Here is a 133115-nt window from a genome sequence, read left to right as displayed (position 1 = left end):
TGACTACTTATTACAGAAAGCCTGGCAGCCTTCTTGGGTTTTTTGTGCTTCTCTTCCCTGTTTCTTCTCAGACTGGGAGGGTTGTTTTGTGGGGGAGGACTGGGTCAGAGGAAAGGTGAGACTGCGTGGAGCACGGGGGGACCTTGGACACCCCTGGAGGTCTTGGGACCCTGGTGTGGTAGGGCTAGCCAGTTCAAGGCACAGTAACAGGGAAGGAGAGGAGGGACTGCCAGAGCAGGAATGTATCAGCACTGGCAAGTGATGGGATGAAGGTGGTTAATGCACAGAAGTGTCAGCGTTCTCGTCACGTGTCATTCAGTCTGTGGCCACATCTTGTTGAGACACCGATAGCGGCTGTTGATTCATTGGGGTTTCTATTATTTGTGCTTCTGTTGGTGACTTTGCACAAGCTTTGGAGACTCCAAAGAGTGTTCATCTCCATAACCCTGACCTCTCATGGTTTTTATGTTGCTGAGATGACTTGGTACTGCAGGGTGGAGGGTCACCCCAAGATGGAGAGATGCGTTTGTGTTTGTCCTAGAGCTTCTGAGGGGTGAGCCCCCCACTCTACCAGACAACGTTCAACAGCTGGTATTTTGATCTTCTGCTTTGTTGTCTGCTTTCCCCTTGGCACGAGTTGAGGTTGAAAAGAAAAACCACAACAACCTCTTGGCCTGCACATCAAAACAAAAGGGGAATCTTCTTTCGTGAAGGCAAGCCACCAGAGCTCACTGATTTAATGAGGTAAATTTGCCAGGGAAATTGTCCTTCAGTACAGACTTTGGCCAGACATTGAAGACCCTCATTTCTTGGGAGACCACAAAGAAAATTTGCATGGGGACATGGGAAACCTCTTCCCACAAGCCCACACCAAAAATTTGTACAACTTAAGGGAGCAACCCCCTCAAAAAACCACACTCTACAGACAAAGATAATAAATGTCTTTCCTCAGAGAACAGACATTGAAGAAAAATCCCTTGGCTTCTTCTAGGCCAGTCTGACTGTCAACCTTGGTATCTTTTTTATGATTTTTGATTGGGTTTTTTTTCTGAACTTGATGCTAAGATACACAAATGCATGTAACAGAAGACAGTCACAGAAGTACACTTTGTCAGGTTCTAAATCCTTAAACTGATTAAATGGATTCTGACTCATTAATTTGATGTCACTGAACTGCAAAAAGTACCTCGATGTCACCCTGGTCATAAGGGAATTTACTTGGCAAGCATCAACATATGAATGTTAAGGTACATAAGAAATGGAATGGAAAGCTATGGCACAGAGTCTTGTGATGTTGATACAGAAATCTGGGGACATCCCACTGTCCATTGGGAAACTGTGTCACCCCAGCTCAGGAACATGACTGCAGAGTTGGAGGAAGTTGAAAAACTGCCCAGGAAACTGTATGCAGTCCTGGAAACTCTCATAAGATGAGATAATGAAGAAATTTGAATGATCTGTGTTAAATATGAAACTGTAGGGCTTGTGATACGAAGTAATGAACAGTCCAGAGAAAGACGATAATGAGGCGCCCTGCTTATAACACAGAAGTATTCCAGGAAATTAAGGAGGATTATTTGTAACTGATAATAGGAATAATTTTCACATACTGTGATTAATTACTCCACAAATCTTGCTGCGAAACTTCAAAGCCCAGCAGTATTCCCAAATGGCTTGGCATTTGTGTGAATAAGACTACCCAGTGTATTTATAGTGCGTGTGCAGAAGTTGCAGAGAAACCTCCTGGTGGAGTTGAGGCCCATCTCGGTGCAGGTGCTTAGGAGAGGCAAATTCTTCATCACCATGCAGATACATGTTCTTTACTCTCGGTCGTTTCATACCAAGAAGACACAACAGCTTCAGGAAAGGAGGTGTCCAAATACAAACGTGTCCTAGCTGAGAAGATGTGGGAGCCTACAGCCTTAAGGTGTCATCTCAGCCCTCTCAAACACTCTTGAAGTGATTAGAAATGGAGTGGTTATCCCTCTAGTAGACTTGGGTTTCCCTTGGGACTCTAAACTGTTGACCCACCACCTAGCCAAGGATCATCCCCATTTACCCTCCTTTGTTCTCCTAGTGAATAGGTCTGTGCATCCTCTGCAGTCTGCGAGACTTTCCTCAGCAGAAGACCTTGGTTAATCCAGGGTTATCAGATTTAGTTAGTTAGACTCTTAATGCTCTGTTGAGTCCAGTCATTCCAAGCCTAATTAGCACATGAGCTGTCTTGCAGAGGGATATCCTAAAATAAACTGTCCCGAACGGAGCTTTACAAGCAGAGTTAGGTTTGGATTTCCATCCCCTGCAAGGGATAAGTTTCTTCTTTCAGAAGAAAAGTATGTGTAATCATTAGAAGTGTCTGGTCTGCTTCATAAGTATTTTATTAAGGTTCTGGCTTGCCTTTTGTTAGTTCTGTTGCATGGAAAATATTGTTACGTAAATTGTTGCTGTGGTTTCATCCAGATCCTCTTGAGTTCTGCCTTGCTGCTGGCCATGCAAATGCAAACACATCCACACATCAGGAGGACACTTGGAGAAAGGTTGGTGATTGGACCAAGGATCTGGGAGTATTTCTGCATGTGAGGAAAATGGAAAATTTGGGACTGCTCAGAGGGGTGGCAAATGTAGTAGAAAATACAATACTCTCTCCGCCCTATCCCAAGGACAAGTTAAATGCCCAGATGTTCAAAAGGGCTGACAGATAACTACTACTGACGTGTGTCATTTGGTGTGGAACTCACTGGTTCAGGAAGTCACAAGTTCTAAAAGTTGCAAGAGTTCAGAAAAAAAAAAGGGACACAGTAGAAGATGAGTGGTGGAGAATGGATCGAAAGCAGCCCTGAGGAGAGGGACTTGAGTGTGTTGGTTTATGAAAAGTTCAACATCAGCTGACAATGCTGGCAATGCACACCAACTGTGTCCTGGGCTGCATCAAAAACAGCTTGTGACCAGCAAGTCAAGGGTTTGATTCTGCCCCTCAACTCTGCTCTGGTGAGACCCCACCTGCAGTACTGCAGCCAGCTCTGGGGTCCCCGGTACAGTGAAGACATGGATCTGTTGGAGCTGGTCCAGAGGAGGGTCACAAAAATTATTAGAGGGCTGGAGCACCTCTGCTATGAAGACAGGCTGAGAGACCTGGGCTTGTTCTGCCTGGAAAAGAGAAGGCTCTGGGCAGATTGTACAGCAGCCTTCCAGTAACTGAAGGGGCTACAGGAAAGCTGGGGAGGGACTGTTTATCAGGGACCGCAGTGATAGGACAAGGGGTGATGGGTTTAAACCAAAACAGGGTAGAGTTAGATCAGATATTAGGAAGAAATTCTTCCCTGTGAGGCCTTGGCACAGGCTGCCCAGAGAAGCTGTGGCTGCCTCCTCCCTGGCAGTGTTCAAGGCCAGGTTGGATGGGGCTTTGGACAACCTGGTCTAGTGTAGGGTGTCCCTGCCCATGGTTGGGACTAGACGGTCTTTGAGGTCCCTTCCAACACAAACCAGTCTGTGATTCTACAGTTTTGAGTATATGTATCACTATGGTTGTGTAGGCTCCAAGCTTTCTATGGGCAGATTATGAAACCAGCTTGTAGACTTAAACTGTTCCCATATGGCGGAGGCTGCCTGTGCCTTGGGGAAGGAGGTGGGGGGTGCACAGGGAGAATGTGGAAGCTGATTGCTCATTTTCCTCCTTTGGGTGGTTAAATCTCATGCAGAACATCTGAACTCTGCAGGGATAGGTGGAGAATGGGGTTTTACTCATGTGATTCAGTCCACAGATGTCTGTGCTCCTGTGCTGAAATCAAAACTTCCCTGTAGCAGTTGATCCATGAAGACCAAATATGTTCATCTGTCCATTGCTTCTTTCTCTACCCTCACATTTCTGAGCTGTTGGCAACAGTTGCCCTTGATTTTGTCTTCCTTGACAAAAGCATTGTTAATAGACTAGTTTTGGCCAGGGTGGTTATGTCAGGACCTGCTGTGTAGTGCAAAGAGCAGTCTGTTATGCTGCAGGTAACAGGGATTTTTTTTTTTCTCAGTTGAGAAGCCCAACTCTCTCAGTCTGTCATCACAGGAGAGGTGCTCCAGCCCTTTAAGCATTTTGTCACCTTCCTCTAGATGCACTCCAGCAGGTCCATGTCCTTCTTGTGCTGAGGGCTCCAAAGCTGGACACAGTACTCCAGGTGAGGTCTCAGCAGAGCAGAGCAGAGCAGAGCAGAGCAGAGCAGAGCAGAGCAGAGCAGAGCAGAGGGACAGAATCACCTCTCTCCATGGGGACCTTATAGCAGCCTTGCAGTACCTGAAAGGTGCCTATAAGAAAGCTGGGGAAGAACTGTTCACGAGGGCATGTGGCAATAGGACAAGGGGTAATGGCTTTATACTAGAATGGGGGAGATTTAGGTTGGATATTAAGAAAAAAATCTTCATTATGAGGGTGGTAGATCACTGGAACAGGTTGTCCAGAGAGGTAGTGGAGGCCCCATCCCTGGAGATATTCAAGGTCAGGCTGGATGGGTCTCTGAGCAACCTGATCTAGTGAAGATGCCCCTGCTTACTGCAGTGGGTTGGATTAGGTGACCTCCAAAGGTCCCTTCCAGCCTCACACATTCTATGATTTTATGGCACATGACCTTGGGAATCATTCATCTTTTTTTTTTTCCTTCTCATGAATTCTGTTGAAGTGAGATTCAGACAGCATGTGAAAATGATTGCAGAGGACCCATTTGTTCTTGGATCTGGCCAAAAAAGGGTCAAAAAATGCATAGTTGTAACAGTAATCAGGCAAATTCCCTTTACAAATTTTGTGCTTACAAGGTCCTTTCCTCCAGCTACCTTAACTCATTCCCATGCTCTGACTTGGCTGGGCCTGTGTGGAGCCAGGAGTTGGACTGCTAATTGGGCTAATACTCATCCTGTTCCCTCATAGCATGCTATCATCCCCAAATCAGGGTGCTGCCATCCTCCAGACCTTCAAATTGCTTATTGCATATTCCTGCTTTGGAGAGACAGAGTATTTCTTCCTGTGTGTCCAGTTACTGCTTCTGGTCTTTACATGACTACCTAGAGCTAGGAAGGGTGAAGTTCCCCACAGTCTTACCAGGAGTCAGCTGTGGGGCTTAGTGGCTGTTTGAAAAACCATTTAGATAGGCAGTGTAAAAATGAATGATTAATAAAACCAGACTGCTGCTGGGTTTTTTTAATGTTTTCTGTTTGTGCTTGAGTTTGAAGCTCCTGATCAGATTACACACAGAGAGTATTAAATTCCATGTAGGACTGCATCATTTAAAAATAATACAGCTCTGCAAATGAAGGTGTTCTGTCTGGCTGGCAGAAATGATGCCCATCACTGCTAGGCAATGTCATACCTGCATTGCTTCTCCTGTTCAATGGGACATGGCTACCTAGTCCTGGTAGCAAACTATTGCACCACGGCTGTGTTGAAGTCTGAAATCAATCCTCCTGGGGCTGTCTTTGTCTGCCTTTTCTTTGTGCAGATAAAACTTGCATCTTAAATTACCTTCCCATAAGCCTTGCATAAGCAAGACATCTCATTTGCTGTGGTCTGGGCAACATCAAGTTGTCTGAAGCCAGATTCCAGTAGATGTTAGGGTGGAAAGTCATGAGGGCCCAGTGGAAGTTATTTGTGACCTCTCATTCTCAATGGTCCTTCAAAAAGACAGTAGCTCTCAGGATGCTTCGAATCCCTAGAAACCCCTGAAATCTCCAGTTCTGTTGAGAATATCTCCACTGGGACGAAGCATTTGTGCCCTCTCCATCTCTCGCTATAATCTCCTACCTCCCCTACGAAGAGAGGCTGGGGGAGCTGGGCTTGTTCAGCCTAGAGAAGAGAAGGCTGTGGGGGGACCTCACTGCAGCCTTCTAGTGCCTGAAGGGAGCAGAGAAACAGGAGAAATCAGCTTTTTAAAAGGGCAGACAATGGCAGGACGAGGGGGATGGAGTGAAGCTGAAGGAAGGAAGGTTTAGATTAGATATTAGGGGGAAGTTTTTTACAGAGAGAGTGGTGAGGTGCTGGAACAGGCTGCCCAGAGAGGTGGTGGATGCCCCATCCCTGGAGGTGTTCAGGGCCAGGTTGGATGGGGCCCTGGGCAGCCTTGTGTAGATCCAGGCCTGGAGGTTGGTGTCCCTGCGTGTGTCAGGGGGGTTGAAACTCTGTGATCTTTGGGGGTCCCTTCCAACCCAGACCAGTCTATGATTCTATGATCTCAGGACCCTTGAAACACACCTGGAGCAAGAACAGCTGCTCATTCACCACCACACCTAACCACATGACAGACTTTGGGAGCAGGCTTGCTGTCCGGTATGCCTGCAGGTACAGGTCAGAGAGCTGGCTTTGATTTGTGAGGCTGCGCTGAGGTTGATGCCTGACACTTTTATTTCCTTCCCTGATGTGGCTGTTGTGGCAGAGTGTTGGGCTCACATCACCCAGACTTAGGAGTTGGTGGGAAAACCTTCAGCCCGTGCTTCTGCTGGCTTTGACCCTGGTTCACCCACAACTGCTGGCTGTATTTTTGTCATTTCTCAGCTGCACCCTCTGGTTGCTGGAGTCCCCAGTCGGGCAGGTCTGTAAAAGGAGCAGCCAGCTGATTGTCACAGCCTTGCCTGGCAGCTAAGCCCTGCCCAAAGCCGTGCAGTTAAGGAGGAATTAAGTGAGGCATCTTCAGCCACTCGTTCTGCCCAGCAATTTCATTTGCTTACAGGATTATATATTTTTTTTTTCTGCTTGTGTTCCTGAGTGCTCTGGGAATCCTGCAACACCCAGGCTCCAGCACCCAGGCAGATTCATGTTTCGGAAAGGAACTGTGTAATTTCTGCTCTTGCAAGATCTCAGATTTGCTTTATGGAGCACACAGGCAAAAATGTTCTCTACAAGTGCCCTCCTTCCTGCTGCTCTGGGTGATAAAGGATTCGCCCCGTCTGCAGTTCAATTCAGCAGCAATTTCAGAGCGTCATTAACAGCTAGAAACATCAGAGCCCTTTTCTCCTCTGCAGATTTGCATATGGTAATTAGGAGCATACGGTGGGGGCTGGGCAGAGGACGGGCGGTGGGGAGAAGGAGCAGGTTCCAGCCCAGATGCTTCGGTGGATGCTGGTGAGTCACGGCCCCAGAGTGGCTCCTGCCACATGCCAGACGGTGAGTCACAGAGAGCACAGAAATGGGAGAAACTGGTTCGGACACTGTCCGGCTCCTGTGTGAGCTGGTACAGGTCTGCTGCTTGAGCTATTTCTGATGTCTTGCATAACTCAGAATGCCTAGAGCAGCTGGGGCTGCTTTTCCTCTGACTGGCAGGCAGTACCTGCCTCACGCTCGCTGTGTCACCAGCAGGAATACACATAATACCTACTGCTTATTTTGGTCTCATGCACCCCCTCATCTCTGCTGGCAAGCCCCTCATCCCTGCCCTGCGCAGCTCCTTGCTGCCCTGTGAGCAAGGGCTGTGATTGATCGTCACATGCTGCAGTTTCCATTTTGAACACATCATAATCCTGTATAGTTCTGGGATACATTAATCATGGGTTTAGGCAGGCTGTCCTGGGAACTGGTGGAAGTAGCCTTAGCCCAAGCAGGACCTCATTGTGGAAAGAAAAAGGGAAGTGGTCTTTTCAGGAATCTCTTTGCTTGGTGGACCACAAGAGGAACCAGCCTGAGCTAAGGCAGAAATTTAGGAAGCATTTAGTCTTTCTGCCTTACTGCAGCCCCCTTTAACCACCGGGACCAGAGAGACCAACCTTACTATGCTCCCTGTTCCCCCAGGCAGGGAAGGAGAGCTGGAGAATTAGGGTGAATCAAGCAACTATTACTTCCTTTTACACCTTTTGTTTTTTTTCTCATTAAATGTAATAGCTGATTTACTGAAGCATTTAATGAATGCATGATGTATTAGCTGGTGAGAAATGAACAGATGTCCAAACAAACACTACTAGCTAGTTCCACCCTACAACAACTTACAACAACTCAACTCCACCTCTTCTTACTCACCCTGAGGGTTCAGCCCTGTCCCCAAGCCACTCATCCTGTGTCCCCCACTGCATCCTCTTCACTGGTGCTGCTCCCTGAATGCCTTCTAGCTTGCTGGAATTTTTCTGTAGAGTCTGGTGTTTTGTTGTTCAGGGTTTTTTTTAAAAAAAACCCAATCCTACTGCCAGAACTTTCTGTCAGCTCCAAAAGTGGGAAAGCTGAAGCAGGAGCAAACTGTTACTGGGATCCTAGAAACTGGTGCAGGAACCAGTGAGCCCTGAGATCCCCTGTACTGTCTGAAGAGTGGCTCTCAGTTTGGATTCATCTCACAGCCTTTTTGCTTGGAAGTAGCCTCACGGGGAGTAAACTGAACAGCTCTCTCCCCTTGGAGCAAAGCAGGATGTCTGTATTGTGCCCCTGTCTGCAAGCTCACACAAACCATTGCCTTTTGCCACTCGTGCTTGTTTTGTAGAGCTGTGTGGTTTCTTCAGGCACATTAATTCAAATGCTCTGTAGGAGCCAGGGATTCACATGGGATAACCCTCAAAGAACAGGCAGCCCCTATACAAAGGGGGTTTTGCTGGTTCATCTGTGAAACTGAATGCCCAGCTTTTAACCTTTCCAAGAAGAACCCATAAGTGACATGATGGATCTTCATCCATCTGAGAAAGATGATGATGACAACGATAAAAACATACCCATTCAGAGAGAGGCAGCAAGAACCCTCACAGTTAGAGGTTTCCATTGGGCATTCAATTTCATAGGTGAAGTGACTGAGATTTGTAGAAACAGTAATCTGTTCAGAAAGCCCAGCCTCCAAACACCCAACATTGCCTCTGGCTGACAGTTCTGATGATCTCGCTCCCTCCCCTTCATCCTCTGTGCTGTATGCACAATCATTTTTGCATTTAAATCACTCTCATTTCTTAAATCTCCCCATGCCTTGTGTTACATTTTATGAGGAAACTTGTTCTGCTGTGTATTGAACCCTGTCAAGAAGCTGAGACCACTGAGCAGAGCGGAGTGTTGAGCAGACAGCAAAGAACCTCAAAAGCATGGCCAGAGCTGTAACAGTTAGTGGGGTGTGCCTGGAAGTGTGTGACTAACACACCTAGTGCATCAGCACTTGGAGGCAGAGCGTTGCAGGGCAGTTTGGAGCTGGCTCTGGTGGCTTCTACATCTTCTCAGCAGTGTTGCAGAGGTAGGAGGTTGTAATCCAGAAGCCATGGAGCTGCACCAAACACCCCAAAATTAGCACAATGTCCTCAGTCTTTTGAGGGTAGGACAGAGGAGGGTTTTGGGGGGCCTCTATGTAGTGTTCATTGAGGACTTGGAGGGCATGAGGTGCAGAGCCTCTGCAAGGTGCTGCACAGCCCTGTTATCTGCAACCTGCTGCCTGTGTTCTGAAGCACAGACACAGCTTGGCAGGAGGCTCTCAGATCAGTGCTGAACCCTCCTCTGCTGCTCAGCACTCTGTCCCTCTGCTTACTTAGGGCTTTACTGCTGCTAATGAGTTTTTGCTGTCCATGTACCTACATATATATGGAGGTGCATGCACTGATAAGCAATTTCATGTATGTATACATGGAGGTACAAGCAGTGATTCTGCACCCCATGATGGGTCTCTGACAAAAAGCCATCCTTCTCTGCTCTGTATTAGCTTGACAGGAGCAAAGTATCCATGGGTAATGGCATGTCTGTCCTTTGCCTTCTGTCCCTTAGCACCTCAGGAAAGGGCTGACCCAACACACAGCCCGTATCTCCCACGTAGCAGCAGATGGTGTCAGTGTGGAGAAGGTAAAGGGTTTTGACATCTGCAGTCAAAATGGCTGTTGAACTGATGTGTCCAGAGTCATGGTGCTCCCTCTGTGCCTCCCTGCCTTGTACTGCCACAGCATGCTTTTCTGGGCAGGGATTGCTGCTGGAAGCTGTGGTTGCTGTTAGATTTGTAGGACTGAGTGGGATTCAGCACACTGTCAGCTACTGCAGGCAATAAAAAAGAATGAACTGATTTGGCAAGAAGTGTTCAGGTCCAGACTGCTGTCCCCACATCTGGAAACTTCCCCTTGCAGATAGGTGTGAAGGCTTTACAAAGAGCTCATCAAATCCAGCAGACGCTGAAGCTACTCTGCTTGCTGGATTTCATGCTCCAGTGTCAATCTCAGCCCACCAGACCCTGAATAGAACAGGGAGGATCCTTCTGCAGTCTTCCAGAATCAGGGAGGGGTGATGTAGACAGAGATGATGCTGTTTGGAACTGAATAATCCTGGTGCTGGCAGTGGCACTGCCAACCTCCTTGCATCACTGAAGACAGGAGGAACCCAAGAGAGATGTCCCAAGGGAGAGAGTGCTATCTAGGGCACAAAAAAAGTCATGCATATCCCTAGGGAAGCTGTCAGAATGGCTCCCAGCAGGAGCTGGCTATGTGCCATCTGTGATATTGGACCTCAGGCAGTGGGTGCAGGCAGAGTGGGCATCCGTCTGCTGCAGCATCTGTAGCAGCTAGTGAATCAGAGTCCACCCAGAGCGCCTGTGCTGCTGCTGAAACCAAATAGCTGAGCAGAGTTGCATGTTGCAGGCAAGGCTCCAGAGAGACAGATGGGAAATGGCTGTGTGTCAGCTCTCTTGACATTTTGCTGTCAAATGTCAAAGTGTGCCTGTGCAGGCCCTGTCCTCCCACAGCAGCATCTGCACCAACACGAAGCCTGTGATGCTCAGCAGGTCGGTGCTGGTGCTGGGAGCTGGCTCCAAGCAGCCATTTCCCAGGGACAGAGGAGACCCAGTGCTTCAGCAGTGAAGTGTGCTGTCATCACAGCCTGTGTCCTCAAAATGATGCCTTTGAGTGGCAACACTCAAAATATAGCAAAACCTTATGGGGAGATGTGATTTCAGCATTACAGTCAGCTACAAAGGCAGATAGAGACTTGGGGACCAGCTTTTTTCCCCTAGGACTTTGTGGGGCAGATAGGATAAATAGGGACTCCTTCTGCTACATGTACCCAGTGGTGTGCAGGGTCAGAAACAGGGCATGAGTGCTGCCCCATCTGTTGAACACCACTTTTGGTGTGTGCGTGCCAGGCACAGAGCCAGGAGCTGCTGTTACCCATGGTGGTTCTTGAACAAGGTGATCTTGGGAATCTCTGGTGTAAAAGATCCTGTCCCAGGAATGGGGCTGCAGGCAGACTCGTCCCTTTTACCAGCTGTGGGGAAGGAGCCAGAGGCTTGTAAGAGGAGCCACTGAAAGGGGTGTGAGACATTAGGGAGACTACTGGCAGGGGAGGTCCCTTGGTCGTCAGGGTGGAGTGTGGACCAAGTGGTCCAGATGACCTCTCTACTTCAGACCCTAATCCTGGGTGAAACATCCCATCAGAAGCAGACTTGAGGGTAAGTGTGCCAGTCATGTAGGTCTCATGATGATCACTGGTAGAGTCTAACAGAAGGCGTGTCTATTCTCTAACTTTTACATCACTGGGTAAACACCACAGGTCCATTTCCATCTTTGTGGGTTTATTTCCTGCCAGCATCATCCTGTGTCTGTGAGAAGCAGTACCATGCGTGGGAGGAAAGCACTCACTTCTTTTGATCCTTTCTTTATTTTAGTATCTTTTAATTGTTATTCTCCTGCCATGAAACTGAAAGAATTGGAGTTCTGATCGATCTGTGGAGCTGTCTCAGTTCACTGTTGTTCTGACTTCACTTATCCCACATTTCTTAATTTCCGCCCTGGGCTCCCATGTGCCTTTGCAGCTCCACTCCAAATCCCTTAGTCACAATTGCTGGGGTAAGGTAGGCAAAGACAGATGCTGTGAATGCTGTTTTCTGGAGTTTGAAGGTTGGTGGTGGTCCTGGAGTCCAGAGCAGGATCACAGTGTGTGATGTCAGGGTCCTGTTAGCACTGAATCTCTGGATGAGATATGGGATGTGGATTGCTGACCAACGTATTTGGGCCAGGGTTATCAGAACAAGTGGTGGATATATGAGAGCACTTGGTCATTTTTTAATCCCTCAGGATCATGCTGGATCACCATTGCCTTTTGTGGTTTCTCCCTCTCCTTGCTGCCTTAGCTGCCTTCCCATGCACTTCTCTGTGCTGGCTTTCCTGTTGTGTAGAAGGGGAGGCAAGTGTGGAAACCCCCTCCAGACTGTCATAGAATCACAGGCTGGTTTGGTTTGGAAGGGGCCTCAGAGATCATCTAGTCTCACACCCCTGCACCCTTCACTAGACCAGGTTGCCCAAAGCCTCATCCAACCTGGCCTTGAACACTGCCAGGGGGCATCCACAGCTTCTCTGTCCTGGAGGTGCTTGCAGGCTGCACCTCTGGGTTAGATAGGAAAGGAGGAATGAATACATTACCTGGTCTCCCATGTCAAATGCTGGTGAAGATCTTCCTCTGGCATTACAAGAACCTGCTGTTTACTGAGCACTGAGGGAGTGGGCTCTCTGTGCCCCGCGTGGCTCCTGGCACTGTGGGCTGTGGCAGTCATACTGTTGTGAATTGCAGCAGATGATAAGATAAGCAGGTAAGTGCTACAGGAAGTGTGACAGTGTCAGAGAACTGCAGGCCCAGTACCCCAGACCACAAGAGGTACCAGTTTGAGCTGAAGCTTAACCATCAGCAAAAGGTCTGCATCATGGGACCATCACCAGCAGCTACCCATGGCCCCACTGCAGGTCACCTGCTCTTTTTCACGAGAGGCCCTTGTGTACAGAAGTAGTTTGTGCTTTGGCATGCTCCCCAGCACCATTAAAAGAGCTCAGGATGTCATGGGGGATCCTGGATTTTGGGGAAGAATGGTGGTTGTTGCTTTCCTGTTCCAGACTGCTCCTGCTTTCTAGTCTCTGCTTGGACTTGTGTGTCTGTAACACCACAAGGCCTGGCCTTGCAATTCAGTGTTCGCTTCTTAAAGGAAAGGTCAAGGTACCTAAAGGGCAGCGAGTTTTAATCAGTGTGAGAAGATGGGCTGCTCTCATTAGAGTGCAGCACTTCATTTCAGACCCCGTGCTGTCTGCATGTTTTTCTGTGAGCCTGCAGTGGTGTCTGCAGTGATGTCTTCATTTGGCCCAAAGCCTGTACAGCCCTTTGGCTACTTGAGGGAAATCAGTTACTTTAGATAAGTTTGAGAGGGGTCAGCAGCACACGCTGTCCCAGGACTCTGCAGGGAGGGGGATGTTTTTGTCTTACGTTGTGATGCTTTCATTGAAGGACAGCTGAGACCCTTGTGCTTGGATACTTGTGGTGACAAGGACTGGTCTGTTTGGTCCTTGTCAACACGTGAAGTCTTCAGTCAAATCAAGGATGCTTTAAATAGTCACTGCCTCTCCTGAAAGGTGACTTCCTTTGCATTTTTGTCTCTCTCTCCAGGTATCTGAATTCCCCCATGAGAAGTGTCCTCTCTGCCTCTCATGTGCAGCCCTACCTGTCCATGGGTGGCACCAGCTTAACTGATGTCCTGAAGAGCATTCCTCACCATGGATAGTCCACCCAAACTGACTGGTGAGACGCTGATTGTCCATCACATTCCCCTGGTGCACTGCCAGGTCCCTGACAGACAGTGCTGCTCCGTGAGCAAAAGGACCAACCCCTTCTGCCAGCCAGAGCTCAACGTTACACGGACCTCTGCCCTTCCAGACAGAGACCTTTCACAGACTGACTCCTTGGTGTACAGCAGCTTTCTCCAGACCTCTGAAACCTCAGCAGAGGCATCAGACAACAAAGAAGGCAAAGCAAGGGATTTGATTGTCCCTAGTGTCAGTAAGCGACACAACCCCTTCCTGCTGAGTGAGGGTGAAGACCTCAGCATCTTTGGGGATGACCTGGGTCAAAAATCTTTCCACCTTCACAACTCACTTGTGTCAGGCAAACCTCCCTTTCATCTGCACGAGCTGGCCTTGCCCCCTTTCCACCTCCACGACTCCAACCACATTGTGAAGTCCTGGAACATGGCCAGCCGGGCCGGTGTGGTGGACGGGCAGGAGGACAAGATCAGCAGTGACGACATCCAGAAGAGGAACAACGCAAACAGGTGCCACCAGGCCTCAGAGCGCATGGAGCTGGATGAGTGCAGCTGCCACCGCGGCAGCTCCTCCAGCTTCTCCTTCGATGGTGGTGACCAGGAGTGGAACCAGAACACAGGTGAATCGCTGAGGAACCAGGATGCCCTGCACAGCCGGACCTGCAGCTGTTCCAACTCAGAGCTGCAGCACTGTCGCTGCTACAGTTCATCGAGTCAGTCTGAGGTGATTGACCAACAGATGGGTTACATCAGTGACTCTTCCTGCAACAGCTCTGATGGGGTGCTGGTGAACTTCAGTGCTCTCTACAACAAAATGAACAGCCATTCTCGATCTAACCTGAATTCAGCCAACCTGTCCTGTGACTCTTCCTTCTGCAGTCACTCAGACACAGGAGCGTTTTACCTGGATTTGCATTCATCACCCACAGAATCCAAGATGTCTTGCGAGTCGCATAACCCAGAGAGTTCAGGGAAGGTGTGTGACTGTCAACATTCCTCCTCACCTGTCCTTGATGCTAACTGCAACTCCTACCACCTCCACTGTGAGCCTTGCACTTCGGAGAGCTCAGACCTCACTGCCTGCTTCCAGAGCCAAGCACGGCTCGTTGTGGCTACTCAGAATTATTATAAGTTAGTCACATGTGACCTGTCTTCCCAGTCATCCCCCAGCCCGGCAGGGTCTTCCATAACTAGCTGCTCAGAAGACCATACCAAAGGTAGCCCAGCTCAGCCCACTGAATACTATCTGTTTAGAAGGCCTGACCTGAAACAAGAAGAAAGCAACGTAGAGTGCAGTGAAGAGGATGCAAAGGGGGAAGCCACCCAGAACATGATCGAGGGTCAGGTCTATGTGAATGTGTCACCACCTAACCTCAACACAAGCCGGCAGCGCTCCAGGAGCTACGATCAGAACCTGGACAGGAGTCCCAGCAGCAGGCTGGGCTCCCTGGAGCGCATGGTGAGCTGCCCAGTCAAGCTGAGTGAAAGTCCAGCAATACCCATCCAGAGTTCTCCCCCGAAGCGAGTGACATCCTTTGCTGAACTGGCTAAAGGCCGTAAAAAGAATGTCACCTCCCCACCACTCCGGTCCAGTGGGGATTCCTCCTTGGAGTTCTCCCCTATCCCTGAGACACAGCAGGATTGCCCAACCTTCCTTGAAGAAAGAGCTCGCCGCAGCCAGAGTCTTCCACCCATGCCCTTCATCCACGGCCTGAACCGGAGCTGCGAGGGCTTCTGCTTGAATCACACCTTTGGGGACAGCCAGGCTTTGTGTTCCACCAAAGATTCGGTGTCCAGTGAGAAGGTCCCCAGTGGGCATGGGGCAGGTGAGCAAGCCTCTCTCTCCCTGCTGACGGAGGCAGATGCCAGCTTCTCAGGTGGCTCTGCCAGTGGCCACGGACACAGAGATGTTAGAGCCCGAGCAGACGGTAAGGAGCCAAACAAGGCAGAATGGAGAAGTAAAAAGAAAGGCTACTCTTTGGGATGTGAGGGGAGCAGCTGAGGAACCTGCATGGTGATGGGAGACCAGTGCCCATATAGTTTGTTTCCTGGTTTGGCACTCCTTGGGGCAAAGCCCTGCTGTGCTCCTTTCAGACCCAGATGAGTGCAAGTATCTCATCCTTGTGTTTCTAAAGCCTCTTGAGGTTTTGTGCAAACCCTATCATGTAAGGGAGTACATAGTGTCAGCACTGAGGTCTGTGCAGCTTGAGGGACTGAGGGATTGTCTCCCTTCCAGGGCATTGTTCTCCCCTCATCCCTGAGAATCACCTGCCTTTATCTCCTGAGATAAAGGTGTAAAGGTGCTCAGCAAACCCATGTTTCCAGCAGATGAAGGGACATGGAGCATGGAGGAGTTCTTAGCCTTTCATTTTTGGAGCTATGTGGGGCAGAGATGGGGAGAGAAGAGGCAAAGCAGTCTCCTCTCAATGCAGGGTCAAGGAGCTCACAAAGTCTCTACTGGGACTTAGACTTGATTCCTGCAGAGATGAGAGAAGTTGCATGTCTCTGCTGGAATATCCTGGCACATCTTCCATAGGGCATTGGATTACATAATGGCTTGGGACAGGTGCTTTGTCCAGGGTGTGCTGTGGGCTGGAGGAGTGGGGCAGAGGCAAGGCAGAGGTGCCACACTGCACTGCGATGCGGGGTGGCTGGCTGGTCATCAGGGATCCCAGTCACCTCCTCTGTGTGTGTACCAGTGCTGTGTGTGTTGTGCACTGTGTGTCACACTGCGGTTGTGTCCATCGAGGTGATGTGGCCCCACCAGAGCTGCAGGCACACAAAGCAGATCAGCCCAGCACACTCCCTTAGGACATCCCTGCCGGCCACTTGATGGAGCAGACCTGCCTTTTCTAGGGTTGGAAGGTCTCCTAATTCTGCTCTGGTCCCGATTTGATTAAAAATGTCCTGCTTGGATCTGGTACGGGCAGGAGGAAGAAGCAAGCTTGGTGCTCAGAAGGGGAACAGTTACAGAAGAAGGGGAAGGGAGAGAGAAGAGGAAGGGAGAGAGAAAGGGAAGGGAGAGAGAAGGGGAAGGGTGAGACAAGGGGAGGGGAGAGAGAAGGGGAAGGGAGAGAGAAGGGGAAGCAAGCCAGCCTTTCTGGCAGCATGGAGAGCTGTGGTGCCCTTGTAGTGCTAGTGTTTGGCAGGGTGAGTGCACAAGGGAACAGTCCTTGGGGATGAGAAGTCTTGCTGTACCCCAGTGTGTTGGGCCATGTCTCTGAAGTACGGAGGCAGGTCGAAGGCAAACACTTGGGGCCATGACTTGTTCTGTCCTTGTGCGAGGGGCCGGGAAGAGATGGGAAGCTGGTGACACTGCCAGGAGAGGGAAGCCCCCAGTGCAGCACCCTACACTTCCAGACAGCTGCCAACAGCTGGAAACTCTGCATTTGAGCACACATCTTTACCCTCACAGTTTACGGTGTGTGTTACCAGTTCAGACTTGAACCCGCTATGCTTGCCTCACTGGCTCATCCTCTTCCTCCAGCAGCTGAGAGCACATTCCTTTTTGCCTGTGATCTGCTGGGCTGGTCGTAATTGTCCCTCTGCCCATCCTCACACTGTCCCCTTTTCTGTCCCTGAAGGTGGTGGCACAGACAGCAAGCCTGTGGTACGCTACAGCAAGGACCAGCGTCCCACGACTCTGCCCATCCAGCCCTTCGTTTTCCAGCACCATTTCAGCAAGCCACCCAAGGCCCGTGCCCTGCACAGCCATTTTGCCTCCAGCCTTTCTCAACTCTACAGCTTGTCCAGCAACCGCCCTGCCAGCCAGCAGATCTCCAATTCCCAGTCCTCAGCCTCGGGCACCTCAGCAGAGCAGGTGGTTGGGACCCAGCGTTCAGCGGACGGAGCTGCCTCCCGCAATGATGGCTGCATTAAGAAGGCTGCTCCTGAGACAACCCGGCCGTCCCCCCTGGGGAGTTACTCTCCTGTGCGATGCAACGTGCCTTTCTTTCAAAGCGTGGACTCCTCTTCCTCGCCCACCACAGAGAGAGCTGGAGAGAGCCAGCCCCCCAGGAGCAGGTCCTGCCCCATCTCTGCCAACCTGCTTCCCACGAGGTCTTCCCCAGCTGTCAGCGCCATGCAGCCCTCCCAAGGCACCAAAGCTGATGCCCTGACACAAAAGGAGAACCCCAAGCCGGTTCCCAAAAAAGAGGCACAACTGGAACCAAGCCCACCACTCTCCGAGTACCGACTCCACAGTGGGTCTCTCCCACCCCTCTCAATGGGTGGTCTGCCCGTGAGCAGAGTGGGAAGCCATGCAGATCCACAGTGGAGAAGTGGCAGTGAGATCACCAGCTCTGGTTCCCTGGGCAGCATGGGAGTACGGCCCCTCAATGGTAAGTACCCATCCTCCAGAAGGTGCTAGTCTGGAACATCTCCAGCTTGCCTCTGCTGCTCCCTGTAGCACCACGCTCTCTTACAGCCACAGCTGAGGGCAAAATTGCATCTGGGTGCTGCAGTGCCCAACAGCCCCTACAATCACCTTGCCTGCAAAAGAAAGTCCTAAGCTAATACCATGGAGGGAGCATGTCCCTCCACCATGGTCTATGGAGAGGGCAGCGTGGGCTGCTGATCTTGTAGCAACCCCTACCAGGTGCTTGCACCCCAAACACGCTCCCTCTATGCCCCCAGCCATAAGGATACCCAGGCCCCTGTCCTGCCAGACTATGGCCTCTGCCTCCCTTCATGTTTGTGTGCTCATGTCCTGAAACACTGCTGGACTTTTAACTAATGCGCTGTCTCTCTTTCTTTATCCTTCCTCTTTTTTGCCTTCTCTCTTCTCGTTTCCCCTTCCACGTCCTCCTGTCTGCCTGTGTGCTCCCATCTGGTGCTCACTGCCTGCGGCATCCTAGCAAACCACCTCTCCCCCCAAGCACTGAAGTGGCGGGAGTACAGGCGGAGGAACCCTCTGGGTCTGGACCGCATTTCGGGGCTGCCCAGTTTAGCAGGCAGCCTGGACAGGAGGCAGCAAGAGCCTCGGCTGAATCGGGGGAACCCCATCTTTGAGCTCCCTGGCACTCTCAACACCAGCCATTTCCACTGCAAGCTGAACGGTGCGCACCACCTTCCTGCTGGGGGGTTCCTTGGGGGGCGACCTTGGGGCTCGGGTATAGCATGCCTTGGGGCTCAGGTTCACCCTGGCTTTATCACTGCTCTGCCTGCTCCTGACAGGAGGGATGGTGGTGCAAGGGTACAAGAGGACGGTGAAAATCACCTCACAGATGGGTGAAATTTGTGTGGAACCTCCCTTCTTTGCCACCTGGAAGCAGTCAGGTCTGGCTCTGGGCTGGATTGAAGGGGAAAGTGAATGACCCAAGAGCCTGCTCAGATTTCAGCAAGTGCTCCTGGACTGTGTCCAGCTTGTAGTTCATGTCTCACACAGCAGTTGTGACCCTTGGAGAGAGATTTGTAGATAGATTCATAGAATCATTTTGGTTGGAAAAGACCTGTAAGATCATCAAGTCCAACTGCTAACCTCTCACTGCCAAGTCCACCACTAAACCATGTCCCGGAGCACCCCATCTACATGTGTTTTAAATACCTCCAGGGATGGTGACTCAACCACTTCCCTGCCAGCCTGTTCCAATGACTGGCAGCGCTTTTGGTGAAGAGATTTTTCCTAATATCCAATATCAGCCTTCCCTGGTGCAACTGGAGGCCATTTTGTCTCGTTCTGTTGCTTGTTATTTGGAGAAGCAACCAGCACCCATCTGCCACAACCCTGGCAGCATACTAGGTGCCAGGCTGTAGCTTTCAAGGGACAGCTGGCAATACTGTAGGCCTTCATGGGGCTCTGTCTTCTCCATGCTCTGCCTCTAAGGTCTTCACTGTCCTCCAAAACCTGTGCAGGAAGGTTTGAGAGAGCCATGCTGCCTTTGGCTGAACCTTTGAGAGTTCCCCAGGAAGAGCAGTGGTGTCTGTTAGCAGGAGAGAAAGTATTCCTCAGGCCAGCCCCAAGCCATGGAGGGAATTCTCCAAAGCTCTACAACTTGCTGTGCCAACCCAAAGTTTCTCCATCCCTCCTTCATGGGAAGATGCCTAGTACAGAGCTGTGCAATCAACCAGGTGGAAATAAAGCTCAGGAAAGGGCTCCTGTAGAAGTCACCCCTTGAAAACAGAGGCCATCCCAGAGGACAGGCAGAAGACATGTAGTTCATTGCCTGTGTATTGCCTGTGTCTGACAAGTAGGGATTCTCTGTGAGCTCTACTTTTGACCCCACTTGCAGGTAGGTCTCCCTTAGTACCAGGCCATGAGGATGAACTTCCCACAGCATCTTACATTGCTTATGGGCCCCCAGCCAAGCTGGAGCCAAGTGCTGGATGGTCTGTGGTGTTGAACTCACATTGCAGGCCACTGCTGGGAGAGTCACACACCTGTAGCCTTGCTGTCCCAACCTTGGACAGCCTAGGTGAAGACTGCTGCTGGTGCAGGTTGCATTTGGGAAAAGCAACAGTGTTGGAGACTTTGATACACAAGGGCTTGTAGCTGATGCTTCTCTCTCCTGGTCTTGGCCCTGCAGGACAGTCTATGAGGCAACTCCAGCTCACCTACACCGATTTCTTCCCTGACTACTTCTCACTAGCAGAGAAACCCCCTGCCGAGTTCTGCCTCTCCCCAGATGGCAACACAGAGTCTCTCTCCATCGACTTGCTGCAGAAGAAAGGTGAGTCCCTGTGTGGCATAGCACAGTGTAATGCAAGCAGTGCTTCATCTGTCACCTCTGTACACATGATGGCTTCCCTGCCACTCCCTGTTGTAGCACTAGAACTCTGTGTCCCCAGACATGTGACTATTTCCCTGTTTGAGCTGCTTGCCCTGGGAAGTGTGATTAGAAAGGATCTTAAGTTCACAAGAAAGGTTAGAGCAGGGAGGCACAGCTGTATGGCCTTAGGGCAGGACATGCTGCTGCCCATCAGAATACCAGGGCAGACCTGGTAACCTGTGCAATGAGGCACATGCCCTAGCCCACGCTTTTGTACTTCAGGTAAAAGGTCTCTTGGGTCCTACATGGTAAAGTGTTTATGCCAAAAGGTGGGAGAAAGTATTCCAAAACAGGACAAGATGTGGCTGTCATGAGACCCATTGATAGAGGCAGGGCTGGGGACTGGCTTGTTGGGCAGGGCTGGGGACTGGCTTGTTGCCAGCTGACTGGGTTTCATGGCAGAGGCAAGGGACGTGCAGAAGTACTCAAATGCCTTTGCCAGCTTTGTGGTGGTGATTACCAGGTGGCAGCTTTCCCTTCTCTTCTTGCATCATACAGATGCAGATGTCAGGTTACCCACCAGTGGCTTGTAACTGGAAGTCATTATGTAGCTTGCTGACACGTGCTTGAAATGCCCTTGCCTGATTTCTTCACCAAGTGTTTGATCAGGGCCTGGCCTAGAAGCTCCTCTGGCAGCACCCTGACTCAGTCTTTCCCTCTAGGTCTGGTGAAGGCAATCAACACTGCTGTTGACCTGATTGTGGCTCACTTTGGAACCAGCAGGGACCCAGGAGTGAAGGTAAGCCTTGCCTTCAGTTTGACTTCTCAGCATCGTGAGTGACATGGAGAGGATGGGGAAAGATTGCTCTCCATTCTCTTCCAGTTCAAAACTATTGGGTAGCCAAGGAAGGTGGCAGCACCAAGAACAAACCAAACAAAGGCAGTTGTGCACAGTGCAGCAGATGGTAGTGAATCTATGACAGTTCTCACTGCATGATGATGGGGGTGTTAAAAAATAATGTGGATTTAAGGGAAGATTGGCATACTTAGAGAGAAGGGAAATTCATTGAGGTCTACTAAACACTTAGGAATAATGCCCAACCTAGGGAGTCTCAGAGTTGGAAGTAGCTGTAGGCTGGGAGGGTGTGATTCCTCATAAAGCCGGAACAGAAACTCAACAGCCTTGGTGACTATGAAGCAGGGGTCCTTTCCTGCAGCACGGGGCACACAGGGGATCGATCGCTCCTCCAAATGTGTGTCCCAATTAAAGCCAAATTCCTCATATTTATACAGATTGACTCTACATATTCATTATAACTTCTAAGAAAAGGCAGGGTTATGCAAATTATTTCTAAGTTATTTATATTAATTCCTCCCAGACAGAGCATGCTCAGTGACACTCAGGAGGTCTTCAGGGATGAAGGCTGGATGTCTTCCTCTCTCTCAGCGTGTGCTCTTTACATTTCTTCTCCATAGTTACCTGAGCTCAAAAACACATTCCTGCACAAACTAATTAGGAACCCCTTTTTGCTGAAAACAAGATATACTCTGTCTCTTAATTGTTCATTAGTCTCATTATTTATGATTCCCCTGTCTTCACTTTCTTTAGTTTCAAGGCTGTTGCGCTGTTATGGCTGAGTTTTGTAGCTGCTTTCACGAAACAACTCACATGGTTACAGCCATATTCTGCTAAAATCCAGAACTAATCTATTCTAAAAAACATACAAATACTGTCTATTCTAAACCACACAAATTCTTACTTCTTTCTCTTCAAAGTTGTTGCGCTGTTATGGCTGAATTTTGTAGCTGCTCTCACAAAGCAGCTCACACAGTTACAGCCATATTCTACTAAAATCCAGAACTAACCTGTTCTTAAAACCATGGAAATTCTTATATTAAAGTTATATTAATTGTCTCTTAAGCTACATCTACATCAATCTATTCAGCATGATTACATTTCATTGAATCAGGCGTTAAGGTGAAGTGTTCTCTGTGTTTGCTCTGGTTTGACTTTCATACATACTTCCTCATGGCTCTTTATGACAGAGACTTCCAGGGCAGCTGGACTTAGGGTCTGATGCAACACACCAGCACTTTTCTTCTCATATAGTGGAAAGTTCTATCTCCCCCTGGCCACCTGTCTCACAACGGTGCAGTGTCCCCAGCCCCTCAACGTGTCAGAGGGCTCCATAATGATAAGAAAAGCACATCAGTCATTGCCCACCTGGAGCAGGGGGACATCCCCTTAGCTCTTACAATGAACCCACCAGCTTCAGAGTACACCTAGGTTGTCTATGGATCTGGCTGTCTTTGGCTTGTGCTCTCCTCATGTCCCCTTTCTGGCTCCTGTTTGTACCATCCAGAGTTTTCAGTCCCGTGACACCCAGCACGTCTGTGGTGCTTCAGAGCTGAATGCTCTGCTTCGGTTGTGGGGACTCAGGGGCAGCAATGTGACACTATTTGGACATGACAGCTGCCCTGGAGTATCATCCCAGAAGAGAAACCTGACTGGGATAGATTCCAAGCCCATTCAATCTTATGTCAGAGCCCAGGGTAATTTGCCCCTAATTACACTTGTTATTGATGCAGAGATTGTTGTGCAGCTTAGCCAGAGCTGTTTGGATTCCCACAGCTTTTTAAGGCTTCACTGTGAGTTTCCTAATCTTGCAGTGTTGCGTTGGGGAATAATTGCAACGTTCCCCCAGTAGTTCACTTACCAATCTGTGGTTTTGACCAGGGGTTTTGTTGTGCCTCACTGTGCCAAGGGCTTAGTGCTTACCCATCAAAAGGCAGCACCCAGTCCCAGATGCTCCCACGCTCAATGGATCTGGTGGGATTATTCCTGATCCATAAATTCTGCCTCAGTTCAGGCTCTTCAGGGACCCATGCCAACTGGCCAGTCTAATTCCAACTGAGATGGTAAAGTCTGTGCCCTGAGCACAACAGCCTGGGACCACCAACATGATGTGCAAGGCCCAGGGCCAACCCCTATGGATCGACGCCTCTGCAGGTCAAAGACTGTCTGCAGCAGACTGTGTCCCTGCTCTGCTGATGCTGGGTGTCCTCACCCCAACCTGAGTTCTGTCCATCCGTTTTTCCCTCAGCCTGTTTATTTATAGCAGTCCCTAAGAACTACAGCTCTGCATGTCACTGAGTTAAGGGTTCCTTAACTACTTAGTGGTGGGTGTTCCTATCTTGCTTGCTACTTCCTGCTTCAAAAATAGCAACAAGAAAATCTAGAGCAGCAGAAAAATCCCCTATTCCTTTCTTCCTTCAGCAGGACAGCCTTGTTAAACTTATAGGGAGAAGCAGGCATCCCTTCTAACTAGGATATCCTCTTACCAAGATGGGATATTCTCTTTCCAAGTTGTTACCTCACCCCAGCCTGGAGCAGACCTTGCAGGGAAAAACCCAGAACGGGCGTATGAGGCAAGGTGAAGGGGAAGAGCCTGCCTGTTCAAGGAGCTGCTGAGCCTGGATATTGCCTGCTGGGTGTCTGTGGTAGACAAGTGGGGCAGGGTGGTTTGCATGCATTCCATACCTCACAGAGCAGCTGCCAACACTCTCTCTGTTGCCTGTCATCCCTTAGGCCAAACTTGGAAATAGCTCCGTGAGCCCCAACGTGGGGCATCTCATCCTGAAATACCTGTGCCCTGCTGTCCGGGACATCCTGAGTGATGGGCTCAAGGCTTATGTCCTGGATATGATCATTGGTCAGAGGAGGAACATCCCTTGGAGCGTGGTGGAGGCATCCACCCAGCTAGGTATGGAGGGTGTGCAGCAGTACTCATGGCTCTGTGGTACTCCTGTGTTGTGGCTGGGAGGTGCTGGGGAAGGTTGGCTGTAAGGATGGGAATGCAGAAGAATACCTGGCTCCTTGCAGGTAGCAGGGAGCAGCTTGACCTTCTCTTGCAAGGTGAAAAAGCCATATTTGTGCCCAAATATTAATTGTAATTTCTCCTGAAATTTCCAAATTCTCCTATAACAAGCCCTAGCAAAGAAAAAAAGAAAAAAAAATTAAATTGCCCTTTTACCCCTATTTAAGTTTCCAGACCTTCATCTTTAGCCCTGTACAGCTATTGTACAAGACAGAGCTGGTTTATAAGACAATTTGCACATGCAGCTCACTTGGCTCAAGTGATTTCCCTTGAGAGTCTATCTTTTGGGATGGAGTGAGCTCAACGTGATGACTGGTGGAGGGGCAATGCACATACAGGCACAGGCATCCAGGCAACATGTTTCTCTGCCTTGATGCTTTTTCTCATAGTGCTATTTCAGCTTTGCTGACCACATCTGATCTCAACATTTCACTTCTCTTTATAGGCCCCTCAACCAAACTCCTGCACAGCCTCTACAGCAAGATCAGCCAGTACACAGAGCTCACCAACCACACCATGAGGTTCAACGCATTCATCTTTGGCCTCCTCAAGTAAGCAGGCTCCCTGAGCTGGCTGCATGTCACTGCTCAGGGTGTTGTAGCCCACTGAGGAACATCGTTAGCTCGTTTTAGCCCCAAAATACGAGGTGGGAAGAACCTGTCTGGCAGGGTTCATACAGGGATAGACAGCATCCTTAAATTACTCCTGAAAATCCCTTCTTAATGCGCTGCTTCCTGCAGCCACAGTGCATCTCAGGGCATGAGCCTCTGCAGAAGGGTTGTCCTGGTCCAGGGCTCAAGGCTGACCCTTCCAGGCTGGGTAAGGAGTGTGCACACTCTACTCCACATTAAACAGAAGGCAGCAGTGAAGGGCTGAGTGCTGCTGGGCTGGTATTTCCCTGCTCCTCTCCTGTGGTCAGCAAGAGCTCTGGCAGTGGCAGCAGAGCCCCAGAGGTCTCCAAATGGGGGGGACCCCTGCAAGCAGAAGCAAGCTCTGCCCTGCTTTCCCCCCTGACAGAAGAGCTGGTGGCCCAGCTCTACCCTGCTGGCACAGGATGGCAGCATACTTTGGGCCAGGCCTGCAGCACTGGTCTTAAGATTAGCCACTTCCATGTGAGGTCTTCTCAGCAGAGCTGAGCCCTGCCAAAGACATAGGAACTAAATGGTGAGAAAGCTTCTGGAAACATGTTCTTTTAGGGTTTATGGTTGCACAGTGCCTCATGTAAAGAAACAGGGTAGCTCCATGGCAGGCTGGATGCTTGGTGGTGGGAGTGAGCCTCTGTCCTCTCACTAGGCCTTCAGGTTCACAGGGTCATTCTGTGCAAATTCCCTTTTCTAGACACCCATCTTCTAGGATGAAGGGAATGAATCGAATTTCATGTTTTCTTTCTTTCCCTGCCTGTTTTCCCTTATTACAGTATCCGGTCCTTGGAGTTCTGGTTCAACCACCTCTACAACCATGAAGGTAAGAGCCTGAGGGCTGTGGGCTGCAGCAGGGACCGAATTCTGCACCGTGCAGAGCACAGATGAAAGCTCTGGGGGACGTGTGGCTCTTGTTGGTTGTTCAGCCTAGGCTGCTCCCTTCTGCTCTGAGCTGAAGGACTACACTGCACACAGTCCCAGTGTATGTTGCCAGAAGGCTGCTCAGCTCCAGGGAGCGAGGTAGAAGCTCAAGCTCCATGCAGGTCCCTCCACCTGCAGGTGTCCAGCCATGTCTTTCCCACCTGCAGCTAATACCCAAGACCAACATTTCCAGTGCAGATCCCTCAGTCTACTCTCAGGAGACCAAATCTAACCCTCCCCCGATTTTTGCCTTCCCTGCCCAGTGCTTGAAAGCTTCATATGGCTGGAGATGTGCACTATGGGCATGGGAAACTGAAAGAAATGGAAAGGAAAACCTCCTGACAAACAAAAAGGAGATTTTACTGGATGTATCTCTTTTTTTCAACCAGAAATGTTTTTAGACCATGCAGATAACTCAGCAGTATGACCAGGCTGCCTGATTCCTAGAAGCAGCATGACTAAGTGCTAAGTGCATGGTGAGACAGACATCCTTGGCCTGCTGGATCCTCAGAGGGCTGCTGGATCAGCCTGTGCTCAGTCCAGGGACCCACAGCACATCTCTGTGGAGCAGACAGGAGACCAGACCTGCCTTTGTACTGAGCAGTGTGGCAAGAGAAAGCACCCTGTCTTTCTGGAGCAGAATCATAGAATGGTCTGGGTTGGAAGGGACCCCAAGGATCACAGAGCTCCAACTCCCCTGCCACAGGCAGGGACACCAACCTCCATGCCTGGAGCTACACAAGATTGCCCAGGGCCCCATCCAACCTGGCCTTGAACACCTCCAGGGATGGGGCATCCACCACCTCTCTGGGCAGCCTGTCTCAGCTCCTCACCACTCTCTCTGTGAGGAACTTCCCTTTAATATCTAATCTAAACCTTCCCTCCTTCAGCTTCAATCCATCCCCCTTGTCCTGCCATTCTCTGCCCTTTTAAAAAGCTGATTCCCCTCCTGTTTCTCTGCTCCATTCTGGTACTGGAAGGCTGCAATGAGGTGCCCCCGCAGCCTTCTCTTCTCCAGGCTGAACAAGCCCAGCTCCCCCAGCCTCTCTTCACAGGGATGACCATCTGTTTCAAGCCATCATTAAAAGCTGAAAGTGTGCACAAAATAGCTAGGGCTGTCAGGATGATGAAGGCTAGGTAAAGGGGTTGGAGATAAGGTGCATGTCCTGCCTGTAGTGTAATTTTATTATCTCACTGGGGCCAAATTGCCACAAATCGTGGGCCCAACTCTTTCTCTGGGAGTGAGACCCGACAACAAAGCCTTGAGGGGGAGGGCACTGCAGATGTGGTCAAACGAGGTGAAGGGTGATTGCTGCAGGTAGAAATACCAGTTTGTTTTCTGTTAGGAACCACAGTTCAGCCCAGCCAAGCCCCTGGAAGACCCGTACTCAGCTCTCCCCTGCACTTTTCTTTCTGCAGGGCACTGGTACTGTCCAGATCTGCAGCTCTTGGCTCATCTCCAGGAGATGTGCCAACCCTTTGGTGCTCCATTTATCATGCCCCATGGCATTTTGTGGCAGAGGTCATCCTGCTGGTTGGTCTGACAGACAGGTCCTGGCTGCAGGCACAGCTGGAAGCAGGACCTGGGCCAGTTTGCACAGAGCTCATGGAGCATCTGATGCTCCCTGCCTCAGTGCTGCGCCTTGCACTACAGCCACAGCTGTGACCAGAAACCAGTGTCCCACTCCTTTCCCAGCAGCTTCAGCAGTTTCTTGGTGGCTTGGCAAAGGTGGCAAAGGCCTTTCCTCTCTAACATGTGTCTCTTGCCCCACAGATATCATCCTGGCACACTACCAGCCGGTGGGCTTCTTGTGCCTGTCGCACAGCGTGTGCCAGCCTCTTTTCGAGGAGCTCCTGCTCCTGCTCCAGCCTCTCTCCTTGCTGCCCTTCAACCTAGACCTCCTTTTCGAGCACCACCTGATGCAGATGGGCAAAGAGCAGCAGCAGCAGAAGGAGCTGCTGCGTGTGAAGCAGGACCTGCTGCTCTCTGCACACTCCACCCTGCAGCTGATGCGGACGCGGGGCAGCAGCGAGGATCCCGACGGCTGCAGCACTGCCCCTGAGGCACGCAAAGTGGGTGCTGGGGATGGTGACATCTCCCCAGGCCACAGCCCCCAGCAAGCTGTGAGTGAGAGGGTCAAGGGGGTGGGGGCCTCCTGCGGAGATGGCGAAAGGATGGAAGAGCGGAGGAAGGTGAGAGAGAGCACGTGGGAAGCGAAGAAGGACAAGCAGGCAGGCTGGTGGTACCAGCTGATGCAGAGCTCTCAGATTTACATCGAGGGCTCAACTGAAGGCTCGAAGCTCATCCGCTACGAGAAGAAGAAGAAGGCTCTGAGTGCTCTGCCCAGGTCGGTGGAGACCCGCAAGGCACCACCCCCCCGCGAAGGAGTGGTGGAGGGTGCAGAGGCTTGCCCCATTGCTGAGGGAACCTTGGAGGAGAGGCCCAAGGCTGCCACCAAGCCCAGTCCTGAAGCCGTGGAAGAGCCCTTGGAAAAGCCCCAGCAAGTGCTGGTCAGTGAAGAGGTGAAGGAACGGAGCTGGCCCTTCTGGATGGGCAGCCCCCCAGACTCAGTGCTTACAGAGCTGAAGCACAGCAAGGAGAAGGAGACCGGGAGTCAGCAGAGAGTTGCAGCAGCAGCAGCAGCAGCCCCCCAAGAGGAGAGCAGCACCAGTACATCAGAGGGCAGCCAGCCCATCAAGTGGGGACACTTGTTTGGGTCCAGAAAGGTGCAAAAAGAGCCGAAGCAGCCTAACAGGTAAGGGCAGGGATGGTTTTAGGCTGGTTAACCTCGGGTTGCAGCAGTGCAGGTGGAAGTCAAGCCAATAGCTGACTGCTGAGCTACACCACAGTGGTACATGAGAGGAAGTGTGTCAACAGAGAGGTCTGCCACCCCTGCCCAGCCCTGCCATCCTGCCTTAATTCCTCCTATACCACCATCGCCTTTGGCTCCTACCCTTGCTCTATCCATCTCATTTGCTTTCCTTTCACACTTGAGCTCTATCACTGCCCAAGCTCAGTGAAAGGAAGGGCCCAGGCCACACAGCCCCCATCACCACCTCATCCCTCCCAAAAACATATATTGAGAACAGAGCATGGAGCCATCCCTATAGCACCCAACAGGTGAGAAGGAGGAAGCATGAAGTTACCCATGTAGCTGAGACCTTTCCACACCGCCTCTCCCTTACTGCTTCTATGGCCACTGGAAATGTTCTTCCTAACCTAGGTATGTGTCTGGAGGATGCTGAGCCCTTCACCCCCAGGAGACAGCTTGGGGACTGCACTTTATGCATTGGAGCCCAACCTCTATGGCTTGACCTTGCCATGGGAGCAGGTACTTGTCCCCAGGTACACTCCCCTGCCACTACCTGCTTGTGTCTCCTTCTTGCAGGTTGCCCTCCGGCTGGCTGAGCTTGGACAAGTCTGTGTTCCAGCTGGTGGCCCAGACAGTTGGGGCGAGTATGTGGCGAGAAGCAGCCCCTGAGCCGGAGCCCCCCCAGCCCGAGTCGCCTGACGTGCTCCCCGCAGCACGGCCAGCCTGGGGGCTGTCTCCCCACCCTCCCTGGTGAGTGGCACCATGTAGCCATCCTCTGGGTGCTGAGACGTGGTGGGTTGGGGTTGGCACAGTTCTGCCTGTTGCATTTCATCCAGCCCCATCTCTGCTCATGGACCAAGGGGTGGTTCGGGGCAGTGATGCTGCTTGTGCATCCATCCACCCCAACTCTGCAGTCTGCAGGTCAGGAGCAGTTAGGGGGGAACAACTGGGAGCCTGGCTGGGGAGTGAGTCAGGGGATACTTGTCTTGCTCTTCTGTGCCTTCGGTGGTCCCTGGACTTCAGCAGGGTGAGTGTCCTGTGGTGAGTTAACCCTTCCTCCCCTCCTTCTGCCTGCAGGGAGGTAAAAGCTCTTTGCCATCACATTGCCACCGAGGCAGGACAGCTGAGCTTCAACAAGGGGGATATCCTGCAGGTCATCTCCAAGGTGGATGGTGACTGGCTACAGTGCAGCCTCGGCTCCGAGAAGGGACTGGTGCCCATCATGTACGTCACCCACCCGGAGGACGAGGACTATTGACGAGGCCGAGAGGCCAAGCACAGTACCGTGGGCTGCAGAGGCTCCTCTGGGGAAGCTAACCCTGCCAGAGGAACAGACACAGCTTCTTGCTAGTTTCTTACCTTTATTGCCATTACAGAATACAGTAACCGTAGGTGGTTCCTTCTTGCTCCTCCTCGTGCAGCTGCCAAAGGCCAACACGGCCCCCGGGGTCTTCTGCGAGCTGCATCTTGTATTGCCAGGCATCGCCATGCATGCAGCCACACTGGGGACCACCTGAGCCCCCTCCACCCCACACCATCTCCAGCACCCATAGGCTGAGGACTTGTACATAGCAGGAACCCCAGCAGTCCCAGCCAGGGCAGTGCTGCCCTGCTCAGTTTCATGCTGGAGGGTGCAGGATGCTGGCCATCCCCTTTCTGGGAGGGGCTGCCGTCTGCAGCTTTCAGCATCACTGGCATCATCAGCTGCAGTCATGGGAGCACAGTGTGTTGACAAGGTCTCTGCAGTGCTGAGCTGATGGGTTGCACTGCAGTTTGGTGAGGGACTGCACGGTAGGTTCCCCCATGCTGGGGCACCCCGTTCTAACATGTTACCGTGGTGCCCAGGGGATTGCACCAGGCCAAGTGGCCTGGCACTGCCACGCTGCAGTGCTGGGGCTGTGCCCGGCCACAGCCTGGGGAAGGGGAACAGGGTACATGTGTGCATGCAGAGCAAAGGGGTGCCTGGGGTCGTGAGGAAAGCGCATGGGTGTTCAGTGCTATGTAGGTCCGGGATGGGTAGTGTCACCCTGTGTGTAGATGGGCACTTTGGTGGGGGTGGCCCCATGCCCTCCACACTGAACAGGGAGCCAGTAGCTGAGAAGCCCTGGGATGGTGTTCAAGGCCAGGTTGGATGGGGCTTTGAGCAGCCTGGTCTGGTGGAGGGTGTCCCTGCCCATGGCAGGGAGGTTGGGACTAGATGATCTTTGAAGTCCCTTCCAACACAAACCATTCTGTGAGTCTATGATTCTGTGCTCGGTGGAGGGGGGTGGAGGGGAGGGGGTGAGGGCAGGGTCCCTGTTTGGGCTAGGGATGCTTTGGATTTGGGGGCAGTGCTCCTGGAAGGTTGGATCGGGTGGGTGTTCCCAGTGGGAGCTAAGGAGCTGGGGAGGGAGGGGTTTTGCTTCCCTTGGCACGGGGTTTCTGGTTTTGCTGAGCAGTGCCGAGGGGAGGGGAGGGATAAGTAGTGTGCACAAGCACAAAGGGCTGCTGGATATCCTGGGGTCCTTGGTAGAGGCAATGTCAGTCAACCCCTTCCTTGTCATGTTCCTGCTGCCCGCTGGGGTGGGGATATTCACCTGCCCGTCAGGTGGAGAGCAGTGTTAATGAGAGGCCATGCCAGTATTTGGTGCCTTGGCCAGGTAGGTGCTGCGTGCGGCATCACACCTGGGCTGGCTACCCCATGGCACGGGGCCCTGGTCTTGCAAGGTTACCTCCTGCTTGTACATCGCTTAGCGGACGTTGCACCATGTTTAATTTGTATTTCCCTGTTAGAATAAGGTGTCTCGCCTTTATTTATTTCTTTATTTATGATGCATATTAATAAAAAAGGTGCTGATTGAGCTCCCTGCTGTGCAGCCTGGTGATTTCAGCCCGTCCCGGGGAAGGGTCTGAGGGTTACCTGTGCTGGGACAGCGCGCTGCTGGCTTTGTCCTTCCTCCGGCTCCACAGCCAAACCACAGCCAACATCAGACCCCCAGCAGCAGAAAGGCTGCCCCCAGCTATTGGACCTGTCAGTTCAGGCTGAGGGGACTACATCACGCCATCAGATGCTGCTGTGTCTCTGGGAGGCAATGTTCTGTGAGGTTTCTTGGCTTTATTCCTTGTGCATGCTGCTGGGGTACCAGGCAGGTTTTGGAGAGGAGTTCACACCATTTCAGTTGGGCATCTGCTGCCCTGGGGTTCTCCGGGTGTTGTCACTAAGGTGCCCACAGGTGCAGCCAAACTGGAGCTTGTAACCTGCAAGCAGCAGGAGGCAAATCCAGAGCAGCTCAGGAAGGAGCTGGTGAAGGATGGGCTGTGGGGCTGGGACCCAGAGCTGGGACAACCTGGCCATAAAGTTCAGCAGCTGCGGGTCATTCAGGGAAGGGCTCCAGGGCTTCTAAATGTAGAGCCCAATTAATCCCTTTACACCTCAGTGGGTCCCAGAAGAAGGGAAAAGCTCTGCTTGAGGTTCCAGCATTTGCTGCGAGGAGACAGACCATGCTGGAGTTTGTTTCAACATGGTCTGCAGTGGTGGAGTAAGTTAAAGCAGATGGAAAAAATCCAGAAATGAAGCAGTATAAACCCCTGTCCTGGTTCGAAGAGTCATGGACCAGCCTGGGCTTGACATGTGTTTGAATTTACAAACTGCACAGAGCCAGGTTGTTCTCCCCATGTGCACAGGCAGACCCAAATGGGGAAGGGAACCAGCCATGTACCGGGAAGCAGCACTGTGGGATGCTGAGTCAGCCCCAGGACAGTAAAGGGGATTTACATCTCGCTGTGTGCTCACTGCTGGGGCAGCCTGGGAAGCAGGGGAGTCACAAGGATGTCAGAGGCCGGATTTGGGGTTAGTGCTACAGGGTTTGCAGCTGCTGAAGTCTTCTTTGGGGTCACCTGGCTAGAGTCAAGCAAGGTCTGGGCATGGGTGTGAAGCCTGTGAAGCCTGCATGGCTTGAAGTCACACAGCAGTGTGTATGGGGTGGTGACTGCCAGCACTGCTACTCTGGCTGGGTGGCCTTGCTGATGGTTTGGTCCCCAAGGGCCAGCTGTGTGGTCCTGATGGGGACACGGGGCTGTGAGTACTGATGGAGGCAGGCTGAGCCAGCACAAAAGGTGGAGGGTCTTAGAGCTGACCCTGGTCTGGGGTGGGCAGCTCAGCCAGCCCCCAGCACAGGGAGATCAACATCCCTTGGCACCCATTTGGCTGGGACATGGTGGCAGAAAGGTGGGTATGGTGGGGTGCAGCTGGCAATGGAGAGAGGGGCAAGTTCTGGCCCATAGCTTTGTGAGTACCTCCAGAGTAGATGGGAGCAGGTAAGACAGTCATGCTGTGTGCATGACACCTCCTGGGTGCTCCACTGAACCTGAACCCCAACCCAGCAGCCCTTCACCCTTGCAAATGTTTGTCATGGTCTAAGCTCAGCCAATAACCAGGCACCATGCTGGCACTCGCTTGCTCCACCCACGCACAAGGATATGTGGAGGAGAATGGAAAAACATCCTCATGGGTGGAGTTTACCAGAAAAACATCAGTAGTAACGACAATAACAATAAAACAAGTGATGCACAAATGCAGTTGCTCACCACATGCAGAAAAATCCCCAATGCCCCATCTGTTTCCGAGCAAGGATCCCGCTCTGGCTCACTTCCCCAGTTACAGATGGATCCCAGCACAACATGGTATGGAATATCCCTCTGGCCAGGCTGGATCAGCCGTCCTGGCTCTGCTCTCCCAGCTTCTTCTGCCCCTGGCAGGTCAAGGGAAGCTGAAAGGCCGCTGACTTAGTATAGGCACTGCAACTACCCAGCAACAGCTGAAACATCAGTGTGTTACCAACAGTGTTCTCCTACTGCATCCCAAACACAGCGCCACACCAGCCACTAGACAGACAATTAACTCTACCTCAGCCAATACCAAACAATGGTGTAGGTTCCTGGCCTCATTACTGAACTAATTAAAATCCCTTCCCAAGGTCCCGGGGGCAGGCTACCTGCCAGGTCCATCCCTACACCCGCTGCCTTCCTGCCAGCCCAGGCTCAGGGCGCACTTGGCATGCCCTGAGGTGTGGGGTGAGGCTAGGGGCAGCTCCAGGGCAGCAGTGAGATGCCTGCCCACCTCACGTCACTCTCTCTGCCCATCACATGTCACTCTCCTGTGTGGGGTCCTGCAGCAGCAGCAGCGTCCTCCCTCCACTCCTGCTCCTTGCAGGCAGCTCTGAGCCTCTGCTTGGCAAAGTGGCTCCTGCCCTCTTTGCAGATGTCGGAGCAGGTCTTAGCAAAGAAGTGCTGGGCTCTGTGGATGAAGCCTGAGAGGAGAGTATCCAGCAAAAGAGGAGGCCGGCTTCATGGTACAGGGGTCTGCTTTGGGGTGGGGGGAGGTAAAGACACGAGTGACAGTGTGGCTGGGGCAATGCGAGTCCAGGTGCACATGACAGCATGAGGCATGTGCACCACCTGCTTGTGCCAAGTGCTAGGGGCTCCAGGCAAGTCCCCCGGGGCCTTCTTTGCCCAGGTTATCAGGACTCAGCTCATCATCAGGGCAGAGGCTGCGGCTGTGGGCCCTGGATTCTGCCACTGGAAGCTCTCAGAGGCTGCTGTGAGAGACTGGAAAGACAGAGGCAGCTCTGCACCAGCACACTTCTGGGCTGGGAAAGCTGAGGTGAGCACATTTAGAGAGAGGTGGGAGAGGGCTGTGCACGTGCCTGGGCTGTGTGGGTTCTCAGGCAGGGCCTGCCCGCTGGTGGCACGCTTTGTTTCCATGACCCTGTACAATCTCTGAAGTCCAGTGGCATCTTGTTCAGCTTCCAAAAGGGGAAATATGTGAAATGAGGAAACTGGGTCTAAAACAAAGACAAAAGGAACAGCAGGGTCACACAGTGCACACACACGCTGTCCGGCAAGCTCGCAACCATCCAAGGCAACCTTTCAAGGCTCCTGGTACCAAAAGGCAAAGAAGAACCAGCAGGAACAACCAGGAGGGCCAGAGGTTATTCCAAAGAGAGAGGCCCTTCAAAGAGCTGAAGGCTTGCCTGGATGACAAAAAACAGCGAGATGCAAAAGCTCAGCAAGGTAAACCAAAAAAAAAAGAGGGCAAAGAGCAGCCCTCAGAAGCAAGCCAGCCACCCTTTTTTGCAAACACGTCATGAACTTCAAATCTGCCGTGAAGTCTGCAGGGCTGACAGCAGAGCAGGTCCTCATAGCAGCAGGGTGACGTCCCCTGGGGTGGCTCAAACGCCAGCGCACTGTGAGGCGCGCGACAAAGTGGGACACACGTGTGGTAGCAACACCCAGACCCTGGCATCGCTGCAGGACACAGCTCCTCGCCTACACCCCCTCTGAAAAATACCCTGCCTGCCCTCCCAGCTGTGCCCTGCCACAGGGTGACATGGGGAAGGCAGCGGGACCGGCCAAACTGCACAGGGACACGCGTGTCCTGCCCGGTTGCAATGCAGAGCTGTCTCTGCTGCTTTGGGTGGGCCTGGTGTGATCAGAACACAGAGCTACTGGAAGCGCTGGGGAAGGTGGCGCTTGCAACATCCCTCCATGCCCTGTGCAAGAGCCCAAGGGAGGGTTTTTTTCTGAGGCGGAAGATGGGGAGTTTCCTGGCAGAAGATTGAGCCACACTTCCTCTGTGGCTTCTGAGGTTTCAGATGGAATGGTGAAGGGCTTTTGGAGGTACCATACCCCGTTAGCGTAGGAGATGACAGCCATCCTGCTGGGAGTGGTGCACAGAGGGACCAGGGGTGCAATTTTTCAGTCTTTTTTTGATTTATGGAATTTCCCTACCCGTTTTCCAAAGGTCCTCTGAGTGAGGAACCTGTTCCTACTGACATCATTTGCCTTTGCGGCCCTTTAATTATTACTTGAATGTCATTAAAATATTTGTTTTAAATAATTATTTCTTGAAAATAATTTAAAGCACCAAGAGCTACGAAAAAGTGACGTCTGAGCTCCTGACAGAGAAGCAGTTGCTTCTCCCCACCCCACAAACTTCCCACCTGAGGAAGTTCACAGGTGCCCCCCCTGCTACCTTCTGGGATGTGCCCTGCTGCAATGTGGGGTCCTGACTGTGCCTTCTCTCATGTTTTACTTGGGGTCAGATTTTTGGGGTGGCTGGCAAGAATGTGGAGAGGGCCACCCCACATCAGCCTAATGCTACTGAATAAACGTGTTGTGGGGCATTCAGATTAAACAAACAGCAGACAGCAGAGCCTGACCTCAGGCTTGGGAGCACTGAGCCCTGCTGAAGAGTACAATAAAGAGGAAGGCTGTCACAAGGGGCTGCAGCCCCGCAAAGACTCCCAGAAGATTTCAGGACTTGTTCTTCTCCCAGCTGTGTGTTTTCGGTGGGACACGGGCTAAGCACACCCACCAAGTGCTGCTGGGTGGCTGAGAAAGCTGGAGCACAAATTTATCGCCCCCTGCACTGGGCCACCTCTGATGGCTGGCCCTGCTGCCATGCCTGCAGCTGCACAGGCAGGCTCATGGGCAGTCCCTTCCCGCCCCACTGTCGTGTCCTCCGTGACCCCTTCATGATCATTTCCATGCCCAGCACATGTTGGCAATACAACCTGCCACAACACGGGCTCCAGGTCCCAGAGCTCTCATCAGCTTGTTCCCAAGCATCTGCTCTCAGCCCAGCCTTGAGTACCTAGCCACTTCTGCCAAAACCTTGGTGTTCCTGCACATGGAATTACCATGCGCTGCCAGGCAATTAAGATCATCGCTGTCCTTTTCATCACTGTCCTTGTCAGGCAGTGACAAGGTGAGGGTTGTCCTGATGTAATCTCTGTTTGACTTGACCATGTGAGTATGGAAGCTACATCTTCCTGCAAAACCCCAGCCACACACCCACACAGCTCACAGGTCTTTCTAGGATGCCCAAGGCCTGTGCTGGCAGAGGAGCCAGCCCAGATGTTGTGGTTAGTAGGTGCTTCTGCCAGGAAGCCCAAAAACTGGTTGCCAGACAAGAGATCAGAGAGCAGCGAGACTGCAAAAGGGGCGTGAAGCTGCCATGGTGCACAGAGGAGAAGAATGAAAGCGGTGATGACACTGGTGGAGGTTCCCTCTCCAATGAGGAAGCCTCTTGCACTGTATGTGATTTCTCTATGTGACTGTTTCCTTTCTGTGCCTGCACCTCTTGCAATCAGATGGGTGTGCTGTGAGGCAGCTGGTGGGGCTGAGGTCTCAGCCCTGCCCTGGGAGTGTAAGTACACATGGCCCCGCGATGGATATTTCTCCTGCTCCTCACACCTCTGCCGGCAGCACTGGAGCTGCAAACACCAGATGCCTCTATCTCTGGAGAGCCCCAAGGTAAGAAGAGCTTGCTCCTCTTCCCACATGAGAAGTTTCTCCTGATGCACGGTCGCTGTGTTCTCTCTACTGCATGCAGGATGCGGTAGCTTTGTCAGAGAAGACTGGAGCTGATCAGGGCCCCAGACACTTGGGGACTGGTTAGGTAGTGTTGGGGTGAAGATCCATTTGGGGATGGAATGCAGGCAAACCTCGGTGTGCTGGAGCTGTATCATCCTCCCACGGAGTGGGCAGCACCCCTAGAAGCACAGAGTGTCTGTCTCTCTTGGCAGGGTGTGCAGATGCCATGTCCTCACCGCAGCGGAGATGGGTCCTGATACTCTGCAAAGATCTCAGGAGCCATGAGCTCAGCCCTTGTGTGTCCAGGAGACCCTGGGGGTTAGGAGTTAGGTGCTGAGATTGCTCTTTAACATGCTTCATTGGTGTTGGATGGTTAGGGCACCCCCAGGGATCTGCTGGGCTCTTCCTACGCAGGCTGCACGCTTTCATCCCAGCAGAGTCAGTAAGTGGGTGTCTGCAGGCTCCTGCAGATATCTGACATCCTCAGACTATCTGACCTCCCAGGAGGCTGGTGAATCAGTCCAGCGCAGCACTGTCTGGGGTCTGTCCAGGGGCTGTGATCTTGCACTGCTCTGGATCTGTCTGAATCAGAGTATTTCTCTAAATCAATCCACCTGGAGCTCTAAGAGCTAAAGCTGGAGCACTGCACTGGGTATCCTCCAGCCCTGAGTGGCTTTGCCTTGTCTGGATACCCCGCTGAAGCTGTCCTAACGGGGCCAGCTTGTGCAACCATGCCCACGTGCCGTGTGGCTCTCCAGCTTGTTTTCACAGTGCTCCGTAAGGCACGTGGATGCGCTGTTTGTGGTGGGATGCAGTGGGGACTTGTGGCACGCTCTGCACATCTCGGTCACCCAGCTGTCCCTGGAGGAGCCTGGGGCTGCCTGTGAGAGAGATGGTGTTGCTGAGTTTGCACCCTGATGTTTGTGAAAAGAGGAACCAGGACGAAAGCATTTGGCAACCGCACCCAGCAGTGCGGGTGGCCCTGCCTGCATCCTCAGCACTTGAGGTGATTGCATCCCAGGATCTGTGTGGAGGGCCCCACCTGATGGATCAGGTGCCTTCTCTTGCTGAGGGACAGGGCCCGTTTGGTGGAATGGGCCTCTCTGGGGCAGACGATCGCAGTGGGGCAAGGTAAAGCTGCTGGGCAGAGATGGGGAACACGGGGATAGGACACGACCCAAAAGTCCCCCTTCCCAGGGGTCCCTGAGCATTTCCCATGACCCTGGCAGATGTAGGGTACAATCAAGGCGGGGGAACAGCCCAGTGGGAACAGTGGACAAGCTGCTCCCATTCCACATCACTGTCCCCTTCCAGGCATACACAAACCACCTCCCCTCCCCAGCACTGGGGGGGCCAGAGTGGGGCTGCCCCTTTCCACGGGGCTCCTGAGCACTAAAACCATCAGGCCAATTTCCCTTGCTCACTCTGTCCTCCCCAAGCACCGAGCACCAGCAGGCCCAGTCTGGAATTCACAGGTAGGGCAATAATTTGGGGGAAATCCTGTGGGCCATCGCCAAGGAAATGAGGCCAGGTGGCAAAGCTGCATCCCGGCACTGGGCAGGAGCACTGGCAGTGCCACTGGGAGACAGGGAAAGAGCAGAGCAGCTGCAGGCAGAGGATGTGGTTAGCACAAGAGGGTGAGCCAGCACAGCACAGCTCCTCTGCTCACCACACTGAGCGGGATTCATTGTCTCCTTGTCCCATTGTCACCTTGTTGTCTCAATGTGTTCCTCTCATCTGGGTTTTCTCAGCCCACCTGGTGAAAGCCTCATCCCATTGCAGTCCCCATGTGCCTGGGAGGCAGGTGAAGAAGCTTCTAAGGGGTGTTTTCCCTGCAGAGGAAGTGTCTGTGATCCACGCTGCCCTGGGTCCCTTTCTCATCAGCCTGGCTTGACATCACCCAGGGATTAGCTGTAGCCAACAACCATCCCTAACTAGGAGCACGGCTGCAGTGCCTGGTGCGTGGGAGGGTGCTAGGTAAGGCAAGGCCAGGCTCAAACCGAAAGGCTCTGTGTTGGTGGGGCTCAAATTTCAAGCAGTGCCTAGAGAGAGGCCTCTCTCTAGGGAACACAAACGCTAGGAGACTAGGGAGGACCTCTGGGCTGGGCACCCTGGGTGCTGTGAACTCTGTGCTCCACCACATTTCGACTCCCCGTTACCAGAGTTGTTCATGTTCAGGAAGCAAGTATTTCACCTCCTGTTCTTAAAAAGTCTACCAGATGCCCTTCTGCAGAGCAGTACAAGTGAGAGCACTGCCTTTGCCCTCCTCTTCCCGCAGTGCCTTCTTCACTCAGCGGCCTGCTTCTCCGCCTGCTTCCCCCGGCACCGCTCCCAAGCAGGGCAGTGCTGAGTTCCCTCTGCCCCTGCCTCACTGCCCATCAGTTTTAAAGACCTGCTCAGCGACTGTGTTTGCTAGTGCTGAGTACAGACATGCACTAAGACCCACAGTGTCTTGGTGCATGGCTGGTAGCTTGCAACCCCGCTCTCCGCTGGTGGAAACACCGGTTACCTCTCTTAGCTCCTCTCAGCAAGCACACAGCAGCAAATGCAGCAAGACTCCAGCACGCTTTGCTGTCACCTCTGCGAGCTGCTGAGCTGCCTTGGGAAAAGAGTTGAACTTTGCCTGCTGCTCCTTAGATTTCCCCTTGTCTGTTATTCCTCATGTATGGGATAATACAGAGTAGAAAACTACATCTTTTGCTGCTAAGCAAAGGGCTTAACCCAGGAGCCTGACCTGAATTACCAGCACAGCTATTTTTCCTTCCTCCTGATCCTCCCTGACATCTGCTCTGGAGCATGCTGGGGCTTTGTTTTGCCTGCCGGACTCGTAACTCCTTTGCAACAGGGACAGGCTGTCCAGATATTTCTGTAAAATGCTTCCTATGGTCATGTATATTACACAATATCAACAAGGAGGGTATCCATTGAATGCCATCAGTTGAAGAAAACCCCAACAGTCAATCCCTGACTGTAGGAAGGCAAACAGACGATCCTTCTGTTACTGCTCCTGCCTAGGCGCTCAGCACTCGGTGTTTCATAGACACCACATGCTGCATGTTACAAAAGCTGCCTGTGTGGTCATATCTGCACTGTATTTTCCATGCAGAAATTTCACTTGTCTCAGCCTCTTTCATATAGTTGGGGGTGGAGACCCCGTGGGTGGCTGCCTGCGTACCAGGGTGCAGGGTAAAAAACAGTTTCTGATGACAGTTTCTTTACTCTCCCGGATGCTCTTAGTCCCTAAAAGGCTAGAAGCTGAGCTTTTGTTTTCCCCTTTCTCTGTGAGCTCCCTCCCTTCTCCAGCAGTGACCCATCCCCCCCATGTACAGATATAGAAGCGAGGTTCAGTTGGGTTGTACTCAGTGACGTTCTTGAAACAAAAAACAGGCATGGACCGAAAGTTTCCTTTCCTTCCCTTTCTGAGGGGAAGCAGAAACTTCTAGGCTTTGTCATCAAGCAGCCGTGAGAAGCACCACCAGGAAGGGCTCTGAGCACCTGCGGGTGCCCGAATGCGGATGGTGTCGGGGCTGCGACACCCTGCGTGTCTTCAGCTGCTCTGCAGCAGCAGGGGTGCCGGTAGGAGACGAGTCCTGGCAGGGCCGTGACAGCACAGGCACTGCTAGCAGGATGCTCTGTGTACAAAGGTACACAGGCTTTGGCAGCCTCCCGGGCTGTCCCAGAGCTGCACATCACCCCTTTGCCAGGTGAGCAAGCTCATTGTGTCGTACCTGTCAGACAATGCTAATCCCCAGCCTAATTCCTGAGGCTGGTGCGCTACCCTACAGCAGCACCCCCAAGGGCCTGGCTCCCCCGAGGATGGGGATGTGCTGTGGGCTCTGCATGCCTTTTCTGATCTCTCTCTGCCCAGCCCTCAGCATGGGACCCAGCATGGTCCATGCCCAGCCCCAGCCTAGTTGCTGCATCAGCCCCTGCCTGCCCCACACAGGGAGACATCCAGCAGGCTGAAGTGCATGGGGGAGCCTGCGACAGAGGGAAAGGAAGGGGCCAAGTGACCACTCCACAGGTCTGAGGGCTCAGAAAGGAAAAGATGAGTTGCAGAGGACAGGCATCCAGCTGGTGCTTGCACGGGGGGGGGTCTCTGGGCACAGCCTGGTACAAGGAAGGAGCAAGAGGGTTTGCCCACAGGACTGTTCACCAGGGCTGTCCTTGTGCCCGAGGGGCAGATGCGGCCACTGACACACTGCTGGCACACGTGTGGTCTTTGAGGAAGCACATTTCAGCCATCTGCCCTTGCCTGATGCTGCGCTGGAAACCACCATGGTTCAAGCAGTATCCCACCAGCCCTTCCTAGCAGGCACTGACAGGAGGACTGAGGAAGCCCTGGAGCAGAGCTGCACCTCTGCCAAGCCCTTTTCACCTGGAAAAAAGAAAATAATAAATAAAAGGGAAAAGATGCTGACATCTTTGACAAAGGATTAGGGCTGAAAAATACCCAGGTTTAAGAGAAGTGACCAGAGTCACGATGAAGGTAGCCAGCCTGGTTAGAAATGTGTGGCTGTGGTGCCAGCTCAGTCCAAGGGATCCCTTCACACCCACTTCCAGCCAGGCCACCTTACACCTGTTCATTTGTACTTCAGTGGACCACCCATAACTAAGGGAGAGATCAATCCCAATCAGTGGTAATTAGTATAATACTAAATACATCTGCATATTTCAGCATACAGAAGATGCACCTTTCCATAGAAAAACAAAATAATCATAAACTTCCAACAAAGAGTAGTTCTCCTTTGTAGTACAGCGAGTCTGCACCATATTACACCTCTAAAGCTGCCAACCTGAGATGCAGCCCTTACATACAGAGCGTTACCCCCAGACTCCATAAGGAAGCGCCAAACAAGGCCAAAAGCCTCCACCGAGGTTCTTCCACAGCTGAAGCAGCAGCAAATGTTTTGCTACGTGAAGGGGACTGAAAGTTTAGGTGAGAGGCTTAGGGAGAGCTGGGTGCAAGGCAGAGGTTTGCAGCAGCCACCCCTGCCAGCAGAGCATCGGTGTTTGTGGGGAAGGCACCGTCCCAGATATCTCCACGCCTGTGTCAGCAGGTTGCACACAAAGGAGAATTGCTCTTCCTGCCCCTGGTTTCCTGCCCAGCAGGTTGCTGTGTCCTGCTGGTGGGTTTTGCATCACTGCAGGGACTGTGACACTACCAGGAAGTTTGGAAGCCCTTAGGAAAGGAAAAGCAATGAGCCCCTTTGCACTGAAGATCAAGAGTGGGGCGGCCTGGGAAAGGCCTGCTGTGCAGCCCCTCAGCTCCTGGGGCTGTCTGCACCAGAGGGGTTTCATTCAAACAGCTGCTTGCTTGAGGTCAGGCCCCACAAACTTGTTTGAAGCAACATTTACTCACATTTCTGCTGTGACTCTAAGCTGGAATGATTCCTGTCAAAGAATAAACTTTGCAGAAGCATGACTCTGGCCTGTGAAATGCAAAGTGAAGCACAGGAAATGCCTCAAATAATTGCTGCTGGACCTTGTCCTCACCAACGACTCAAGGCTGGTGGGGAACGTGAAGCTCAAGCTACAGCCTTGGGTGCAGTGACCACACAACAGCAGAGATCCTCAGGGCAGCAAGGAAGGTGTACGGCAAACTCACTGCCCTGCACTTCAGGAGATCAGACTTTGGCCTCTTCAGGGACCTGCCTGGTGGAGTCCCATGGGACAAAGCCCTGGAGTGTAGAGAGGCCCAAGAAAGCTCGTTAACATTCAGGGATCACCTCCTCCAAGCCCAGGAGCGGTGCATCCCTAAAAAGAAGTCAGGTAAAAAAGCCAAGAGGCCTACATGGACAAAAAAATTGGTCCTGGGCAAACTCAGACAGAAAAAGGAAGCCTAAAGAGGGTAGAAGCATGGACAGGGATCTTGGGAGGAATACAGAGAAACTGTCTGAGCAGACAGGGATCTGGGTAGGAAAGCTAAAGACCTTGTAGAATTAAATCTGGACAGGAATGTCAAGGACAACAACAACAAAAAAAATTGGGTACTCAGCAGCATTTGTGGGATGAAGAGAGCTCACAGAAAGGTACATTTCTTATTACACAGAAATTGGTGTCTGATCAGAGGGTAGAGAGCTAAATTAGTGCCACGCAGAGACACAGCAGCACTCCAGAAACAAATGGAAGCCGAGTATGAAGATTGATTGCCCAATCTGCATGTTGCAAAATGCAACCAAACAAGCAGCTGCTTAAATATGTACCTGCAGACCCTGTCAGGTCCCTGTCTGCCAACTCAGATCAGGGGGGTGTTACCCCTTCTGGATGAGGATTGGAGGGATATGAAACAGGAGGCAACCAGCTCTAGGAGCCACTGGCTATTTTGGGCAAGGGATGGAGAGAAGAAACTAAGTGTAACCTGTAGAGCAAAAGCAAGCTCATGTCTAAGAGGGTTTCTAGACAGAAATAAAGTGTCCAGTGCCCAGCAGGGAGACAGGAATGCAGGTGAGTAGTGCCAGCAGAGATTCATGGGGCTCGTGCACTGCCACAGCCCCTGATTTCAGGGAAGAGAGCTCAGGAGAGAGCAGCATCCCCTGGGCTGCTGGATCTCGCTGGCTGGGATTCCTCGGCAGTGCCTGGGTGGGCTGGAGGGGCTGCAGGTCACCCTCCTGCACTGCACCTGAGGGTACCAGGAGGGTTGGTGCCCCTGGGGTCACCTCATCCTGGCAGGTGCTCATTTCTGCCATTCCCTGAAGTGAGGGTGATCAGCACCCTTCCAGATGGGACCATCTCACCCCCAAGGAGGCTGCCAGAGCCCAGTGACCTTCAGGGCTCTCCCTCATGTCCTTCACACACAGGAAGATGTGAAGCTCCCTCTGACTGGGACCCCAAGCTGCGGTTTACCCCAAACCAGAGCAGCTATGCCTTGAATGATCTGGTGGAGCTGAGCTGTGCTGGGGGGAATGTGCCATCGCTCCACCATATCAGATGCATTTCCAATGGGACCCACACCTTCTGGAACAGGAATGTCACCTGCAAGGGTAAGCACAGCCCCGTGTCAGCCTGACCCTGAGGTGCTGAGCTGGCAGCAGACAGGGCGACAGCCCAGGAATGGGGAACCTCAGTGCTTTGGCTTCCCCCCTTGTCCTGGCAGTGCTGGGGCACCTTTTGCCTCAGCACCTTGCTGCAGGCAGCTGCTGGGGGACTGTGCTCCTGGGGTGTTCAAAGACAGGAACAATGTCCTGCCACTGGGGGTTCCTGTAAGCCCTCTGCCTTCTAACAGCTCCTGGACATATGGCTGAGGTGGTGGAAGTGGAAGGACCTCTATGTCAAGGAAAAGCACAGGTGCCTGGATACACATTGAGAGAGGCATAGGCTGTTTTGGTGATGGAGCAGTAGCTCTCCTCTGTCTCCTCTCTGCCTTAACGCTCCATAGTTGGTTGTGCTGTTGCCCCACTGAGCAGCAGGAATGCCAGAGTCCCTCCTCGGTGCTTCACAACCTGCTGAAAGACAGCCCAGGCAGGAGACAAGAGACAAGGTAGTACCAGCCAGGCAAGACAGAAGTTCCAGAAGTGGCTCCTGAGCAGTACGGAAGAAAAGACCCCTCCCAAAAAAGCCTTCCTAAGGTGTCAGGTCTGACCCCTGTCATGTCCAGGGTGTCACCACCCACTCCTTTCAGTGGCTGGAGAGCTTGCAGCACATTCATGATAACTTACCATCTACCCATGACACTGTTTGTTACCTGCACCCCAGCTAACACCCACCTTCACCTCTGCCAGAAACATGCCAAAGGCCCTGGTGGGACCCAAGACTCCAGCTGGACCCAGACCAGGAGATGTACAAGAAGAACAAAAAAGTGGTGCTGAGCTGCCCTGCGGGTTTCCAGCCATCCTTCACCCAGGTCAAATGTGAGAGGGAATTCCAGAGCAACAGCAGTCGTGGGGAACCTGTACACAGAGATGTTTGGCTTGGGAAGGGGAGCAGAGGAGTATGGCATCGGATTCAGTCCAGTGTGGAGTGCATGGGTAAGGGGGGCATCAGGAGCTCTCCTGGCTGCCATGCTCTACCACATAAAAATGATTGCTCATGTGCCACTGCCTACCCCTGCCCTAACTTTTTACACACCCCCCAACTAACACCCACTTTCAGCTCTGCCAGAAACATGCCAAAGGCCCCAGTGGGACTCAAGGCTGGCACCATACCAGGAGAGGTACAAGAGGAATGAAGAAGTCACACTGAGCTGCCCTGTGGGTTTCCAGCCATCCTTCACCCATGTCAAATGTGAGAGGGAATTCCAGACCTACAACAATCGTGGGTCATCTGTATACAGAGATGTTTGGCTCGGAAAGGGGATCAGAGGTGACTGGATCCGGATTCAGTCCAGCGTGGAGTGCATGGGTAAGGGGGGCATCAGGAGTTCTCCTGGCTGCCACGCTCTACCACTAACACAGTGATTGTCCTTATGTCACCACCTACCCCTGCCCTACTTTGTTACCCACCCCACAACTAACACCCAATTTCATCTCTGCCAGAAACATGCCAGAGGCCCCAGTGGGACCCAAGACTCCAGCTGGCACCAGACCAGGAGACGTACAAGAAGAATGAGGAAGTGACGCTGAGCTGCCCTGAGGGTTTCCAGCCATCCTTCACCCACATCAAATGTGAGAGGACATTACTCAACAACAGCAGTCGTGGGGAACCTGTACACAGAGATGTTTGGCTTGGAAAGGAGAGCAGAGGAGTATGGCATCGGATTCAGTCCCGAGTGGAGTGCATGGGTAAGGGGGGCATCAGGAGCTCTCCTGGCTGCCACACTCTACCACATAAAAATGATTGCTCATGTGCCACCACCTACCCCTGCCCTAATTTGTTACCTACCCCCCAGCTAATACCCACTTTCACCTCTGCCAGAAACATGCCAGAGGCCCCAGTGGGACCCAAGACTCCAGCTGCACCCAGACCAGGAGACGTACGAGAAGAATGAGGAAGTGACGCTGAGCTGCCCTGAGGGTTTCCATCCATCCTTCACGCACGTCAAATGTCTGGGGGAAGATAAGCCCATTATCAACTGGAATCCTGTCTACACAGACCCATGGTTTGGAAGGGACAGCAGTGGTGACTGGATCCAGATTCAGTCCAGAGTGGAGTGCATTGGTAAGGGAGGCATCAGGAGCTCTCCTGATTGCCACGCTCTACCACTAACACAGTGATTGTCCTTATGCCACCACCTACCCCTGCCCTACCTTGTTACCTACCCCCCAACTAACACCCAATTTCACCTCTGCCAGAAACATGCCAGAGGCCCCAGTGGGACTCAAGACTCCAGCTGGCACCAGACCAGGAGATGTACAAGAAGAATGAGGAAGTGACGCTGAGCTGCCCTGAGGGTTTCCAGCCATCCTTCACCCACGTCAAATGTCTGGGGGAAGATAAGCCCATTATCAACTGGAATCCTGTCTACACAGACCCATGGCTGGGAAGGGATAGCAGTGGTGAATGGATCTGGATTCAGTCCAGCGTGGAGTGCATCGGTAAAGGGGGCATCAAGAGCTTTCCTGGCTGCCATGCTCTACCACATAAAAATGATAGCTCATGTGCCACCACCTACCCCTGCCCTAATTTGTTACCTACCCCCCAACTAACACCCACTTTCACCTCTGCCAGAAACATGCCAAAGGCCCCAGTGGGACCGAAGACTCCAGCTGCACCCAGACCAGGAGATGTACAAGAAGAACGAAGAAGTGACACTGAGCTGCCCTGTGGGTTTCCTGCCAGTCTTCACCCACATCAAATGTGAGAGGGAATTCCTCACCAACAACTATCATGGGGAACCTGTACACAGAGATGTGTGGCTCAGGAAGGGGATCAGAGGTGACTGGTTCCGGATTCAGTCCAGCGTGGAGTGCATCGGTAAGGGGGGCATCAGGAGCTCTCTTGGCTTCCCCGTTCTTCCCTTCCTCAGCCATAGCAAGGCAGACTGTGTGTGGACAGGAGGTTTTGGGCCCTCTGCCCATCTGGGAAACGGTAGGTGCTGCTCACCTGACAGCCCCTGAGCCTGCCCTGTGCTTGCACTGGGGCTCCAGAGGAACCTTGGTGGGGTCAGGGCTGCTGCCAGCCTCATCCCCTGAGGATGCTGGCTGAAAGGGACTGGGATCAGGGTGGGGGCAGTGGTCAGAGCGGACCATGCCAGACCAGGGCAGAGCTCCCAGCAGGAAGGCCTCCAGCATCATCACCTGGCTGACAGGTGGTGGAGGACAGCTCTGCCCTGTCTCCTCTCAGCCCGTGCAGGTATGTCAAATGCCCCATGTGTGGCCCCATATGTGGTTCTCCTCTCTGGGTCACTGCTGCACGCTGTTACTGCTGCAGCCAGGTTCTGCGCCAGGATTTGATGCCCTCTCAGGAGGCCTCAGGGTGTTGTGGACCTCTGTGTGGGAGACCACGAGTCCTTGCTCTAACCCTCCTGTGGTGCAGGCAGAGAGAGAGTTTTGGCTGGGTGAAGGCAGGAGGCCTCATCTCCAAGGTGCTCTGGATGAGCTGCTGAGCGAATGGTGGGGATGATAGTGGTTGGCTGCAGGGCTGGGAGGGGCTCAGAGTGACCCTCTTGTGATACTTCCTTCACAGAAGTCTTCCAGGTTGTCCCTGGGACCTTGGAGATTTCCAGCACCAGCATCAAACTGAACTGGACCTGTAGGCTCCCTGTTACCTGCCAGTACATGCGGGCCACTTGCCGCCTGGCAGTGCCTTCCTCCCCTCCTTGTGAGGCTGAGGAGGTGATGGGAGAGGAGATGCTGCACAGCACAGAGGGAACATTGACCTGTCCCCCTCTGCAGCCCTTCACTGATTACAGCATCACCATCTCCCTGTCCCCCAGCACTGTTCTTTTCACAGAGGTCCTCAGGACAAAGGAAACAGGTATGTCTCCACCTGCATGAAATGTAAAGATGCCCTTTGTCCGAGCACCCACTCCCTGCAGTGATGGTTCTGGGTTTGAGACTGCTCGCAGCCTGTGAGGCTCAGGGGAAGGGGCTCTGCAGGGCCCTGGAGCACAGCACTCCTCACTCTCCCCCTCACCACATCGCTGCTGCTCCTGCTGCTGCTGTGGCACATGCAGCCTTTGTGGGGAACAAGCCTGCTCGGGGGGTCCCTGTGCAGCTTGTCTCCTGGCCCCAGAGCTGCCTGGACCCTGCCCTGGGCTCAGCCCCTCCTCACTGCCCCATGTGTGACCCTGTCCTCCTGTGCTTCCAGTGCCGGACAAGCCCGAGAAGCTGCGTCTGGATCCCAGCACAGGGTCCCTCAAGTGGGAGCCGCTGCCTTCCTGCAAAGGGAAGATCATTGGATACCAGGTACAGGAGACCATGGACTCTTTGTGGTCCCCCTCACCTTGCCAGGTGCCTCCCTGCCACTAGGAGCTCTGTGCAGGCAGCAGGTGGAGAGTTAGGTAAGACTTAAGGACTTGCTGAAGGAAAGAGAAGTTCAAGGTTCCTTTTGTGGGGGATGTCACCACAGTGCCTGTGGAGTTGCAGTACCATGTCAGTGACCTGGCCTCAGGCTCATTACACGTATATACAGCTCATCAAAGGAACAGCCTCCCTCTTGCCCTCAGCTCTCCACAGAGCCTTGCTCCCTTGCTCACAGAGGCAGCCTCTCTGGCGCCTTGAGCCATGGCTCCACATTCCTCCTCTCCTCCTCGGGCCTGCTTTGAGGCCCACACAAGGGGCCACAGCTCCTGCCGGTTCCTCTCCAGGACCCCTCCACAAGTGGGGCAGGCGCAGGGAAGGGGAGGCTTGCCGGGTGCTTTGCTGTGTCTCAGTGTGCCGTGGGCAGGTCCCCAGAGGGCTGGTGGGAGCTGCCGCCATCCAGTTCTGTCCTGTGTCCCCAGCTGAACATCACAGCCAGGCGTGCACAGGACAGGGCCCTCCTGGAGATGGAGCGGCTGCGGCTGAGCAGCTCTGTCACCGAGCACCGCCTGCCTGAGCACGGCCCCAGCAGCAGCTACATGGTGACGCTGCAGGGACTCACGGCCGCCGGAGCCGGGGCTGCGTCGCTGTGGGACCCTCGGGCCAGCTGGCCGGGTAAGGCTCCCCGTGCCCCGGTCCCTCCGGGGTGGCCACGCGTGCGCCCTGGCCGAGGCAGCTCCCTGTCACCAGCCCTGCGGCCCCCCGGCCACCGCAGAGCAGCCTGCATCGCCCGGGGCTGCCCCTGCTCCCCACGCACACCCTGCGCACTGATGCTCGTGCCCCGGCTTTTCCCTCCAGACACCCCGCACCCTCTCGACATCAGCTGCCGCGGCGCCCGCGACGTCTCCCCAGCCCAGGGGACCGCTGTGCTTCCCCTGCACCCCATCGCCCAGCCCCCCGAGGCAGCGAGGTGAGTGCAGCCCTCGGCAGCTTCCCCACTGCCAGCGCTCGCCCACAGCGGTCTCCGTGCCGCTCTCCCTGCGGCCGCCTCCCCCAGCCCTCTCCCCACCCTGCCTTGCAGGGAGCACCAGCTCATCGTGGTGGCCACGCACAATGGCTCGGCGCTGGAAGGCGCCTGCTGGGGGGAGCCGCAGCCCTTCAACGCCAGCCAGCAGCCCGGCACCTACGTGGCCGCCCTGCTCAACCTCAGCGCCTCCACGGACTTTGTGCTGGGTGACGGCACCCGCGGCCGGGGCTACCACAACGCTGCCCTCCAGACAGGCTGGGACTACACGGCCCTTCTCCGCCTCGTCCGCCGCTCACAGCAGGTACCCTCTGTGGGGAGCTGCTGCTAGTCGAGGCCGAGCCCCGTGGTGGGGTCTGGGCCAGCTCCTGATGGCCAGCAGCAGTGCCACACCAGCTCTGCTGCTGGACACTGTGCCCAGAGCCTGGTGCCTTGGCAGGATAGTGACCTGAGTGTCCTCAGCCACTGCTGGGGCATTCGGTGGCTGTGGGCAGGAGGGCTTTGAGCCCCCCAGTGTGGGCTGTGGGGCAAGAGTGGCCTGAGGTCTCCCTTCCATCTCTTCCAACAGGCAGAGAAGTTCACCTGTGTCTGCTACAGCTTCTCTGTTGGTAAGTGGGCTCCTCGCTCTTTGTGCCTGCGGGGGTCCCTTTTCCCAGCCTGGCTATTTCCCATGGAGAGGAGCTGGCCTAGCGCTGGTGATGCTGGATCTTGTTGTCCTGCTTACATCTTCATGGAATTTCTCTGTATCTTGAGGCTACCTGTGGTAGATGAGCTTTGGGCAGCCTTGCTCTTCCTGTGTAGTTCTGGCACCTTTGGCAGCTGGATGCTGTTCATCATCCCTTCCATCATCACATATTGCGTCTTGGTCCTAGTGCTCCCCCAATGCGCGTGCACCTTGCCAAACACTGGTTGTGCCAGGGGAAATTTAGGGAGACAAGTATCATGGCAAGCAGAAACCTTCTTTCTTCTGCAACAGCTTAGATATGTTGTAGTGTGGTTGGAAGGGATGGTGGAGGGAAACTGATTTCCACCCCATTCTCCTGTGGGTTCTTCTGATCCTGGGTTCAGGCTATGAAGGAGCCTGAGTCAGGGTTCTGCTGGTTGCAGGGAAGGAGCCAGAGCCTCGGATGGGGAGGATTCCCATGGTTATGACAGTAACACTGGTTGTTGCAGTCCTGGCACTGGGGATTTTGCTGCTCCTCATTCTCTTCTGGTCAGTATGTACCCCACCTCTCCTGCTCTCAGTGAGGCACACAGCACCTCGCAGTGCCAGGGAGCGTCCAAGCAGACCCTGACATTAGGCGAGGTTGGAAGCAGAGCTGTTACATGGGCAACAGCCTCTCTTCTGTTTCTTCCTTTTCCTGGCCTGTGTTTCCTGACTTGCTGTTTTTCAGGAGAAAATACAACCGTTCAAAAACCTCGGAGAACAACAGCACTATTCCCCTGCGGAGGTGTCGAGGAGGTGCAGTATAAGCACAAGCCCTGCATGCTGGTTGGGCTGCCTGTTAAAAGCACAGGCAGGGTACTTAAAGAGCTGACAGGGGAAAAGAGATACCTCCCAGGAGAAAGGGACCTGCATGGGGAGGAACAAACTAGGGTTTGATGGGGTCCTGACCACTGCAGTCCCTGCTCAGTCCCATCTGCAGCGCTCCAGGGCTACACATCAGGGGTATGCTAAACTCCTGGTCTTGTGTCCATAGGTGTAAGCAAGCTGAACACACAAATTCCAGTGGAGGAACTGCTGGAGACTCTGAAGAGGTTTAAGAGGGCAGAAATAGAGGCAGAGCAGACAGAGGATGAATCAGTTGACAGACACAGTGCTGGGCGTCTAGGAGAATATCAGGTCTGGTTTAGCTTTGTTTTCCCACCTGGCTGCACTTTCCACCCTACTCTCACCCCTTCCTTGGGTGGGTGATGCAGTTGGCCCTGACCAGCCCCAGCAGTCCTGTTAATGCAGTTTGTGCTTGTCTTCTTCCTCTGCAGCAATTGTCTTCCACTCTCTTGCATCCCTGTGATGCTGGGAAGGAGCTGTGTAATCAGAGCAAGAACCGCTACAAGAGCGTCATTCCATGTAAGCAGAACTCCCACCAGTTGGCACAGGCCCTTGGAGGTGGTTGTGCTGGGCTCTTGTAGGTGCCCCTCCAGCTATTCTTGAGCTCCTCAGCTCACCTGTGGCCACTGAAACCCAGAGGGTTTTTCCAGAATAATCATGTTGGCCCCACTGCCTTATATCCAGCTGGAGATTTGTTCTTCAGGGCTCCCTGCGAACTCGTGCACCACTGTATTCCTCTTCCTACTGTTAGTCATTGCTGAACGCTGCCATTTCCCACCCAGAGGTAGCTGTTTGTGGAATAGCAGAGGGAGTGACCTAATTTCTGTCAAAACCTAAGGCTCCTCTGGGACCCATATGTTATGGACACTTAGATATTGCATTAGCAGTCTTCTCCAAAATATGTGGCATTTCCTGCTCTGCCATATCACCTTTCATCTCATTAAATGTTCTTTATCTATCAACATGTCCTGAAGCCTGGAGTGCTGCTGGAGGGAGGGCAGACAGTCCTAAACTTTCCTAAAATTACATTCCCCTCCTTAAACTGCCTCTTCGTTGCTGCCCCAAAGAGACAGTCCACTGACTCCCACCTCCTTTCTCTTTCAGACGATCACTGCCGTGTTGTGCTGCAGCCCTCTGACACGGGGAATGACTACATTAATGCCAGCTATGTGGATGTAGGTAGTGAGGCAATGCTGCCCTGGCTGGGGTGGAGAGGTGCCTGGCTGTGCTGGGTGAGGACAGTCCACCTCACATGGGTGGCCCCAGGGTCTGGCGTTCACTGCCCTGAAGTGCTGGCAAATCTTGGAATGTCTCTTTCACTGCGTCCTCTCTGAGCTGACCAGAGTATTGTGGGTCTGTGTGCAGTTCTCACCCCTAACAAAAGGGGACCTGTGTAGGGGACAGGCATTGAGGTGCAGGCCCTGGGTACCCACTCTTGTGCTGGCCAGGAGTAGTGCTTTTGGACACATACACACACTGAGGACTCTGGGCTCTGGTGTCTGTGTGCCTGTGGGGGTGGGTCCTTTATTTCATTCCCTGTCAAATGTTTAACCTGTGTGATCAGAGATGTTTCAACCTCTCCCCACAGAGCTACCGGAGTCCACGCTTCTTCATTGCAGCTCAAGGTGGGTGCTCCCAGGCCTCATGCTCTGAGTACTCTGGGGAGTGGAGAGCTGACAGCAGCCTAGGAGCTATTAATGGGTCAACCCAAAGCCCTGTACCTCCTGGGCCTCTACCCTGCACAGTGGTTTCAGCTGCGGGAGGGCATGGAATCCACATTTTGGCAGTGGCCAGCTTGAGCTGGTGGTCCCTGCACTGCCTGGGCTGAGGTCTGACACCTCTGCACTCAGTGGGCTTGGAGGAAGGCTTCTTCCATCCATGCACTACTGAGATGGGCTAGTCTGCACTGAGCAGCATGGGGTGAGGAGGCCTCAGGCCCCCTGCAAAGCTGCAGAAATGTGCTTCAAGAAATAGAACCCGAAGTGAGGGATAGCTCACGGTCATCTGAGAGTCTGGATGGAGAAGACCCTGAACCAGGAGTGTTTCCCTGGGCTCATCTGCCCTTCCACTTCCTTGTCTCAATTTCTAACGTGGGTGCTGGAGCTAAGGTGCCCACACCCTCTGCCAGGTGTTGCTGTGCCCAGGCTGTGCAGTGTTAGTCCCCAGGCAGAAGGAAGCCCAGGGCTGCTCGTAGTCTGGGATGGTCTGAGATGTGCCTGGGAGCAGCTACACCCCCACAGCTTGGACACTGGCACAGGGCTTTCCTCTTCTTCCCAAGGCCCCTTGCCTGGGACAGTGCTGGATTTCTGGCAGATGGTCTGGCAGGAGAAGATCTCGGTCATTGTGATGCTGACAAGCTTGGTGGAGCAGAACAAGGTAGAGAAACCATCTCAGCCTGTGCTCAGCTTGGGCCTCCTGAGAGTCCAGGCTTCCTTGCCTGCTCTGGTTTGCTTTGCTCCCAGTGCAGGTGCCCATGAGGGTGGGCAGAAAGCAGCTCCACAGCACTGCGGGCTCGCTTTGCTCCCCTCATGGGTTTGCCTGTGCTCAGTGGCCTCACTGCTGTTGACAGACCAAATGCCAGCAGTATTGGCCAGAACAGGAGCAGGTCTATGGGGACTTCACCGTGACACTAAACAACACCAAGACCACCACGGGCCTTGTCACACGCATCTTCTGCCTGCAGAAGGTAAGCTTGCTGTGTGGCTGAGAAGGGGGTGTAGGATCTTTTTTGGGTTTCAGCAGCTGGTGGGGTTTATCAGCCAAGAGACACAGTGGGGAGCCCTGCCTGGGCTCCAGCACTAGCAGGTCAGTGTTGATACCACTGGATGCCATGCCAGGGCATCAGCCTCAGGTTTCTGTGCCAGGTAGAGGCAACTGGCCAGCTGCACTGGTCATCCTGACTGGATCTGGATAGATGCATGTGGGTAGATAATGCATCCTTGAGCACTTGGATGACATAATCAGAGAAGTTGTAAAAGCAATTAAAGGATGTAAAATGGCATCTCTGTACATCCAGGATGATGGGACATGTGCCTGCCTGTCACCTGGGCTAGTCTGCAGAGGGTCCACACTGAAGCTCTGTTGTCAAGTGACAGCTCCTAAACCTGAACAGATAGTTTATGGTTTAAGATAACTTAGAAAATTACATTTCTCAAGATGGGTGCTTCTGCTGAAGTGGCATCTCAGATAATACGGAGAAACTGAAGGACCTTCAAGGAGGGGGAAACAGGCACATATACAGAAATTGCAGTTATGCAGTTCCCCGAGCAGAGTCAGGCTGAAAGGCAAAGCTCCAAGAGCACCTGATGGTGGGATGTAGCAGCACTCTTCAGACCAAGTGAATATGATCTTTAGGGAAAATGACATGATGGGCTGGTAATAAAAGTGCCCACATTCACATTGGTGCCTACCAACCTCAGGAAATACCCTATCTGGGGAAACCAGGGCTTTTCAATGACTACAGACACACTGTGGTTTTAATTCTTTTCCCCTCCGGGGCACAAGCTGCACTTTCTGCTCTGATTTCTTTGCTGGCAGCATGGGGAAGCAGAGAACAAAGTGAATTGCACATCCTTGTGCTGGGTGAATTTGCCCTTTGCTGCCTGACGAGCTACAGCGGAGCAGTGATTTTGGGGGATGCTGGGGGGGAACACTGTGTGCTGCTGCTCGCTGAAGCAGTTTTCTCCACTGCTCCTTACTCGTTGGCATGCAGTTACTTCATCCAAGTTCCCAGGCTGGTTCAAGCTCCCAGCTGTGCCTCCCTCTTTGCAGGCAGGTTGTGTTCTCCCAAGAGTGGTGGAGCAGTTTCACTACCTGCTATGGCCGGACCACGGGGTCCCGAGAAACCCCACACAGCTCCTCTACTTGGTGGAGCTGGTGAACAAGAGGGGGTTGGAAGCACCTGCTGGACCTGTGCTGGTGCACTGCAGGTACCAGGGCTGGGAGTGCTGGGGTGCTGGGGCAAGGCTGGCCTGGGCAGTGCTGACCCGACCCCCCCCCCCCCCCCATTTTCTGTTACCTCAGTGCAGGGATCGGGCGGACAGGTACCTTCATCGCCCTGGACTTCCTCCTGAAGATGGGGAAGGTGGAGGGGAAGGTGGATGTGTTTCACTGTGTGCAGAGGCTGCGGGAGCAGCGAGTCAGCATGGTGCAGACCAAGGTGAGGAGTGCTACCTGCTCCTTGCACACTCCCAGGCTGCTTCACACCCTTCCCAGTGATGGGGAGTGCAAAGCCACGCTGTCCACACCATTCATGATCTAACCACAGGGACTGGAGCTTCCAGGTGATGAAGGCTGAAGGATCTTGTTTTCAGTGCTGTGTCCAAACCTGTTTGGGATCCATGTTGCCATGAGACCCTCTGAAGTACAAGCAGCTTTCATATGTATCAATCATCCTGGTTCAGAAAGGCCCTTGTAGGCAAGGAGCATGCATCAGGGGCCATATGTCATAGAATCATAGAATGGTTTGAGTGGGAAAGGACCTCAAAGACCATCAAGTTCCAACCCCCTGCCAGCCCCCCTCCCACACCTCTCACTAGACCAGGCAGCTCAAGGCCCCATCCAAACTGGCCTTGAACACCTCCAGGGAGGGGGCAGCCACCACCTTCCTGGGAAACCTGTTCCAGGGCCTCACCATGCTCATAGTGAAGAATTTTTTCCTAATATCCAACCTAAATCTACCCCCTTCCAGTTTAAAACCATTCCCCTTAGTCCTATCATGACATGCCTTTCTAAAAAAGGCATGTAGGGCATGTTGTGATAGGACAGGCTTTTAGCATGCATCTTCTGGACTGCAGTGTCCTGGCTGAGGGACCACGTGCTCAGTACTGGGGCCTTTGGAGGAAGGGGTTGGACAGGACCATCAGGCTGCTTGTACGAGGACTAACTAGTGCACCAGTTTTCTGGGTGTCCTTCCCCAGAGCAGGAGTCTGGTTTGAGAGGGAGCATTCAGTCACAGGAAGATGGTCTTGCCTGGGTTGTTGCAGTTGTTGGCTGTTTCTCAGAGCAGAGCTTCCTGCACTAGGAGGTGTCTGGTGTCAGACACAGCAGGAAGGTGAAGGATGCACTTGGCTTATTGCTGGCATGGGTTGATAGCCGTGAGTTGGTGGTCTGGAGGCTCAGGGCTCCTCATGGAGCAGCTCTAGACTGTCCAGCTGACCTGTATCCTTATGCAGGAGCAATACACCTTCTTGTATGAGGTGCTGCTTGAAGGCTTGCTCTGTGGCAGCACCGGGGTCCCAGTGGAGAGCATCACCAGCCACATCCGCGGCCTTCGAGAAGCTGAGACCTCAAGGCACAACAGTGTCCTTGAGGAGGAGTTCAAGGTACCACCAGGATCTTGTGCACTGGGTCTGGTGCTGTGGGGGCTGGTCTGTGGGGTGGACATGGGGAAGCAGTTCTCTTGGATGGCTGAAGAAGGGGAAGAGCTGACAGGCAGGAATCATCCCTACAGGCCCTGCAGAAGTTTACAGAGTTGTTCCAGCTCCTGCCGTGCAGGGAAGCAGAGAAACCCAGCAACCAGCCCAAGAACCGCAAGCCAGGCATCCTGCCAGGTACTGCTGGCAGGTCTGGGCAGCTCCTTGCTCTGTGACCTGAGAGCAGCGTGGGGGGACAATGCTGCCCTGCTCCTTCCCTCCCCAGCACCGTGCTGTGGCAGCTTCTGGCAGGGTCCAGTCAGCATTTTCTGGTTGGCAATATATATAGGTTAGGCTGGTCCCTCCCTGGGAGCCAGGCCCCATTCCTGCTTCCACCTGGGCTTCTTGGAGGCATGTGTTCATGGGGTACACCTAGGATAAACATGTCCTTGGGGCCAGTCTTTCCCACAGGAGGAGCCCAGATGAGGTATCAGGGAGCAATGAGGAGGGTGGACCTGCTGTGCCTCTGACCATGGGGTTTTGGACGTGGTCAGGCAGCCCTGAGCTGTCACAGCCATGGGGCTGGTGGAGCCAGCGCCTGCCCATGCTGCTGGGAACCACGCTGACCGCATCGCTTGCAGGGGGAGCCCCCACCGCTTGCAGGGAGAGCCCCGCGGCTCTGTGCGGGGAAGGGGTGTCTCACCATGTCTTCCTCTGCCCCCTGCCTGTGCAGCCGATTGCTGTCGACCCATCCTGATGTCCTCGCTGAACGCAGACGGCTCACCAGGTTACATCAACGCTGTGTTTGCCCACGTAAGGCTTCGGTCCGAGCGCGGGGTGGAAGAGCAGCAGAGGACACCCCCGTGCACCACCCCTTAAGGCAGGGGTACAGCGCACCACCCTGGTTTGGGGTGTCCCAGCCCTGGGGCTTCCTCACAGCGGCCGCTTCCCAGAGGCTGGGCGCTGCTGCCAGGAGGTGGCCCCCGCGAACAGCCTGAGCCCTGCGTGGGCGGCAGCTCAGCTGGATGCAGCACAGCCCCTGGCTTCTGCCTGCTGGGACCAGAGCGACGGGCTGCGAGGGCAGCGGGGTGCAAGCATGGTCCAAACTGAGCTGGGGCACCCTGCGTCTCCCTGGGCTCTGCCCGGGGCTCGCAGAGCCACGTCTTTGGGGAGACAGGGAACTGCTCACAGCGTCGGAGGGATTCTCGGGGCGGGGGATCCGGGGTGGTTGGGGGTGTGGATTGTGTGACCTTTCCCTCCCCCATGCCCCGGTGTGTTTTGCAGACATACACCCAGGAGGACAGACTCATCATCACCCAGCTGCCTTTCTCCATCACGCTGGTGGATTTCTGGGCTCTGGTCTGGGATTACACCTGCACATCGGTGGTTGTTCTGAACCAGCTCCAGGAGCTGGACATGGTCAGCAGCCCACGGGCAGCCCTCCCCTCTCTCAGATCCCCTCAGATCCCCGTGGAGCCAGCCAGGGTGCTTTCTGCCTTTGCCTCCACACAGCTCTTCCCACGCAAGACTTGCTTGCTGCAGGAGCTCACTGCAAGCCTGTGGGCTCCATCCATGTGATGTGGTTCTGCCCCAGCCCACAGCTGAGCACTATGCAGCCACTCTCTCATGGGGTGGGTGAACCACGACACCATGAGAGCCCCAAGGACAGTCCCAGCACCATGGCTGTGCAGCAGTGGGGTGTCCCCAGCCTCACAGCAAGGTTTGGCTTACCCCTGCACAGATATCCTCTCTGTAGAAGTGCCATTTTTCTGGCTGCAGCACAACAGCCTGGTCTCCAGGAAAGAGAGGTGGAGCATCCACATGCACGCTGTGGTTTATGGGCAAGGGAGGTGTGAGCACATCTATGCAAGGTGCTGAGCTCTGCCATGCATGCAGGTTGGAGCTGGGTGTGATCATGCACATGTCTCTCCTCCAGACGTATGTGGAGTTCTGGCCCACCCAGGGTGAAGCTGACTACGGCCGTTTCCATGTCCACCTGGTCTCAGAGGAGTGTGGAGCTGGCTTCTCAGCCTGGACACTTGTCCTCTCCAACAGGCAGCAGGTGAGGTCTTTGCACAGAGGTGGTACAATCCTGCAAGAACTGCCTTTACAAGATCTGGAAGGGCTGGCCAGGCTCCAGCTTCAGCAGGCTTTGATTTAGGGTCAACATCACAGCTAGGGGTGTCAGAGACCCTGGAAGGGTGCTGGCCAGAGCAGGGCTTTTTGCCTTGGGAGGGAGGTTAGTTCCAAGAGAGCAAAGCTGCAGACAGAGGTACAAGGTAAAGGTACATTTGGGTACCTTTCTAACTTGGAGGGCAGCAGCCACGGACAGAGTTTGTGATTGTTGATGGTGGTTTGTGGGTGATGACAGCTCTTACAGCTAGCTGGGCACTGCACTGGCATCAGTTTGAGCTTCACCTCTAATCTCATGCTCTGTCTGCTGGTCTCAGAGCAAGCAATGTAGAAGGGCAAAGTCTGGGACTGGGCCTTCTCCCTTATGGAGACACTCCCGTGTGTCCCTCCCTTCTCTCTATGAAGCCAGTGAGCTTCTTCCTTGCCCAACCCAGTGTCTTTCTTCCCCACTAGCCCAAGAAGTCTGCACTGGAAGTCCAGTTCTGGCAACTGCAGGACTGGCCCATGCAGCAGCGTCTTCCCCCACACCCAGACACCATCATCAGCCTCCTAGGGAAGGTGGAGACACACCATCGGCAGAACCAAGACGGACATATCCTCATTGCCTGCTGGTGAGTTATGACTTTCAGAGGAGCAGCCATGGCACAAAGCTGGCTCAGCACAAGCTGCATCACTGAACCTGGGTCACAGCTCCATCATGGGTGGAGACATGGACATGAATCCAGCTTTTTTCAGGGAGCACAGCTTCCCTGTTGAGGCTGGCTGTGTGCAGGATCTGTGGACAAGATCATCCTGAGATCCCTGAGATCCCCAAGTGAGTGACTCTTCCCTTGCTCTCCTTCGCAGGGATGGTGCCAGTCGGAGCGGGATCTTCTGTGCTGCTAGTTTCCTTTGTGAGCAGATCCAAAGCGAGGGGCTCGTGGATGTATCCCAGGCTGTCAGGATGCTGAAGAGGCGGCGGAGACAGCTGATTAAAGATGTGGTAGGTGTTGACTTCAGTCAAAGCTGGGATGACGCCACCAGAGTAAGAGCCATAGCCTGGGCTGTCCCAGCAACTGCCCTAGTGCCGCTGTGCCCAGATCATCCTGGAGCCATCAGAGCCAGATGAGACCTCTGACAACCCTGTTTGCTGTTGGGCTGCACCCATTCACTCAGGGGCTGGGCCTTCAGAATTAGATGGGTACCAGAGCATCCTGTGGACTGAGCTGCCCATTTCTGGTCCACTGCTCAGTGGACACACCAACTGGTGTCCTGCAGCCACGTCACCCTTGCGATCTGGGTGCTAGAGGCCACTATAGGTTGAGCACCTCAGAGGGGACTGAGCAGCAAATGCTTCATGCCATGGATGCTGTCTCTCCTGCTGAGACCAGTTGGCTCCAGCATTGGGGCAGCCCAGCCCTCAGCTACTGGAGCACATGCCTATGGTTCCTCAATGGGGGAAGGTGGGCTTCAAAATGAGAGGAGGAGGGTGAGTTGTACCTGTGCCTGACTTGCTCAGGAATAAGTTGGCCACCAAGGCTGGCTTTCCACTGCAGCTGTGGGTGTTCTCACATGCATCCTTCTGTCCACAGGAGCAGTATGGACTCTGCTATGAACTAGCCCTCAGTTACCTGAATTCATTTGAAACCTACGGGAATTTCAAGTAGAGATGTGGCCACAGCTCATCCCTGGCCAGGACTCCGACCCTCTTGACAGCCCTCCATCAATAACAGTGGGAACCAGAGGAGACAAGAATCACATGCACAGCCCCAAGATCCTTTACTCCCCTGAAAAGCCACTGCTAGGGTCCTCTGTGGTTGGAGAGCACAGGATGGACTGTCTCCAAACTGTGGTCAGGCTTTGAAGCAGAACCTGTCTTTTGTCCAGAGTGCACAGGAAATTATCTGGATTCACAGCCTGAATATACAGACCTGAGAAGAAGTACCAGCACTTGACCTGTCTGTGCCAGGGATGAAGAGAACCAGCTGTCCCATCCAGGGCCCCTTGTCCCTTCAAACAGCCCCAGGGAAAGTGTGGTAGCTTTACCCAAATTGTGTTTTGCCCAGGGATTTCAGATGCAAGCAGCTCTGGTAACACACAGATGGTTTTAATTGTTGCCAAGCAATCAAGAAGTGTTCAGCTTCTCACACTGCCCTGCTAACAAGAAGGTGGGGTTTGCCCAAGCAACTGAGAGGGGACAGCTTACCCAAACTGGCCAAAGAGGTATTTCATGCCATATGATATCATTCTGTATATAACCAGGGCTTGGCCAGGAGGTAGCACAACTTGGGAGCTAGCTGAGCATCAGCTCTGGGTGGTGAGAAACCGTGCTGTGCATCACTTGCTTTGTATATTATTTTATCATTATTCTCTTCCTTTTCTGACCTATTAAACTGCCTTTATCTCAACCCATGAATTCTACCTTTTTTTTTCAATTCCTTCCCCCACCTCACTGGCAGAGCAGTGAGAGCAGAGTGGGAGGAGCAGCGAGCAAATGGCTGTGTGCTTGTTGTAGCTGCCAGCTGGGTGAAACCACGACACAGCTTCAGAGAGCAGCAGCCTGTCTGGTTCCACCATGGCAATCACAGGTTCTAGCAGCTTGACTCAGATATCCTGGATGTGGTTCCATCAGGGGCTGCTGAACCGAGGAGGCTGGTTCTGCCTTCGTGGCTCAGGGGCAAGACAAGCACAGGACAGATGCTGTGCCCTGACAGACAGGACACCAAGTGTACCAAGACAGACACCGTGGCTCTGTTCAGCACCTCACCAGTAAAGTCTTTGTGCTGGTTGTGGTGACATCTGATCTTAACTTCTCTTCCAGGTTTGAGCTGGTACAGGGCTTGCAAAGCAGCAGAGAGCACGCAGGTCCCTCAGTGCTGGGCACAGAATACCCTCCTGCCCGAGATGTGCACTGAGGGTCACTCCCCTTTCCGTGACTCCCTCCATCCAAACTGAGGTGAGAGCTGCCCAGCACAGCCAGAAGGGCTGCAAACCCTGTCAAGCACCTGTGACCAAAGTGGTCAGAGCAGCCCTGCTCATAAGCTGTCTGCAGGGGGATGGTAGCCTGAAGGTGCAATGAAGGCACAAGGCTGGAGCTGTGGTCAGGCAGGCAGCCCACACCAAACCACAAGCCTTTATTTGGTTGTCCACACAGAGCAGGCAAAGTCACAAAGGTGGCCCAGCCAGGCCAAGGTCCAGCAGAGCTGTGGGTTTGGCTGAGTATCAGCAGACAGAACGGGAGAGATGGGTTAGGAACCTAGGACATGGCAGGAGCGTGGACTCCCCCTCAACGTGAGTCTGTGTGGGTCAGGGACTAGGAAATCCCGTGTACAGTTCCTGCTTCCAGGAAAGTAAAAATTAAGCAAAGCCTAAAAAAAAGGAACTGTGGAAATTTGTGTTGGAAGGCGTTAACAGTGAGTAAAAGCTGGGAGGTGAAGGGCGTGAGGAAAGAAAGAGATCACAGCCCTCCTTGGCCTCCTGCCTTCCTCCTGCTCTGCTGGACTGGATCTGCCAGTGCTGACCAGTCACAGGACAGCCAAGGAGCCTGGCAGCCGCCAGCACCAAGCTGGGGTCGTCCTCCACATCTTCTGTGCTTCCTCACTGCTCTGCATGCCTCCAGTGGTCCTGGGCAGGGGCTGGACTGACTGGTCTCCAGCCTGGCCACATTTACCTGGGGACACCGAAGGCACCCAGGGCAGAGGCTGCTGCATGCCCTCAGCTGCACGAGGAGCTCACACCACCGCAGTGCCTGCCACAGCCCTACACCTTGGACCCAGCTGTGCCCAACCACAGGTCCCCAGAGATGCCTGCTGCCAGGCAAGAGAAGCTGTCCTTCAGATTGACCCTGCTGACACCCACCCTAGCAGCTCTCTCCCCAGGAGAGCTGACATGGCCATGGGTCCCTCACGTGGCTGAGCCATGAGACACTCATTTGGAAGCTCATCTTTTCTTGCCTCTGACCCTGCTCCACACTGGCAGCACTGCCTGTAGACATGCTCTGCTGCCACATGGGGTATAGCAGGCAGAGCCACCCTGACCATCCCCAGCACCACAAGGTTGGAACAAATGGGGAGGTGTGTCAGTGAAGAGGATGAGCTTAAGTTTCTCCTGAGGGTCAGGTTCTCCTGGGAGATATCTCTGCCCCTTCCAACTGCCAACCAGCCCTTTCTGTGATGGTGGTCCAGAAAATTGCAATGTCCTACCTTTTTAATTATCCTCCCAAGCTTTTCTGGACAGATTTCCTTCTCCTGGGAAGGCAAAAAAAAGTCCTGAGCAAGAGTCTGGAATTGCCCATGGCCCTGCTAAACCTGTCCCCTTTGTAATCACCTGGAAACCATGAACAACAGGATCCCTGCAGAAAGGAGGAGTACCAACAGCACAACCACCCCAATCAGAGTTCCCCGCCACGGAGCTGGATGCTGCTCTGCAACTAAGACACAGAGAGGAGAGGGTGCCAGAGCCCGAACCGTGTTCTGGCAATGGCCCCAGCAAAGACAAAGGATATGTGCAAGTGTGCAGTAGGGTGTCTTGGTTTGAGTATCTTATGTGATGGAGAATGACCCCATGTATGGGAAGCAACAGGTTTCTTCTGCCCCCAACAAGACCCAGCATCACCAGCGCTAAGCCAGCTCCTCTCCATGGGAAATAGCCAGGCTGGGAAAAGGGACCCCCTCAGGCACAAGAAGCGAGGAGCCCACTTACCAACAGAGAAGCTGTAGCAGACACAGGTGAACTTCTCTGCCTGTTGGAAGAGATGGAAGGGAGACCTCAGGCCACTCTTGCCCCACAGTCCATACTGGGGGGCTCAAAGCCCTCCTGTCCACAGCCACCGAATGCCCCAGCAGTGGCTGAGGACTCTCAGGCCACTATCCTGCCAAGGCACCAGGCTCTGGGCACAGCAGCCGGCAGCAGAGCTGGTGTGGCACTGCTGCTGGCCATCAGGAGCTGGCCCAGACCCCACCACGGGGCTCGGCCTCGACTAGCAGCAGCTCCCCACAGAGGGTACCTGCTGTGAGCGGCGGACGAGGCGGAGAAGGGCCGTGTAGTCCCAGCCTGTCTGGAGGGCAGCGTTGTGGTAGCCCCGGCCGCGGGTGCCGTCACCCAGCACAAAGTCCGTGGAGGCGCTGAGGTTGAGCAGGGCGGCCACGTAGGTGCCGGGCTGCTGGCTGGCGTTGAAGGGCTGCGGCTCCCCCCAGCAGGCGCCTTCCAGCGCCGAGCCATTGTGCGTGGCCACCACGATGAGCTGGTGCTCCCTGCAAGGCAGGGTGGGGAGAGGGCTGGGGGAGGCGGCCGCAGGGAGAGCGGCACGGAGACCGCTGTGGGCAAGCGCTGGCAGTGGGGAAGCTGCCGGGGGCTGCACTCACCTCGCTGCCTCGGGGGGCTGGGCGATGGGGTGCAGGGGAAGCACAACGGTCCCCTGGGCTGGGGAGACGTCGCGGGCGGCGCGGCAGCTGATGTCGAGAGGGTGCGGGGTGTCTGGAGGGAAAAGCCGGGGCACGAGCATCAGTGCGCAGGGTGTGCGTGGGGAGCAGGGGCAGCCCCGGGCGATGCAGGCTGCTGGGCGCGGCTCCTCTGCGCCCAGGCCCCTCTGCGGTGGCCGGGAGGCCGCAGGGCTGGTGACAGGGAGCTGCCTCGGCCAGGGCGCACGCGTGGCCACCCCGGAGGGACCGGGGCACGGGGAGCCTTACCCGGCCAGCTGGCCCGAGGGTCCCACAGCGACGCAGCCCCGGCTCCGGCGGCCGTGAGTCCCTGCAGCGTCACCATGTAGCTGCTGCTGGGGCCGTGCTCAGGCAGGGGGTGCTCGGTGACAGAGCTGCTCAGCCGCAGCCGCTGCATCTCCAGGAGGGCCCTGTCCTGTGCACGCCTGGCTGTGATGTTCAGCTGGGGACACAGGACAGAACTGGATGGCGGCAGCTCCCACCAGCCCTCTGGGGACCTGCCCACGGCACACTGAGACACAGCAAAGCACCCGGCAAGCCTCCCCTTCCCTGCGCCTGCCCCACTTGTGGAGGGGTCCTGGAGAGGAACCGGCAGGAGCTGTGGCCCCTTGTGTGGGCCTCAAAGCAGGCCCGAGGAGGAGAGGAGGAATGTGGAGCCATGGCTCAAGGCGCCAGAGAGGCTGCCTCTGTGAGCAAGGGAGCAAGGCTCTGTGGAGAGCTGAGGGCAAGAGGGAGGCTGTTCCTTTGATGAGCTGTATATACGTGTAACGAGCCTGAGGCCAGGTCACTGACATGGTACTGCAACTCCACAGGTGCTGTGGTGACATCCCCCACAAAGGAACCATGAATTTCTCCTTCCTCCCATGCCAGGGTGAATGCTGAAGGCTTTCTCTACATGAAAATGAAAGACAAAGTTTCCTCAAGGGATTCAGAGGGAGCCTCCCCCCCATTTGTCAATGCATCATCTGAATTTCTCATGAGATGCTGGGCCATCCTCACTGCTCTCAAGGTCTTTATGGAAATGGCCTCTTGGGAATATGCAAAAATGGAGTAACCTCTAAGGAGAAAAAATATTCTTTTCAGAAGTAGAGAAACATGAAGAAATCTGTCCTCAGAGAGGACACAGTGCTCATTTTTAAAGGTCTCACCTCTCCTCAGTGCTAAGACACAGGGCAGCAGCATGGGAAGAGTCCCAAACACAGAGACAGAGGAGGTACTTCCAGCCATACACTGAGGAAAACCCAAAGGAACAGTACAACAGTGGTACTTCTGATGGTACAACAATAGAGGTCTGACAGAAAAAGGAGGGGGTTCGGGGAACAGCTCAAACCACAGGTTGCCCTGTAGCAGAAAACAGAAACAAACATGCAAGAGGCACAGGAAATCCTGTGAGGCCACTCTGGCAGACCCGTCATCAAGTTGCACAGTGAGACACAAAGTTTGCAAAACCCCAGGCTGAGCAGCCATGCAGGAGGAAGCCCAGTGTACAGCAAGCACCCACCAGCAGACAACAGAAAATGCCTGTGCTCCTCACAGCCAGATATTCCCCTGGACTGGCTGGGAACTGCAAGTCATCAAGTCTTTCCCTTCCCTAGTCTCCGGCAAGCTGCCTGCACAGAGCTTGTCCAGGCAGGGAGGTGCCTGGCAAGGTGAGGGGGACCACAAAGAGTCCATGGTCTCCTGTACCTGGTAGCCAATGATCTCCCCTTTGCAGGAAGGCAGCGGCTCCCACTTGAGGGACCCTGAGCTGGGATCCAGCCGCAGCTTCTCGGGCTTGTCCGGCACTGGAAGCACAGGAGGACAGGGTCACACATGGGGCAGTGAGGAGGGGCTGAGCCCAGGGCAGGGTCCAGGCAGCTCTGGGACCAGGAGACAAGCTGCACAGGGACCCTCTGAGCAGGCTTGTTCCCCACAAAGGCTGCATGTGCCACAGCAGCAGCAGGAGCAGCAGCTGTGTGTGAGGAGGGGGAGAGTGAGGAGAGCTGTGCTCCAGGGCCCTGCAGAGCCCCTTCCCCTGAGCCTCACAGGCTGTGAGCAGTCCCGAACCCAGGACCATCACTTCAGGGAGTGGACAATCAGGCTGAGCTGACAGGTGAAGGGTTTATCCACCTCCATTACCTGTGACACCACCCAGGACTGTCCCTCATGCACACATACCTGTTTCCTTTGTCCTGACCAACCATGTGAAAAGAACCGTGCTGGAGGGCAGTGAGATGGTGATGCTGTAATCAGTGAAGGGCTGTAGAGGGGGACAGGTAAATGTTCCCTCTGCGCCGTGCAGCATCTCCTCTCCCATCACCTCCTCAGCCTCACAAGGAGGGGAGGAAGGCACTGCCAGGCGGCACGTGGCCCGCATGTGCTGGCAGGCAACAGGGACCCTACAGGTCCAGTTCAGTTTGATGCTGGTGCTGGAAATCTCCAAGGTCCCAGGGACAACCTGGAAGACTTCTGTGAAGGAAACATTGCAAGATGGTCACTTCCTTCCCTTCCCCTCCAAGCTCTGAATTGTGCTTCAGTTGGACCGCCCTGCCAGGTGGGAAAGCAAGAGACTGAAAGCAGTTATTCCAGCTCACTGGCAGGGTCACTCTGAGAACTTAGACCACGCACTGAATTGTCCCTGTTTGAGGGGTCACAGGAGAAGCATCCCCTTCCCCTCTCACAGATCTCCCCTTACTACCCATGCTCACAGCTGTCTGTGGAGAACAAACCCTCTTGATGTGGGGAGGATCTGAGGACAATCTTTTCAAAACTTCAGCAACTGGGTTCCCAAATAAGCTCTTGCCCCCTCTGAGCCCTCTGCCCCAGTGGTGACATCACGTAGACCACAAACTCCACCACACGTAGCTCTCCCATACTCCTCTCCTTTATGAACATGCTCTTGCCAAAAGTCTTTGGGGACACCCTTACCACCAACCCTCCTGCAATAACCTCCCACCCACTGGTGAACTGCAGGCTGGACAGGGCAGCCTCAGGGGCTGACCCAGCAGTGACTTCAAGAGCACCTATAGTTTCCCCAGGAGGGTGGAGGGTCCAAAACCTCCTGTGCACACACAGTCTGCCTTGCCATGCTCAGGAAGGGAAGAACGGGGCAGGCAGGAGAGCTCCTGATGCCCCCCTTACCGATGCACTCCACGTTGGACCGAATCCGAGTCCAGCCACTTCTACTCAGCCTTCCCTGCCAAACTTCTCTGTATACAGGTTTTCCATGGATGATGGTCGAGACCTCCCTCCCACATTTGACGTGGGTGAAGGATGGCTGGAAACCCTCAGGGCAGCTCAGTGTCACTTCTTCATTCTTCTTGTACGTCTCCTGGTTTGGGTCCAGCTGGAGTCTTGAGTCCCACTGGGGCCTCTGGCATGTTTCTGGCAGAGGTGAAAGTGGGTGTTAGCTGAGTGGAAAGTGATGTGGTGGGTGGCGGCAGAGAAATCTCCATCCAGGCCCCAAGGGGAGAGGGAAGATGATGTGCCCATCTGCCAGGACATGTCCCAGAATCAGGTCTTGCTAGAAGGCTGCTCTCCTTGTGTACTCAAAGCATGGGCCATGCTGGGCTGCATGTCTCTCCAGCCATGGCTCATCCCTCCTACAGGGAGCACAGGGGCTCCTGATGCTTTTGGGTCCCTGTGCTTGCTCACTCAGTGTCCCAGCTGAACTCCGCCTTCCCTGCACTGATGAGAAATGGGGCGTGGGCATGAGGAATGCCTTGGCCTAGGTGGCCCAGAAGGCCAACAGCACCCTGGCTTGTATCAGAAATGGTGTGGCCAGCAGCACTAGGGGAATGATTGTGCCCCTGTACTCAGCACTGGTGAGGCTGCACCTCCAGTGCTGTGTTCATTTTTGGGCTTGTCACTGCAAGAAGGACATTGAGGTGCTGGAGCGTGTCCAGAGAAGGGCAAAAGAGCTGGTGAAGGATTGGAGCACAGGTCTGATGAGAGTGGCTGAAGGAACTGGCATTGTTTGGCCTGGAGGAGGCCTGGGGAGACCTTATCACTCTCTACAACTACCTGAAAGGAGGGGGTAGTGAGGTGGGGGTTGGTCTGTCCTCCAAGATAACTAGAAATGGGATGAGAGGAAATGGTCTCAAGATGCATCAGGGGAGGTTTAGATTGGATATTAGGAAAGATGTTGTCACTGAAAGAGTGGCTAGGCACTTGAACAGGTGCCCCAAAGAGGTGGTGGAATCATCATAGCTGAAGGTATTGAAAAACATGTAGACATGGCACTGCAGGACTTAGTTTAGTTGATACGGTTGGACTTGATGATCTTAGAGATCTTTTCCAACCTTAAAAGTTCTACTCTCTTCTGTTTTACCCCTCCATTCTGCCCTTGTGAGAGTTAATGAGTCCAGCTCTGTGGTCCTTAGCACGGAAAGACATGGACCCATTGGAGCAGGCCCAGAGGAGGCCACACAAATGATCAGAGAGTTGGAGCACCTCTCCTGTGAGAACAGGCTGAGAGAGCTGGGCTTGCTCAGCCCAGAGAAGAGAAGGCTCTGGGGACACCCTAGTGAGGCCTTTCAGTACTTAAAGGGGGCTTCTAAGAAAGACAGGGACAGAGCTTTTAGCGGGGCCTGTTGCAACAGGACAAGGAGGTCATGGTTTTAAACTAAAAGAGGGCAGGTTTAGACTAGATTGGAGGACAACATTTTTACAAAGTAGGTGGTGAAACTCTGAAACAGGTTACCCAGAGAGGTGGTGAAACGTGTTTCCTAGAAACAGTCAAGGTCAGGTTGGACAGGGCTCTGCGCTGTTTGATCTAGTTGAACATGTCCCTGCCGATGGCGGGTTGGGATTACATGTCCTTTAGCCTTTACTTCCAACTCAAACCATTCTGTGACTGATTCTGTGACTTCCCATTCACGGTCCCTGCTTACCACAGTTTCCACCCCTTTTCCCTGCCACAAACACTGCTCCCTCCTCCACATCCCATCCTCCTCACCACTTCCATCAGCCTATGGGCTGAGCAGGCACAGTGTTTGTTTTGAAAGACTTTGTGGCAGTGATTCTGGCACCTTGGAAGGAGTACTCCGCTGTTCCTGCATCTGTAAAGGGCTATGGGAGACCTCAGAGTGCTTCAACCACAAACTTTCTTCTCCCAAAGGGGCCAAGAAGGTATCCCACAACGGTCTGACCACCTCCTGACCAGCCATGGAGAAGTACAGGCATGCTGATAAACAAGGCACTGAGTGTCAGGCTCTGCTCTCAGCCCTAAGGCAAGAGATGCCCAGATGAGCCCTACGATCAGCAGCTGTGTCCCACACACAGTCACAACCTGCCCACGCACAGGCACCCAGCCACACCCCACTCCCAGGCCCGCTACCAAGCAAAGTGTCAGCACTTCCAGTTTGCTCTGCTCTTGGCAGGCACAGTGTCCCTCAGGCACTTCTGGGGATGGGGTGCGTACAGAAAGCGGTAGCCCTGCTCCCTGAATCTTTCCCCTGATGCACAGTGGATGAATCCATGCCTGATTCAGACTTGCAGGCTCCAGACAGCAGCTGCCAAACTGGCCTGGGGCACAGCACAACCCATTCCTGACCACCCAGCACAGTCCCACCCTTCCGGCAGCATCCACACCACTATGTATAGTTCCCATCCCCAGATCTCCCAGAGGCAGCAGGGGTTGACACAGCCCTCAGGGACTGACCTGACTAGCCCAGGGCTGCAGGCAGTACAGATTCCTATCAGATGTGCAGGAGAAAGAGCACCAAAACCTCTCCAGCACAGCAGAAAACTGTTTCTTACCTGTTTCCGAGGGCATTCCTTGGACCTTGGGATCAGGTTCTTCCTGGTGCTGGGCTGCCATCGGAGATACAAGGCCCAGAAGGAAGCTCAGAGCCAGCAACTTCAGGGCCATGTCACCATGAAGGAAGTCCCCAGGCAGGAATGAAATCTCAGCCCCACTTGCTGCCTCAGAGCCCAGGAACCTGTAACTGACTGCAGGCTTGAAACCACAGGAAGTAACAGGCACATGTAGTAATCTTTTCAGATCCAGGAGGCTTCCTCTTTGGGGAGAAGACGTCCCATCAGCGTCAGTGCTGCTGCTTTTTGCTGCCTTTCTGTCCCAGAGGCATCCAGGCACTGGCACTCAACTGAAGAAGCCCTGACACCGGGGAAGCCAGAGCTTCCCCTCCTAGTCACAATGCATTCCAGAAGCACTGCTCCTATTTCTGAGGCAACAGCCATGTGATTCCCAACATCACAGCAGGGGTGTAAGATTTGAAATGAGTTACTGCACTTCCTCTCAGTGATCACATGCTGTGGAGGACCTCAGAGAAAGTATATAAAGAGCCAGGAAGAAGCAAGGGTAGGTGTGGGGACATGAACTCCAAGGAGTACCTCAAGGCCTGAAACAGTCCTTGGTCCTTATGAAAGATACACTCAGCTCACGCCCCTGGAGAGGCACCATGCTGGAGCAGGAGGAGACATACAGGAGATACTGTGACCCACGTTGGAACAAGCCCCTGCCAGCACTTGCAGCCTGTGGAGAGAGAGAGAGACACAGAAATGAGCGAGAGAGAGACAGAGAGATGAGCAAGAGAGGCCCACGCTGGAGCAGGTTTTCTGGGGGCGCTTGTGACCCCATGGGGGACCAGGCTGGAGCAGTCTAGGCCTGAGAGACTGAGACATTCTATGATTTATGACTGCACCCCATAGAAGTGACCCACACTGGGGCAGCTGGGGAAGAGCTGAAGCTCTGAGCGAAAGGACTGACATTGGAGAAGTTCGTGGAGGCATGGGTGGGACACCAGGGTGCAGCAGGGGAAGGGTGTGAGGCATGCCCCCCGCCTCCAGCCCCTTCCTCTCCCGCCCTGCCCCGGCCAAGATGAAAAACAACATCTGAGGAACTGACAGAAACCCCCATGCCCCCAGTCCCTGCCCCTCCCTGTGACACAAAGCGGGGAAGAAGGGAGCGAAACCAGGACTAAGGTACAGTCCGCTAAGAAGGGAGGGGTGGAGGGAGGTGCTTTAAGATCTGGTCACACTTCTCCTTACCCAACTCTGGTGTTACTGGAGCTGCAGGGCAGTGTTGGACATCATTCGGACTCGATGATCTTAAAGGTCTTTCCCAAACTTGGCATTTTGTGGTTCTGTGATAAATTATATCATTTTCTTTCCTTTATTCTGTGTTGAGTCTGTTTTGCCCATGAAGCTGATCGTGGAGTGATCTGTCCCTGTGACCCATCAAGAGCAGGTCCATCAGGCATGCAGGCCACATCAACAACAGCGCATGGGAAAGAGATGATTTGAACCCCAGGGATTCTCCAGCATGAGTCCTCTCTATTAGGGCATCATCTCCCCACCATGTGCCTCAGCAGGCCTCCCTTTCACGGGGTGCTGACCTTTGGGCCCAGAGTCCTCCAGCCTGGTCCCCCCAGAGTCACAAGTCCCCTGGTAAACCTGCTGAGGCGTGGATCAATCTCTCCACAAGCTGTAGATAGTCTCTGCTCCCTGTCCTTATCCCTGGGCTGTGGGGGGACAGCCTGCCTCACCATGGTCTTCTCCACAGGCTGCAGGGGAATCTCTTTCTCTCTCTGGCACCTGAAGGGCCTCATTCTTCCCTTCCTTTGGGCCTGGCCTTGGTGTCCCTGCGGCTCCTTACCTCTTCTCACTCCCTTCTCAGGTGGCAAAATGTCCCTGCCTGCAGGGGTTTTTTTCTCCTAAATGTGATTTCCAGAGACGCTGTGACCATTGCTGATGGGCTCAGCATCAACTTTGGCCCTGAATTGGCCGCTGTTTACTCTCTGGGGCCTGCAGAGAGCTTCTGGCTGCTGCTTACAGCAGCCGTTTTCTTCAGACCCCATTCTCTCCCAGCACCCAGCTACGCAAAACTGAGACAATCGATATCAAGAAACTCATGTCAGTAGTGAGGCCTTGGCACAGGCTCCCAGAGAAGCTGTGGCTGCTCCCTCCCGTCAAGGCCACGCTGGATGGGGCTTTGGGCAACATGGTCTAGTGGAAGGTGTCCCCACCTCATGGCACAGGGGTTGGAAATTTATGTTCTTGCCCACACACACCATGTTTGTGTGAATTTGCCAGTCTGGTGGGATTTCATTCTGGCTGAGGTGATACTGCTGTTGCAGTCTGGAGCCCCCTAATCACAAAAACTTGGAACTGATTGAGCAGATCCAGGGGAGGGCCACAAAGATGAACCAAGGGCTGGAACAGCTCTCCTGTGAGGAAAGGCAGAGAGGATTAGGCTTGTTCACCCTGGAGAAGAGAAGGCTCTGGACTGACCTTATTAATAAGGCTCCATTGAGTCCTTGCAGCAGGAGCAGGAGAGGCAGCGGTGGCTGGAGGCTGCACGTGGGGCAGCAGCATCGGCCAGGATCAAGCAGATCCCAAAGGGTGCAGCATGGGGATTTCCCAAGAGGGCCAGAGCATATTGGTCCTCCTAAAATGGGAGACAAGCATCAACACCCATAGAGGGGCTCTCAGAAAAACACAGAGGGACACCTAGGCCAGGCTGAGGATGTGCTACTTGTAGGGTGGGGGAGGAGGAAGAGGAGGAGCCCAAAGCCTTGTGCTGGGAGCACACAACCTCTCAGATGTGCTTCCCCTGTGCTGCTGGGGACTGAAAAAGTCTAGTCCCAGGTGCTCAGTGAAGATTCATAGTAACAGGCCTTTGACACACAAAACAGGGAAGAACCATGACAAGGTGGGAGCTGTCATAGGGCAGGCAGCCCCTGAAAACATAAGAGTTTATTGGTTGTAGGGACACAGCAGCACAGCAGAGAGGGCAGTGCAGTTCATTCAAACTCAAGCACGTGAGTAGTCCAGGATCTAGATGTCATGTGGGTATGGAGCAGGGAAAGGCGTTGGAACTCAGCGATCTCCTTTGGTCTGAGCACTGGAGGAAAGACAAAAGACGTCCTTGCTGACACAAACAGGCCATCTCAGGCCTTGGACTGTCTCTGCTCTGGGACAGAGGATGCTGGACCTTGATGAGGGAGCAGATTTGTTGGTGAGCAGAAACACAATGCAAGCTGTGTGGGGTCCTGCTTCCAGCAGTGAAGGAGCAGGCCTTGAGAAGGTGCTGTGGAAGTGCCATCAGCACTAACTGGGAATATCCACTGCATGTTCTCCTCTCCCACACTCTTCTGACTGTCTCCTGAGAGCTTCATAACAGGCGGGACCTGAGGAAACAGCATGCAGGAGCATCGTCCCATGTGCAGGACCAAGCAGGGCACTCTGTGTCCTACCTGCATCATCTTCCACCAGAAGGGTCTTCCTGAGCACACAGTAGTTATCCATGTTCTCACGGGGCTGGAGCTCTGGTGGGGTGACAGAAAGAGCCTGAGGGACCCAGGGGCCACAAGAGAAGGACCCAAGCAGGCAGCAGCCCTGGGGGCTGCAGGACACCCCAGGACACACACAAGCAGGCCGCGGAGCTGGGCAGAGCCACTGCCTCCCCCAGGCAGGGAAAGCATGCAGGGGGAGCATGGGGGCAGCTCCCGGCCCTCACTGGCACCGTGGGGGCCCCAGCCAGGACCTGCTGGAAGAGGCAGCCACAGGAGGGGCTGTGCTGGGAGAGCAGGTGTGGGGCACACTGCTCTGGCAGGGCACACAGAGCTAGCTGAGCTGCCTGCAGCCACCACAAGATGGCAAGAGGTTCTCCCGAGGGCCGGGCTCTGCGGCACAGGCTTCCAGCCCTGCCCTACAGGCGTCTTGGTGGCAGCAGCCCTACCTGTGTAATGGTCCTCTTCGGCTTTGCTGGGCAAGGCCTTCCTTTTCCTGGGAAGGCAACGGGCAGTCCTGAGTCAGGGGAGGGACTGAGGTGGCCCAAGTCACTGCAGAGCGCACCTACAGGGGCATGCACAGTTCTGCACACCCTCCCTCTGGGTCCCTCCAGCACCCCTAAGGGACACCAGCACTGGCAGCAAGAGAAGGTAAATAGAGAGGGTCTCTGAGTACATGGAGCCCCAAGGGAGGTTCATGGACCCTGGGCAGGAGCCCAGCACCTGAGGCACAGTGGGACAGCCAACTGTGTGCTCAGCACCCAGAGCAGAACAGGAGCGGTCGCCCTCTAGCACAGCGTGGCCTGAGGCAGGGCAGCCACTCCTAGTCTCTGCCTACATACCTGGACAGCACAAACCACAGGATCCCTGCAGACAGGAACACCAGCACCGACAGCAGCACCACCACCAAGACCGCCGTCCAAGGCCATGTACACTGAGCCTGCCCTGCTACTAACACAGAGAGTTGTGATTTTGCATGGTGAGGTTCTGGTGCAGGAAGGGAGGGCTGCAGGGGTGGCTTCTGCAAGAAGCAGCCAGAAGGTTCCCCTGGGTCCGACAGACCCTACACCAGCCGGCTCAAGGCTGGACCCTCTGCTGCCCAAGGTCAAGCCCATCAGCGACAGTCACAGCTCCTCAGGGAATCATATTTAGGAGGGAAAAAAACCCACAAGCAGCTGCTTCTTGCTGCCAGAGAAGGGAGTGAGAGGATGTAAGAAACTGTGCAGACACCAAGGCCAGGGAAGGGGGGGAGGAGGCACTCCAAGTGCGAGAGAGAGATTCCTTTGCATCCCCTGAATAAACCCAGGGTGGAACAGGGTGTCCCCCTGCAGCCCATGGAAGATGAGGGGGAGCGAGATCCCACCTGCAGCCCATGGAGAGGCCCCACACTGCAGCAAGTGGAGACACACAGAAGACACTGGGACCTGCTCTGGGGCAAGCTCCTGGCAGGACCTGTAGCCCATGTGTAGAGAGGCCAGTGTCTCAGAGGCCAGAGCAGGTTTGCTGGGGAGACTTATGACTTCATGAGGGACCACGTGGGAGCAGTCTGGGCCTGAGAAACTGCACCCCCTTGAAGGGACCTTGACTGGGGCAGCTGGGGAAGAACTGAAGCTCCAGGGGAAAAGGTATAGGTGATCCTGCTTCAGCAGTAGGAGGGACCCGATGATCTCAGGAAGTCCCTTCCTACTCCTACCATTCTGGGAATTTGTGATTCTAGAGAGGCCAGCTCAGTTCTTACAGATGTAACCATGGGGTGAAGTGATGCAGCTGCTCTGAGGACAAAGCAACACACACTCTCAAAGCAGGACTCACCAGCCCCACAGCCCCCACTGCTGAGTCGAGCTCCCAGGGTGCCCACACTCCCTGCCTCTCTGTCGGTGGTGATGGGGTGGGTGCTCACACAGCTCTGGAAGCTGCTCCAGGCTCAGCACTCACTCCAGGGACCTCAGTCAGACACAGACCAGGAGAACCATTACCTGAAACATAGCTTTGAAATTCCAGCAGTGATGCAGCACCAGCACCGGTCACTGTGAGTCCCTGCACGGTCACCGTGTATTTGATTCCAGGTACCTGATGAGGTGGTGTGTACTGAGTGACAGACTGGTTCACCATCACCTGCTTAAATTCAAGGAAGCTGCCATTGTGCACTCTCCTGGCTGTGATGTTCACCTAGAGAAGGACAAGGAACTGGTGGGGAGCAGCACTGACCTCCTGGCCCTGCTCAGGGCAGCCCTGCAGAGAGGGGCTGATACTGTTGGCTGGGGACAGGAGGGGACCTGACCCTGCCAGAACCAGCACCAAGGCCAAGCTGGTGGGTGAAGGCTGAAGAGAGCTCACACCTCTCCACATGCTGCCTGCACAGAGCTCCAGGCAGGGAGGCGCCTGGCAAGGTGAGGGGGACCACAAAGAGTCCATGGTCTCCTGTACCTGGTAGCCAATGATCTTCCCTTTGCAGGAAGGCAGCGGCTCCCACTTGAGGGACCCTGTGCTGGGATCCAGCCGCAGCTTCTCGGGCTTGTCCGGCACTGGAAGCACAGGAGGACAGGGTCACACATGGGGCAGTGAGGAGGGGCTGAGCCCAGGGCAGGGTGCAGGCAGCTCTGAGGCCAGGAGACAAGCTGCACAGGGACCCCCTGAGCAGGCTTGTTCCCCACAAAGGCTGCATGTGCCACAGCAGCAGCAGGAGCAGCAGCGATGTGGTGAGGAGGGGGAGAATGAGGAGTGCTGTGCTCCAGGGCCCTGCAGAGCCCCTTCCCCTGAGACTCACAGGCTGTGAGCAGTCACAAACCCAGAACCATCACTTCAGGGAGTGGACAATCAGGCTGAGCTGACAGGTGAAGGGTTTATCCACCTCCAATACCTGTGACACCACCCAGGACTGTCCCTCATGCACACATACCTGTTTCCCTTGTCCTGACCAACCATGTGAAAAGAGCCGTGCTGGAGGGCAGTGAGATGGTGATGCTGTAATCAGTGAAGGGCTGCAGAGGGGGACAGGTAAATGTTCCCTCCGTGCCATGCAGCATCTCCTCTCCCATCACCTCCTCAGCCTCACAAGGAGGGGAGGAAGGCACTGCCAGGCGGCACGTGGCCCGCATGTGCTCGCAGGTAACAGGGAGGCTACAGGTCCAGTTCAGTTTGATGCTGGTGCTGGAAATCTCCAAGGTCCCAGGGACAACCTGGAAGGCTTCTGTGAAGGAAGTGTCACAAGACGGTCACTCTTATGACCCCTCCCAGCCCTGCACACACAGAGGACACAACACCCTGAGGCCTTCTGAGAAGGCAGCAAGCCCTGGCCCAGAACCTGGCTGCAGCAGTAACAGCGTGCAGCAGTGACCCAGAGAGGAGAACCACATATGGGGCCACACATGGTCCCTTTGACATACCTGCACGGGCTGAGAGGAGACAGGGCAGAGCTGTCCTCCACCACCTGTCAGCCAGGTGATGATGCTGGAGGCCTTCCTGCTGGGAGCTCTGCCCTGGTCTGGCATGGTCTGCTCTGACCACTGCCCCCACCCTGATCCCAGTCCCTTTCTACCAGGATCCTCAGGGGATGAGGCTGGCAGCAGCCCTGACCCCACCAAGGTTCCTCTGGAGCCCCAGTGGAAGCACAGGGCAGGCTCAGGGGCTGTCCCAGCAGTGCCTTGAGCAGCACCTACCGTTTCCCAGATGGGCAGAGGGCCCAAAACCTCCTGTCCACACACAGTCTGCCTTGCTATGGCTGAGGAAGGGAAGAACGGGGAAGCCAAGAGAGCTCCTGATGCCCCCCTTACCGATGCACTCCACGCTGGACTGAATCCGGACCCAGTCACCTCTGCTCCCCTTCCTGAGCCACACATCTCTGTGTACAGGTTCCCCGCGATAGTTGTTGGTGAGGAATTCCCTCTCACATTTGACCTGGGTGAAGACTGGCAGGAAACCCACAGGGCAGCTCAGTGTCACTTTTTTGTTCTTCTTGTACATCTCCTGGTCTGGGTGCAGCTGGAGTCTTCGGTCCCACTGGGGCCTTTGGCATGTTTCTGGCAGAGGTGAAAGTGGGTGTTAGTTGGGGGGTAGGTAACAAATTAGGGCAGGGGTAGGTGGTGGCACATGAGCTATCATTTTTATGTGGTAGAGCATGGCAGCCAGGAAAGCTCTTGATGCCCCCTTTACCGATGCACTCCACGCTGGACTGAATCCGGATCCATTCACCCCTGCTGTCCCTTCCCAGCCATGGGTCTGTGTAGACAGGATTCCAGTTGATAATGGGCTTATCTTCCCCCAGACATTTGACCTGGGTGAAGGATGGCTGGAAACCCTCAGGGCAGCTCAGCGTCACTTCTTCATTCTTCTTGTACATCTCTTGGTCTGGTGCCAGCTGGAGTCTTGAGTCCCACTGGGGCCTCTGGCATGTTTCTGGCAGAGGTGAAATTGGGTGTTAGTTGGGGGGTAGGTAACAAGGTAGGGCAAGGGTAGGGAGTGGCATAAGGACAATCACTGTGTTAGTGGTAGAGCGTGGCAATCAGGAGAGCTCCTGATGCCTCCCTTACCGATGCACTCCACGCTGGACTGAATCTGGATCCAGTCACCACTGCTGTCCCTTCCCAGCCATGGGTCTGTGTAGACAGGATTCCAGTTGATAATGGGCTTATCTTCCCCCAGACATTTGACGTGGGTGAAGGATGGCTGGAAACCCACAGGGCAGCTCAGCGTCACTTCCTCATTCTTCTTGTACCTCTCCTGGTCTGGGTGCAGCTGGAGTCTTGGGTCCCACTGGGGCCTCTGGCATGTTTCTGGCAGAGGTGAAAGTGGGTATTAGCTGGGGGGTAGGTAACAAATTAGGGCAGGGGTAGGTGGTGGCACATGAGCAATCATTTTTATGTGGTAGAGTGTGGCAGCCAGGAGAGCTCCTGATGCCCCCCTTACCCATGCACTCCACTCGGGACTGAATCCGATGCCATACTCCTCTGCTCTCCTTTCCAAGCCAAACATCTCTGTGTACACGTTCCCCAGGATTGTTGTTGATGAGTAATGTCCTCTCACATTTGATGTGGGTGAAGGATGGCTGGAAACCCGCAGGGCAGCTCAGCGCCACTTCTTCATTCTTCTTGTACGTCTCCTGGTCTGGTGCCAGCTGGAGTCTTGGGTCCCACTGGGGCCTCTGGCATGTTTCTGGCAGAGATGATAGTGGGTGTTAGTTGTGGGGTAGGTAACAAAGTAGGGCAGGGGAAGGTGGTGACATAAGGACAATCACTGTGTTAGTGGTAGAGCGTGGCAGCCAGGAGAGCTCCTGATGCCCCCCTTACCGATGCACTCCACGCTGGACTGAATCCGGATCCAGTCACCTCTGATCCCCTTTCCGAGCCAAACATCTCTGTATACAGATGCCACACGATTGTTGTAGGTCTGGAATTCCCTCTCACATTTGACATGGGTGAAGGATGGCTGGAAACCCACAGGGCAGCTCAGTGTAACTTCTTCATTCCTTTTGTACCTCTCCTGGTATGGTGCCAGCCTTGAGTCCCACTGGGGCCTTTGGCATGTTTCTGGCAGAGCTGAAAGTGGGTGTTAGTTGGGGGGTGGGTAAAAAGGTAGGGCAGGGGTAGGCAGTGGCACATGAGCAATCATTTTTATGTGGTAGAGCGTGGCAGCCAGGAGAGCTCCTGATGCCCCCCTTACCCATGCACTCCACACTGGACTGAATCCGATGCCATACTCCTCTGCTCCCCTTTCCAAGCCAAACACCTCTGTGTGCAGGTTCCCCACGACTGCTGTTGCTCTGGAATTCCCTCTCACATTTGACCTGGGTGAAGGATGGCTGGAAACCCGCAGGGCAGCTCAGCACCACTTTTTTGTTCTTCTTGTACATCTCCTGGTCTGGGTCCAGCTGGAGTCTTGGGTCCCACTGGGGCCTTTGGCATGTTTCTGGCAGAGGTGAAGGTGGGTGTTAGCTGGGGTGCAGGTAACAAACAGTGTCATGGGTAGATGGTAAGTTATCATGAATGTGCTGCAAGCTCTCCAGCCACTGAAAGGTGAGGGAAGGTGACACCCTGGACATGACAGGGGTCAGACCTGACACCTTAGGAAGGCTTTTTTGGGAGGGGTCTTCCGTACTGCTCAGGAGCCACTTCTGGAACTTCTGTCTTGCCTGGCTGGAACTACCTTGTCTCTTGTCTCCTGCCTGGGCTGTCTTTCAGCAGGCTGTGAAGCACCGAGGAGGGACTCTGGCATTCCTGCTGCTCAGTGGGGCAACAGCACAACCAACTATGGAGCGTTAAGGCAGAGAGGAGACAGAGGAGAGCTACTGCTCCCTCACCAAAACAGCCTATGCCTCTCTCAATGTGTATCCAGGCACCTGTGCTTTTCCTTGACATAGAGGTCCTTCCACTTCCACCACCTCAGTCATATGTCCAGGAGCTGTTAGAAGGCAGAGGGCTTACAGGAACCGCCAGTGGCAGGACATTGTTCCTGTCTTTGAACACCCCAGGAGCACAGTCCCCCAGCAGCTGCCTACAGCAAGGTGCTGAGGCAAAAGGTGCCCCAGCACTGCCAGGACAAGGGGGGAAGCCAAAGCACTGAGGTTCCCCATTCCTGGGCTGTCGCCCTGTCTGCTGCCAGCTCAGCACCTCAGGGTCAGGCTGACACGGGGCTGTGCTTACCCTTGCAGGTGGCATTCCTGCTCCAGAAGGTGTGGGTCCCATTGGAAATGCACCTGATCTGGTGGAGCGATGGCACATTCCCCCCAGCACAGCTCAGCTCCACCAGATCATTCAAGGCATAGCTGCTCTGGTTTGGGGTAAACCACAGCTTGGGGTCCCAGTCAGAGGGAGCTTCACATCTTCCTGTGTGTGAAGGACATGAGGGACAGCCCTGAAGGTCACTGGGCTCTGGCAGCCTCCTTGGGAGTGAGATGGCCCCATCCAGAAGGGTGCTGATCACCCTCACTTCAGGGAATGGCAGACATGAGCACCTGCCAGGATGAGGTGACCCCAGGGGCATGAACCCCCCCAGCACCCTCAGGTGCAGTGCAGGAGGGTGACCTGCAGCCCCTCCTGCCCACCCAGGCACTACCAAGGGATCCCAGCCAGCAAGATCCAGCAGCTCAGGGGATGCTGCTCTCTCCTGAGCTCTCTTCCCTGAAATCAGGGGCTGTGGCACTGCACCAGCCCCATGAATCTCTGCTGGCACTACTCACCTGCATTCCTGTCTCCCTTCTGGGCAATGGACGCTTTATTTGTGCCTACAAGCCCTCTTAGACATGAGCTTGCTTTTGCTCTACAGGTTACACTTAGTTTCTTCTCTCCATCTCTTGCCCAAAATAGCCAGTGGCTCCTAGAGCTGGTTGCCCTCTGTTTCATATCCCTCCAATCGTTATCCAGAAGGGGTAACACATCCCACCCCCCCAATCTGAGTTGGCAGACAGGGACCTGACAGGGTCTGCAGGTACATATTTAACCAGGTTCATGTTTGGTTGCATTTTGCAACATGTAGATTGGGCAACTGATCCTTCTCACATTTGACATGGGTGAGGCTGGAAAGGAACCCATGGGGCAGCTCAGCATCACTTTCTTGTTTTTGTTGTACTTCTGGCAGCAGAGAAATCTCCATCCAGACCCCAAGGGGAGAGGGAAGATGATGTGCCCATCTGCCAGGACATGTCCCAGAATCAGGTCTTGCTAGAAGGCTGCTCTCCTTGTGTACTCAAAGCATGGGCCATGCTGGGGTGCATGTCTCTCCAGCCATGGCTCATCCCTCCTACAGGGAGCACAGGGGCTCCTGATGCTTTTGGGTCCCTGTGCTTGCTCACTCAGTGTCCCAGCTGAACTCCGCCTTCCCTGCACTGATGAGAAATGGGGCGTGGGCATGAGGAATGCCTTGGCCTAGGTGGCCCAGAAGGCCAACAGCACCCTGGCTTGTATCAGAAATGGTGTGGCCAGCAGCACTAGGGGAATGATTGTGCCCCTGTACTCAGCACTGGTGAGGCTGCACCTCCAGTGCTGTGTTCATTTTTGGGCCTGTCACTGCAAGAAGGACATTGAGATGCTGGAGCGTGTCCAGAGAAGGGCAAAAGAGCTGGTGAAGGATTGGAGCACAGGTCTGATGAGAGTGGCTGAAGGAACTGGCATTGTTTGGCCTGGAGGAGGCCTGGGGAGACCTTATCACTCTCTACAGCTACCTGAAAGGAGGGGGTAGTGAGGTGGGGGTTGGTCTGTCCTCCAAGATAACTAGAAATGGGATGAGAGGAAATGGTCTCAAGATGCATCAGGGGAGGTTTGGATTGGATATTAGGAAAAATGTTGTCACTGAAAGAGTGGCTAGGCACTTGAACAGGTGCCCCAAAGAGGTACTGGAATCACCATAGCTGAAGGTATTGAAAAACACGCAGACATGGCACTGCAGGACTTAGTTTAGTTGATACGGTTGGACTTGATGATCTTAGAGATCTTTTCCAACCTTAAAAGTTCTACTCTCTTCTGTTTTACCCCTCCATTCTGCCCTTGTGAGAGTTAATGAGTCCAGCTCTGTGGTCCTTAGCACGGAAAGACATGGACCCATTGGAGCAGGCCCAGAGGAGGCCACACAAATGATCAGAGAGTTGGAGCACCTTTCCTGTGAGAACAGGCTGAGAGAGCTGGGCTTGCTCAGCCCAGAGAAGAGAAGGCTCTGGGGACACCCTAGTGAGGCCTTTCAGTACTTAAAGGGGGCTTCTAAGAAAGACAGGGACAGAGCTTTTAGCGGGGCCTGTTGCAACAGGACAAGGGGGTCATGGTTTTAAACTGAAAGAAGGCAGGTTTCGACTAGATCAAAAGAAGACATTTCATAGAATCAAAGAATTACCTAGCACTTGTGACCTGCCACCAGTTGGATTTAGCTCCATTCACCACAACTGTCTGGGCCCAGCCGTCCAGCCAGTTTTAACCCAGCAAAGGTACACCCATCTATTCCATAGGTGGCTCGTTTCTCTAGGAGGATGCTGTGGGAGACAGTGTCGAAGGCTTTACTCAAGTCTAGTTAGACAATATCTACAGCCTCCCCCTCATCCACTGACCACGTCTCCTTGTCGTGGAAGGAGATCATGTTGGTCAAGCATGATCTGCCTTTCAGAAACCCATGCTGACTGGGCGTGGTTGTCCCACATGTGTTGTGTGATGGTACTCAAGATGATTTGTTCCATCACTTTCTCCAGCACCAAGGTCAGGATGACAGACCTGTAGTTCCCCGTGTCCTCCTTCCGGCCTTTCTTGTAGATGGGTGTCCCATGTGCCAGCTTCCAGTCTAGTGGAACCACACCAGTCAGCCAGGATTGCTGGTAAATAAGGGTAAGAAGTTTGGCATGCTCTTGTGCCAACTCCCTCAGTACCCTCAGGTGAACCCTGGGACTGTGGGGGCTTTGGTCTACTTCCCATCCCCATCTTGCCACTCAGACTGACCACAACACCTTCTGGATTGACCCCTCTCTGCCCTGTTGTCTAACCAGGAGCTATCTGGTAGGTTGAAGTCACATGCAAGAACAAGGGCCAGCGATTGTGATGCTACTCCCAGCTGCCTGAAGAGTATTTCATCTACCTCTTCATCCTGGTTGGGTGGTCTTTAACTGACTCCCACTAGGATGTCCAACTTGTTGGCCTTCCCTCTCCTTCTAATGCATAAGCATTCAACCTTGTCATTGCCATTGTTAACTACAGACACTCCAGACATAGATGGCTACCCCACCACTCTTCTTTCCTCGCCTGTCCCTCTTGAAATACCCATCCATCACAGCTCCCCAGTTGTGAGAATCATCCCACCAAGTTTCTGTGATGGCAGCTAAGCCATAGGCTTCCTCCCGCTGTACAGTTGCTTCAAGCTTCTCCTGTTTATTGCCCATACTGCGTGCATTGGTGTACAGGCACTTCAGGGAGCAAGCCAAGCCCACCATTTTTGCCTTAAAAACCCCAACATGCCCAACAGCCTCAACATGCCCCAAGGCAACAGGTGGAGGGCCCGTACCCATACCCCTTCCCTCCAACTGTACTGCGTCCCGTGGTGAATCTCCCATTCCTGGAAACATTCAGCATCAGGTTGGACAGGGCTCTGAGCTGGCTGATCTAGTTGAAGATGCCCCTGCCCATGGCAGAGGGTTGGGATTACATGACCTTTAACCATTTCTTCCAACTCAAGCCATTCTGTGATTAATTCTATGACTCCCCATTCACGGTCCCTGCTTTACCACAGTTTCTGCCCCTTTTCCCTGACACAAACACTGCTCCCTCCTCCACATCCTGTCCTCCTCACCACTTGCACCAGCCTGTCCCAGGGCTCTGTCACCCTCACTGTGAAGAAGTTCTTCCGCATATTGGTGTGGAACTTCCTGTGCTCCAGCTTGAGGCTGTTGCCCCTTGTCCTGTTCCCACACACCACTGAGAAGAGGCTGCCCATTTCCCTCTGTCTCCCACAACTCAGATATTTCTAAACATTGATCAGATCCCCTCTCAGTCTCTTGTCTCAAGGCTGAACAGCCCCAGCTCACTCAGCCTTTCATCGTAGGGGAGATGCTAGAGGTCTTTTATCATCTTCATAGCCTCCACTGGACTCTCTCCAGGAGATCCCTATCTTTTTTGTACTGGGGAGCACAGAATTGGACAGAATATTCCAGGTGGGACCTGGCCAGGGCAGAGTAGAGGGGGAGGATCACCTCCTTTGACTTGCTGGCCAAGCTCCTTTTGATGCACCCCAGGATCCCATTGGCTACGTGGCCCCCGGGCACACTGCTGGATCATGGCCAGCCTGTCATCCACCAAAAAAGCAGTAGCCCTGATCAATGAAGGCCTTTCCCCTGACAGTGGATGAATCCATGCCTGATTCAGACTTGCAAGCTCCAGAGAGCAGCTGCCAAACTGGCCTGGGGCACAGCACAACCCATTCCTGACCACCCAGCACAGTCCCACCCTTCCAGCAGCATCCACACCACTCTGTATAGCTCCCATCCCCAGGATCTCCCAGAGGCAGCAGGTGCCCCAGCTGACACAGCCCTCAGGGACTGACCTGACTAGCCCAGGGCTGCAGGCAGTACAGATTCAAATGTGCAGGAGAAAGAGCACCAAAACCTCTCCAGCACAGCAGAAAACCGTTTCTTACCTGTTTCCGAGGGCATTCCTTGGACCTTGGGATCAGGTTCTTCCTGGTGCTGGGCTGCCATCGGAGATACAAGGCCCAGAAGGAAGCTCAGAGCCAGCAACTTCAGGGCCATGTCACCATGAAGGAAGTCCCCAGGCAGGAATGAAATCTCAGCCCCACTTGCTGCCTCAGAGCCCAGGAACCTGGAACTGACTGCAGGCTTGAAACCACAGGAAGTAACAGGCACGTGTAGTAATCTTCTCAGATCCAGGAGGCTTCCTCTTTGGGGAGAGGACCTCCCATCAGCATCAGTACTACTGCCTTTTGCTGCCTTTCTGTCCCAGAGGCATCCAGGCACTGGCACTCAACTGAAGAAGCCCTGACACCGGGGAACTCAGCTCACACCATATCTCGTTATTCCCTGCGTCTCCATCCTCAGCTGTCTCCTCCTCCTGTGCCTGGAAACAGTCTCCTTTGTCCCCCCTGCCTTTCAGCAACAGGGCTGAGAGACCAGGGTTGCACTGGATATCAGGATAGGAAGTAGGATGTGGGACAACTCAGGAGGTGGCAAGAGCACAAACCAGCCCTCTGCCTCCCCATATCCCAACCCTGAGCAATCCATTGTCTCGACCAGCAGCAGTCACACAGAGTTAAGTTCCTCTTCTAGTTTTGCGTGGCGGGGTTCTGGTGGAGGAGGGGGGGGCTGCAAAGAAGCAGCCAGAATTTCTCTGCAGGCCCCACAGAGCAAACACCACCGGCTCAAGGCCAGACCTGCCGCTGACCAAGGCCGAGCTCATCAGTGACGGTCACAGCGCCTCTGGGAATCACATTTAAGAAGAAAAAAACCCCCAAGCAGCCGCATTTTGCCCCCAGAGAAGGGAGTGAGAAGATGTAAGAACCTGTGCAGGCACTAAGGCCAGGGAAGGAGGTTGAGGTGGCACCCCAGGTCCTGGAGAGAAAGATGCCCCTGCAGCCCCTTGAGAAACCCATGGTGGAGCGCGTGTCCCCCCCAGCCCATGGAAAAGGCCCAGACCCCACCTGCAGCCTGTGGAGAGGCCCCACACTGAAGACACTGTGACCCACGATGGAGCAAGCCTCTGCCAGAACTTGCAGCCCGTGCAGAGAGACAGAGACACTGAGATGGGAGTGAGAGAGAGAGACCCATGCCAGAGCAGGTTTGCAGGGGGGAGTGGGGGAGGGTGTGCTGTGAACGGTCTGTGCCTGAGGAAGGGAGAGACAGAATCACAGAAGGAGAACATCTGGTGGGGAACTGACCAAAACCCCCATCCCCCCAGTCCCTGCCCCTCCCTGTGACACAAAGCGGGGAAGAAGGGAGCGAAACCAGGACTAAAGTGAAGTCCGCTAAGAAGGGAGGGGTGGAGGGAGGTGCTTTAAGATCTGGTCACACTTCTCCTTACCCAACTCTGGTGTCACAGGCGGTGCAGGGCAGTGTTGGACATCATTTGGACTTGATGATCTTAAAGGTCTTTCCCAAACTTGGCATTTTGTGGTTCTGTGATAAATTATATCATTTTCTTTCCTTTATTCTGTGTTGAGTCTGTTTTGCCCATGAAGCTGATCGTGATCTGTCCCTGTGACCCATCAAGAGCAGGTCCATCAGGCATGCAGGCCACATCAACAACAGGGCATGGGAAAGAGATGATTTGATCCCCAGGGATTCTCCAGCATGAGTCCTCTCTATTAGGGCATCATCTCCTCCCCACGTGCCTCAGCAGGCCGTCCTTCCATGGGGTGCTGACCTTTGGGCCCAGACTCTTCCAGCCTGGTCCCCCACAGAGTCACAAGTCCCCTGGTAAACCTGCTGAGGCGTGGATCAATCTCTCCACAAGCTGTAGATGGTCTCTGCTCCCTGTCCTTATCCCTGGGCTGTGGGGGGACAGCCTGCCTCACCATGGTCTTCTCCACAGGCTGCAGGGGAATCTCTTTCTCTCTCTGGCACCTGAAGGGCCTCATTCTTCCCTTCCTTTGGGCCTGGCCTTGGTGTCCCTGCGGCTCCTTACATCTTCTCACTCCCTTCTCAGGTGGCAAAATATCCCTGCCTATAGGGTTTTTTTTCTCCTAAATGTGATTTCCAGAGACGCTGTGACCATTGCTGATGGGCTCGGCCTTGGTCAGCAGCAAATTTGGCCCTGAATTGGCCGCTGTTTACTCTCTGGGGCCTGCAGAGAGCTTCTGGCTGCTGCTTACAGCAGCCGTTTTCTTCAGACCCCATTCTCTCCCAGCACCCAGCTACGCAAAACTGAGACAATCGATATCAAGAAACTCATGTCAGTAGTGAGGCCTTGGCACAGGCTCCAAGAGAAGCTGTGGCTGCTCCCTCCCTTCAAGGCCACGCTGGATGGGGCTTTGGGCAACATGGTCTAGTGGAAGGTGTCCCCACCTCATGGCACAGGGGTTGGAAATTTATGTTCTTGCCCACACACACCATGTTTGTGTGAATTTGCCAGTCTGGTGGGATTTCATTCTGGCTGAGGTGATACTGCTGTTGCAGTCTGGAGCCCCCTAATCACAAAAACTTGGAACTGATTGAGCAGATCCAGGGGAGGGCCACAAAGATGAACCAAGGGCTGGAACAGCTCTCCTGTGAGGAAAGGCAGAGAGGATTAGGCTTGTTCACCCTGGAGAAGAGAAGGCTCTGGACTGACCTTATTAATAAGGCTCCATTGAGTCCTGGCAGCAGGAGCAGGAGAGGCAGCGGTGGCTGGAGGCTGCACGTGGGGCAGCAGCATCAGCCAGGATCAAGCAGATCCCAAAGGGTGCAGCATGGGGATTTCCCAAGAGGGCCAGGGCCAAGTGGTCCTCCTAAAATGGGAGACAAGCATCAACACCCATAGAGGAGCTCTCAGACAAACACAGAGGGACACCTAGGCCAAGCTGAGGATGTGTTACTTGTAGGGTGGGGGAGGAGGAAGAGGAGGAGCCCAAAGCCTTGTGCTGGGAGCACACAGCCTCTCAGATCTGCTCCCCCTGTGCTTCTGGGGGCTGGAAAAGTCCAGTCCCAGGTGCTCAGTGAAGATTCATAGTAACAGGCCTTTGACACACAAAACAGGGAAGAACCATGACAAGGTGGGAGCTGTCATAGGGCAGGCAGCCCCTGAAAACATAAGAGTTTATTGGTTGTAGGGACACAGCAGCACAGCAGCGAGGGCAGTGCAGTTCATTCAAACTCAAGCACTTGAGTCCAGGATCTAGATGTCATGTGGGTATGAGCAGGGAAAAGCGTTGAGACTCGGCGACCTCCTTTGGTCTGAGCACTGGAGGAAAGACAAAAGACGTCCTTGCTGACACAAACAGGTCATCTCAGGCCTTGGACTGTCTCTGCTCTGGGACAGAGGATGCTGGACCTTGATGAGGGAGCAGATCTGTTGGTGAGCAGCAACACAATGCAAGCTGTGTGGGGTCCTGCTTCCAGCAGTGAAGGAGCAGGCCTTGAGAAGGTGCTGTGGAAGTGCCATCAGCACTAACTGGGAATATCCACCGCATGTTCTCCTCTCCCACACTCTTCTGACTGTCTCCTGAGAGCTTCATAACAGGCGGGACCTGAGGAAACAGCATGCAGGAGCATCGTCCCATGTGCAGGACCAAGCAGGGCACTCTGTGTCCTACCTGCATCATCTTCCGCCAGAAGGGTCTTCCTGAGCACACAGTAGTTATCCATGTTCTCATATGGCTGGAGCTCTGGTGGGGTGACAGAAAGAGCCTGAGGGACCCAGGGGCCACAAGAGAAGGACCCAAGCAGGCAGCAGCCCTGGGGGCTGCAGGACACCCCAGGACACACACAAGCAGGCCGCGGAGCTGGGCAGAGCCACTGCCTCCCCCAGGCAGGGAAAGCATGCAGGGGGAGCATGGGGGCAGCTCCCGGCCCTCACTGGCACCGTGGGGGCCCCAGCCAGGACCTGCTGGAAGAGGCAGCCACAGGAGGGGCTGCGCTGGGAGAGCAGGTGTGGGGCACACTGCTCTGGCAGGGCACACAGAGCTAGCTGAGCTGCCTGCAGCCACCACAAGATGGCAAGAGGTTCTCCCGAGGGCCGGGCTCTGCGGCACAGGCTTCCAGCCCTGCCCTACAGGCGTCTTGGTGGCAGCAGCCCTACCTGTGTAATGGTCCTCTTCGGCTTTGCTGGGCAAGGCCTTCCTTTTCCTGGGAAGGCAATGGGCAGTCCTGAGTCAGGGGAGGGACTGAGGTGGCCCAAGTCACTGCAGAGCGCACCTACAGGGGCATGCACAGTTCTGCACACCCTCCCTCTGGGTCCCTCCAGCACCCCTAAGGGACACCAGCACTGGCAGCAAGAGAAGGTAAATAGAGAGGGTCTCTGAGTACATGGAGCCCCAAGGGAGGTTCATGGACCCTGGGCAGGAGCCCAGCACCTGAGGCACAGTGGGACAGCCAACTGTGTGCTCAGCACCCAGAGCAGAATGGGAGCGGTCGCCCTCTAGCACAGCGTGGCCTGAGGCAGGGCAGCCACTCCTAGTCTCTGCCTACATACCTGGACAGCACAAACCACAGGATCCCTGCAGACAGGAACACCAGCACCGACAGCAGCACCACCACCAAGACCGCCGTCCAAGGCCATGTACACTGAGCCTGCCCTGCTACTAACACAGAGAGTTGTGATTTTGCATGGTGAGGTTCTGGTGCAGGAAGGGAGGGCTGCAGGGGTGGCTTCTGCAAGAAGCAGCCAGAAGGTTCCCCTGGGTCCGACAGACCCTACACCAGCCGGCTCAAGGCTGGACCCTCCGCTGCCCAAGGCCAAGCCCATCAGCGACAGTCACAGCTCCTCAGGGAATCATATTTAGGAGGGAAAAAAACCCACAAGCAGCTGCTTCTTGCTGCCAGAGAAGGGAGTGAGAGGATGTAAGAAACTGTGCAGACACCAAGGCCAGGGAAGGGGGGGAGGAGGCACTCCAAATGCAAGAGAGAGATTCCTCTGCAGCCCCTGAATAAACCCAGGGTGGAACAGGGTGTCCCCCTGCAGCCCATGGAAGATGAGGGGGAGCGAGATCCCACCTGCAGCCCATGGAGAGGCCCCACACTGCAGCAAGTGGAGACACACAGAAGACACTGGGACCTGCTCTGGAGCAAGCTCCTGGCAGGACCTGCAGCCCATGTGTAGAGAGGCCAGTGACAGAGCAGGTTTGCTGGGGAGACTTATGACTTCATGAGGGACCATGTGGGAGCAGTCTGGGCCTGAGAAACTGCACCCTCTTGAAGGGACCCTGACTGGGGCAGCTGGGGAAGAGCTGAAGCCCCATGGGAAAAGAGTTACACTAGAGAAGATCGTGGAGGACTGTCTCCTGTGGGTGAGGAATGCTCCCCCACCCACTCCCACTAAGAAGGAAAAAAACTCTTGAGGAACTGACTGAAACCCCCATCCCCATCTGCCCCTGTGACACCTGTGGGGAGAAGGCAGCAAAATCATGAACAAAGATGAGTCTGCCAAGAAGATGGGGGTTGGGTGGCGGTGATGGTTTAACATCTGGATGTACTTCTCATTCTCTGACTTTGGTTTCACTGTGTGTGCAGTGCAGCGTCACAAATTAGAGGGGTGTTATAACATTCTGAGTCTCTTCTGCCCATGACGCTGGTTGTGGAATGATCTCTTCCCGTCCTTATCTCCACTCCTGAGCATCTCAATATCTATTTTCTTCCCTGATCCACTGAAAAGGGGAGCAATAGAGTGATTTGGTGGGCTTCTGGCTTCCAGCCAGGGTCAAACCACCAGACACAGCCAGGAGTGAGTGCTGCAGCCTGGCCCATGCACCAGCAATGGCCCCAGCGTTGGTGTTGAGTGTCTGCATGCGTGTGGGCACATGTGTCCAGCTGCTTCTGTCCTGGATACTGCAGGGACAGGCAGCAAGGAACAGCCTGGTTTTGCCCTCACAGTTGCTGGAGGACAGAGAGAGAGGGAAGGTCTGGAGCACAAGGATTTGTCCCATCTCCCAGACACAACTGGAATAACAGGAAGCCTGCTCAGCCACACTGTGCAAAGCAGGTCGACACACAGACCCAGGCTCAGTGGTCCCAGTGCTGTCCCACCTTGACCCTTCCCTGTGCCCAAATGCAGGGATGGGCCTGTGGAGAAGGACCTGGGAGTTGTGGTGGACACCAAGTTATCCCAGATTCATCAGTGTTCCCTCATAGACAAGAAGCCCTGGGCTGCTTTTAAAAGAGTGAGGCCTGTTAGTCGAAGGAGGTCTTCCACCCCCTTGGCTCTGCCCTGGTGAGGCCACACCTGGAGTGCTGTGTCCAGCTCTGGGCTCCCCCATTCAAGACAGACTGGGAACTGCTGAAGAGAGTCCATGGGAGGGCTACAGATATAATGAGAGAACTGGGGCATCACTCTCATGAGGAAAGCCTGAGGAGCTGGAGACTGTGGCGTCTCCTTCTCCGGAGAGATTCAAGAACTGCCTGGATGTGATCCTGGACAACTTGTTCTAGGTGATCCTGCTTCAGCAGTAGGAGGGACCACATAATCTCAGGAAGTCCCTTCCTACTCCTACCATTCTGGGACTCTGTGATTCTTTAGTGGAAGACTAGAGGGGCCAGCTCTGTTCTCACAGATGTAACCATGGGGTGAAGTGATGCAGCTGCTCTGAGGACAAAGCAACACACACTCTCAAAGCAGGACTCACCAGCCCCACAGCCCCCACTGCTGAGTCGAGCTCCCAGGGTGCCCACACTCCCTGCCTCTCTGTCGGTGGTGATGGGGTGGGTGCTCGCACAGCTCTGGAAGCTGCTCCAGGCTCAGCACTCACTCCAGGGACCTCAGTCAGACACAGACCAGGAGAACCATTACCTGAAACATAGCTTTGAAATTCCAGCAGTGATGCAGCACCAGCACCGGTCACTGTGAGTCCCTGCACGGTCACCGTGTATTTGATTCCAGGTACCTGATGAGGTGGTGTGTACTGAGTGACAGACTGGTTCACCATCACCTGCTTAAATTCAAGGAAGCTGCCCTTGTGCACTCTCCTGGCTGTGATGTTCACCTAGAGAAGGACAAGGAACTGGTGGGGAGCAGCACTGACCTCCTGGCCCTGCTCAGGGCAGCCCTGCAGTGAGGGGCTGATACTGCTGGCTGGGGACAGGAGAGGACCTGACCCTGCCAGAACCAGCACCAAGGCCGAGCTGGTGGGTGAAGGCTGAGGAGAGCTCACACCTCTCCACATGCTGCCTGCACAGAGCTCCAGGCAGGGAGGCGCCTGGCAAGGTGAGGGGGACCACAAAGAGTCCATGGTCTCCTGTACCTGGTAGCCAATGATCTCCCCTTTGCAGGAAGGCAGCGGCTCCCACTTGAGGGACCCTGTGCTGGGATCCAGACGCAGCTTCTCGGGCTTGTCCGGCACTGGAAGCACAGGAGAACAGGGTCACACATGGGGCAGTGAGGAGGGGCTGAGCCCAGGGCAGGGTGCAGGCAGCTCTGGGGCTAGGGGACAAGCTGCACAGGGACCCCCTGAGCAGGCTTGTTCCCCACAAAGGCTGCATGTGCCACAGCAGCAGCAGGAGCAGCAGTGGTGTGTGAGGAGGGGGAGAGTGAGGAGTGCTGTGCTCCAGGGCCCTGCAGAGCCCCTTCCCCTGAGCCTCACAGGCTGTGAGCAGTCCCGAACCCAGAACCATCGCTGCAGGGAGTGGATGCTCGGACAAAGGGCACCTTTACATTTCATGCAGGTGGAGACATACCTGTTTCCTTTGTCCTGAGGACCTCTGTGAAAAGAACTGTGCTGGGGGGCAGGGAGATGGTGATGCTGTAATCAGTGAAGGGCTGCAGAGGGGGACAGGTAAATGTTCCCTCCGTGCCATGCAGCATCTCCTCTCCCATCACCTCCTCAGCCTCACAAGGAGGGGAGGAAGGCACTGCCAGGCGGCACGTGGCCCGCATGTGCTGGCAGGTAACAGGGAGCCTACAGGTCCAGTTCAGTTTCATGCTGGTGCTGGAAATCTCCAAGGTCCCAGGGACAACCTGGAAGGCTTCTGTGAAGGAAGTGTCACAAGAGGGTCACTCTGAGCCCCTCCCAGCCCTGCACACACAGAGGACCATAACACCCTGAGGCCTCCTGAGAAGCCAGCAAGCCCTGGCCCAGAACCTGGCTGCAGCAGTAGCAGTGTGCAGCAGTGACCCAGAGAGGAGAACCACATATGGGGCCACACATGGGGCATTTGACATACCTGCACGGGCTGAGAGGAGACAGGGCAGAGCTGTCCTCCACCACCTGTCACCCAGGTGATGATGCTGGAGCCCTTCCTGCTGGGAGCTCTACCCTGGCCTGGCATGGTCCGTTCTGACCACTGCCCCCACCCTGATCCCAGTCCCTTTCAGCCAGGATCCTCAGGGGATGAGGCTGGCAGAGCTCCTGATGCCCCCCTTACCGATGCACTCCACGCTGGACTGAATCCGGACCCAGTCACCTCTGCTCCCCTTTCCAAGCCACACATCTCTTTGTACAGGTTCCCCGCGATAGTTGTTGGTGAGGAATTCCCTCTCACATTTGACGTGGGTGAAGACTGGCAGGAAACCCACAGGGCAGCTCAGCATCACTTCTTCATTCTTCTTGTACATCTCTTGGTCAGGGTCCAGCTGGAGTCTTGTGTCCCACTGGGGCCTCTGGCATGTTTCTGGCAGAGGTGAAAGTGCTTATTAGCTAGGGGGTAGGTAACAAGGTAGGGCAGGGGTAGGCAGTGGCACATGAGCAATCATTTTTATGCGGTAGAGCATGGCAGCCAGGAGAGCTCCTGATGTCCCCCTTACCCATGCACTCCACACTGGACTGAATCTGGATCCATTCACCCCTGCTGTCCCTTCCCAGCCATGGGTCTGTGTAGACAGGATTCCAGTTGATAATGGGCTTATCTTCCCCCAGACATTTGACGTGGCTGAAGGATGGCTGGAAATCCTCAGGGCAGCTCAGCGTCACTTCCTCATTCTTCTTGTACCTCTCCTGGTCTGGGTGCAGCTGGAGTCTTGAGTCCCACTGGGGCCTTTGGCATGTTTCTTGCAGAGCTGAAAGTGGGTGTTAGCTGGGGGTGGTGGGTAAAAAGGTGGGGCAGGGGTAGGTGGTGGCACATGAGCAATCATTTTGTTTGTGGAAGAGCATGGCAGCCAGGAGAGCTCCTGATGCCCCCCTTACCGATGCATTCCACGCTAGACTGAATCCGATGCCATACTCCTCTGCTCCCCTTCCCAAGCCAAACATCTCTGTGTACAGGTTCCCCACGACTTCTGTTGCTCTGGAATTCCCTCTCACATTTGACATGGGTGAAGGATGGCTGGAAACCCGCAGGGCAGCTCAGCACCACTTTTTTGTTCTTCTTGTACATCTCCTGGTCTGGGTCCAGCTGGAGTCTTGGGTCCCACTGGGGCCTCTGGCATGTTTCTGGCAGAGGTGAATGTGGGTGTTAGTTGGGGGGTAGATAGCAAACTGTGTCATGGGTAGATGGTAAGGTATCAGGAATGTGCTGCAAGCCCTCCAGCCACTGAAAGGAGTGGGAAGTTGACACCCTGGACATGACAGGGGTCAGACCTGACACCTTAGGAAGGCTTTTTTGGGAGGGGTCTTTTCTTCTGTACTGCTCAGGAGCCACTGCTGGAACTTCTGTCTTGCCTGGCTGGTACTACCTTGTCTCTTGTCTCCTGCCTGGGCTGTCTTTCAGCAGGCTGTGAAGCACCGAGGAGGGACTCTGGCATTCCTGCTGCTCAGTGGGGCAACAGCACAACCAACTATGGAACGTTAAGGTGCAGAGGGGACAGAGGAGAGCTACTGCTCCCTCACCAAAACAGCCTATGCCTCTCTCAATGTGTATCCAGGCACCTGTGCTTTTCCTTGACATAGAGGTCCTTCCACTTCCACCACGTCAGTCATATGTCCAGGAGGTGTTAGAAGGCAGAGGGCTTACAGGAACCCCCAGTGGCAGGACATTGTTCCTGCCTTTCAACCCCTCCCCAGGAGCACAGACTCCCCAGCAGCTGCCTGCAGCAAGGTGCTGAGGCAAAAGGTGCCCCAGCACTGCCAGGAAAAGGGGGAGAAGCCAAAGCATCCATTCCCCCTATCTGTTGAGGCCAGCTCAGCACCTCAGGGTCAGGCTGACATGGGGCTGTGCTTACCATTTGTCCTGGTTTTGGTCAGGATGGAGTTAACTTCTTTTGTAGCAGTGGATGGAATGCTGTGTTTGGGTGTTAAAATGAAAGCAGTGCTGATAACACCCTGATGGGTTTAGTTGCTGTCAGACAGTCAAGGACTTTCTCAGCTCTTCATATTTCTCTATTCATGAGAAAGGAGGGGCGAAGCCAGGACAGGTGACTCAAACTGGCCAAAGAGAGTATTCCATGCCAGTTACGTCCTGCCCAGTACAACAGGGGGGCTGATGTGAGGAAGAGCAGGGGTGGCTCCGGCGCGCACGGTTTTGGGGGACGGTTGGGTTCTGGGACGGCTCTGGGTGGCACGGCCTGAGTTGTGTGGTTTGGTGAGAAACTGCATTGTGTATCAATACTTTCATAGATTTTTTGCTCTAAAGTCCTGTTAGCATTGTTATATTGTATCTTTCTGCTATCTTAGTAAACTATCCTTATCCCAACCCACGGGCTTTTGGTTTCATGGTTTTGGGGTTATTTGCCGCTTCTTTTTCCCTTCCCTTGTCTCTCACCCCCCTTTCCCCCTTCCCCTGCTCTTTTCCTTTAAGGAGCAGACAGCAGCGTGGATGTCAGCTCTCAGCCGGGGTGAAACCACGACACCCTTACAGGTGGAATTCCTGTTCCAGAAGGTGTGGGTCCCATCGAAAACGCACCTGATCTGGCACATTCCCCCCATCACAGCTCAGCTCCACCAGATCATTCAAGGCATAGCTGCTCTGCTTTGGGGTAAACCGCAGCTTGGGGTCCCAGTCAGAGGGAGCTTCACATCTTCCTGTGTGTGAAGGACATGAGGGAGAGCCCTGAAGGTCACTGGGCTCTGGCAGCCTCCTTGGGGGTGAGATGGCCCCATCTGGAAGGGTGCTGATCACCCTCACTTCAGGGAATGGCAGACATGAGCACCTGCCAGGATGAGGCCCCAGACCCCAGGGGCATGAACCCCCCCAGCACCCTCAGATGCAGTGCAGGAGGGTGACCTGCAGCCCCTCCAGCCCACCCAGGCACTGCCGAGGGATCCCAGCCAGCAAGATCCAGCAGCCCAAGGGATGCTGCTCTCTACTGAGCTCTCTTCCCTGAAATCAGGGGCTGTGGCAGTGCACTGGACTGGCACTACTCACCTGCATTCCTGTCTCCCTTCTGGGCACTGGACACTTTATTTGTGCCTACAAGCCCTCTTAGACATGAGCTTGCTTTTGCTCTACAGGTTATACTTAGTTTCATCTCTCCATCCCTTGCCCAAAATAGCTGATGGCTCCTAGAACTGATTGCCTCTTGTCTCATATCCCTCCAATCCACATCCAGAAGGGGCAACAACCCACCATCTGAGTTGGCAGACAGGGACCTGACAGGGGCTGAAAGTACATATTTAACCAGGTTCATGTTTGGTTGCATTTTGCAACATGTAGATTGGGCAACTGATCCTTCTCACATTTGACATGGGTGAGGCTGGAACGAAACCCATGGGGCAGCTCAGCATCACTTTTTTGTTTTTGTTGTACTTCTGGCAGCAGAGAAATCTCCATCCAGGCCCCAAGGGGAGAGGGAAGATGATGTGCCCATCTGCCAGGACATGTCCCAGAATCAGGTCTTGCTAGAAGGCTGCTCTCCATGTGTACTCAAAGCATGGGCCGTGCTGGGGTGCATGTCTCTCCAGCCATGGCTCATCCCTCCTACAGCGAGCACAGGGGCTCCTGATGCTTTTGGGTCCCTGTGCTTGCTCACTCAGTGTCCCAGCTGAACTCCGCCTTCCCTGCACTGATGAGAAATGGGGCGTGGGCATGAGGAATGCCTTGGCCTAGGTGGCCCAGAAGGCCAACAGCACCCTGGCTTGTATCAGAAATGGTGTGGCCAGCAGCACTAGGGGAATGATTGTGCCCCTGCACTCAGCACTGGTGAGGCTGCACCTCCAGTGCTGTGTACATTTTTGGGCCTGTCACTGCAAGAAGGACATTGAGATGCTGGAGCGTGTCCAGAGAAGGGCAAAAGAGCTGGTGAAAGATTGGAGCACAGGTCTGATGAGAGTGGCTGAAGGAACTGGCATTGTTTAGCCTGGAGGAGGCCTGGGGAGACCTTATCACTCTCTACAACTACCTGAAAGGAGGGGGTAGTGAGGTGGGGGTTGGTCTCTTCTCCCAGGTAACTAGAAATGGGATGAGAGGAAATGGTCTCAAGATGCATCAGGGGAGGTTTGGATTGGATATTAGGAAAAATGTTGTCACTGAAAGAGTGGCTAGGCACTTGAACAGGTGCCCCAAAGAGGTACTGGAATCACCATAGCTGAAGGTATTGAAAAACACGCAGACATGGCACTGCAGGACTTAGTTTAGTTGATACGGTTGGACTTGATGATCTTAGAGATCTTTTCCAACCTTAAAAGTTTTACTCTCTTCTGTTTTACCCCTCCATTCTGCTCTTGTGAGATCCCACCTGGAGTACTGAGTCCAGCTCTGTGGTCCTTAGCACGGAAAGACATGGACCCATTGGAGCAGGCCCAGAGGAGGCCACACAAATGATCAGAGAGTTGGAGCACCTCTCCTGTGAGAACAGGCTGAGAGAGCTGGGCTTGCTCAGCCCAGAGAAGAGAAGTCTCTGGGGACACCCTAGTGAGGCCTTTCAGTACTTAAAGGGGGCTTCTAAGAAAGACAGGGACAGAGCTTTTAGCGGGGCCTGTTGCAACAGGCCAAGGAGGTCATGGTTTTAAACTGAAAGAAAGCAGGTTTAGACTAGATCAAAAGAAGACATTTCATAGAATCAAAGAATTACCTAGGTTGGAAAACACACTTTAGATCATCAAGTCCAACCATAGCACAAGCCTGACTTGTCCACTTCTAGATCATGTCCTTAAGGACTTTATCTGTACACTTTTAAGAACCTCCAAGGATGGTGACTCCACCACCTCCCTGGGCAGCCTTTTCCAATGTTTTACAACCCTTTCAACAAAGAAATTCTTCCTGATCTCTAACCTAAATCTCCAAGTGCAATTTTAAGTCATTCCTCCTCAACCCTACTGCTGCTGGTTCCTCTATTCCTGATACAGGCCAGGATGCCGTTGGCCTTCCTCTCCGCCTGGGCACACTGCTGGCCCGTGTTCAGCCGGCTGTCAACTAACACCCCAGGTCCTTCTCCTCCAGGGACCACCAGTAGATCAACGCTCCCACTCAATTTGGTGTTGTCTGCAAACTTCCTGAGGGTGCACTCGATCCCCTCGTCCAGATCATTAATGCAGATGTTAAACATGACCTGCCCCAGCACTGAGACCTGGAGGGAACAGCACTTGTGACCTGCCACCAGCTGGATTTAGCTCCATTCACCACAACTCTCGGGGCCCAGCCGTCCAGCCAGTTTTAACCCAGCAAAGGTACACCCATCTATTCCATAGGTGGCTCGTTTCTCTAGGAGGATGCTGTGGGAGACAGTGTCGAAGGCTTTACTCAAGTCTAGTTAGACAATATCTACAGCCTCCCCCTCATCCACTGACCACGTCTCCTTGTCGTGGAAGGAGATCATGTTGGTCAAGCATGATCTGCCTTTCAGAAACCCATGCTGACTGGGCGTGGTTGTCCCACATGTGTTGTGTGATGGTACTCAAGATGATTTGTTCCATCACTTTCTGCAGCACCAAGGTCAGGATGACAGACCTGTAGTTCCCCGTGTCCTCCTTCCGGCCTTTCTTGTAGATGGGTGTCCCATGTGCCAGCTTTCAGTCTAGTGGAACCACACCAGTCAGCCAGGATTGCTGGTAAATAAGGGTAAGAAGTTTGGCATGCTCTTGTGCCAACTCCCTCAGTACCCTCAGGTGAACCCTGGGACTGTGGGGGCTTTGGTCTACTTCCCATCCCCATCTTGCCACTCAGACTGACCACAACACCTTCTGGATTGACCCCTCTCTGCCCTGTTGTCTAACCAGGAGCTATCTGGTAGGTTGAAGTCACATGCAAGAACAAGGGCCAGCGATTGTGATGCTACTCCCAGCTGCCTGAAGAGTATTTCATCTACCTCTTCATCCTGGTTGGGTGGTCTTTAACTGACTCCCACTAGGATGTCCAACTTGTTGGCCTTCCCTCTCCTTCTAATGCATAAGCATTCAACCTTGTCATTGCCATTGTTAACTACAGACACTCCAGACATAGATGGCTACCCCACCACTCCTCTTTCCTCGCCTGTCCCTCTTGAAATACCCATCCATCACAGCTCCCCAGTTGTGAGAATCATCCCCCCAAGTTTCTGTGATGGCAGCTAAGCCATAGGCTTCCTCCCGCTGTACAGTTGCTTCAAGCTTCTGTTTATTGCCCATACTGCGTGCATTGGTGTACAGGCACTTCAGGGAGCAAGCCAAGCCCACCATTTTTGCCTTAAAAACCCCAACATGCCCAACACCCTCAACATGCCCCAAGGCAACAGGTGGAGGGCCCGTACCCATACCCCTTCCCTCCAACTGTACTGCGTCCCGTGGTGAATCTCCCATTCCTGGAAACATTCAGCATCAGGTTGGACAGGGCTCTGAGCTGGCTGATCTAGTTGAAGATGCCCCTGCCCATGGCAGAGGGTTGGGATTACATGACCTTTAACCATTTCTTCCAACTCAAGCCATTCTGTGATTAATTCTATGACTCCCCATTCACGGTCCCTGCTTTACCACAGTTTCTGCCCCTTTTCCCTGACACAAACACTGCTCCCTCCTCCACATCCTGTCCTCCTCACCACTTGCACCAGCCTGTCCCAGGGCTCTGTCACCCTCACTGTGAAGAAGTTCTTCCGCATATTGGTGTGGAACTTCCTGTGCTCCAGCTTGAGGCCGTTGCTCCTTGTCCTGTTCCCACACACCACTGAGAAGAGGCTGCCCATTTCCCTCTGTCTCCCACAGCTCAGATATTTATAAACATTGATCAGATCCCCTCTCAGTCTCTTGTCTCAAGGCTGAACAGCCCCAGCTCACTCAGCCTTTCACCGCAGGGGAGATGCTAGAGGCCTTTAATCATCTTCATAGCCTCCACTGGACTCTCTCCAGGAGATCCCTATCTTTTTTGTACTGGGGAGCACAGAATTGGACAGAATATTCCAGGTGAGACCTGGCCAGGGCAGAGTAGAGGGGGAGGATCACCTCCTTTGACTTGCTGGCCAAGCTCCTTTTGATGCACCCCAGGATCCCATTGGCTACGTGGCCCACGGGCACACTGCTGGCTCATGGCCAGCCTGTCATCCACCAAAAAAGCAGTAGCCCTGATCAATGAAGGCCTTTCCCCTGACAGTGGATGAATCCATGCCTGATTCAGACTTGCAAGCTCCAGAGAGCAGCTGCCAAAGTGGCCTGGGGCACAGCACAACCCATTCCTGACCACCCAGCACAGTCCCACCCTTCCAGCAGCATCCACACCACTCTGTATAGCTCCCATCCCCAGGATCTCCCAGAGGCAGCTGGTGCCCCAGCTGACACAGCCCTCAGGGACTGACCTGACTAGCCCAGGGCTGCAGGCAGTACAGATTCAAATGTGCAGGAGAAAGAGCACCAAAACCTCTCCAGCACAGCAGAAAACCGTTTCTTACCTGTTTCCGAGGGCATTCCTTGGACCTTGGGATCAGGTTCTTCCTGGTGCTGGGCTGCCATCGGAGATACAAGGCCCAGAAGGAAGCTCAGAGCCAGCAACTTCAGGGCCATGTCACCATGAAGGAAGTCCCCAGGCAGGAATGAAATCTCAGCCCCACTTGCTGCCTCAGAGCCCAGGAACCTGTAACTGACTGCAGGCTTGAAACCACAGGAAGTAACAGGCACATGTAGTAATCTTCTCAGATCCAGGAGGCTTCCTCTTTGGGGAGAGGACCTCCCATCAGCATCAGTACTACTGCCTTTTGCTGCCGTTCTGTCCCAGAGGCATCCAGGCACTGGCACTCAACTGAAGAAGCCCTGACACCGGGGAACTCAGCTCACACCATATCTCGTTATTCCCTGCGTCTCCATCCTCAGCTGTCTCCTCCTCCTGTGCCTGGAAACAGTCTCCTTTGTCCCCCCTGCCTTTCAGCAACAGGGCTGAGAGACCAGGGTTGCACTGGATATCAGGATAGGAAGTAGGATGTGGGACAACTCAGGAGGTGGCAAGAGCACAAACCAGCCCTCTGCCTCCCCATATCCCAACCCTGAGCAATCCATTGTCTCGACCAGCAGCAGTCACACAGAGTTAAGTTCCTCTTCTAGTTTTGCGTGGTGGGGTTCTGGTGGAGGAGGGGGGGGCTGCAAAGAAGCAGCCAGAATTTCTCTGCAGGCCCCACAGAGCAAACACCAGCCGGCTCAAGGCCAGACCTGCCGCTGACCAAGGCCGAGCTCATCAGTGACGGTCACAGCGCCTCTGGGAATCACATTTAAGAAGAAAAAAACCCCCAAGCAGCCGCATTTTGCCCCCAGAGAAGGGAGTGAGAAGATGTAAGAACCTGTGCAGGCACTAAGGCCAGGGAAGGAGGTTGAGGTGGCACCCCAGGTCCTGGAGAGAAAGATGCCCCTGCAGCCCCTTGAGAAACCCATGGTGGAGCGGGTGTCCCCCCCAGCCCATGGAAAAGGCCCAGACCCCACCTGCAGCCTGTGGAGAGGCCCCACACTGAAGACACTGTGACCCACGATGGAGCAAGCCTCTGCCAGAACTTGCAGCCCGTGCAGAGAGACAGAGACACTGAGATGGGAGTGAGAGAGAGAGACCCATGCCAGAGCAGGTTTGCAGGGGGGAGCGGGGGGGAGTGTGCTGTGAACGGTCTGTGCCTGAGGAAGGGAGAGACAGAATCACAGAAGGAGAACATCTGGTGGGGGACTGACCAAAACCCCCATCCCCCCAGTCCCTGCCCCTCCCTGTGACACAAAGCGGGGAAGAAGGGAGCGAAACCAGGACTAAAGTGAAGTCCGCTAAGAAGGGAGGGGTGGAGGGAGGTGCTTTAAGATCTGGTCACACTTCTCCTTACCCAACTCTGGTGTCACAGGCGGTGCAGGGCAGTGTTGGACATCATTTGGACTCGATGATCTTAAAGGTCTTTCCCAAACTTGGCATTTTGTGGTTCTGTGATAAATTATATCATTTTCTTTCCTTTATTCTGTGTTGAGTCTGTTTTGCCCATGAAGCTGATCGTGGAGTGATCTCTGCCTGTGACCCATCAAGAGCAGGTCCATCAGGCATGCAGGCCACATCAACAACAGGGCATGGGAAAGAGATGATTTGATCCCCAGGGATTCTCCAGCATGAGTCCTCTCTATTAGGGCATCATCTCCTCCCCACGTGCCTCAGCAGGCCGTCCTTCCATGGGGTGCTGACCTTTGGGCCCAGACTCTTCCAGCCTGGTCCCCCCCAGAGTCACAAGTCCCCTGGTAAACCTGCTGAGGCGTGGATCAATCTCTCCACAAGCTGTAGATAGTCTCTGCTCCCTGTCCTTATCCCTGGGCTGTGGGGGGACAGCCTACCTCACCATGGTCTTCTCCACAGGCTGCAGGGGAATCTCTTTCTCTCTCTGGCACCTGAAGGGCCTCATTCTTCCCTTCCTTTGGGCCTGGCCTTGGTGTCCCTGCGGCTCCTTACCTCTTCTCACTCCCTTCTCAGGTGGCAAAATGTCCCTGCCTATAGGGGTTTTTTTCTCCTAAATGTGATTTCCAGAGACGCTGTGACCATTGCTGATGGGCTCGGCCTTGGTCAGCAGCAAATTTGGCCCTGAATTGGCCGCTGTTTACTCTCTGGGGCCTGCAGAGAGCTTCTGGCTGCTGCTTACAGCAGCCGTTTTCTTCAGACCCCATTCTCTCCCAGCACCCAGCTACGCAAAACTGAGACAATCGATATCAAGAAACTCATGTCAGTAGTGAGGCCTTGGCACAGGCTCCCAGAGAAGCTGTGGCTGCTCCCTCCCGTCAAGGCCACGCTGGATGGGGCTTTGGGCAACATGGTCTAGTGGAAGGTGTCCCCACCTCATGGCACAGGGGTTGGAAATTTATGTTCTTGCCCACACACACCATGTTTGTGTGAATTTGCCAGTCTGGTGGGATTTCATTCTGGCTGAGGTGATACTGCTGTTGCAGTCTGGAGCCCCCTAATCACAAAAACTTGGAACTGATTGAGCAGATCCAGGGGAGGGCCACAAAGATGAACCAAGGGCTGGAACAGCTCTCCTGTGAGGAAAGGCAGAGAGGATTAGGCTTGTTCACCCTGGAGAAGAGAAGGCTCTGGACTGACCTTATTAATAAGGCTCCATTGAGACCTTGCAGCAGGAGCAGGAGAGGCAGCGGTGGCTGGAGGCTGCACGTGGGGCAGCAGCATCGGCCAGGATCAAGCAGATCCCAAAGGGTGCAGCATGGGGATTTCCCAAGAGGGCCAGAGCATATTGGTCCTCCTAAAATGGGAGACAAGCATCAACACCCATAGAGGGGCTCTCAGAAAAACACAGAGGGACACCTAGGCCAGGCTGAGGATGTGCTACTTGTAGGGTGGGGGAGGAGGAAGAGGAGGAGCCCAAAGCCTTGTGCTGGGAGCACACAGCCTCTCAGATCTGCTTCCCCTGTGCTTCTGGGGGCTGGAAAAGTCTAGTCCCAGGTGCTCAGTGAAGATTCATAGTAACAGGCCTTTGACACACAAAACAGGGAAGAACCATGACAAGGTGGGAGCTGTCATAGGGCAGGCAGCCCCTGAAAACATAAGAGTTTATTGGTTGTTGGGACACAGCAGCACAGCAGAGAGGGCAGTGCAGTTCATTCAAACTCAAGCACTTGAGTCCAGGATCTAGATGTCATGTGGGTATGAGCAGGGAAAAGCGTTGAGACTCGGCGATCTCCTTTGGTCTGAGCACTGGAGGAAAGACAAAAGATGTCCTTGCTGACACAAACAGGTCATCTCAGGCCTTGGACTGTCTCTGCTCTGGGACAGAGGATGCTGGACCTTGATGAGGGAGCAGATCTGTTGGTGAGCAGCAACACAATGCAAGCTGTGTGAGGTCCTGCTTCCAGCAGTGAAGGAGCAGGCCTTGAGAAGGTGCTGTGGAAGTGCCATCAGCACTAACTGGGAATATCCACTGCATGTTCTCCTCTCCCACACTCTTCTGACTGTCTCCTGAGAGCTTCATAACAGGCGGGACCTGAGGAAACAGCATGCAGGAGCATCGTCCCATGTGCAGGACCAAGCAGGGCACTCTGTGTCCTACCTGCATCATCTTCAGCCAGAAGGGTCTTCCTGAGCACACAGTAGTTATCCATGTTCTCATATGGCTGGAGCTCTGGTGGGGTGACAGAAAGAGCCTGAGGGACCCAGGGGCCACAAGAGAAGGACCCAAGCAGGCAGCAGCCCTGGGGGCTGCAGGACACCCCAGGACACACACAAGCAGGCCGCGGGGCTGGGCAGAGCCACTGCCTCCCCCAGGCAGGGAAAGCATGCAGGGGGAGCATGGGGGCAGCTCCCGGCCCTCACTGGCACCGTGGGGGCCCCAGCCAGGACCTGCTGGAAGAGGCAGCCACAGGAGGGGCTGTGCTGGGAGAGCAGGTGTGGGGCACACTGCTCTGGCAGGGCACACAGAGCTAGCTGAGCTGCCTGCAGCCACCACAAGATGGCAAGAGGTTCTCCCGAGGGCCGGGCTCTGCGGCACAGGCTTCCAGCCCTGCCCTACAGGCGTCTTGGTGGCAGCAGCCCTACCTGTGTAATGGTCCTCTTCGGCTTTGCTGGGCAAGGCCTTCCTTTTCCTGGGAAGGCAACGGGCAGTCCTGAGTCAGGGGAGGGACTGAGGTGGCCCAAGTCACTGCAGAGCGCACCTACAGGGGCATGCACAGTTCTGCACACCCTCCCTCTGGGTCCCTCCAGCACCCCTAAGGGACACCAGCACTGGCAGCAAGAGAAGGTCAACAGAGAGGGTCTCTGAGTACATGGAGCCCCAAGGGAGGTTCATGGACCTCGGGCAGGAGCCCAGCACCTGAGGCACAGTGGGACAGCCAACTGTGTGCTCAGCACCCAGAGCAGAATGGGAGTGGTCGCCCTCTAGCACAGCGTGGCCTGAGGCAGGGCAGCCACTCCTAGTCTCTGCCTACATACCTGGACAGCACAAACCACAGGATCCCTGCAGACAGGAACACCAGCACCGACAGCAGCACCACCACCAAGACCGCCGTCCAAGGCCATGTACACTGAGCCTGCCCTGCTACTAACACAGAGAGTTGTGATTTTGCATGGTGAGGTTCTGGTGCAGGAAGGGAGGGCTGCAGGGGTGGCTTCTGCAAGAAGCAGCCAGAAGGTTCCCCTGGGTCCGACAGACCCTACACCAGCCGGCTCAAGGCTGGACCCTCCGCTGCCCAAGGCCAAGCCCATCAGCGACAGTCACAGCTCCTCAGGGAATCATATTTTGGAGGGAAAAAAACCCACAAGCAGCTGCTTCTTGCTGCCAGAGAAGGGAGTGAGAGGATGTAAGAAACTGTGCAGACACCAAGGCCAGGGAAGGGGGGGAGGAGGCACTCCAAATGCAAGAGAGAGATTCCTCGGCAGCCCCTGAATAAACCCAGGGTGGAACAGGGTGTCCCCCTGCAGCCCATGGAAGATGAGGGGGAGCGAGATCCCACCTGCAGCCCATGGAGAGGCCCCACACTGCAGCAAGTGGAGACACACAGAAGACACTGGGACCTGCTCTGGAGCAAGCTCCTCCAGGACCTGCAGCCCATGTGTAGAGAGGCCAGTGACAGAGCAGGTTTGCTGGGGAGACTTATGACTTCATGAGGGACCATGTGGGAGCAGTCTGGGCCTGAGAAACTGCACCCTCTTGAAGGGACCCTGACTGGGGCAGCTGGGGAAGAGCTGAAGCCCCATGGGAAAAGAGTTACACTAGAGAAGATCGTGGAGGACTGTCTCCTGTGGGTGAGGAATGCTCCCCCACCCACTCCCACTAAGAAGGAAAAAAACTCTTGAGGAACTGACTGAAACCCCCATCCCCATCTGCCCCTGTGACACCTGTGGGGAGAAGGCAGCAAAATCATGAACAAAGATGAGTCTGCCAAGAAGATGGGGGTTGGGTGGCGGTGATGGTTTAACATCTGGATGTACTCCTCATTCTCTGACTTTGGTTTCACTGTGTGTGCAGTGCAGCGTCACAAATTAGAGGGGTGTTATAACATTCTGAGTCTCTTCTGCCCATGACGCTGGTTGTGGAATGATCTCTTCCCGTCCTTATCTCCACTCCTGAGCATCTCAATATCTATTTTCTTCCCTGATCCACTGAAAAGGGGAGCAATAGAGTGATTTGGTGGGCTTCTGGCTTCCAGCCAGGGTCAAACCACCAGACATAGCCAGGAGTGAGTGCTGCAGCCTGGCCCATGCACCAGCAATGGCCCCAGCGTTGGTGTTGAGTGTCTGCATGCGTGTGGGCACATGTGTCCAGCTGCTTCTGTCCTGGATACTGCAGGGACAGGCAGCAAGGAACAGCCTGGTTTTGCCCTCACAGTTGCTGGAGGACAGAGAGAGAGGGAAGGTCTGGAGCACAAGGATTTGTCCCATCTCCCAGACACAACTGGAATAACAGGAAGCCTGCTCAGCCACACTGTGCAAAGCAGGTCGACACACAGACCCAGGCTCAGTGGTCCCAGTGCTGTCCCACCTTGACCCTTCCCTGTGCCCAAATGCAGGGATGGGCCTGTGGAGAAGGACCTGGGAGTTGTGGTGGACACCAAGTTATCCCAGATTCATCAGTGTTCCCTCATAGACAAGAAGCCCTGGGCTGCTTTTAAAAGAGTGAGGCCTGTTAGTCGAGGGAGGTCTTCCACCCCCTTGGCTCTGCCCTGGTGAGGCCACACCTGGAGTGCTGTGTCCAGCTCTGGGCTCCCCCATTCAAGACAGACTGGGAACTGCTGAAGAGAGTCCATGGGAGGGCTACAGATATAATGAGAGAACTGGGGCATCACTCTCATGAGGAAAGCCTGAGGAGCTGGAGACTGTGGCGTCTCCTTCTCCGGAGAGATTCAAGAACTGCCTGGATGTGATCCTGGACAACTTGTTCTAGGTGATCCTGCTTCAGCAGTAGGAGGGACCACATAATCTCAGGAAGTCCCTTCCTACTCCTACCATTCTGGGACTCTGTGATTCTTTAGTGGAAGACTAGAGGGGCCAGCTCTGTTCTTACAGATGTAACCATGGGGTGAAGTGATGCAGCTGCTCTGAGGACAAAGCAACACACACTCTCAAAGCAGGACTCACCAGCCCCACAGCCCCCACTGCTGAGTCGAGCTCCCAGGGTGCCCACACTCCCTGCCTCTCTGTCGGTGGTGATGGGGTGGGTGCTCGCACAGCTCTGGAAGCTGCTCCAGGCTCAGCACTCACTCCAGGGACCTCAGTCAGACACAGACCAGGAGAACCATTACCTGAAACATAGCTTTGAAATTCCAGCAGTGATGCAGCACCAGCACCGGTCACTGTGAGTCCCTGCACGGTCACCGTGTATTTGATTCCAGGTACCTGATGAGGTGGTGTGTACTGAGTGACAGACTGGTTCACCATCACCTGCTTAAATTCAAGGAAGCTGCCCTTGTGCACTCTCCTGGCTGTGATGTTCACCTAGAGAAGGACAAGGAACTGGTGGGGAGCAGCACTGACCTCCTGGCCCTGCTCAGGGCAGCCCTGCAGTGAGGGGCTGATACTGCTGGCTGGGGACAGGAGAGGACCTGACCCTGCCAGAACCAGCACCAAGGCCGAGCTGGTGGGTGAAGGCTGAGGAGAGCTCACACCTCTCCACATGCTGCCTGCACAGAGCTCCAGGCAGGGAGGCGCCTGGCAAGGTGAGGGGGACCACAAAGAGTCCATGGTCTCCTGTACCTGGTAGCCAATGATCTTCCCTTTGCAGGAAGGCAGCGGCTCCCACTTGAGGGACCCTGTGCTGGGATCCAGCCACAGCTTCTCGGGCTTGTCCGGCACTGGAAGCACAGGAGAACAGGGTCACACATGGGGCAGTGAGGAGGGGCTGAGCCCAGGGCAGGGTGCAGGCAGCTCTGGGGCTAGGGGACAAGCTGCACAGGGACCCCCTGAGCAGGCTTGTTCCCCACAAAGGCTGCATGTGCCACAGCAGCAGCAGGAGCAGCAGTGGTGTGTGAGGAGGGGGAGAGTGAGGAGTGCTGTGCTCCAGGGCCCTGCAGAGCCCCTTCCCCTGAGCCTCACAGGCTGTAAGCAGTCCCGAACCCAGAACCATCGCTGCAGGGAGTGGATGCTCGGACAAAGGGCACCTTTACATTTCATGCAGGTGGAGACATACCTGTTTCCTTTGTCCTGAGGACCTCTGTGAAAAGAACTGTGCTGGGGGGCAGGGAGATGGTGATGCTGTAATCAGTGAAGGGCTGCAGAGGGGGACAGGTAAATGTTCCCTCCGTGCCATGCAGCATCTCCTCTCCCATCACCTCCTCAGCCTCACAAGGAGGGGAGGAAGGCACTGCCAGGCGGCACGTGGCCCGCATGTGCTGGCAGGTAACAGGGAGCCTACAGGTCCAGTTCAGTTTCATGCTGGTGCTGGAAATCTCCAAGGTCCCAGGGACAACCTGGAAGGCTTCTGTGAAGGAAGTGTCACAAGAGGGTCACTCTGAGCCCCTCCCAGCCCTGCACACACAGAGGACCATAACACCCTGAGGCCTCCTGAGAAGCCAGCAAGCCCTGGCCCAGAACCTGGCTGCAGCAGTAGCAGTGTGCAGCAGTGACCCAGAGAGGAGAACCACATATGGGGCCACACATGGGGCATTTGACATACCTGCACGGGCTGAGAGGAGACAGGGCAGAGCTGTCCTCCACCACCTGTCACCCAGGTGATGATGCTGGAGCCCTTCCTGCTGGGAGCTCTACCCTGGCCTGGCATGGTCCGTTCTGACCACTGCCCCCACCCTGATCCCAGTCCCTTTCAGCCAGGATCCTCAGGGGATGAGGCTGGCAGAGCTCCTGATGCCCCCCTTACCGATGCACTCCACGCTGGACTGAATCCGGACCCAGTCACCTCTGCTCCCCTTTCCAAGCCACACATCTCTTTGTACAGGTTCCCCGCGATAGTTGTTGGTGAGGAATTCCCTCTCACATTTGACGTGGGTGAAGACTGGCAGGAAACCCACAGGGCAGCTCAGCATCACTTCTTCATTCTTCTTGTACATCTCTTGGTCAGGGTCCAGCTGGAGTCTTGTGTCCCACTGGGGCCTCTGGCATGTTTCTGGCAGAGGTGAAAGTGCTTATTAGCTAGGGGGTAGGTAACAAGGTAGGGCAGGGGTAGGCAGTGGCACATGAGCAATCATTTTTATGCGGTAGAGCATGGCAGCCAGGAGAGCTCCTGATGTCCCCCTTACCCATGCACTCCACACTGGACTGAATCTGGATCCATTCACCCCTGCTGTCCCTTCCCAGCCATGGGTCTGTGTAGACAGGATTCCAGTTGATAATGGGCTTATCTTCCCCCAGACATTTGACGTGGCTGAAGGATGGCTGGAAATCCTCAGGGCAGCTCAGCGTCACTTCCTCATTCTTCTTGTACCTCTCCTGGTCTGGGTGCAGCTGGAGTCTTGAGTCCCACTGGGGCCTTTGGCATGTTTCTTGCAGAGCTGAAAGTGGGTGTTAGCTGGGGGTGGTGGGTAAAAAGGTGGGGCAGGGGTAGGTGGTGGCACATGAGCAATCATTTTGTTTGTGGAAGAGCATGGCAGCCAGGAGAGCTCCTGATGCCCCCCTTACCGATGCACTCCACGCTGGACTGAATCCGATGCCATACTCCTCTGCTCCCCTTCCCAAGCCAAACATCTCTGTGTACAGGTTCCCCACGACTGCTGTTGCTCTGGAATTCCCTCTCACATTTGACATGGGTGAAGGATGGCTGGAAACCCGCAGGGCAGCTCAGCACCACTTTTTTGTTCTTCTTGTACATCTCCTGGTCTGGGTCCAGCTGGAGTCTTGGGTCCCACTGGGGCCTCTGGCATGTTTCTGGCAGAGGTGAATGTGGGTGTTAGTTGGGGGGTAGATAGCAAACTGTGTCATGGGTAGATGGTAAGGTATCAGGAATGTGCTGCAAGCCCTCCAGCCACTGAAAGGAGTGGGAAGTTGACACCCTGGACATGACAGGGGTCAGACCTGACACCTTAGGAAGGCTTTTTTGGGAGGGGTCTTTTCTTCTGTACTGCTCAGGAGCCACTGCTGGAACTTCTGGCTTGCCTGGCTGGTACTACCTTGTCTCTTGTCTCCTGCCTGGGCTGTCTTTCAGCAGGCTGTGAAGCACCGAGGAGGGACTCTGGCATTCCTGCTGCTCAGTGGGGCAACAGCACAACCAACTATGGAACGTTAAGGTGCAGAGGGGACAGAGGAGAGCTACTGCTCCCTCACCAAAACAGCCTATGCCTCTCTCAATGTGTATCCAGGCACCTGTGCTTTTCCTTGACATAGAGGTCCTTCCACTTCCACCACCTCAGTCATATGTCCAGGAGGTGTTAGAAGGCAGAGGGCTTACAGGAACCCCCAGTGGCAGGACATTGTTCCTGCCTTTCAACCCCTCCCCAGGAGCACAGACTCCCCAGCAGCTGCCTGCAGCAAGGTGCTGAGGCAAAAGGTGCCCCAGCACTGCCAGGAAAAGGGGGAGAAGCCAAAGCATCCATTCCCCCTATCTGTTGAGGCCAGCTCAGCACCTCAGGGTCAGGCTGACATGGGGCTGTGCTTACCATTTGTCCTGGTTTTGGTCAGGATGGAGTTAACTTCTTTTGTAGCAGCGGATGGAATGTTGTGTTTGGGTGTTAAAATGAAAGCAGTGCTGATAACACCCTGATGGGTTTAGTTGCTGTCAGACAGTCAAGGACTTTCTCAGCTCTTCATATTTCTCTATTCATGAGAAAGGAGGGGCGAAGCCAGGACAGGTGACTCAAACTGGCCAAAGAGAGTATTCCATGCCAGTTACGTCCTGCCCAGTACAACAGGGGGGCTGATGTGAGGAAGAGCAGGGGTGGCTCCGGGGCGCACGGTTTTGGGGGACGGTTGGGTTCTGGGACGGCTCTGGGTGGCACGGCCTGAGTTGTGTGGTTTGGTGAGAAACTGCATTGTGTATCAATACTTTCATAGATTTTTTGCTCTAAAGTCCTGTTAGCATTGTTATATTGTATCTTTCTGCTATCTTAGTAAACTATCCTTATCCCAACCCACGGGCTTTTGGTTTCATGGTTTTGGGGTTATTTGCCGCTTCTTTTTCCCTTCCCTTGTCTCTCACCCCCCTTTCCCCCTTCCCCTGCTCTTTTCCTTTAAGGAGCAGACAGCAGCGTGGATGTCAGCTCTCAGCCGGGGTGAAACCACGACACCCTTACAGGTGGAATTACTGTTCCAGAAGGTGTGGGTCCCATCAAAAACGCACCTGATCTGGCACATTCCCCCCATCACAGCTCAGCTCCACCAGATCATTCAAGGCATAGCTGCTCTGCTTTGGGGTAAACCACAGCTTGGGGTCCCAGTCAGAGGGAGCTTCACATCTTCCTGTGTGTGAAGGACATGAGGGAGAGCCCTGAAGGTCACTGGGCTCTGGCAGCCTCCTTGGGGGTGAGATGGCCCCATCTGGAAGGGTGCTGATCACCCTCACTTCAGGGAATGGCAGACATGAGCACCTGCCAGGATGAGGCCCCAGACCCCAGGAGCATGAACCCCCCCAGCACCCTCAGGTGCAGTGCAGGAGGGTGACCTGCAGCCCCTCCAGCCCACCCAGGCACTGCCGAGGGATCCCAGCCAGCAAGATCCAGCAGCCCAAGGGATGCTGCTCTCTACTGAGCTCTCTTCCCTGAAATCAGGGGCTGTGGCAGTGCACTGGACTGGCACTACTCACCTGCATTCCTGTCTCCCTTCTGGGCAATGGACACTTTATTTGTGCCTACAAGCCCTCTTAGACATGAGCTTGCTTTTGCTCTACAGGTTATACTTAGTTTCATCTCTCCATCCCTTGCCCAAAATAGCTGATGGCTCCTAGAACTGATTGCCTCTTGTCTCATATCCCTCCAATCCACATCCAGAAGGGGCAACAACCCACCATCTGAGTTGGCAGACAGGGACCTGACAGGGGCTGAAAGTACATATTTAACCAGGTTCATGTTTGGTTGCATTTTGCAACATGTAGATTGGGCAACTGATCCTTCTCACATTTGACATGGGTGAGGCTGGAACGAAACCCATGGGGCAGCTCAGCATCACTTTTTTGTTTTTGTTGTACTTCTGGCAGCAGAGAAATCTCCATCCAGGCCCCAAGGGGAGAGGGAAGATGATGTGCCCATCTGCCAGGACATGTCCCAGAATCAGGTCTTGCTAGAAGGCTGCTCTCCTTGTGTACTCAAAGCATGGGCCGTGCTGGGGTGCATGTCTCTCCAGCCATGGCTCATCCCTCCTACAGGGAGCACAGGGGCTCCTGATGCTTTTGGGTCCCTGTGCTTGCTCACTCAGTGTCCCAGCTGAACTCCGCCTTCCCTGCACTGATGAGAAATGGGGCGTGGGCATGAGGAATGCCTTGGCCTAGGTGGCCCAGAAGGCCAACAGCACCCTGGCTTGTATCAGAAATGGTGTGGCCAGCAGCACTAGGGGAATGATTGTGCCCCTGTACTCAGCACTGGTGAGGCTGCACCTCCAGTGCTGTGTACATTTTTGGGCCTGTCACTGCAAGAAGGACATTGAGATGCTGGAGCGTGTCCAGAGAAGGGCAAAAGAGCTGGTGAAAGATTGGAGCACAGGTCTGATGAGAGTGGCTGAAGGAACTGGCATTGTTTAGCCTGGAGGAGGCCTGGGGAGACCTTATCACTCTCTACAACTACCTGAAAGGAGGGGGTAGTGAGGTGGGGGTTGGTCTCTTCTCCCAGGTAACTAGAAATGGGATGAGAGGAAATGGTCTCAAGATGCATCAGGGGAGGTTTGGATTGGATATTAGGAAAAATGTTGTCACTGAAAGAGTGGCTAGGCACTTGAACAGGTGCCCCAAAGAGGTGGTGGAATCACCATAGCTGAAGGTATTGAAAAACACGCAGACATGGCACTGCAGGACTTAGTTTAGTTGATACGGTTGGACTTGATGATCTTAGAGATCTTTTCCAACCTTAAAAGTTTTACTCTCTTCTGTTTTACCCCTCCATTCTGCTCTTGTGAGATCCCACCTGGAGTACTGAGTCCAGCTCTGTGGTCCTTAGCACGGAAAGACATGGACCCATTGGAGCAGGCCCAGAGGAGGCCACACAAATGATCAGAGAGTTGGAGCACCTCTCCTGTGAGAACAGGCTGAGAGAGCTGGGCTTGCTCAGCCCAGAGAAGAGAAGTCTCTGGGGACACCCTAGTGAGGCCTTTCAGTACTTAAAGGGGGCTTCTAAGAAAGACAGGGACAGAGCTTTTAGCAGGGCCTGTTGCAACAGGCCAAGGAGGTCATGGTTTTAAACTAAAAGAAGGCAGGTTTAGACTAGATCAAAAGAAGACATTTCATAGAATCAAAGAATTACCTAGGTTGGAAAACACACTTTAGATCATCAAGTCCAACCATAGCACAAGCCTGACTTGTCCACTTCTAGATCATGTCCTTAAGGACTTTATCTGTACACTTTTAAGAACCTCCAAGGATGGTGACTCCACCACCTCCCTGGGCAGCCTTTTCCAATGTTTTACAACCCTTTCAACAAAGAAATTCTTCCTGATCTCTAACCTAAATCTCCAAGTGCAATTTTAAGTCATTCCTCCTCAACCCTACTGCTGCTGGTTCCTCTATTCCTGATACAGGCCAGGATGCCGTTGGCCTTCCTCTCCGCCTGGGCACACTGCTGGCCCGTGTTCAGCCGGCTGTCAACTAACACCCCAGGTCCTTCTCCTCCAGGGACCACCAGTAGATCAACGCTCCCACTCAATTTGGTGTTGTCTGCAAACTTCCTGAGGGTGCACTCGATCCCCTCGTCCAGATCATTAATGCAGATGTTAAACATGACCTGCCCCAGCACTGAGACCTGGAGGGAACAGCACTTGTGACCTGCCACCAGCTGGATTTAGCTCCATTCACCACAACTCTCCGGGCCCAGCCGTCCAGCCAGTTTTAACCCAGCAAAGGTACACCCATCTATTCCATAGGTGGCTCGTTTCTCTAGGAGGATGCTGTGGGAGACAGTGTCGAAGGCTTTACTCAAGTCTAGTTAGACAATATCTACAGCCTCCCCCTCATCCACTGACCACGTCTCCTTGTCGTGGAAGGAGATCATGTTGGTCAAGCATGATCTGCCTTTCAGAAACCCATGCTGACTGGGAGTGGTTGTCCCACATGTGTTGTGTGATGGTACTCAAGATGATTTGTTCCATCACTTTCTCCAGCACCAAGGTCAGGATGACAGGCCTGTAGTTCCCTGTGTCCTCCTTCCGGCCTTTCTTGTAGATGGGTGTCACATGTGCCAGCTTCCAGTCTAGTGGAACCACACCAGTCAGCCAGGATTGCTGGTAAATAAGGGTAAGAAGTTTGGCACGCTCTTGTGCCAACTTCCTCAGTACCCTCAGGTGAACCCATTGACTTGTGGGGATCTAAGGCGCTGAGTAGGCTACCCCACCACCCCTCTTTCCTTGCCTGTCCCTCTTGAAATACCCATCCATCACAGCACCCCAGTTGTGAGAATCATCCCACCAAGTTTCTGTGATGGCAGCTAAGCCATAGGCTTCCTCCCGCTGTACAGTTGCTTCAAGCTTCTCCTGTTTATTGCCCATACTGCGTGCATTGGTGTACAGGCACTTCAGGGAGCAAGCCAAGCCCACCATTTTTGCCTTAAAAACCCCAACATGCCCAACACCCTCAACATGCCCCGAGGCAACAGGTGGAGGGCCCATACCCATACCCCTTCCCTCCAACTGTACTGCGTCCTGTGGTGAATCTCCCATTCCTGGAAACATTCAGCATCAGGTTGGACAGGGCTCTGAGCTGGCTGATCTAGTTGAAGATGCCCCTGCCCATGGCAGAGGGTTGGGATTACATGACCTTTAACCATTTCTTCCAACTCAAGCCATTCTGTGATTAGTTCTATGACTCCCCATTCACGGTCCCTGCTTTACCACAGTTTCTGCCCCTTTTCCCTGACACAAACACTGCTCCCTCCTCCACATCCTGTCCTCCTCACCACTTGCACCAGCCTGTCCCAGGGCTCTGTCACCCTCACTGTGAAGAAGTTCTTCCGCATATTGGTGTGGAACTTCCTGTGCTCCAGCTTGAGGCCGTTGCTCCTTGTCCTGTTCCCACACACCACTGAGAAGAGGCTGCCCATTTCCCTCTGTCTCCCACAGCTCAGATATTTATAAACATTGATCAGATCCCCTCTCAGTCTCTTGTCTCAAGGCTGAACAGCCCCAGCTCACTCAGCCTTTCATCGTAGGGGAGATGCTAGAGGCCTTTTATCATCTTCATAGCCTCCACTGGACTCTCTCCAGGAGATCCCTATCTTTTTTGTACTGGGGAGCACAGAATTGGACACATTACTCCAAGTGGGACCTGACCAGGGCAGATAAGAGGGGAAGGATCACCTCTTTTGACTTGCTGGCCAAGCTCCTTTTGATGCACCCCAGGATCCCATTGGCTACGTGGCCCCCGGGCACATTGCTGTATCATGGACAGCCTGTCATCCACCAAAAAAGCAGTAGCCCTGATCAATGAAGGCCTTTCCCCTGACAGTGGATGAATCCATGCCTGATTCAGACTTGCAGGCTCCAGACAGCAGCTGCCAAAGTGGCCTGGGGCACAGCACAACCCATTCCTGACCAGCCAGCACAGTCCCACCCTTCCGGCAGCATCCACACCACTCTGTATAGTTCCCATCCCCAGGATCTCCCAGAGGCAGCTGGTGCCCCAGCTGACACAGCCCTCAGGGACTGACCTGACTAGCCCAGGGCTGCAGGCAGTACAGATTTTTATCAAATGTGCAGGAGAAAGAGCACCAAAACCTCTACAGCACAGTATAAAAAACCTTTCTTACCTGTTTCCGAGGGCATTCCTTGGACCTTGGGATCAGGTTCTTCCTGGTGCTGGGCTGCCATCGGAGATACAAGGCCCAGAAGGAAGCTCAGAGCCAGCAACTTCAGGGCCATGTCACCATGAAGGAAGTCCCCAGGCAGGAATGAAATCTCAGCCCCACTTGCTGCCTCAGAGCCCAGGAACCTGTAACTGACTGCAGGCTTCAAACCACAGGAAGTAACAGGCACGTGTAGGAATCTTTTCAGATCCAGGAGGCTTCCTCTTTGGGGAGAGGACCTCCCATCAGCGTCAGTACTGCTGCTTTTTGCTGCCTTTCTGTGTCCCAAGGGCATCCAGGCACTGGACTCAACTGAAGAAGCCCTGACACCAGGGAACCCAGAGCTTCCCCTCCTAGTCACTCAGCTCACACCATATCTCGTTCTTCCCTGCATCTCCATCCACAGCTGTCTCCTCCTGAGCCTGGAAACAGTCTTTTTTGTCCCCAGGTGTGCAGACCACCCTGCCTTTCAGCAACAGGGCTAAGAGACCAGGTTGCACTGGATATCGGGATAGGAAGTAGGATGTGGGACAACCCAGGAGGTGGCAAGAGCACAAACCAGCCCTCTGCCTCCCCATATCCCAACCCTGAGCAATCCATTGTCTCGACCAGCAGCAGTCACACAGAGTTAAGTTCCTCTTCTAGTTTTGCGTGGCGGGGTTCTGGTGGAGGAGGGGGGGGCTGCAAAGAAGCAGCCAGAGTCTCTCTGCAGGCCCCACAGAGCAAACACCAGCCGGCTCCAGGCCGGACCTGCCACTGACCAAGGCCGAGCCCATCAGCGACGGTCACAGCGCCTCTGGGAATCACATTAGGAGAAAAACCCACAAGCAGCCGCTTTTGCCCCCAGAGAAGGGAGTGAGAAGATGTAAGGAGCTGTGCTGACACCAAAGCCAGGGAAAGCAGGGAGGTGGCTCCCTAGGTGCTGGAAAGAAAGATGACCCTGCAGACCCTCGAGAAACCCATGGTGGAGCAGGGGTCCCCCCACAGCCCATGGAAAAGGCCCAGACCCCACCTGCAGCCTTATGGAGAGGCCCCACACTGAAGACACTGTGACCCACGATGGAGCAAGCCTCTGCCAGAACTTGCAGCCCGTGGAGAGAGACAGAGACACTGAGATGGGAGTGAGAGAGAGAGACCCATGCCAGAGCAGGTTTGCGGGGTGGGGTGTTGGGGGGTGGGGTGGGCTGTGAACAGTCTGTGCCTGAGAGAGGAAGAGACAGAATCACAGAAGGAGAACATCTGGTGGGGAACTGACCAAAACCCCCATCCCCCCAGTCCCTGCCTCTCCCTGTGTCACAATGGGGGTGGGAAGAAGGGAGCGAAACCAGGACTAAAGTGAAGTCCGCTAAGAAGGGAGGGGTGGAGGGAGGTGCTTTAAGCAGTGTTGGACATCATTTGGACTCAATGATCTTAAAGGTCTTTCCCAAACTTGGCATTTCGTGGTTCTGTGATAAATTATATCATTTTCTTTCCTTTATTCTGTGTTGAGTCTGTTTTGCCCATGAAGCTGATCGTGGAGTGATCTCTGCCTGTGACCCATCAAGAGCAGGTCCATCAGGCATGCAGGCCACATCAACAACAGCGCATGGGAAAGAGATGATTTGATCCCCAGGGCTTCTCCAGCATGAGTCCTCTCTATTAGGGCATCATCTCCCCTCCACATGCCTTAGCAGGCCTCCCTTTCACGGGGTGCTGACCTTTGAGCCCAGACTCTTCCAGCCTGGTCCCCCCCAGAGTCACAAGTCCCCTGGTAAACCTGCTGTGGCGTGGATCAGTCTCTCCACAAGCTGTAGATAGTCTCTGCTCCCTGTCCTTATCCCTGGGCTGTGGGGGGACAGCCTACCTCACCATGGTCTTCTCCACAGGCTGCAGGGGAATCTCTCTCTCTCTGGCACCTGAAGGGCCTCATTCTTCCCCTCCTCCCTCTGCTTTGGGCCTGGCCTTGGTGTCCCTGCGGCTCCTTACATCTTCTCACTCCCTTCTCGGGTGGCAAAATGTCCCTGCCTGCAGGGGTTTTTTTCTCCTAAATGTGATTTCCAGAGACGCTGTGACCATTGCTGATGGGCTCGGCCTTGGTCAGCAGCAACTTTGGCCCTGAATTGGCCACTGTTTACTCTCTGGGGCCTGCAGAGAGCTTCTGGCTGCTGCTTGCAGGAGCCACCTCGGCAGCACAGCTACGCAAAACTGTGACAGGGGTCCCAGTTGTGATATATGTCCAACTGATTCGTGTCAATATGGAATAATGTCAGGGCCATGTAATGAAATGTGACATTCTTATGCCCTCATATGGCTGGAGGCAATGTAAATAATTTCTGGTGGGGGACGGTGGGGTGGGGAGCGGGGTGGGCGGAGTGTTGTGTTCCAGAGCGAGCGGTCCGGCATAGGCAGCGCATGAGCAGTCACTGTTACTGAGCTACACAGTGTCAGATGGCAAAAGAACACCAACCAATGTCAGAAAGAAGTTTCTCCTTTCCAACAGCACATAATGACAGAACTGGAGCTGTGCAGTGTGTGTCTTGGTGGAGCGGAGACTCCCAGCGCAGCCAGCGCTGTTTGCTGGATTCTATTTGTTTGATAAGTGTTCAGTTTGGTTATAATCCTGTTTGGGACCCAGTCATTTCACACACAGTGGATGAAAAATTGTGTATGACCTGGCAATGCACACTTGCAGCCCAGAAAGGCAACCATATCCTCAGCTCTATCAAAACCAGCTTGTGACCAGCAGGTCAAGGGAGGTGATTCTGCCCCTCAACTCTGCTCTGATGAGATCCCACCTGCAGTACTGCAGCCAGCTCTGGGGTTCCCAGTACAAGAAAGACATGGAGCTGTCAGAGCTGGTCCAGAGGAGAGCATGGAGATGATCAGAGGGCTCCACCACCTCTGCCATGAAGACAGGCTGTGAGAGTTGGACTTGTTCAGCCTGGAGAGAAGGCTTCGGGGAGACATCACAGCAGCTGCCAGCACCTACAGGGGCCAACAGGAAAGCTGGAGAGGGACTGGTTGCATGTGGGGCAGCAGCATCAGCAGATCCCAAAGGGTGTGGGATGGGGATTTCCCAAGAGGGCCAGGGCCAAGTGGTCCTCCTAAAATGGGAGACAAGCACCAACACCCACAGAGGGGCTCACAGACAAACACAGAGAGCCAGCTAGGCCTAGCTGAGACTGTGATACTTGTAGGATGGGGGAGGAGGAAGAGGAGGAGCCCAAAGCCTTGTGCTGGGAGCACACAGCCTCTCAGATGTGCTTCCCCAGTGCTGCTGGGGGCTGGAAATGTCTAGTCCCAGGTGCTCAGTGAAGATTCATAGTAACAAGCCTTTGACACACAAAACAGGGAAGAACCATGACAAAGTGGGAGCTGTCATAGGGCAGGCAGCCCCTGAAAACTGTTGTAACAGTTTATTGGTTGTTGGGGCACAGGAGCACAGCTGTGAGGGCAGTGCAGTTTATTCAAACTCAAGCAGAATCCAGGATCTAGATGTCATGTGGGTATGGAGCAGGGAAAAGGGTTGGGACCCAGTGATCTGCTTTGGTCTGAGAGGACACTTGCAGGCACCAGGATATGGGTCAGAAAGCTTTGTCAGAGCACTGGAGGAAAGAGAACACATCCTTGCTGACACAAACAGGCCATCTCAGGCCTTGGACTGCCTCTGCTCTGGGACAGAGGATGCTGGACCTTGATGAAGGAGCAGATTTGTTGGTGAGCAGAAACACAATGCAAGCTGTGTGGGGTCCTGCTTCCAGTAGTGAAGGAGCAGGTCTCTTGAAGATGCTATGGAACTGCCATCAGCACTTAGCTGGGAATGTCCACCCTGTCTTCTCCTCTCCCACACTCCTCTGACTGTCTCCTGAGGGCTTCATAACAGGCAGGACCTGAGGAAACAGCTCTCCAGCCTGGCCACCTTTACCTGTGGAGACCAAAGGCACCCAGGGCAGAGGCTATTGTGTGCCCTTGGCAGCCTGCATGGCTAAAACCACCAGAGCTGCCACTCTGTGTGGGACTTTACAGGAGCATGCTGGACCAAGCAGGGCACTCTACCTGCATCATCTTCTTCCAGAAGAGTCTTTCCGACCACACAGTAGTTATCCAAGTTCTCATATGGCTGGAGCTCTGGTGGGGTGACAGAAAGAGCCTGAGGGACCCAGGGGCCACAAGAGAAGGACCCAAGCAGGCAGCAGCCCTGGGGGCTGCAGGACACCCCAGGACACACACAAGCAGGCAGCGGGGCTGGGCAGAGCCACTGCCTCCCCCAGGCAGGGAAAGCATGCAGGGGGAGCATGGGGGCAGCTCCCGGCCCTCACTGGCACCGTGGGGGCCCCAGCCAGGACCTGCTGGAAGAGGCAGCCACAGGAGGGGCTGCGCTGGGAGAGCAGGTGTGAGGCACACTGCTCTGGCAGGGCACACAGAGCTAGCTGAGCTGCCTGCAGCCACCACAAGATGGCAAGAGGTTCTCCCGAGGGCCGGGCTCTGCGGCACAGGCTTCCAGCCCTGCCCTACAGGCGTCTTGGTGGCAGCAGCCCTACCTGTGTAATGGTCCTCTTCGGCTTTGCTGGGCAAGGCCTTCCTTTTCCTGGGAAGGCAACGGGCAGTCCTGAGTCAGGGGAGGGACTGAGGTGGCCCAAGTCACTGCAGAGCGCACCTACAGGGGCATGCACAGTTCTGCACACCCTCCCTCTGGGTCCCTCCAGCACCCCTAAGGGACACCAGCACTGGCAGCAAGAGAAGGTCAACAGAGAGGGTCTCTGAGTACATGGAGCCCCAAGGGAGGTTCATGGACCTCGGGCAGGAGCCCAGCACCTGAGGCACAGTGGGACAGCCAACTGTGTGCTCAGCACCCAGAGCAGAATGGGAGCGGTCGCCCTCTAGCACAGCGTGGCCTGAGGCAGGGCAGCCACTCCTAGTCTCTGCCTACATACCTGGACAGCACAAACCACAGGATCCCTGCAGACAGGAACACCAGCACCGACAGCAGCACCACCACCAAGACCGCTGTCCCAGGCCATGAACCCCGAGGCTGCCCTGCAACTAACACAGAGAGTTGTGATTTTGCATGGTGAGGTTCTGGTGCAGGAAGGGAGGGCTGCAGGGGTGGCTTCTGCAAGAAGCAGCCAGAAGGTTCCCCTGGGTCCGACAGACCCTACACCAGCCGGCTCAAGGCTGCACCCTCCACTGCCCAAGGTCAAGCCCATCAGCGACAGTCACAGCTCCTCAGGGAATCATATTTTGGAGGGAAAAAAACCCACAAGCAGCTGCTTCTTGCTGCCAGAGAAGGGAGTGAGAGGAAGTGGGGGAGGAGGCACTCCAAGTGCGAGAGAGAGATTCCTCTGCAGCCCCTGAATAAATCCAGGGTGGAACAGGGTGTCCCCCTGCAGCCCATGGAAGATGAGGGGGAGTGAGATCCCACCTGCAGCCCATGGAGAGGCCCCACACTGCAGCAAGTGGAGACACACAGAAGACACTGGGACCTGCTCTGGAGCAAGCTCCTCCAGGACCTGCAGCCCATGTGTAGAGAGGCCAGTGACAGAGCAGGTTTGCTGGGGAGACTTGTGACTTCATGAGGGACCATGTGGGAGCAGTCTGGGCCTGAGAAACTGCACCCTCTTGAAGGGACCCTGACTGGGGCAGCTGGGGAAGAGCTGAAGCCCCATGGGAAAAGAGTTACACTAGAGAAGATCGTGGAGGACTGTCTCCTGTGGGTGAGGAATGCTCCCCCACACGCCCCCACTAAGAAGGAAAAAAACTCATGAGGAACTGACTGAAACCCCCATCCCCATCTGCCCCTGTGACACCTGTGGGGAGAAGGCAGCAAAATCATGAACAAAGATGAGTCTGCCAAGAAGGGGGTTGGCGGGGGGTTTTTTAACATCTGGATGTACTTCTCATTCTCTGACTTTGGTTTCACTGTGTGTGCAGTGCAGCGTCACAAATTAGAGGGGGGTTATAACATTCTGAGTCTCTTCTGCCCAAGACACTGATTGTGGAATGATCTCTTCCTGTCCTTATCTCCACTCCTGAGCATCTCAATATCTATTTTCTCCCCTGACCTGCTGAAAAGGGGAGCAATAGAGTGATTTGGTGGGCTTCTGGCTTCCAGCCAGGGTCAAACCACCAGACACAGCCAGGAGTGAGTGCTGCAGCCTGGCCCATGCACCAGCAATGGCCCCAGCGTTGGTGTTGAGTGTCTGCATGTGTGTGGGCACATGTGTCCAGCTGCTTCTGTCCTGGATACTGCAGGGACAGGCAGCAAGGAACAGCCTGGTTTTGCCCTCACAGTTGCTGGAGGACAGAGAGAGAGGGAAGGTCTGGAGCACAAGGATTTGTCCCATCTCCCAGACACAACTGGAATAACAGGAAGCCTGCTCAGCCACACTGTGCAAAGCAGGTCGACACACAGACCCAGGTTCAGTGGTCCCAGTGCTGTCCCACCTTGACCCTTCCCTGTGCCAAAATGCAGGGATGGGCCTGTGGAGAAGGACCTGGGAGTTGTGGTGGACACCAAGTTATCCCAGATTCCTCAGTGTTCCCTCATAGACAAGAAGCCCTGGGCTGCTTTTAAAAGAATGAGGCCTGTTAGTCGAGGGAGGTCTTCCACCCCCTTGGCTCTGCCCTGGTGAGGCCACACCTGGAGTGCTGTGTCCAGCTCTGGGCTCCCCAGATCAAAACAGACTGGGAACTGCTGGAGAGAGTCCAGGGGAGGGCTACAGAGATGATGAGAGAACTGGGGCATCACTCTCATGAGGAAAGCCTGAGGAGCTGGAGGCTGTGGCGTCTCCTTCTCTGGAGAGATTCAAGAACTGCCTGGACGTGATCCTGGACAACTTGTTCTAGGTGATCCTGCTTCAGCAGTAGGAGGGACCACATAATCTCAGGAAGTCCCTTCCTACTCCTACCATTCTGGGACTCTGTGATTCTTTAGTGGAAGACTAGAGGGGCCAGCTCTGTTCTTACAGATGTAACCATGGGGTGAAGTGATGCAGCTGCTCTGAGGACAAAGCAGCACACACTCTCAAAGCAGGACTCACCAGCCCCACAGCCCCCACTGCTGAGTCGAGCTCCCAGGGTGCCCACACTCCCTGCCTCTCTGTCGGTGGTGATGGGGTGGGTGCTCACACAGCACTGGAAGCTGCTCCAGGCTCAGCACTGACTCCCAGGGGCCTCGGTCAGACACAGACCAGGAGAACCATTACCTGAAACATAGCTTTGAAATTCCAGCAGTGATGCAGCACCAGCACCGGTCACTGTGAGTCCCTGCACAGTCACCGTGTATTTGATTCCAGGTACCTGATGAGGTGGTGTGTACTGAGTGACAGACTGGTTCACCATCACCTGCTTAAATTCAAGGAAGCTGCCCTTGTGCACTCTCCTGGCTGTGATGTTCACCTAGAGAAGGACAAGGAACTGGTGGGGAGCAGCACTGACCTCCTGGCCCTGCTCAGGGCAGCCCTGCAGAGAGGGGCTGATACTGTTGGCTGGGGACAGGAGGGGACCTGACCTTGTCAGAACCAGCAGCAAGGCCAAACTGGTGGGTGAAGGCTGAGGAGAGCTCACACCTCTCCACATGCTGCCTGCACACAGCTCCAGGCAGGGAGGCGCCTGGCAAGGTGAGGGGGACCACAAAGAGTCCATGGTCTCCTGTACCTGGTAGCCAATGATCTCCCCTTTGCAGGAAGGCAGCGGCTCCCACTTGAGGGACCCTGTGCTGGGATCCAGACGCAGCTTCTCGGGCTTGTCCGGCACTGGAAGCACAGGAGGACAGGGTCACACATGGGGCAGTGAGGAGGGGCTGAGCCCAGGGCAGGGTCCAGGCAGCTCTGGGGCCAGGAGACAAGCTGCACAGGGACCCCCCAAGCAGGCTTGTTCCCCACAAAGGCTCCATGTGCCACAGCAGCAGCAGGAGCAGCAGCGATGTGGTAAGGAGGGGGAGAGTGAGGAGTGCTGTGCTCCAGGGCCCTGCAGAGCCCCTTCCCCTGAGCCTCACAGGCTGTGAGCAGTCCCAAACCCAGAACCATCACTGCAGGGAGTGGGTGCTCGGACAAAGGGCATCTTTACATTTCATGCAGGTGGAGACATACCTGTTTCCTTTGTCCTGAGGACCTCTGTGAAAAGAACAGTGCTGGGGGACAGGGAGATGGTGATGCTGTAATCAGTGAAGGGCTGCAGAGGGGGACAGGTAAATGTTCCCTCTGTTCCGTGCAGCATCTCCTCTCCCATCACCTCCTCAGCCTCACAAGGAGGGGAGGAAGGCACTGCCAGGCGGCACGTGGCCCGCATGTGCTGGCAGGCAACAGGGAGCCTACAGGTCCAGTTCAGTTTGATGCTGGTGCTGGAAATCTCCAAGGTCCCAGGGACAACCTGGAAGACTTCTGTGAAGGTAGTGTCACGAGAGGGTCACTCTGAGCCCCACCCAGCCCTGCACACACAGAGGACCATAACACCCTGAGGCCTCCTGAGAAGGCAGCAAGCCCTGGCCCAGAACCTGGCTGCAGCAGTAGCAGTGTGCAGCAGTGACCCAGAGAGGAGAACCACATATGGGGCCACACATGGTCCCTTTGACATGTCTGCACTGGCTGAGAGGAGACAGGGCAGAGCTGTCCTCTACCACCTGTCACCCAGGTGATGATGCTGGAGCCCTTCCTGCTGGGAGCTCTGCCCTGGTCTGGCATGGTCCCCTCTGACCACTGCCCCCACCCTGATCCCAGTCCCTTTCAGCCAGCATCCTCAGGGGATGAGGCTGGCAGCAGCCCCATCCCCACCAAGGATCCTCTGCAGCCCCAGTGCAAGCACAGGGCAGGCTCAGGGGGTGTCCCAGCAGTGCCTTCAGAAGCACCTACAGTTTCCCAGGTGGGCAGAGGGCCCAAAACCTCCTGTGCACACACAGCCTGCCTTGCCATGCTCAGGAAGGGAAGAACGGGGCAGCCAGGAGAGCTCCTGATGCCCCCCTTACCGATGCACTCCACGCTGGACTGAATCCGGATCCAGTCACCTCTGCTCCCCTTTCCAAGCCAAACATCTCTGTATACAGATGCCCCACGATTGTTGTAGGTCTGGAATTCCCTCTCACATTTGATGTGGGTGAAGACTGGCAGGAAACCCACAGGGCAGCTCAGCGTCACTTCTTTATTCTTCTTGTACCTCTCCTGGTCTGGTGCCAGCTGGAGTCTTGAGTCCCACTGGGGCCTTTGGCATGTTTCTTGCAGAGCTGAAAGTGGGTGTTACCTGGGGGGTGGGTAAAAACGTAGGGCAGGGGTAGGTGGTGGCACACAAGCAATCATTTTTATGTGGTAGAGCATGTCAGCCAGGAGAGCTCCTGATGCCCCCCTTACCCATGCACTCCACGCTGGACTGAATCCGATGCCATACTCCTCTGCTCCCCTTTCCAAGCCAAACACCTCTGTGTGCAGGTTCCCCACGACTGCTGTTGCTCTGGAATTCCCTCTCACATTTGACCTGGGTGAAGGATGGCTGGAAACCCGCAGGGCAGCTCAGCTCCACTTTTTTGTTCTTCTTGTACATCTCCTGGTCTGGGTGCAGCTGGAGTCTTGGGTCCCACTGGGGCCTTTGACATGTTTCTGGCAGAGGTGAAAGTGGGTGTTAGTTGGGGAGTAGGTAACAAACCGTGTCATGGGTATCAGGATGCTGCTCTCTCCTGAGCTCTCTTCCCTGAAATCTGGGGCTGTGGCAGTGCACCAGCCCCATGAATCTCTGCTGGCACTACTCACCTGCATTCCTGTCTCCCTTCTGGGCAATGGACACTTTATTTGTGCCAACAAGCCCTCTTAGACATGAGCTTGCTTTTGCTCTACAGGTTATACTTAGTTTCGTCTCTCCATCCCTTACCCAAAATAGCTGATGGCTCCTAGAACTGATTGCCTCTTGTCTCATATCCCTCCAATCCACATCCAGAAGGGGCAACAACCCACCATCTGAGTTGGCAGACAGGGACCTGACAGGGGCTGAAAGTACATATTTAACCAGGTTCATGTTTGGTTGCATTTTGCAACATGTAGATTGGGCAACTGATCCTTCTCACATTTGACATGGGTGAGGCTGGAAAGGAACCCATGGGGCAGCTCAGCATCACTTTCTTGTTTTTGTTGTACTTCTGGCAGCAGAGAAATCTCCATCCAGGCCCCAAGGGGAGAGGGAAGATGATGTGCCCATCTGCCAGGACATGTCCCAGAATCAGGTCTTGCTAGAAGGCTGCTCTCCTTGTGTACTCAAAGCATGGGCCATGCTGGGGTGCATGTCTCTCCAGCCATGGCTCATCCCTCCTACAGGGAGTACAGGGGCTCCTGATGCTTTTGGGTCCCTGTGCTTGCTCACTCAGTGTCCCAGCTGAACTCCGCCTTCCCTGCACTGATGAGAAATGGGGCATGGGCATGAGGAATGCCTTGGCCTAGGTGGCCCAGAAGGCCAACAGCACCCTGGCTTGTATCAGAAATGGTGTGGCCAGCAGCACTAGGGGAATGATTGTGCCCCTGCACTCAGCACTGGTGAGGCTGCACCTCCAGTGCTGTGTTCATTTTTGGGCCTGTCACTGCAAGAAGGACATTGAGATGCTGGAGCGTGTCCAGAGAAGGGCAAAAAAGCTGGTGAAAGATTGGAGCACAGGTCTGATGAGAGTGGCTGAAGGAACTGGCATTGTTTGGCCTGGAGGAGGCCTGGGGAGACCTTATCACTCTCTACAACTACCTGAAAGGAGGGGGTAGTGAGGTGGGGGTTGGTCTGTCCTCCAAGATAACTAGAAATGGGATGAGAGGAAATGGTCTCAAGATGCATCAGGGGAGGTTTGGATTGGATATTAGGAAAAATGTTGCCACTGAAAGAGTGGCTAGGCACTTGAACAGGTGCCCCAAAGAGGTACTGGAATCACCATAGCTGAAGGTATTGAAAAACACGTAGACATGGCACTGCAGGACTTAGTTTAGTTGATACGGTTGGACTTGATGATCTTAGAGATCTTTTCCAACCTTAAAAGTTCTACTCTCTTCTGTTTTACTCCTCCATTCTGCTCTTGTGAGACCCCACCTGGAGTACTGAGTCCAGCTCTGTGGTCCTTAGCACGGAAAGACATGGACCCATAGGAGCAGGCCCAGAGGAGGCCACACAAATGATCAGAGAGTTGGAGCACCTCTCCTGTGAGAACAGGCTGAGAGAGCTGGGCTTGCTCAGCCCAGAGAAGAGAAGGCTCTGGGGACACCCTAGTGAGGCCTTTCAGTACTTAAAGGAGGCTTCTAAGAAAGACAGGGACAGAGCTTTTAGCGGGGCCTGTTGCAACAGGACAAGGGGGGCATGGTTTTAAACTGAAAGAAGGCAGGTTTAGACTAGATCAAAAGAAGACATTTCATAGAATCAAAGAATTACCTAGGTTGGAAAACACACTTTAGATCATCAAGTCCAACCATAGCACAAGCCTGACTTGTCCACTTCTAGATCATGTCCTTAAGGACTTTATCTGTACGCTTTTAAGAACCTCCAAGGATGGTGACTCCACCACTTCCCTGGGCAGCCTTTTCCAATGTTTTACAACCCTTTCAACAAAGAAATTCTTCCTGATCTCTAACCTAAATCTCCCCTGGTGCAATTTTAAGTCATTCCTCCTCAACCCTACTGCTGCTGGTTCCTCTATTCCTGATACAGGCCAGGATGCCGTTGGCCTTCCTGGCTGCCTGGGCACACTGCTGGCCTGTGTTCAGCCGGCTGTCAACTAACACCCCAGGTCCTTCTCCTCCAGGGACCACCAGTAGATCAACGCTCCCACTCAATTTGGTGTTGTCTGCAAACTTCCTGAGGGTGCACTCGATCCCCTCGTCCAGATCATTAATGCAGATGTTAAACATGACCTGCCCCAGCACTGAGACTTGGGGGGAACAGCACTTGTGACCTGCCACCAGCTGGATTTAGCTCCATTCACCACAACTCTCCGGGCCCAGCCGTCCAGCCAGTTTTAACCCAGCAAAGGTACACCCATCTATTCCATAGGTGGCTCGTTTCTCTAGGAGGATGCTGTGGGAGACAGTGTCGAAGGCTTTACTCAAGTCTAGTTAGACAATATCTACAGCCTCCCCCTCATCCACTGACCACGTCTCCTTGTCGTGGAAGGAGATCATGTTGGTCAAGCATGATCTGCCTTTCAGAAACCCATGCTGACTGGGCGTGGTTGTCCCACATGTGTTGTGTGATGGTACTCAAGATGATTTGTTCCATCACTTTCTCCAGCACTGAGGTCAGGATGACAGGCCTGTAGTTCCCCGTGTCCTCCTTCCGGCCTTTCTTGTAGATGGGTGTCCCATGTGCCAGCTTCCAGTCTAGTGGAACCACACCAGTCAGCCAGGATTGCTGGTAAATAAGGGTAAGAAGTTTGGCACACTCTTGTGCCAACTTCCTCAGTACCCTCAGGTGAACCCATTGACTTGTGGAGATCTAAGGCGCTGAGTAGGCTACCCCACCACCCCTCTTTCCTTGCCTGTCCCTCTTGAAATACCCATCCATCACAGCTCCCCAGTTGTGAGAATCATCCCCCCAAGTTTCTGTGATGGCAGCTAAGCCATAGGCTTCCTCCCGCTGTACAGTTGCTTCAAGCTTCTGTTTATTGCCCATACTGCGTGCATTGGTGTACAGGCACTTCAGGGAGCAAGCCAAGCCCACCATTTTTGCCTTAAAAACCCCAACATGCCCAACACCCTCAACATGCCCCAAGGCAACAGGTGGAGGGCCCATACCCATACCCCTTCCCTCCAACTGTACTGCGTCCTGTGGTGAATCTCCCATTCCTGGAAACAGTCAGCATCAGGTTGGACAGGGCTCTGAGCTGGCTGATCTAGTTGAAGATGCCCCTGCCCATGGCAGAGGGTTGGGATTACATGACCTTTAACCATTTCTTCCAACTCAAGCCATTCTGTGATTAATTCTATGACTCCCCATTCACGGTCCCTGCTTTACCACAGTTTCTGCCCCTTTTCCCTGCCACAAACACTGCTCCCTCCTCCACATCCTGTCCTCCTCACCACTTGCACCAGCCTGTCCCAGGGCTCTGTCACCCTCACTGTGAAGAAGTTCTTCCGCATATTGGTGTGGAACTTCCTGTGCTCCAGCTTGAGGCCGTTGCTCCTTGTCCTGTTCCCACACACCACTGAGAAGAGGCTGCCCATTTCCCTCTGTCTCCCACAGCTCAGATATTTATAAACATTGATCAGATCCCCTCTCAGTCTCTTGTCTCAAGGCTGAACAGCCCCAGCTCACTCAGCCTTTCATCGTAGGGGAGATGCTCCAGGTCTTTTATCATCTTCATAGCCTCCACTGGACTCTCTCCAGGAGATCCCTATCTTTTTTGTACTGGGAAGCACAGAATTGGACACATTACTCCAAGTGGGACCTGGCCAGGGCAGAGTAGAGGGGAAGGATCACCTCTTTTGACTTGCTGGCCAAGCTCCTTTCAATGCACCCCAGGATCCCATTGGCTACGTGGCCCCCGGGCACATTGCTGGATCATGGACAGCCTGTCATCCACCAAAAAAGCAGTAGCCCTGATCAATGAAGGCCTTTCCCCTGACAGTGGATGAATCCATGCCTGATTCAGACTTGCAGGCTCCAGACAGCAGCTGCCAAACTGGCCTGGGGCACAGCACAACCCATTCCTGACCAGCCAGCACAGTCCCACCCTTCCGGCAGCATCCACACCACTCTGTATAGCTCCCATCCCCAGGATCTCCCAGAGGCAGCTGGTGCCCCAGCTGACACAGCCCTCAGGGACTGACCTGACTAGCCCAGGGCTGCAGGCAGTACAGATTCAAATGTGCAGGAGAAAGAGCACCAAAACCTCTCCAGCACAGCAGAAAACCGTTTCTTACCTGTTTCCGAGGGCATTCCTTGGACCTTGGGATCAGGTTCTTCCTGGTGCTGGGCTGCCATCGGAGATACAAGGCCCAGAAGGAAGCTCAGAGCCAGCAACTTCAGGGCCATGTCACCATGAAGAAGTCCCCAGGCAGGAATGAAATCTCAGCCCCACTTGCTGCCTCAGAGCCCAGGAACCTGGAACTGACTGCAGGCTTGAAACCACAGGAAGTAACAGGCACGTGTAGGAATCTTTTCAGATCCAGGAGGCTTCCTCTTTGGGGAGAGGACCTCCCATCAGCGTCAGTACTGCTGCTTTTTGCTGCCTTTCTGTGTCCCAAGGGCATCCAGGCACTGGACTCAACTGAAGAAGCCCTGACACCAGGGAACCCAGAGCTTCCCCTCCTAGTCACTCAGCTCACACCATATCTCATTCTTCCCTGCATCTCCATCCACAGCTGTCTCCTCCTGAGCCTGGAAACAGTCTTTTTTGTCCCCAGGTGTGCAGACCACCCTGCCTTTCAGCAACAGGGCTAAGAGACCAGGGTTGCACTGGATATCGGGATAGGAAGTAGGATGTGGGACAACCCAGGAGGTGGCAAGAGCACAAACCAGCCCTCTGCCTCCCCATATCCCAACCCTGAGCAATCCATTGTCTCGACCAGCAGCAGTCACACAGAGTTAAGTTCCTCTTCTAGTTTTGCGTGGCGGGGTTCTGGTGGAGGACGGGGGGGGCTGCAAAGAAGCAGCCAGAATTTCTCTGCAGGCCCCACAGAGCAAACACCAGCCGGCTCCAGGCCGGACCTGCCACTGACCAAGGCCAAGCCCATCAGCGACAGTCACAGCACCTCTGGGAATCACATTAGGAGAAAAACCCATAAGCAGCCGCTTTTGCCCCCAGAGAAGGGAGTGAGAAGATGTAAGGAGCTGTGCTGACACCAAAGCCAGGGAAAGCAGGGAGGTGGCTCCCTAGGTGCTGGAGAGAAAGATGACCCTGCAGACCCTCGAGAAACCCATGGTGGAGCAGGGGTCCCCCCACAGCCCATGGAAAAGGCCCAGACCCCACCTGCAGCCTGTGGAGAGGCCCCACACTGAAGACACTGTGACCCACGATGGAGCAAGCCTCTGCCAGAACTTGCAGCCCGTGGAGAGAGACAGAGACACTGAGATGGGAGTGAGAGAGAGAGACCCATGCCAGAGCAGGTTTGCGGGGTGGGGTGTTGGGGGGTGGGGTGGGCTGTGAACAGTCTGTGCCTGAGAGAGGAAGAGACAGAATCACAGAAGGAGAACATCTGGTGGGGAACTGACCAAAACCCCCATCCCCCCAGTTCCTGCCTCTCCCTGTGTCACAATGGGGGTGGGAAGAAGGGAGCGAAACCAGGACTAAAGTGAAGTCCGCTAAGAAGGGAGGGGTGGAGGGAGGTGCTTTAAGCAGTGTTGGACATCATTTGGACTCAATGATCTTAAAGGTCTTTCCCAAACTTGGCATTTCGTGGTTCTGTGATAAATTATATCATTTTCTTTCCTTTATTCTGTGTTGAGTCTGTTTTGCCCATGAAGCTGATCATGGAGTGATCTGTCCCTGTGACCCATCAAGAGCAGGTCCATCAGGCATGCAGGCCACATCAACAACAGCGCATGGGAAAGAGATGATTTGATCCCCAGGGATTCTCCAGCATGAGTCCTCTCTATTAGGGCATCATCTCCCCTCCACATGCCTCAGCAGGCCGTCCTTCCATGGGGTGCTGACCTTTGGGCCCAGACTCTTCCAGCCTGGTCCCCCCGAGAGTCACAAGTCCCCTGGTAAACCTGCTGTGGCGTGGATCAGTCTCTCCACAAGCTGTAGATAGTCTCTGCTCCCTGTCCTTATCCCTGGGCTGTGGGGGGACAGCCTGCCTCACCATGGTTTTCTCCACAGGCTGCAGGGGAATCTCTCTCTCTCTGGCACCTGAAGGGCCTCATTCTTCCCCTCCTCCCTCTGCTTTGGGCCTGGCCTTGGTGTCCCTGTGGCTCCTTACCTCTTCTCACTCCCTTCTCGGGTGGCAAAATGTCCCTGCCTGCAGGGTTTTTTTTTCTCCTAAATGTGATTTCCAGAGACGCTGTGACCATTGCTGATGGGCTCGGCCTTGGTCAGCAGCAACTTTGGCCCTGAACTGGCCAGTTTACTCTCTGGGGCCTGCAGAGAGCTTCTGGCTGCTGCTTGCAGGAGCCACCTCGGCAGCACAGCTACGCAAAACTGTGACAGGGGTCCCAGTTGTGATATATGTCCATCTGATTCGTGTCAATATGGAATAATGTCAGGGCCATGTAATGAAATGTGACATTCTTATGCCCTCATATGGCTGGAGGCAATGTAAATAATTTCTGGTGGGGGACGGTGGGGTGGGGAGGGGGGTGGGCGGAGTGTTGTGTTCCAGAGCGAGCGGTCCGGCATAGCCAGCGCATGAGCAGTCACTGTTACTGAGCTACACAGTGTCAGATGGCAAAAGAACACCAACCAATGTCAGAAAGAAGTTTCTCCTTTCAAACAGAATATAATGACGAAACTGGAGCTGTGCAGTGTGTGTCCTGGTGGAGCGGAGACTCCCGGCGCCCCCAGCGCTGTTTGCTGGATTCTATTTGTTTGCTAAAGTGTTCAGTTTGGTTATAATCCTGTTTGGGACCCAGGCATTTCTCACACAGTGGATAAAAAATTGTGTATGACCTGGCAATGCACGCTTGCAGCCCAGAAAGGCAACCATATCCTCAGCTCTATCAAAACCAGCTTGTGACCAGCAGGTCAAGGGAGGTGATTCTGCCCCTCAACTCTGCTCTGATGAGATCCCACCTGCAGTACTGCAGCCAGCTCTGGGGTTCCCGGTACAAGAAAGACATGGAGCTGTCAGAGCTGGTCCAGAGGAGAGCATGGAGATGATCAGAGGGCTGCAGCACCTCTGCTATGAAGACAGGCTGTGAGAGTTGGACTTGTTCAGCCTGGAGAGAAGGCTTCGGGGAGACATCACAGCAGCTGCCACCACCTACAGGGGCCAACAGGAAAGCTGGAGAGGGACTGGTTGCATGTAGGGCAGCAGCATCAGCAGATCCCAAAGGGTGTGGGATGGGGATTTCCCAAGAGGGCCAGGGCCAAGTGGTCCTCCTAAAATGGGAGACAAGCACCAACACCCACAGAGGGGCTCACAGACAAACACAGAGAGCCAGCTAGGCCTAGCTGAGACTGTGATACTTGTAGGATGGGGGAGGAGGAAGAGGAGGAGCCCAAAGCCTTGTGCTGGGAGCACACAGCCTCTCAGATGTGCTTCCCCAGTGCTGCTGGGGGCTGGAAAAGTCTAGTCCCAGGTGCTCAGTGAAGATTCATAGTAACAAGCCTTTGACACACAAAACAGGGAAGAACCATGACAAAGTGGGAGCTGTCATAGGGCAGGCAGCCCCTAAAAACTGTTGTAACAGTTTATTGGTTGTTGGGGCACAGGAGCACAGCAGAGAGGGCAGTGCAGTTTATTCAAACTCAAGCAGAATCCAGGATCTAGATGTCATGTGGGTATGGAGCAGGGAAAAGGGTTGGGACCCAGTGATCTGCTTAGGTCTGAGAGGACACTTGCAGGCACCAGGATATGGGTCAGAAAGCTTTGTCAGAGCACTGGAGGAAAGACAGAACACATCCTTGCTGACACAAACAGGCCATCTCAGGCCTTGGACTGCCTCTGCTCTGGGACAGAGGATGCTGGACCTTGATGAAGGAGCAGATTTGTTGGTGAGCAGAAACACAATGCAAGCTGTGTGGGGTCCTGCTTCCATTAGTGAAGGAGCAGGTCTCTTGAAGATGCTATGGAACTGCCATCAGCACTTAGCTGGGAATGTCCACCCTGTCTTCTCCTCTCCCACACTCCTCTGACTGTCTCCTGAGGGTTTCATAACAGGCAGGACCTGAGGAAACAGCTCTCCAGCCTGGCCACCTTTACCTGTGGAGACCAAAGGCACCCAGGGCAGAGGCTATTGTGTGCCCTTGGCAGCCTGCATGGCTAAAACCACCAGAGCTGCCACTCTGTGTGGGACTTTACAGGAGCATGCTGGGCCAAGCAGGGCACTCTACCTGCATCATCTTCTTCCAGAAGAGTCTTTCCGACCACACAGTAGTTATCCAAGTTCTCATATGGCTGGAGCTCTGGTGGGGTGACAGAAAGAGCCTGAGGGACCCAGGGGCCACAAGAGAAGGACCCAAGCAGGCAGCAGCCCTGGGGGCTGCAGGACACCCCAGGACACACA

General features: G+C 54.3%; 3 protein-coding genes across 3 annotated transcripts; 2 read left to right on the top strand and 1 right to left on the bottom strand.

The window, feature by feature from the left end:
• Window positions 1–13431: 13431 nt before the first annotated feature.
• Window positions 13432–30883, top strand: RUSC2 (RUN and SH3 domain containing 2; the record flags this gene model as incomplete). The annotated part of the gene is made up of 10 exons (XM_084278304.1): window positions 13432–15301; window positions 17060–17815; window positions 20000–20143; window positions 20905–20981; window positions 23772–23946; window positions 24506–24611; window positions 25478–25524; window positions 27397–28378; window positions 29012–29185; window positions 29513–30883. The coding sequence occupies 10 exons, from the start codon at window positions 13432–13434 to the stop codon at window positions 29691–29693; spliced, it is 4512 nt and encodes a 1503-aa protein (XP_084134430.1). The 3' UTR covers window positions 29694–30883.
• Window positions 30884–36633: 5750 nt separating this feature from the next.
• LOC311203776 (receptor-type tyrosine-protein phosphatase U-like) lies at window positions 36634–60579 on the top strand (the record flags this gene model as incomplete). Its single annotated transcript, XM_084278534.1, has 31 exons — window positions 36634–36730; window positions 43591–43773; window positions 44512–44681; window positions 44992–45130; window positions 45265–45510; window positions 45644–45886; window positions 46021–46263; window positions 47354–47644; window positions 47978–48075; window positions 48612–48804; window positions 48988–49099; window positions 49211–49457; window positions 49722–49761; window positions 50261–50366; window positions 50548–50615; window positions 50854–50996; window positions 51137–51224; window positions 51810–51880; window positions 52294–52330; window positions 52984–53081; window positions 53275–53391; window positions 54477–54634; window positions 54729–54864; window positions 55880–56029; window positions 56158–56257; window positions 56793–56872; window positions 57344–57478; window positions 57996–58121; window positions 58646–58803; window positions 59039–59174; window positions 59764–60579. 31 exons carry the CDS (start codon window positions 36634–36636, stop codon window positions 59836–59838), a joined length of 4284 nt encoding a protein of 1427 aa, XP_084134660.1. The 3' UTR covers window positions 59839–60579.
• Window positions 60580–60701: 122 nt separating this feature from the next.
• On the bottom strand, window positions 60702–84051 carry LOC311203775 (uncharacterized protein; the record flags this gene model as incomplete). The annotated part of the gene is made up of 16 exons (XM_084278533.1): window positions 60702–61841; window positions 62374–62418; window positions 62498–62600; window positions 62873–62912; window positions 63177–63423; window positions 63535–63646; window positions 63859–64051; window positions 64402–64500; window positions 65296–65393; window positions 65767–66057; window positions 76995–77237; window positions 77372–77614; window positions 77748–77993; window positions 78128–78266; window positions 81871–82097; window positions 83940–84051. The coding sequence occupies 15 exons, from the start codon at window positions 84049–84051 to the stop codon at window positions 62382–62384; spliced, it is 2430 nt and encodes an 809-aa protein (XP_084134659.1). The 3' UTR covers window positions 60702–61841; window positions 62374–62381.
• Window positions 84052–133115: the final 49064 nt, after the last annotated feature.

The sequence above is a fragment of the Gallinula chloropus genome (assembly GCF_964237585.1).
Source record: "Gallinula chloropus genome assembly, chromosome: Z".
Taxonomy (NCBI): Eukaryota; Metazoa; Chordata; class Aves; order Gruiformes; family Rallidae; genus Gallinula; species Gallinula chloropus.
Note: the sequence above shows the minus strand (reverse complement) of the source record. Positions and strands in the feature narration are given on the sequence as shown.